This window comes from Hypomesus nipponensis, chromosome 28 (genome assembly GCF_054491055.1).
Source record: "Hypomesus nipponensis isolate SF chromosome 28, ASM5449105v1, whole genome shotgun sequence".
Classification (NCBI taxonomy): domain Eukaryota; kingdom Metazoa; phylum Chordata; class Actinopteri; order Osmeriformes; family Osmeridae; genus Hypomesus; species Hypomesus nipponensis.
The window spans coordinates 4310651-4440258 of record NC_140388.1 but is presented as its reverse complement, the minus strand read 5'-3'; the positions used below and the strand labels follow the sequence as shown (position 1 = coordinate 4440258).

Sequence of the window (129608 nt, the reverse complement as noted above, 5' to 3'; positions counted from 1 at the left end):
CAATTGTAACCTCCAGGGTATCCATACCCTGCATGCTGATGTGTTCTCCTGCAAGGCGAGAGGCTGCTGTGCCCTCTCAGTTGTTGTTCTGGGTACAGACAAGTCAGCAGAGATGGCATTCATATTTACAGGAAACATCCCGGTTGCCCTGAACCCAGACTGGGCATTTTCCACAGAGGCAGTTTTCTTCCAGGCTTCCATAAACACAGAAAAAAACTTGATCGTGGGCAGCTTTAAACCACAAGACTCTCTGTTCCACCTTTGGCCACCCTTAGACCAGTGATGCTTTGGGCTTTTGAACAGAGACCTGTCAGCTAGCTGAAAAGTACACCCTTAAAATAGATGTGTTAATATCAACACAAGTTGTGTCAATTCCTAACACTAATGTGTCTATATAGGGACCACACATATTGTGTTACTTTTAACACACCCACTGTTAAAAACACACACACACATGATGTGTTAAGATTTTCACACAGCAATTGTGTCAAATTTAACACAATATGTGTGGTCCCTATATAGACACATTAGTGTGTTAATAAATGTGTTAATACATTTTCATAATTATGATAATCAAATTAAAATGAGCACACCCAATGTAGAAAAAAGTTAACTTATTTTACAATCATGGTAATAAATACTTTTCCATACAATCAATACATTTCCATACAATCAATCAATACTTTTTGAGAATATAACATTTATTAACATATTTAAACATAACATATTTAAACATAAATATGCTCCAGGAAGGAGAAGACAGACTGCAGTTGGACAGCACTTGTCAATTGCGCAGGTCAGCCCTTCATCTCCAAGTGGCACAGCCATCTTGTTACTTCTTGCGACGATTAGATACTGCTGGCCAGCTCCACTTGGGTGTCCAATGCACAAGATGCAAGGCTGGTGGGCCCTAGATGAATCAGGATTCTCAAGCAATGATGAGATGCTTGTTCCAGGCTGTAACACTACATTAGTAAACCAGCGTAGGGAGGAGACCACAACACAAAATCAGGAGGTTCAGTGAACAGTAATGCAACCAAAAAGTCATAAGACACAAACATACTTGCACAAAGTCCATGAGGTAGGAAATGGCTTTTGAAGCAAAGCATGTCTGCATGAAAATATTAGATTCCAAATTAGATACTTACCCTTAGGTTATGTCATCTTGAACAATTGAACTGGCTTTAGTAATTATCCATTGCATAAAAGTTATAAGTGTGTGTTCCCCGCATCTTCCTGAATGCAACCCAACATACCATCACTGTTGTTCCCGGTAGTTGATGGATTTTCCAGATCCTCAGAAATCTCCAACGCAGCAACCTTCATTTAGCTTCGGGATGATGTTTGTCTCCCATTTGCAAAGAAAAGGTCATTCTTCCCCTCGAACTGTTTATTGAAGTCTAAATCAAACTAAGATGTACAAAGATAAATATAAAATCCAATTTACTATTAAAAAATTATAGTATTAAGAATTTGCTTACCAGGTGTGGCATGTCAATGAATCGTGGTAAACGTTCTTGCAGGTCTCTCTGCCGTCGAAGTAGATGGATGCCAGTATCAGTATTTTTTTAAGTTGGCCTCCATTTGCTGATAAAGAGAAGACAAAAAGGTTTTAATCATTATTCACTACAGTAAAATAACACAAAAACTCCTACCACTTAGGCTACCATTTTTTTGCTAGCTAATCAAACCATAGCCTATAGCACGCGTCAAAAAGTAAGATTAGATTTATAGATAGTGCCGTATTTGAATAATGAAATCTTACCGAACTGAGTTTTATTTAAACCTTTAAAGGCCCATCACTCTCTTGTAGCACTGAACAGAAAATTTAAATCATACAGGTGAGGAACAGATAATACAATGACCAATACTCGAGCTATGCATCAAAGTTCACACATTGCTCTGTCCCGATTCCATTGTGCCTTGTCTGTGGGGGGAAAAACTAGTAGTAGCTTAACTTAAAGGGTGTTTGACAACTAAACAGTTGAGAGATTTTCTCATATAATACATATATTGATTGATAATACATATACTGCAAGAGAAAGGGGTTTGGGAAAAACTGATTTAATGGTAGCTCTACACCATTGGGGTTGCACCTGTTCTATGGTTAAAATACAAACTAGCGCAAACTACAGTTGCCAACACCACATGTAAAATAGCTAGAGCTAAAGCTATGACCAAAGAGTACTGTTTGAGCTTTACCCTCCTGTTATCTTTGGGGTCAATTTGACCCCATTCAATGTTTAACGTCTTTAAAAACATGATTGACATCTTTTTTTTTGCTTCAGATTTAATGACTTTTCCTAACTCAACCCTGTAAACATAAAATTAACCTGCTGATATCTTTTCAATGTCTTTTACACATTTTGTAACATCGGTGTTCCTTGGGGTCAATTTGACCCCAGGCTCTTTTAGCTGTATAAAACATAAGACATAACCTAACATCACATTATCTGTAGTATTAGTACTAGTAGTTCATGGGACATAATTCTCCTGAGAACTTGGATATTTCCCGTGCCGTGGGGGAGGGGACTACATAATTCTCATGGTTTACCAAACAAAGGGGAGGAGCAAACATTATAAAAGTGTGAACAGGAGCTCTTCTAAAGTCATTTGTCTTTGTGTGCACTCCATGTTCTCTCTGATTTGAAAATGACATCCAAGAGAAGATTTTCTGTCAATGAGATTTTGTCACAGGTTTTGGACAGTGAAAGTGACATAGAGGACAATGTGTCTGAGACAGATTATATTATTGAAGACCCTGATTATGAGGTATCCTCCTCAGATGAGAATGAGTGTCCTAGTGTTGACCCTCCAGTTGTCTCTCAACGACCAGCAGTCCCATTCCCTTCCAAAAATGGAAAGTTATCATGGTCCCGCTCCCCACTTGAACAACAGGGTAGACTTAGTGCTGCTAATGTAATCAAAATGGTTCCAGGGCCCACTAGATATGCTGTCAGCCATATCCAAGATATTAAATCAGCATTTGAGCTTTTCATTACACCATCAGTTGAAAATGATCTTCTTCAAATGACAAACTTAGAGCTTAGAGGGTAGGCGTGTGTATGGGGACGGTTGGAAAGACTTTGATGTGACTGACTTGCAAGCCTACATTGGGTTGCTCATTTTGGCAGGAGTCTACAAGTCAAAAGGAGAAGCAACAGCAAGTCTTTGGAATGCTGACACAGGAAGGGCAATATTTCCTGCCACCATGTCTCTGAAGACATTCCATGTTTTCTCCCGTGTCATACGCTTTGATGACAAAGAAACGAGACAAGGCAGACGAGAGCGTGACAAACTCGCAGCAATACGGGATGTATGGGAAAAGTGGGTACAGCGATTACCCTTTCTTTACAATCCAGGTCCCCACATCACTGTGGATGAATGTCTGGTTGCATTTTGTTGGCGCTGTCCCTTCAGACAATACATACAAAGCAAACCAGCCAAATATGGCATAAAAATATGGGACTCGTGATGCACAGTATAGCTATGCCTGGAATATGCAGGTGTACACAGGTAAATCCCCAGGAGAAGCACCTGAAAAGAATCAGGGCATGAGGGTGGTACTAGACATGGCTGAGGGACTGAATGGCCATAACATTACATGTGATAATTTTTTCACATCGTATACCCTGGGTGAAGAACTGCTAAAAAGGAAGGTTACCATGTTGGGGACAGTCAGAACAAATTAGCCAGAACTTCCCTCTGAGCTTCTGCAATGAAGAACAGGAAGGTAACATCTTCAATGTTTGCCTTCACTGAAAAAGCCACTGTCGTGTCCTATTGCCCCAAGAAAGGGAAAAATGTCCTGCTAATGAGCACAATGCACAAAGATGCTGTTCTGAGCACCAGAGAAGACCTAAAACTACAAAGGGTCCTGGATTATAATGAGACAAAGGGAGGGGTTGATAATTTGGACAAGGTCACAGCCACCTACAGCTGCAGACGCATGACTGCCCATTGGCCGCTTGTCATTTTTGTCAATATCATGGATGTGAGCCTACAATGCCTTTGTGTTATGGTGCGAAATAAACAAGGACTGGAACATCGGAAAACTGAGTCGAAGGAGAATTTTCCTGGAGAAGCTGGGTTACGAGCTAGTGTAAGGAGGAGCACGCACACACTTTCTGCACATCATGTGCAAAGTAGTGCAAACAAAAAGCTGGAATGTACCTTATGGTGAGTTGTAGGAAAATAAACGATATGCTGTTCATATTCGTATAGCGTCAAACTCATATATTTGCATAAAGCGCTTAGTCTCATAAAACAATTCCTGACACAATGCTCAAATTTACTTTATATAGGTGGTTTTGTAAATCTTTCTTTATCTAGTTATTGAACTGTTATTATTCCTTACTGATGTTCTAATGGTAATGGTTTTACAAATAAAATCCTTCTGAATGTTTGAAATTGTGTTTTTTCTTGGGGTTAATTGACCTCAAACATAACTTGTGTTACTATCCTTGATAAAAGACTTTTTTCTCAAAAGATTCAAAAATCTATACTTGGAAATATTATAAAGCAAAGATTATATGCCGATTTGTCCATAGTCGTGCAATGGATATTCTGGATGTATAAAGGGTGGTGGGGGGTCAATTTAAAAGGCTATTTAAGTAGTCAACAAAGACATAAGTTACCCGAGACACAAACCTTTGTAAAAAAAAATCATATTCTGGAGGTTTAAGTTGCTGGGGTCAAATTGACCCCAGAGGGTAAAAAATGTCAGCAGATTTGAGGGTAACAGGAGGGTTAAAAGAGCCTTCATTGTTAGAAAACGCAAGATGTTACTAGCCAGGTTTTCACTTTCTTTCACTCCATGTTTCAATAGCGAATACGAAATGCTAACCAATTTTCATATTCAATTATCCAGATTGGCTAGCTAACTTGAACCGTTAACATTACCTTAGCTAGCTACTAACGAGTAGCTTACAGTGCAAGCTAGTAAATGTTATGGCTCTGGTGTTAGCTACACTCACACAACGGTCCCCATTCACCACACCAGCATGACAGTCACAACCTATACACAAATCCCAGGGTATTTACCTTTTTATTTTTGCGAACTCAAGAAAAATACAAATACATTTACCTTAAGTCTTCTGCTCGTGTCAGTGTTGAAACTCTGTGGTTACCAGTGCGTCTTTCAAAAAATAATCTTCTATTTGGGAGCGCAAACATGTTGTCGAAGTAGTGATGTGATTGGTCAATGTTTTGACACATGTTGTTTGCATCCAATCGTAAGATCAAACAACACACAATTTGTACAAAACAACACAATATGTGTCTGATTGGTAATAACACACAAATTGTGTCAGCTAACAACACATTTGCGAGAGACACATTTAAAAGTGTATGTGTGGTGTGTGGTGGATAGCTCATCACATGAACATTGTGTTTCCTCGTGTGTGAGAAACTTAATGTTATAGGCATGGCTGCCATGCCCATCAAGGGGGAGAAGATGCGGCATTAAGTCATCTTTAGGTAGCTCCGCATTAAATGTTTTCCCCCGATCAACGAGGAGCTCTGTATTAATCCAACCATTGTCAAATACCCTAACGAGTGCATTACCAGGAGACCCATACAGCCACTCATTCCGAACCCTTTTCCCCTTGAAAATCACCAACAATGGGCAGAACGTTCCAACAGCATTAAAGGCTGCCAGGATAGTGGTTATCTCCCTCTTCTCCCCTGCTGTGACCTCATAGCAGGGCTTCCCAACTTCCCCCATTGCACTGCTCGAGGTGAAGTTGTCCTGCAAACCTGACTCGTCGCAGTTCCAGAGTTGAGAGGGTAGATTTTGAAGGCCTAATTCCTCGACCAGTGCCTCGTAGTCGCGGAACAATTCCTTTACAATTTCTGGGTTCATCCCAGCCGCCCTTGCAACGGAGGGAGATTCAGGCTTACGAATGCCCACGATTGAGTTTCGTTTCATGAACCCCTGAAATCAATAGTACCCAGCCTTTTGTTTGGTTTCTGAGAACCTATGAATGCCATTTGTTGTAGCATACTCAAAGGCATACTTCCTTATGTCAGCCGTACGGAGAGGAAAACCTCGCTGTGACAACAATGTCAGCATGTTGGCAAGTTCTAGCTCGGCTTCAGCGGACAGATAGGGCTTTCTACGGGAGGCATGGTTGAATCCACTTACTGACCCTCTCACTCTTCTCTGTAGAGTCAATTTGGGGACATCCCAAGCTCTGGCCTTAAAACAAATATTCCCCTTCTGTCCTGATTCCACCTGCCTTTTATGCTCATCAATTGCCCCTTTCATTCTTTCTTCAGACCACATGTCGTGTCTCATTCCTTTTCTTCCTACCTTTCTTCCTCCCTGACTATTTCTACCTCCCTGACTTTGTCGCAGAGATTTCATTTTTTTAAATGCTTGTGCGCCCCCCACGTAACATGAAAAAATACCGCCCCAGGCGGCTGCCCGGTCTGCCCCCCGGTCTGCCCGTGCCTAAAACCACCACTGGTCTATATATTCATGTAGCTCAGGGTCGGACTGGTCATCGGGAGAGTCGGGAGATTCCCTGAACGGCCGGTCAAACGGCCGCGGCATAATGCAAAAAATATATTATAATAATACACGGTCGTTGACAGGTCTGCGTTTCAAAGTCCCGGGCCGTTTTTCAGTCCCAGTCCAAACCTGTAAGCCTATGTATTTTTTGAAAAGAAATTCAGTTGATTTTAAAACAACTGTCAGATGACTATTTGGTCAACATTTGGCCATAAATAGGCCTGCTATATGTTGTGTGCTGCTCTGATAACTTAAAAGCGATAGCCTATATTTTTTTAACAATCTCTGGTAACTGAAAAAAAAAAAAATAGATCTGACAACTATGCTACAGCTCTTACTTTGAAATATGTTTTATTGTGGCCACTCCTTTCACCCCCCTTACGCAGACTCGGCTCCACAACAAATTAAATGGGGGGGGCATTTTTTTCACAAGGGGGCACGCATATACAAAGCATGTATGAGAGTCAAAATAAGATCAGACCTGCATATTCTGCAGGAAAATGTAGCCATCTTGATATTAAATTTATAGCCAATGCCAGTATTTCTTATTTATACTTTAACAAAATTAATTTTTGAGGGGGCACAGCATTCCATTTGGGGGGCCATTGCCCCCCAATGGAGCCGACCCCGCCCTTACGTATCATATGTCTCCCCTTTGCCGATTTTGTGATGGGAATTGGGGAACAAAAACACTTGTAGGTTTGTTTCGCGATTTGCCAAGTGTCCACATAGCGCATGGCTCAAATATTTGCTTTGCCGATTGCAAAATGTGATGGAAAAATTGGCCACAATATACCCTGACCTTGTACACCCTCGCAACAGTTGGCATTTCACTTCAGCCACGCCGATATTGTTGATAGGTGTGTTTGACATCGGCTGTGGCTGGCGAGAAGGGTCCCATTCATAGATGCCACCTACGTCACTTTCAAACAGACCGCCACCATATGCACTATCGATCTCGCCCAGTATGGCCGCCCACACTGCCGATTTCAATGAGAAAGAGAGACAGAGATCTATTTTTGGCTTCGATCCTTAGCCTATTTGGTACTCCCAGTTTTCTTTGGTTCCTTATTATCTGCCCCAGGCTTGTCCCAATTGGCTTTCCATGACAGAGCTATAAACATTTATCTTGTGCATAACCCTCCCCTTACAGTGGGGATAGCTTGAAGGCTTTCAAGAATATGGATGCTTTTCAATATGCTGTAGCTGGATGGGTGAATTATGTGAAAGTGCGGCACATGGCCACCAAGGACTTATATTTAATATTTGGAAAGTTATTTATTATTGAAAAAAAATCAAATGTATGTTTTTGGGGGTAGTTTACTCTGGCTAGGTAGCGAGTTGTTAGCTAAGTGGCTAACAGCTCGTTAGCACTCATCTTAGTACCACTTAGGTCATGGCTAGCTGTCATTAATCTTGATAATGTTCTATAATGTCAGATGCAGGGCTTGACGTTAACTTTTTGAGGCACTTATGTTCTATGCACAAAAGTCACTTGTCCGAAACCTTAAAATAGCCTGACCTAGTGAAACGGGCAAAACTAGCCTGGCTAACGGAGGTTGCTTTCTCAGGCAAATGAGAATGAAACAGTCTCGGTTAGCCCTTGTGCTGCCTTCGGGTCACATGACCAAAAGGTTCATAACGAACTATCGTTGTGTTTACCCAATTTTACCCAATACAAAAGCAAATCATTTTTTTTCCTTTTAACTAGTGCTGTCAAACGATTAAAATATTTAATTGCGATTAATCGCATTAATGTCATAGTTAACTCGCGATTAATCACAATTAATCTTATTTCTATCTATTCTAAATGTCCCTTGATTTATTTTTGTCCCATTCTTTTTTCAAATTGTAATGCTCTTATCAACATGAAGTGGTTTGGATTGCTTCGTGCAAATATTTTTTTTATTGAAAACAACATTGCAATCGACTGGCATTGACGAGGGGGCGGAGAATTCGCATCAGCTGTGTGCTTGGCCATCAAGTGGTATTTCAGACTGGACGTGCTGCGATGATAGCTCAGTTTACAACGACAAAACACACAGATCACTTTGGTCTTGTCAATGGAACAATTTGGCAACTTTTTAAAAGCAAACTTGCCATTCAGAATCCATTTCGGCGTCTTGCGCTCGCCATCCACTCAAAACGTAACGTTAGCCAACAACCAGAGAATGTCTAATATCCGTAAACGGGCTCTGCTACTACTCTTTAGCCGGCTCGCAAGCCAAACAAGTGTGTGGCGTGCCTGTTGTTTTGTTTCCGGTCTAGCTAGATCCGGTGTGGTGTTGTAGTTTTTATAACGTCAGTAGTTGTTGCAACAGCATGTGAAAAAAACTACAAAGTTTGCTAGGCCAAAAAGAGCGTTAATCGCGTGATAAAAAAATTGACGCCGTTAATTTGGGTTTGCGTTAACGCCGTTAATAACGCATTAAACTGACAGCACTACTTTTAACCTTCGCAATGTGGGGGGTCTGAGACAGCCCAACGGTTAAAAGAAAATGCTTCACTTTGTTTTTGTATGCGGTAAAGTTGTCGCAAACGACGGTGGGTCACAATGACTAATGGGTCAGAATGACCCGAGGAGAACACAAGGGTTCCAATATATCTTCGGTAGGCTCGTATCTACCAAAAGGAGTCCTCCCTGACATTTGTGGTGTAGAATGGAGTGAAAGACATTGTGAACACTGCCAGTGAGCGCCCGAGTCTGACTCTGACTGAGGCTACATCAAAACTGGGGGACCAAGGCATGGCTGCCTTTTATCCAAAGCGACTTGCAAGAGAGAGCTTTACAAAAGAGCTTAGGTCACTGATCATAACAACAATCTTTATCATAACAAGGTAGTCCTAAACACTGCAAGCAGCCAAAACATGAAGCATACATTGTGAAAAACTAAACAAGTGCCAAAGGGAAGACACATAAGAGCATGCAGTTATACAAGTTACAAATTAAAACAACATGAACCCCAAAAAGTGCAAGACTATACCTGTAGAAGAATAATCAACAGTAAAATATTTCACAGTGAGTACAAGAGTTAACTTTGTTATAGCTAACCTACAAGAGCAACAAGTCTCTCAATAAGAGTCATTGTGATCCTGGATGACCATTTATCAATGGTTTTATTCTCTAATGAATGTTTGTTTATTTATTACTTATTTTTCCACCAATAGCCTAACTCAATTATAATTACAAAGACCGAAAATCGCTACTTTTTTTATCGCACTTTCACTTGCTCCCGCAATTTCGACGCAACAAACACCTAAAAAACACAGCAACTTTCTTTGTGTTTTGGTGCGGCATTTAATTGAGGGCGGCGCTTATTACTCAATGTTCATTTTAGATGCGATGTATAGGCTAATCGATTTAATTGAAGAAATACAGTATGTAAGCCAAATGGGATATCCTGCTTCCGTAGTTTTGAACAGTTTTCAGAATAATCGCTTTTTTGTAAATGCTTTTACTGAGCCTATAGCTTAGCTTCTACTACTGTTTCCCTACAGTTAGCTCTAAATCTAAAATACTTAGTTAACACCTAGCTAGCATTACCTGAACAAGAGCAAACATAGAAAGACTCCTAATTAGATGGAATTATACAAACACAGAGAAAACATAACGTTGTTAGAAACATTTTATTATTTGTTTAATGTATTGTAGACTACCTTTTCTATTTGTATCACCATCCACTTTTGACGCTTTTGCGAACGAACAGCCATTTAGATGTTGTTAGCTCGATTAGTACTTAGAGCTCCGGTAAACAGTCAAAAAGCATCTTAATTAACTTAATCATCTTTAGACAACCTCCAATTTAGTATGTCTTTAAGGTAAAATAATTGATGAAGTTAATGTAAAATGTATGGTAATTAAACGTGAATGTCTTTGTAGTAGTCTGACATACACTTGTAGCCAAAAAGCTTCTTTCTGTTCAAGTGCATGTACTTGCTTCCTCATACATTAAGAAATGTAACACTTATCAAAAGTAATTTTTTCATGACTAATATGCTGTTACATTCTGTCCCTTTAACAGATGCACCTGACAATACTTAATGGATACCCACCTCAAGCACAACTTATGCTGCTTCTTATACCACTACATCATCTGTCCAAGACTAAAGGCTTGTAAAAAATCGAAAATACTACTGCATTGGAAAACGCATTTACGGATAGCGACTCCATTCAAAGGTAATGATTTATATTATGTAACGTCATAACAGTCATTTTCTTACCATTGTTGTTGCTGAAAAACAGAACAAGATGGGTTTATGGGAAACAATCATTTTAGCAACCTGTGTAATTCGCTATGTAGGCTAACGGAGGTCGCTTTCTCAGGCAAATGGCGAATGAAACAGGCTCGGTTAAAGAAATCCGAGATGCTGGTTATCTTCATCAGGCTCTTATCTACATTAGGCAGTCCTCCCCGGTGTTTCTGGTTTAGAATGGAGTGAAATACAACATTGTGCACACTGCCAGTGAGCGAGTCTGACTGAGGCTAACGTCAAAACAGTGTAAGGGAGATGCAGTCTCACTCAGATTGCCAGTTTAAACAAATCTGAAAAATAATTGGACCAGTTGGCTAAAAGCAGAATTCCCATATCTCTTGAAAGATGCCCTGCTCGACTTTTTAGATGTAGAATTGCCTGTAAAACTAAAACTATGAACTTTGTGACATGACTTGAAGACATGGTTGCCGCTCGACTATGCGGTTTGTGCCTGGCGACATTCTCACTCAAATTTCAAGACTTTTGTGACCCAAAACAAAATTCTGATGCGACAGATCAATGGGTAATCGCTTTCTCTCTTAAAGGCTGTCCTCCTTAATCTAAGTAAGTTCTCCAAAGTTGGGGGTCAGATGGCTGGGGTTGTTGGTTCAATTCCTGGCCGTGCCAAATGAAGTTGTGTCCTTGGGCAAGGCACTTCACCCTACTTGCCTCAGGGAGAATGTCCCTGTACTTACTGTAAGTCGCTCTGGATAAGAGCATCTGCTAAATGTAAAGTCATTGGGTTGACTGTGGAATTTTTGTGCAATGTCCTTTTGGGACTGGTTTTGTTTTGAGTACTACTTTTTGCTATTCTTTGCCTACCTATGGATTATTGCTCAAACTGATTAGAACATATTCAGCATCTCCAATTCTAAGTGTGTCTTACTGTTGGGTATACTGTTCTCCAGTGGCTCAAGGAGTGTGAGTCGGACCCTCAAACGGGAGACCTGAATTCGAGTCCCTGCTCTGACTGGATGCCCTTTTATCTGTCCGTATATGAGCCCACAAAAACAAATGTCAGTCGCATGAAAAGCTGGGGCCTGTAAAATTTCAGGTGAAGCTGAATTAATTAGTGTTACCGAGAACCGTCTGGTAGACGAAACTGGTGAAACAGAAGGCAAGTACATATTTTTTATTTTTTTTGTCATACTGTACTTAAGTTATATCTGAAGATATGAGCAACTATTTCTATACAAGCTCTGTAACCAAAGTATACACTAACAACTTTGCATCCAAATACTATTTATAATTAAACTGTTCTTTATTAATTACATTAATATTTTTGATGCATTACAACCCTGCACAGGTTCCATCCTCCTATTTAAAAATTATTTTACTGTTGTGAAAAATAATTTGTCACAAGTTGGAGTTGTGCAAAAGTGGGGCAAAGCATGCAACATCAACTCCCAAGGACACCTCATCATGAGAATCAGAGAGGAGATGAAAACTAGTGCCACAAGGTGTTCCAGAAGGTGCTTCTGGTAAGAAAAAACTCAAAGTAATGTTTTTTTAACTACAATGTTGATGCTTAAGTTTGTGGTGTTGGCTGTTTCAGGTTGATGGTCTGTCATTCTCGCCACATGGTGTCGCATATAGTGTAAAGTTTAACCTAAGAGCAGAGCCCAAGGGACTTAACAGACTTTATACTGTCATGGAAGCATCTCCCCAATATATCTGTTTATGGCTTTGCCCATGGCTTGGCCACCCATGCTAACCTTCGGAAACCAGCCCATATTCTGTTCCAACCACATGAAGGAAGGCTTGCAGACCCAAACACAGACAACTTGGAAGCTGCCAAACACAACAAACTGAAGGTGACTCTTCCATGGCTCTCAAAGAAGAAAGTTTCCCCAGACCCAAATGGCCATCCAGTCACAGGTTCTTCACAACATTATGTAGTTTATGACAAACTGCATGAAAGAAACCCCAAAGAGCCTAAGGAAATATTAAGACAAATGAATTATTCCTGAGCTGCACGGGCGGCTGAACAGCCGGGTAGGGGAGCAGTTTTTTGTAAAAAAATAAATAAAATAAATTTAAACAATAGGGCCCATCCACACATGTATTGTTGATAAGGAGCATCGTTCACCACCACAACGACAAGACCAATAGGCAACTCTTTATCCGACAATTCCGACATGGCAGCATGGCCAAATTGACGTTACCTTGTCAGATCTGGGGGGGGGGGGGTGCTAGGTAATCAAAAGTGCTAATGTTAAAGATGCTGTAAAGCAAATACCATGTTTGCTTCTCAGTACATTATATACGTGTGAAATTAGTTGCTGAAAACATGTGCAAAGCTTTAAACTTTGTCGCACTGAAATGTGGAGTTGGACTATTGGAGTTTCTCACCTGTTTTCAGCTCAAGTTTTGTATAGGGGGGGCAAAACCCAACCAATCTACGTCAGAAAACAGACAGTTGCATTCTGTTACTCAGCTGGTACGATGCTCAGACAAATTAATTAAAACATAAAACACTCAGGCCCTCATGTATGTACATTTGCAAAATAGCGTTATCAGCGCCATGGCCTACCTGCAGAAAGAGCATGCTGCCATACTTGTACAGCACTACTTACGTTGTATTTACCAAACCTGCAGTTCATCGGGTAATCAGTGCCTTTCTTCGCCGACTATACCGTAAATTGCGAGCATTTAAACGCACAATTGAATGGCCTCCTTTGTATCATGGATCAGCCACCGAAGTCAAAACAGCGAAAACAAAGATTAAAACATAACGAAATTGATGTGCTTGTTCATGAGGTAACAGTGAACTTAGATATTCTACAAGGCTGGAATTCCACACCGACACAAAAAAATGCCATCTGGACCGAAATGACAAATTCCAGTAACTGTAATATTGCATGGCTGCTTAATCTGTAACGCGTACCCAGTGGCATCGTTGCCAGTAAGTGATCAGTTAGTAACCAGCAACGTTACCTTCTGGCAACGTTGTCGCAATGGGAATGTTGCCAGTTGGTCCCGTGGACAACGTTGCCACGATGTTGACCTTGGTCGGTTTACGTCAGTGGTTTTCAAACTTTTTTTTCGGCCACCCACATTTTCAAAATGACAAACCATCGCGACCCAAATGATATGAAAAGGGGTGTTTGCAAATGTACAATTTCCCTACCGTTATTATTTATTTGTTCAAATTTTAACATAATAATTAGTTCTTAAGTATCTACGACACCACAGCTGTCTTGCTAATGCATGCACAGTCTGTGTTTGATGTGATGCTAGTTCGGAAAGAAAGATAGGTACTTCCACATTTAATGCGAGCGAGCGCGAAATAGTTTTTGAGCTTAATGTTAAATAAACACAGCCGTTTTTTCATTGGTAAAACCTTGTCTATTGAAGGTGATGTCTTTTTGCCTCCATTTTTCAGCCCCACCCTTACGTTTCTTAGCCTGGTTTTCCATCGTTATTCTTCTCCCGGTGCTCCCGATGGCCAGTCCGCTACTGCGGGGCTATGCCGCGGTGGTGGATTTTCAAGTCATAGCATTTTAAATTCTCGTGCTGTCAGGGGGTGCTGCAGCACCCTCAGCACCCCAAGTTCCCGCGGCTATGCACATGTATGTATTTGTTTGAAGCTCATGATCCGATGTTTCTGGTTGAACTTGGACCTCTGTTGACTTGTCTGGCTCTGGCACAGGCGTTCTTTTGGTACCTTTTCTGAAGCCAGGCTAACATAACGACTTAACTCCGAAACTCGACATACTTTATACTTTTTATACTCTGTATTTATTTTGCCAGCTACACGTGAGTGCGCTATCCTTCCAAACTTCTTCTTCTGAAGGTAGGCTACGTCCAATTACAGCACCTAGCACCAGCTTGTTGCGCAATCATTTCAAAATAAAAGAAAATACCATATAAAACGGGAAATAAACAGGAAACAAAGCACTATTCGAAAATGGTTGTTAAGTCATTTACAAAATACCTAAGACAAAATAATTATGAAAACATATTTGCGGACCCAATTATCATCCCCCACGACCCACCCGTGGGTCGCGACCCAGACTTTGAAAAACACTGGATTACGTTATTTTTAGACCCTTGGACAACCTTGCAGCGACATTCTACATTGGTTGGCTGGTTACGTTATTTTTAGTCCCTTGGACAACGTTGCCGCAACGTCGTACCTTAGTCGGCTGGAGACGTTAAATTTTGGTACCATGTGTTATGTTGCCGCAACGTTGTTCCTTGGTCAGTTGGATACGTTATTTTTGGTCCCATGGACAATGTTGCCGTGACGTCGCTCTTTGGTGGTATGGACAACGGATCTCCAGTGCATTATAAGTGGTTTATCCAGAGATTGAGAAATCACACTGGACTGCGCTCAGTTCTGACCCTTTTGTAATGTAGCCTAGGCTACATGAATTTCAATCACACACAATATTAAATGTTACATCCCAGCACATATAAGTGTAGACATTGCATGTAATTCATGTACAACTCCAGAAAGCCCCAGTATGTCATTGGTCATCAATTTTGTCATATGCACAAACACACCCTAAACAAATAACTTATTTCACTGAATTTGGAATATAATTTAGTCTTTCATTCTTTACTACAAACATACTAAAGCAATCAAAGTTACATGTGTGATGTGTGATGTGTAACTTAAGCAAACATTCTTTGTATAGCACAGTAAAGCTGTGACACACAATGCAAATTTGTGCTCCAATAACTTTGTAATACAAAATTGTTAAATGTGACCAAAGGGTCAGCGACTCTTAAGAGGTTCATTTCCAATGAAAAGTCGAATGACAGAGTATAAAAGTTTTCGATCTGCCCCTAAGCAACAGTTGTGCATGCCCATTTCAAGGCATTGCTGAAACTGGGGTTTCAGAAGAGATTTAGCAGGGATTATCCTTCATCATCTTTAACTTGTGTTTTCACCTGGAAATTAGATACTTTTAAGGGGAGTTTCTTTAAAGACATTTATTTAAATATGTGGTGGGCGTTGTCGGCGTTAACGTGCTGCATTAACGTGAGACTAATCGGGCGATTAAAAAAAATATCGCTGTTAATATATTCTCAAAGTGGAGTTGGGAGCTGGGTCCAGACTATGCACACTCTGATGACTTTCACCATAATATTTAACGCGGATGTATACTTAGCTGAATTGTACTGTAGTGGGCAAGAACGAATCTTCGAACCAGTGTGTTAGTGTTGCCAACTTAGCGATTTTGTCGCTAGATCTGGCGACTTTTCAAACCCTCCCGGCGACTTTTATTGTCAAACGCGACTACCGACAAAGCTAGCCACTTTTTCCGGAGTTGTTGGAGACTTGTCGGGGTTTAGAGACTTTGATGTGAAAGTACGGTTAGTTTTGCAGTAATGCCTCAACGATCAGCGGATGCTTCCGTAAGCTCCTTCCCAAACAGCATTGGGTGTAACGTGTGATTGTAATTAAATTACTTATCCACTGAAAAAGTAAAGTCAGGGATTACTGTTCATTTTTAGGTAATTTAATTACAGTTACTTGTGATGTACTTGCGTTACATACCTACTGTAAATTATTCAAGCAGTTCTGCGTTATGTCATGTGGCAGACGCGAGTTTTTTGCTGCATAAGCGCGGGCTCTAGCGGTTTGAAGTAAGGTTGGGCGGATCGATCTAAAGTATCGATTGTATCGATACCAATATTGGTATTAGTATTGATCGATACTTAAGTTTAAATATATCTTCTCTGCATTCAGTACACAACTACCTTTACATCAGTGCAAACACCGCTTCTCTTACTTCGCTCAAACTCACTTTGCCCCTCCCCCGCCCCCCGGCATGCACGTGCAGTACATAACTCAGTCAGCAGCACACTGATGGCTGCACAATGGCAGAGAGAATGGGCATACAATAAACATAAAACATAAGTGTTATAATAATTACATACTAATGTTCTATTATTATTCAAATGTGCATATTGATGATGCATTGACTTCATAAAGTATGAGGCATGGCTTTCCCCTACATAGAAGTAGATCAGCTGCTTTTCAAAGAAAAAAGTATCGGTATTGGTATCGGCAATACTGGCCCTGTATTTACTTGGTATCGGATCGATACAAAATTTTGCAGTATCGCCCACCCCTAATGTGTAGGCCTACATGTTGTTTTTGCTTAGGGTTCACTTCAAATATTAAAAGAAAGGGTGAGATAGCAGACTTCTTCAAAAAGCTGAGCAAACGGCATCAGATGGAAATAGACCCCAGTCCTTGCACCACCCCAAGACCTCAGAGCAGCTCCCTTCCCGAGACTACAGGCACCATGTCAGAGCACACTAGGCAGTCAGTCACATGCCAAGTTTAGCTTGTGTTTGTAGGCCACACATGTAAGCCTACTCAAATGTTTTTTTCCGATAAAGCCTCACTTTAAAATGTTTGTTCTTGATTCATGAGTGTTCTTGTTTTGATGGCTGAGGTATTTTTTGTGTGAATATACACTAATAGTTATGTTTTAATGTAAAAGATTCATCAAAGGATCTAACCTCTAACCTGGTTAGACTCAGATTATATATTCATGAAAACAGGGTGACCAAAGTCTCTCCAGTTTGTGAGTACAGTACAGTGTGTGTAAGAAATACATTAGTTGCAATTCAGATGTAGAGACAGTCTATTCATAGTAAATGTAGAATTTGATTAAAGTAACCCTAGTGGACCATACTTGGCCACACTGAAGAACTCAGGCTTAAGTGAATTTGAATTTCTATTTCTCATCAGCAATCATATGGATAATTTACACTGCTTAGATGCCAGGCTAAGGTTACACACACATTTTCAGTCTTGGTCTGTGGACCCCCTGACGAAGCCTTGGCCACCCTATATATAAATGTCTGGTTCCGCCACTGCTTCCTGCCACAGTTAATTCTGTGTTTGTGTAAACTTCAATGACTATAAAAACAGATTCTGATACTAATGAGTCGCGGTGCAGAGAGCGTTGTGGGAGCACAGACTTAAAGTGGAAGCCGGTGAGGTGAGTGCTCTGTCTCTCCCTGACATCACAGACACAATTCAGTCAAGACACTTGCTTAATTATTTGACAATTTATTGATGACCATAGACATGGGAATAGCTGGGGAAGAACACCCTGTCTCATAACAATGAGGCAGGAAGCAAAGGACAAGACAGGAACACAGGAACATGACAGTAAACGTAGTAGACGAGGTGACATCACAGCCAGCTGTAACCAATCCAAAGGGCCGCTGTCAATCCATACTCCTTCCAGCTGACAGCCATTTTGAGATGCCGCCAGGAAAGTGCAATACGCACTGCCGATGGGTCTTCATCATTTTGTAAAAGACGCATTCTCCCAGCTGTGTCGTGTGATTGTAAAGTCAGACGTCTGCAAGTAAAGTTTACGGACATGGACTGCCCCATGACATGAGATTGGGTCGTTAAGGGGGGTCAGATGGCTGAGTGGTTAGGGAATTGGGCTATTAATCAAAAGGTTGCCGGTTCGATTACCAGCTTCACATCACCCTACTTGCCTCGTGGGGAATGTCCCTGTACTTACTGTAAGTCGCTCCAGACAGCATCATCTACTAAATGACTAAATGTAATGTTATGTTTCAATTGCTTGTGCTGGGTTTCAAACTTGCGTGAGGCGCGTCTTATATGCGATTGCAGCTCAGGAGGACATCGTTTTCGGTTTAAGGCTAATGTTCACATGGCCACACTCACCTGTCCTCGCACGAACCATCCCAAGATTGTTTTTGCAGAGGACGATTGCTGGGTGTACCAACAACACGGCTTCTATGACAGGAAAATATGTCATTCGATGTTTGAAATGGAGGCTATTGCGAGGTTTTAAACTCCTCAGAAAGAATCGGTTTAACTCAACATGGAGGTGCGCGCCAGGAAGAAAAATTAAAGGCTCGCCTCGCATGTCAATTCGATCTCATATACATTGCTTAACGTCACATGCAATCAGCTGAATAATATGTGTATTTATTATATGGCAACAACGGTACAAGCTTTCTGATTGGCTAATGCGGAGTCATGCCAGACGCGTATTGTCCTCCTCAACGGTCAATACGGCTCCTTATTGCCCTCTGACGTCATCTTCAAAATGAGCGACGAGTGATGAGTTTTACTATCCAGATGATGCTGAAAAGATTTGTCATCGAAAGTGAGGATGAAGACTAGACTCTTTTAATCACTTTTGTCGTTATTTTGTGTTGAAATTAAAGCCATTTTAGCAGAACCATGTTGTACGCTTTCTATCAAAAGTAAAAGCTACTGTTTAAGGTAACTTTTACACTAATGTGGTTGTGTACGACCACTCTAACAAATGCTAATCAGCCTCTCTGTGTGAATGCAGTCCCTGACATGGTGATGTCACAACCTTGTACACGAACAGCTTAACGATTACAAAGGAGATATAAACAAAATTCCAGTATTTTTTTTTGGAATATACTACAAACATGGTTACACAAAACTGAAGAAGAGGGAAGTAGCTACGGTTGTTGCCGTAGTGACAACAGAGAATGTCTAATATAGAGAGAACTGCCACTCTCGGGAAACTTCGAAGTTGAAGTTCCATGTGAGGGCGCTAATGAGCAAGTGCAGAATGAATGGAGGTCTATGGAGCGGTACCCCTCAAAATCCACTTTTCTCAGGATATAATTTTTTGTCTAGTAATTTGAATTCTGAATTCTAAAGGGGAGGCAAACAAACACTGCTGGCTGTTGAATTGTTTTAAAGTCGCCTTTCTGTTCTAAAAAGCTTTTGAAAATGTCATTGACGTCATACACATCGTACGACCAGATCTACTGCTTGACGGCAAGCTCTGGTCACTTACTTTTTTCTCTCAGGGCATCGACAACACAGCTGACAGGTTAGGCTCTCCCTGTCAAAACACATGCTAGAAAGAGTTTTGGCTTGCTAATGTTGTTGCTAATTTTGCTAATGCTCCCGACATTCTGATTCCGCTTCGGATGCCATCAAGCGGGAGCTCTGGTCGTATCAGTCCTTCACTAACCAATCAGCATTCATTAGCAGAATGCTAGCGTGTTATAGGCAACAACGACTCACCCTGTAAGAAATCGAAAGGACATAAGTACTCGTTCATTCAACTTTCGACCTATAATCCATGTTGAACATGCAAAAACTACAATCAAATCGGTGATTTCTTAACGACAATCAGGCAAAATAGACAAATTTAGCCGTTTAGCTCCATAGACTCCCATTCAACATGCACTCGCTCGCGATCACCCTCAGTGGAACTCTGGTGGAACTGCAGCCAAATTTGGTACAATGGGGCTTAATAGGGAGTGGCAAGTTTCCCATTAAACAGGCTCTGGTGACAGGTTCTCTCTCTTTGCCACTGCAGCCAGTTGAGTAAGCAGGTGGCACCCTCTACTGGTGAATATCCTTCACACAGCCGAAGCAGAAAGCCCTGGAGAGAGCTGTAGAGATCCCCCGGAAGAAAGCTTTGAAGGACTTTTTCTTCTTCTTCTTCTCCTCTCCTCCAGCAATGGAGGACTCACCAAGGTCTGGACCTGGACAGGAAACACCATCACACAACAAGGTATGACAGAACTTCAGCACAGGGACCTCTCACTTAAAAATAGTGTGTGTGTGTGCATGTCTGTATGCCTGTATGTGTGTGTGTGAGTGCTCGTGTGCAAGTCTGTGTGTGTGAAATGGTGGGAGAGCCAACTAAAGTGGGAAAGCCTAAATGAGTAAATATGCAGTCAGGATCTCAAGTTCAGTGCTAAGGGGAGACACTTTGTTTCTCTTGAATAGTTTGCTTGTCTTTTTTCCCTTAGCAGCCACATTCTGTCCATCCTTAACAAAAGTCTTCTCTTTCTTCTGGGTTTGGAAGTGAGAGCAAAGACACACTGATTCATTGAGATTGTCACATGTTGTCCTTTCTTATCGCTGACTCAGCTCAAGTCAGTTCTACCTAGTGCCAGTGTGTGGTGTTGTTTTCAGCTTACCAGTGTGAACTATCTCTGGAGGATGGGGGTGTCGGTCTTTCCCAAATGATGTCCCTCTGGGCTTGGGGCCCAAGCCATGGAGCCCCTGGAGGTGGAGGAGCTTGTGGAGGATTTGGAGGACGAAGGAGAAAAGAGAACAGAGGTGGAAGAAGAGGAGGAGTAGCAGGACCAGGAAGTGGAGGAGGATGAGAGGCAGGAGGCAAGTCTGCTGGCTTTTTCCAAGCCAGCAGACTCCATCTCAAGTCTTTCATCCAAGCTTGTGTTGCTTATGAAGGTGCTGGAACTTCCACCAACCTTTTCTAAGGCAGCAGAGTCCATCTCAAGTCTTTCATCCAAGCTTGTGTTGCTTATGAAGGGGCTGGAACTTCCACCAACCTTTTCTAAGGCAGCAGAGTCCATCTCAAGTCCTTCATCCAAGCTTGTGTATGTGATGAAGGTGGTGGAATTTCTACCGGCCTTTTCCAAGCTAGCAGTGTCCATTTCAAGTCCTTCATCCAAGCTTCTATTGCTTATGAAGGGGCTGGAACTTCCACTGGCCTTTTCCAAGCCAGCAGAGTCCTCTGTGCTCTCCTTCTCCTCACAACCTGTTTCCAAATCATGACTCTCACCCAACACGGCAGAAGGCCGCCAAAACTCGGCGTGACGGCAGATCACCTTGGCGACATTCTCAGCCATGCAGACGATGCCTGCCCCTCCCTGGAGGGCGGAGTGGACCTGGGCCCTGTTGCTATCGGAACAGAGCATCAGCTCAGCGTAGGTCGCCTCAAACATGGCGTTCAGGGCGTCGGCACCACCGAAGAGCGGGTTCTGGGGTTCGTGCTCCAGGACGAGGCCGATCCCGGCCTGGTTCCAGAGAAACCAGCGCACTTCTTGGAGGAGGACAGCCTCTATCTCCAAGTTGGTGGGGGTGAAGCAGGAACGAAGGGGCCCCTGGAGGGCCAGGCCTCTCACCAGCCTATGCAGCAGGTCATGCAGGGTCTGGTGGTGCAGGGCGCTGGGCCGGGGGGTTATCAGGACCTTCTTCTGGATCAGAACCTCCCCGGGCTGGAGGGAGGGGGGTCTCAGAGGGGCTCACGGGTAGGGAGGGATGATCCTGGACCTCTTCAGGGAAGGCTGCAACTCCATCATCTTCATCCTTCTCTTCCTCGATCAATGCACTCTTGGAAAAGTAATATATCTGGCAATCTGACCCTTCCTCCTTTTCGTGGAAATCATCAGGGTAGGCAGCATTTTCGTTGTCATCCATCTCAAGCTGGCCTACTTCCTGGTTGGTGAGACTTGACTCTGGCTCGAGACCTTCTGTTGTCACCTCCTGGTTGATTTCTTCAGAGGAGGAGCTGGCTTGGTTACCTACCGTGGTCATGGCTTCAGCATCAAGGCCTGGCACAAGAAAAAACACTTTTAACTACACTATTACTATTATAGCTATTAACTTAACTTTTTTCATGAAATATTTTGGCTATTAACTACAATATTATTATTATAGTTATTTAATGGACCGACACTGTCATTCAGCAGAACTCAACTTAAAAATCTGTCCTACAATAGCATGTCTTACCATAGTATAGTTACCAGGTTGTTTATCTAAAGTTAAAACAATTCTCTACCTTTGATGACAACGACCATGTTTTCTTGTGGGTTGTGCAGGTCTTGTAGAGGTCACTTCCCGCCTGGGTAGTCAACACCTCACAAATGTCCTCCAGTGCCCGCCTCTGGTCCTGGCTGTAGGAGGGCTTCAACATGCTCTGCGATCTCCTACTACCCTCAACCCCATGCCTGGGGCCCGGCATCATCCCACGGGACCAGTCCAGGGAGGGACAGTCACTGTTGCTGTCACTGCTGCTGTCACTGCCTTCCAAGGACGCATCGCTGCAGGATGCACGGTGGTCATCCGTGAGGTCTTCTTCACCCAGCAGGTTCCCCATCAGGCCCTTGAAGGCCATCTGGAAGAAATTGTACAGCAGAGGGGTGAAGAACTTCTGGTCCAGACGTTCCTTGTCCTCCAGGTTCTGGAAGTTGGGCTCGGAGGGGCAATGGGGTGTCGAGGAGTGTTGTCCCATCCGGGTGTCCAGGAGAAGCTGATAAATGCAGTCAATCAACTGCTCAGAGAAGTGGTGGATCCTCCCCTGGAACATCCTGGTGCACATGCTGTGGGATGCCAGCAGGCGGCCCAGGTCGTACTCCGCCTGGTCGAACGATTTGACAGAGGAGCCTCCGTCGCGTTTGTCATCGTTGGGGGAGGATCTGGAGGCCGAGTGGGCCATCCGCACGATGGCGTCCAGCATGGTTACAGGGGTGAGGCTGAGGTCTTGGCAGCTGGCAGCACTGCTAGCCTCGCTCCAGGCGCTAGTGCTCCTGGAGGAGTAAGGGGCGGTCTCCTTCTTCTGAGGATCCTCCTCCTCCTGCTCCTCCTTGCTAGCACAGCTGCACTCCACTGGTCGCTCCTGCTGGGTGTCAAAAGGGAGGTATTCCTGATTCATGCTGCTCCTCCCGCTGCTGTTGCTGGCCCCCGAGCTCCTCCTAATCCACCGGGCATCCAGCTCCATGGCAACGTCTCCTAGCAGGCTCTGGCTAACACACTTCACCACCATGGTGAAGGTCTTACTTCCAGGCTGCAGGAAGTCTGCCACCTCCACCTGCCCAATCAGCTGCTGGGCTGCGTGGAAGTTCTTCTGGACGTTGTGGATCCCGTTGCAGGCCGTGGCCACGCTTTGGACCAGGGAGGCCTCGTAGGCCTCATGGGGCTGGGGCTGGTCCAGGGAAGAGCCTCCTTCTGTGGGCTCCATCTCCTGGAGGAAGCCCCCCACCATCCTCACCAGCTCCAGCTTCTCCTCTGTGGGTACCACACCCGGGCTGTGGAACAGGGCGTGGCGGGCCAGGATTCCAGAGAGGCTCTCGTTCAGGGAGCAGAGGGTCGGTGACATCACGCGGCTGGGCAAAGCCATCGCTTTTCCATCTCTTCCGCCTCCGCCACGCTACCAATGAGGAAGGAGGCCCGCAGGGACACCAGCTCGTTGATGGCGTCTGTGTGGCTGTTGGCAAGGACCTGAATCTTCTCCTTGGCGTCCTGCCAGGAGTTGCATATCAGGTCTTCGGAGATGCTGGTCACGCGGAAGTCCGACAGCAAGCAGCCGGGGCGGTGGAGTGCAAACTTCTCCAGCACCTCTCCAATGACAGACTTGTAGAGCTCCTCCACACAGGCTGACAGCCTGTCCTCTGCATCGTGCTTTTGTTTATCCATCACATCAGAGGCCTGCAACCCAGCAGCCTGCTCTGGGGCCTGGATCCCTGCCCTCCTATCAGCAGAGGGTGGAACCTCTCTGAGATCATTCTCAGAACGCCCTGGGGGACGTAGGGCTGGGTGGAGCCCAGAGAAGAGGCCTGGTCCTGGGGAGAATCAGCAGGGTTGAAACATACCATCCCAGTCAAAGAGCCAGTGACAGGCCTGGCTGGGGACAGCATCCCTGCGGAAGAGGACCTGTCGCTCTGGGAGTCCCAGCTGCTGTAGGAGATGGCGGCGGACTGCGGGCGGCCATCTTGGTCTTTGCGGATGTGGAGGACCTGGTAAAGGGCCATGGCGGGCAGGACCATTGGTCCGTTGGTCACCTTGAGAACCCACTCCATGACCTCCTCCGAGCGCTCCTGCAGCTCAGCTACGCTCTTGTTCTTAGAAGGAGGGAGGGAGGGAAGTAAGTAAGTAATTTGGCAATACAGATACATGTGGTGATTGTCAGACTGAGTAAAAGGAATTCACGTAAACATTCTATTTACCTTTCTCAACAGGACCCTGTTGATGATTTTCCAATGACTGTAACGAGAACAAGAGCTGACATTTGACATCACTTTACAGTACAGTACAACTGACGACACATCGTAACATTATGCTGAACAGCACACTAGTCTAAAGGGGACGTTTGGAGGAACACTCACAGGTGTGACATCATGGCCTCCAACACAGAAAGCTTGTCCCCGGTCTCCTCCAATGATAGAAGACTGGGCGTGGTGTCACGGGGTCATTCAAGGTTGGAGGTGGAGAAGAACCTGGAGACTGTGCCTCAGGTCGGCATGGGGGCAGAGGTAGAGACGGAGGTGGAGACGGAGGTCCAGTCACCTGCAGGCAAGAAAAATACTTAAGTCACAGAAAAATAGCAAGTCACAGTATCAGAATCAGAGATATAGGAGAGGCTGAGGAAGATGGAGAGGAGGGGAGGAGCCTGGCTGGAATCTGTAGTACCAGGGAGGTGGATTAGGGCCTTCTACTCACCACCCTGCCTAGTCCTGCCAGCTCGTCAGCCAGGGCTGAATGATAAGCCGCTCCAGCGTCCTCCACAACCCTCCAGGACTCTGCCAGGGGCCCCTTGTTGGCCCCTGTATCCTTCTCAGCTCCTGCAGCCTTCCTTGCAGCCTTGCTCTTGCGGCTGGGCTCCGGGCATTGAGGAGGCTTTAGCACCAAGTTCATGATGAGGTCAAGACATGATTATCTTGTTATTATTGCACTTCTACATTAGCATATTATATTTAAGATTATGTTCATAGTAGCTGGTAAAATACAGACTCCATTGGCTCCACCCACTGAAATACTGTTAGACTGATGCACTTCTGAACCTTTATTATCTACTGTATGCTTGTATGTTGCTTTTGATCAATGTGAACAACATTAACAAAGTGTCAAATGTGTTGAGTCTCTCCTGGTATGTGTTCATACCTGGAAGGGGTTCTGATCTTCTGAGAACATGTCATGTGGCAATACAGATACATGGGGTGATTGTCAGACTAAGTAAAAGGAATTCACGCAAACATTTTATTTACCTTTCTCAACAGGACCCTGTTGATGATTTTCCAATGACCAGGGGCGCCACCAGGAATTTTGGGCCCCATGAAAAAGAAAATATATATTTATATTTTTTGATCATTTCTATTAGTTTTTCTATTTTTGGGGGCCCCTGTCAGTCAGGGGCCCTTAGAATCGTCCTAACTTTTCCCCCCTGTACGGCGCCCCTGTCAATGACTGTAACAAGAACTGACGTTTGACATCACTTTACAGTACAGTACAACTGACGATACATCGTAACATTATGCTGAACAGGACACTAGTCTAAAGGGGACGTTTGGAGGAACACTCACGGGTGTGACATCATGGCCTCCAACACAGAAAGCTTGTCCCCGGTCTCCTCCAATGATAGAAGACTGGGCGTGGTGTCCCGGGTCATTCAAGGTTGGAGGTGGAGAAAAACCTGGAGACTGCGCCTCAGGTCGGCATGGGGGCAGAGGTAGAGACGGAGGTGGAGACGGAGGTGGAGAGGAATACGTACTCTCCCTTCCATCTGGTGTGGCTCTGCAGCCCAGGGGCCCGAGTGTTTCAGAGGCCGATGCTCGGATTGGTTCCACTGGGCGAGAGGAACTTTTGATTGCTGGAAGAACACCTAAAGGAAGAGCAGAGTCACAATTTGATTGGAGGATCCCTTCTCTTGACAGAAAGTGATCATTTAAATGTTGATACATTAAAGGGGCAATTGACTGTAAAACCGATTTTACCTTGTCATAGTTGAATAACGACAGTTCGGTGGGTAAACTGAACATACCGTGAATATCAAAGTCCATTGACACCTCCTTCCTATTCAAATCTCAAAAAGAAAAAAATTGGCTGTAAAACGCTAGCTTTTCAACAAAGCTACCGGTCCAACGTAGGACCTGTGATCGCCCTCTTATTGGCTCTGGTTTGTATTTTTGTCACGCCCCAGAATTTACATCCAGAACAGCCCGAGGTAGCGTCAATCTCTGATACTAGTTTAGCTGTGCGCTGCTCTGTGTAAGCTACTTATAAGGAATTACAAAGAAGAACGTTTTGAATTATAACAAGGATATTGAAAATGGACCACGGTCGTGAATGCTGTGTTCCAGGCTGTACAGGGAAGGCTAACACTCACAGTCTTCCCAAGGAGCCAAACATTCAACAGGCATGGCTGCTGTTATCTATGAGAAGATCCCGGCGAAGTTCGACACTCAATCATTCATTTGCTCTGAATATTTCACCCAAGACAGTTTTCACAACCTTGGACAATTTCAAGCAGGATTTGCTCGGAAGCTGAACCTGGAAAGAGGTGCTGTTCCGACCGTATGCTCATTGCAACCGCAAGCTATAAGGACAGTATGATGTTGTGCTAACAGTTATTAGCAATGCTAACGTTTCCTGTATATAGCATACCAGGTAGAATGCTAAATACGTTTCTACACACATCAAATGACTCTAGCTAGACTAGCTGTAGTCGGCATTAGAAGGGAAGCTTCCGAAAAGTAGCCAGAAAACGAACAGCAGTCTGGCTTATTGCTAACGCCTGTCTAGATAATCTATTTGAAAGAACTGGAGAAAGGCAGGTTCTAGATACAGGATACGTTAGCATTGCTAGTAACTGTTACTAGAAACACCTAGACTGTAGGCATTAGCTTCCTAGTTAACGCAAGAGCATAGGTAGAATGTGTGATAATTTAGCTTAGTTTATTGGCAATGGGGCTAACGTTGATTCATGTTCCTGACTGTGTTTCATTCAAATAAATAACCTGTGTAATGAAAATCTACAATTCACGATGCATGTTTGTCCAGATCTTTGTCATGTTATTTTACAGCAAGATATCTAGAGCTAGCCTAGCTAGCTAACTGAAGCCGAGTAGAATCACAATATGGTTTGGTTGCTAAGCTGTAGCCTAACGTTCTACCCACCGAAGTCAATCCAGTTTGCTTCAACAACAGAAGTGGAAACAAGTAATGTTATCATTTCAAATGATATATAGTCAATCTGTTGAAAACAGTGTTGTGTAGACACAATAGATTTATTTGCGCGTTTTTTTTTCCAAGTCTCCAACTTCGGTGTTTCAGCGAGTGCTGCTGTTGGCCGTGTTGCGTTTTTGCTCCCAGCTTCACTCGTTGATAACCAACCAATCAGCGCGCAGCTTATCTAAATATTAATGAGCATACCATAAAAGGAGTTTTTTCCCGGGAACATTTCAGAGGATCTGTCAGAGGGCATAGAACAGCACCCGGGCCATTTTCAACCCAACCAATGTTACATACCCTATTCGGAGACCTTAAGGAAGAGTGTGAAATACCCCCCAAAAACTGTAAATTGCCCCTTTAAACCATAGGGGAAGTTTTTACAAATATGTCATGACTGTCTTTTCTGTTCTCCTCCCCTTGTGGGTGTGTCTGTTTGTCTGTCAGATTCAATGTCTTCGGTCATTGTCACCATCTGTCTTGTGTTAATCCACTGATTACCCTGTCTATTTAATGTTCCTTCTGTGTGCAGGTCTCTGTCAGATCGTCGCATGTGGCCACCCCGTCTTGTGTCTTGTGTGGAAGTAACGCTTCGACCACCCCCAGTGCTTATAACATCTGTTTAGTTTTTATTTTCCCAGTCTGTTACAGGCGCGTTGGTTGTTTCCGGCTGAATTGACGAGGTGTTCTTAATTTAATTTTTGCCTTTTTGGTTTTTCTAAATAAAAACCTTGGTTTGCCTGCAACCGCCTCTGACTTCTTGGACTCTACCGGACAGTACGATCTGACCAAGGATGGAGTCGGAAAACGGACAGATGAGAGCCGCGATGGCGCAACAGGGATCGCTCCTGGGAAGGCATGACACTAAAATTGACGTGGTCGACCGAGCAGTGGAGGCCATTGCCGCACATGTGGCTGAGATCACCACCCAGGTTTAACAACTCCGGCTGGCCCAGGAGGGCCCACTTGGCCCTACCGCCTACCCCTGAACATCCAGCGGCTCCGGCCCCAGAACCCCGTCTAAGTCCCCCACCGCTATACTCCGGGGATCCTAAGACATGTAGGGCCTTTTTGTCTCAATGTTCCCTGATTTTCAACCTACAGCCTAAAACGTTTGCCTCTGACCGCTCCAGGGTGGCTCACGTAATCACCCTTCTTGCTGGACGGGATCGGGATCCCTGGGATGCAAGCGCTCCCTTCTGCAAAATGTTTCAAAATGTTTTACAGGAGATGCTAAAGGTTTTTGATTACTCTGTTCATGGGAGGGAAGCTGCAAGACACCTTGTGGTCCCATCGGTCCCATTCCTGGGGTACGTCATTTCAAGAACAGGACTCTAAATGGACCCCGACAAGGTGAGAGCGGTTGCTCAGTGGCCAGTCCCGGACTCACGCAAGGCCTTCAAACGCTTTCTCAGTTTTTCAAATTGTTATTGTCGTTTTGTGAGGAACTACAGTCAAGTGGCGGCACCCCTGACTGCAGTCACCTCCACAAAGGTTCGATTTGAGTGGTCTGGCCCAGCCCTTGCAGCATTCAACGTCCTGAAGGCCCGCTTCACCTCAACTACCATCCTGGTCCATCCTGCTCCCGGCCGTCAGTTCATTGTGGTGGTGGATGCCCCGGAGGTAGGGATCGGGGCTGTCTTGTCCCAAAGATTCTTGGAAGATGGAAAAGTTCATCCCTGTGCCTTTTTCTCCCACCGTCTCTCCCCAACAAAGAGGAATTATGACATCGGCAACAGGGAGCTCTTGGCGGTCAAGCTGGCTTTGGAGGAGTCAGTGCGTCTGAACCCATTTTGCCTGCGGGGTGTTTGGTGGCCCCGGTTGTGTGGGATGTGGAGTCCCAGGTCAGGGGAGCCTTAAGGTGCCTGCTGAGTGCCCTGAGGGTTGTCTTTTTGTGCCAGCGGCTGTCGGCTCACCAGTCCTTCAATGGTGTCATTCCTCCAGACTGTTCTGCCACGGAGGACAGCGGTTCTGGTGGCCCTCCATGACCAAAGACGTTCAGGAATTCGTCTTGGCCTACTCGGTCTGTGCCCAAAACAAGACCTTCAGCTGGCTTACTGCTGCCCTTACCTGTCCCGGAAGACCCTGGTCTCACATCACCCTGGATTTTGTGACTGGACTTCGCCGTCCAGGGGCAACACTGTCATCTTGACTGTGGTGGACCGGTTCTCCAAGGCTGCTCATTTTATCCCCTTGGTGGACCAGATCTTTCGGATTCACGGCCATCCAACGGATCTGGTGTCGGATCAAGGGCCCTTAATTTGTGTCTCGTTGTTGGAGGGAGTTCTGCCGTCTCCTAGGAGCATCGGTAAGCCTTTCTTCGGGGTTCCATCCTCAAACCAACGGACAAGCAGAACGGGTAAACCAGGACCTGGAGAGGACGTTGCGTTGTCTGGCCTCGTTCAATCCTTCCTCTTGGAGTCAACAGCTGACATGGCTGGAATATGTCCACAATACCCTGCCAGTCTCAGCCACAGGCCTGTCACCCTTTCAGTGCTGTTTGGGATACCAGCCCCCCATTTTCACATCCCAGAAACCCAAAACTTTGGTTCCCTCCGCTCAGACCTTTATTGACCGATATCGGCGTACCTGGAAAAGGGCACCGCGGTGGCTCCTGAATTCCAAGAATCAAACCAGGTCTGCAGCAAACCGTCGTCGCTCCAGAGCTCCCTCCTATCTTTGTGGACAGAAGGTTTGGTTGTCAACCAAGGATCTGCCTTTTGAAGGTTACTTCCCGCAAGCTGGTCCCTAGGTTCATTGGGCCTGTACTGTAATACTATGTGTAGTGTGATATTGTGAGATTCTTGGTGCAATGTAGTGAAGGCGTCAGGCAGGGCTAGAGGGGTATGGAAGCTCAGGGACTCTGATTTGACAAACCGCTGGCACTGCCCTACTCCTAACCTTTTGCCTGTTGTCCTCCCTCCCTATGGTTCGAGGATTAATGTACATGCTTCCGTGTTCCCCCGAGCCATTGGAGGGGGCGTAACACCGGGACATCCTAGACCGTTCCTTGATATCCGTGTTCCATCGGGGGCAGCCGCCTCCCATCAGGAGCGCCAGGGGTCGCTCCTAGGCTGGGGGGTACTGTCATGACTTTCTGTTCCCCTCCCCTTGTGGGTGTGTGTGTTAGTCTGTCAGATTCAATGTCAGCTTGTTTGTCTTCGGTCAAGGGAGAAAAAAATAAATAAGGACAGAAACTTAAGAGTAATTTACTACAACACTACAATATAAACAATAATATATGAATGTAACAATATAAAGAACAAATAACGATGCAACAGATAAATAAGGATAATAATGAACAGGGGGAGGAGGGAAGGGTAGTAAGGGAGGAGGAGAGAAAGGATATCAGGCAGTCCCAAAAGTGGGCGACTGAACAATGCCAGAAATCATGTTTGCTGAATTCCTCATATGAGGCGTGTAAAGGCAGCCTCAGGATGAGTCTGCAGGTGTTGGCCTCTGGAAACACCCTCCTCTGGGTATGTGCAGGCTCATGATGTAAAAAAGCCAGTGCAGGCACCACACTGAACCGGAGTGGAGGAATTCTCTCTGCCCCCGTTGTAAATCTGAGGACATCCTCTAGGCTCACTCCGACTCCTGTCTCCAGTCCATCCTCCTCAAACAGGATAGCATCTCCACCTGCAATGTAAAAGATGGGATACATAAATATATATATATACAAATAATTCAAGGCAAAATTAGACTATTAATGCATAATGTCAAACAATTTGACAGTACATGTATTTGTAACATTTAAGTGTACACACTTGCAAGACTGTAAAAGCCATTAGATCATCAAACACTACAGGAAATGCGCCAATAGCAGACTTTATTTGTGTGTGGGTTTGTATTTTTGGGGGAGTGCATGTACATTTATTATGAACAAAATGTGTAACGTGCAAATACCAAATGTTAAGTTAGTTATTCGCCGCAGCGAGGAAGCAGTTTAAATGAAATCACGGTTAAGCATTACACTGTCTTAAATTAGTATTTTATTTCAGCAATTTCGATATACATGCAGATAGTTGGGTCTTGTATAAAGCGGAGCACTATCTTACCAGAGATAGGAACACTTGATTTTTCATAAGATCATAACTTCCTTAGATAAGTATTACAGTGTACATGAGAATTATGCTCATCATTTAGTTTCAAGTTACCAAAGTGTGCATACCCTCTACGTTGATGAGCCAGTCCCTCCACTGCCCAACTGCTCTCTCCTCCTCCAAGTGCCGAGAGCTCCCTACCCTAGAGTAGGTAACCTTAAAGTTGTCAGTGAGTATGACTGCTGTTAGCGGGGCAGGGGGGCCTCCAACAAACAGCTGCCTTAAGGCTGGGTTGTTTTTAAGTGCCTGCAGCACTCCCAAGGCTTCCATGCCCTCCTTCAACCTCGTAAAGACATTCCATAGTAATAAATTAGTGACTTGTTACATTACTACCTGGCTATACAAACAGATAACCTCTTTCATAAAACCTAAAAAATATGAAGGCAGTTGATACTATTATGTTTCTTTACATTAACAAATCCCATAATATATATATATATATTTATTTTTTTTACATTCTGGGCATTACATGCATGAATGTATAAAGTATTACATATCTATTAATATAAGTATTATATATTTGTTGGTAGGGTTCCTGACGAACTTACAACAGGCTTGTAAATGTTCCCATATTCTATATTTAAATTTGTTTTACTTGTGCATCAACACACACTGAATAACCCCAAAAGTACAAGCACTAACGGTGCTTTGTCACTTATCAACTGATTTTTTTAAATGTTCTTAAAATAATGCAAGTTTGTTTTTAATTTAACCGAAAATGGAAATCTCATAACTTTGTAGAGTACTTACAAAGTCCATTGCCTCACTGGTGTCCGTTTTTGTGTTGATTTCACACTATGAAATATGGCAAAAATAAATTATAGAGCCTAATAACGTCATTTTCACGTGACCCTGCATAGGCTCTGTCATGGGTGTCAGCAGCATTTTGAAAGTAGGGGGGACTACCGCCCTGCTCTCTGTTTTGCCCGCCCAGATAATCTGGCCCGCCCATGAAAAACTGAGCTACGATCGTGCAAAGGCAAGTGCGATATCAGTTTTTCCTGGAGAGATATCATGGCTAGCAAACGAACAAACATTTGCTCAGTGTTTGGATGTACAGTGTTCTGGATCATTACTAACTCTCCTTGGTCAAGCTACAAACCTTGGACAAGTAAGTTAACTAACGCTATATAATTTGCTTATATCAAACCTCGGCTTTGCCGTATCAACCTCGCTATCGCCCGGTTGGTACGTTCCAGCCTCAGTTTGATTTTTCCCGGCATGACCAAACGGTCGAGGTCAGTAAGTAGTTTATTTTATGGCATTTTTAGCTTCTTTATATTTTTTGAACTAAAATGAATGGTACCTCTAGGCTGATTGTAGCTAGCTCTCAAGTCTTCTCACGGTGTGTTTCATGTGTTGCCTAGCAACTCATTACTTTTGATAGAAAGCAGACAACATGGTTCTGCTAAAATTGCTTTCATTTCAACACAAAATAACGACACAAGTGATTCCAAGAGTCTAGTGTTCATCCTCACTTTCGAGACAAATCTTTTCATCATCATCTTGATAGTAAAACTCTGCAGCTGACTCGTCAATATTGCTCATTTTGAAGATGAGAGGGCAATAAGAATACTTATCAGACCGCGGTCAATACGCGGCTGGCATGACTACCCATCAGAAAGCTTGTACCGTCGTTGCCATATAATAAATTATTTTAATGCAGGAATTTATTTTAAAATGAATGTCTCGAAAAAAGATTTGTTCATTTCACTGAACGAGATTCAAAGAACAAATCAGTAAAATGATCCGAAGTTCCCATCACTACCCATTAGCCTAGGTCAGGAGTAGGCAACCCTGGTCCTCGAGGGCCGCTGTCCTGCATGTTTTAGATGTTTCCCTGCTCCAGCACACCTTATTCAAATGAATGGGTTGTTATCAAGCTATGTGGAAGACGGGTAAAGACCATTCACTTGATTCGACTGACTGCAACTCACTAACGCTTCACCAACTGTCCATCATTCTCCTCGGACCATCTAACTACATAAAACATTAACACAATTTCTGCAGAAAGAAACACTTTCTGTTATGTATGGTAGGCTATTGCAGCTTTGTCCCAAGATCTCTACAGACCGTGCAGCTAATTTAATGCTCAACACTTGAACAAAGGGGCTTATTACTTTAAAGAGGAACTAGAGAGGGTATAATTTCTGGGGAAATTGTAGGGTGTGCTTGCTTGCGTCGGTTGCATTATGAAACAATTATGAAACAGTCCGTTTACTATGAAACAAAGTGAACCCCCTTTGAAACAAGTTATTCTAACAACGTTGTCACCAGCAGTATTATTCAGATGAAATCGCGATTCAAATAGTACCGTCTGCGAACTGAAAATATGCCCCCAAACACGTAAATAAGCTTTATATTTATTTAGGGGGAAATGGCTAATTCAAAAGAAGTCAAAGCCAAAAGCAACTATTTGGTCTCAGTCTAGAGCCCTGCGTGGCGAAGCTAAATTGGCCTACGAGCAAGCTAGCCTAGCTGCTGTTGCTAGCCAAACTTCACTGAATGTGCCGAAAATGAAAAACTTTTCTTTTGACATAAAGTTTAGCCTGTGTCATTGAAGATATTAGACATTAGCTGTGTGGTCATTAGAACCCCTGCAGTAGCTCTTGAGAAAATGCGCTTGGCTAAACAGCCGGCAGTTCTTGAATGGATGTCACGGAACTTTGAGGGATACAGTACGTTACAGTGACCTAGCCTCTGCGCCGTCTCAAGTCGGACAAAAAGATTGATAAACCCATTGATTGATAAAGCCACTGTATGCTTTTTGGCCGTGCATGGGCACTTGTCACCCCCCATACACAGACCGAGTAGGAATGGAAGCCTGCGTTGACACAAATAGAATCAACACTGTTGGTATTTTTGTTTATAGTTTTGGGTGGAGAATTTAACTTGCCTTTCATCTGATATAGAATGTCAATATTGAACACTGAAACACACACAGCTTGTCACGGCATATGGCAGGTTGATGTAGAAATGCTATGCTGCCACCTGAGGCAGTATTAGGCAATTCATTGGGGACCTTGATTGTAGCCTTTGACAGGGTTGTCCTGAAAATTCTGACCAATCCCAATTGGCAGCGGCCAGAGCCCAGAAGTAATGAAGCAAACTATTGGGTGAGAGCAAAATTATAGTAAATGATAAAACTGGCACTGTTGATCAAATGTGCATTTTAAAAAGAAAAGTTATTTGGAAGTTAATTACATAAAACTTCTCAAAGAAAAGGATTGTCCTATGACACCTGAAGAGGCTTGAGGGATACAGAACATCCCTGGCAGTCTGTAAACCTTCCTACTATTACAACTTTCTGGACAATCCTGCAAATAGCTGTCTTATTTTGATATACATATTTATAAAATATTTTCTTTACCATAACATGCAAGTAAATACATTATGGGGTCTATTGTCACCACACTAGTCTGGTAAATAACATCATGTTGAGATGAAAGCTATCACACCTCACAACATAATGTAATTATTATTTTTCATATTTTTTATTTTTCTCTTTTCATTGTTTCACTTTCTCTTAGTAGTTACCTTTTGTAATGTAATTTCTTTGTCCAATTATGTTTTTTTGAGATGTCGGTAATGTATAGTGATCATTTTGGAATTGTGTCTGTATGTACTATTTGAAAAAGCGAAATACAATATCTTTTTTTTTTTTTTCAGGGAAAAGCAAATTCTGTCTAACAGAAAAACTAGTAACCAGTCATAGTCGGAAATATATGCCACGGCCAATGCATTAGTACTATCAATGCAACTGAGCTATAAAAAATATAGAGCTGTGTAGTAAATCCGTGTTGCTGAAAGCTTCTTTAAAATAATAGCACATTCGTGGTCTAACAACTTAAACAAAAAAATACATTGATCTACAGACTTCATTTTCAGGAGGATTGTAGAAATATCGAGCACTTTCAGTTTCATTTGAACCTTTTACCACTTCTTTCTAAAACAAGCATGTGTTTTGTGTGTTTGTTAAAGTCAGTCTGCACCCACCGATATCCAGATATGGGTGGTTTCAGCAAAGAAGCCTGTTTTTCCTCAACCTTAGCTGCGATTGGACCAAAGAAGGGGTGGACGTCAGCTTGTCGGTGTAGTCATTTGAGTGAAATAGTAGTAGTAAGGGGAACACACATACATTGCAAAGATTCTCATGTTTATTATATGTTTACTGTGCACCTGCCCACCAAAGTAAATTCCTTGTTTGTGTACACTTACTTGGCAATTAAAGTTAATTCTGATTCTGAAAGGGGGGTGTAGTCATGAGGGGAAGGTTTGGGAGAACCATGTCGAGTTCAACCATTTGGCATAAACACATGGTGTTTGCAGGGCAGGTTAACTAATAGCCCCCAGAGTTTGCCTCAACCCTAGACCTAGTCTCAGTCCCGGTGGCATTTCTATATCCAGTCCCACCCCAGCTCCACGTGCCCAGAGGTTTAGAACATGTATTCGAGTGATTGAGATTTGGGTTCTGCTGACTTAGCTCCTCAGTGTCCATTTACACACCAGGGTTATTTCTGCACAACACACACACTAACTCGGGGCTGTAGGGGTGTGTCCTGGTATGAGTAAGTACTACAGCTGCTACTGAAGGAATCTCAAACCACTGTGAGATGGGGGATCTTTGAATAGCCTAACACCAATAACCTAAAACCAGCATTGAAAGTAAAAGTTTCGTGGGAACATGATCCTGATCTGTTCACTCACCTTTCTCCACAGGCATACACGTAAAACCTTTTATTGATTGTCTGTCTTCTCTGTTGTTTAGGTCTCCATGTTGCTTTGGGGATGAGGCTAAATAAAATGTCTGAGCTCTGGAGCAGCATGGAAGCTACAAATGGGAAGGGAGGTTACTTTGAACTTTGTCTCTATTGATTTCCAAGTTCAGATAGGCCACCTCTGAAACTGGTATGGCCCAGATCTGACATGCTGAAAGCTCGTCTCATGCTCAAGGCCAGCTGTTATATGCACTTTGAATGTGTGTGTGTTTGGGCTGGGATGCTCTTGAGGATTCTGTCACTGGTTACACCATAACTAGGAAAGTCAAGACAATACACCTGATGTGAGTTGGAAAACCTTTCTCACATGCACTAACATCAGTGATGCTGTATACTACACTGTTATCCTCCCTCTATCCATCTTCTTGCCACACTTCCTCTTCCTTCTGCCGTCCTCCCTGCCATCCCCCTTCTCTTTCCTCCCATCCCCCTTCTCTTTCCTCCCATCCTCCTTCTCCTGTTCATCCTCACATCCTCCCTCTCTACTTCTCCCCGCTGGGCACAGACTCCCTTGTGCCATAATATGGGAGTCAGATGGCTGAGTGGTTAGGGAATCAGAAGGTCCTGAAAACTTGGTCCTGAAAGCAGGACTTCATTCAGTGGTGTTTCCCCTATGACTGTGGTGAGGACCCCAGATTATTGCTTAGCGGTCATTGGACTTTTTGCTTTGAGAAATATTGACGCTATGCTACACCTGACCAGAGGGACAGAACAGAGTTTAATATGAATCAGTGTGTGTGTGTGTGTATGTGTGTGTGTGTGTGTGTGTGTGTGTGTGTGTGAGAGAGACAAACCAGAATGGAGCAGTTAGCGCTGGAGAATCTCTGATAGTGAACGTCCAGAGCTGTGGTCTAATCTCTTTAGCCTTGAGTCTCTTAAACACACATACACCCACACACAACCATGAACACACAAAGGCTGAATTGGGGATTTGATTAAGGAGTAGAGTATATTGTTATAAACAAGAGTTATGGGTTAGACTCCCATCTGTGTCACACAGCTGAAGACCAGTTTGAGGAGTCTCTGACCCCCTTTTATGCCCAACCCCCCCAATCCCCCTCCCTCAGGATATTCTGGAGTGTCTGAAGCTGATGAGACAACACACATACCCTGAAGCTGGTAGGACATACAAACACACACCCTGAGGCTGGTGAGACACACACACATACATTGTGACAGCAATGGGGCTGAGACGCATACAATTAAGGAGACTTGGACATAATACAGGACATTGCAGCCACATTTGAATTAACAAAGGAAAAACATACAAACAAATCTTCAGAGGACCCTCGCTCCACCCGGGTCGGCTACTCACACCTGTACGTGAAACGCCAAACAAACAACACTTCACATTATCGGACTGAAGTATTTGATGATCAGCTCTCACGCTCGCTTTTTGTGTGTGTTTTGGGTCATTATCCTGTTGGAGGACTCATGATCTGCGACTGAGGCAGAGCTTTATGACACTGGGAAGTACATTCCGCTCCAGAATACCCTGATAGTCTTGAGATGTCATTTTGCCCTGCACACGTTCAAGTCACCCTGTGCCAGGCACAGTAAAGCAGCCTCAAAACATCACAAGCCTCCTCTAAGTTTCACTGTAGTAGGTATGGTGTTCTTTTCTGTGTAAGCTTGATTTTTCATCTGCAAACACAGAGCTGATATGACTTGCCAAAAGACTCATCTGTTCTAAGGACCTGACTGGCTTTTTCCTGTTTTCCTTTCCAAAGTCTGGGTCTTCTTCCATGGAGGCTACAAAAGTGATCGATACACAATCAAAAACTGATGTACATTAACCTTGGAGTTCAGCTTACATCTCTTTGGTAGGTGTCCTACCATTCACACAGTCCTTCTGTTCAGTCAAGTCAATTTTCCTCTTGTGGCCGTGCCCATGTAAGTTGGCTACAGTTCCATTGACCTTAAACTTCTTAACAACATTTGCAACTCTTGTCACAGGAACATCAAGCTGTGTGAAGATGGTCCTGTTGCCTTTAACATGCCTGTTTATTATTTACTTTCTGATCTCTCTCCTTTGCTTTATGTGGTCCGCGTTCAGTGTGGTGCACACACCACCGCTCCATTTAAATAAACTTAATGACTAAAATCAAGATTAGAAACGCGATACCAATTAAAGGATCTTGATTTATTCTATAACATACCAAAAGCATGCAAGTATACAGTACATGATGCATCAACTTTGAATTTAAATCATTTTCAGGATGAATTAAGTATTATTTCAATGAGCTGTAAGTGACCAACCAATTTGAGCACACCTATATCTGCTTGCTTGCCTCCTCTGACTGTGTCTGTCTTCCTGTCTGTGCTGCAGTACTCTGAGGATGTTGAGGAGGCAGAGTGGGTTGTGCAGGTTCTGAACAGCACAGGAAAGCTTGTGGCTGCTAACATGTATATCGGATTAGAGAGAAATGCATGGAATCATCTCAGGGTATTGTGCTGTCAGACTGGTGAAGGCTGGTGAGAACCATCTCAGATTAAAAACATCTCTCTCATTGCCATTGCTGTCTCTCATTCCTACCGTTTATAGTACTTGTCTGTTGCCCGAAACAAACCCTGACTCCCAATTGTTTTGCTCAACCCTCTTTTTCTGCCCAGATTATCGGGGTCAGCTGCCATTTTGACCCCCTGCCCTGTGTGGAGGCTGTGAAAAAGGTGGAGGGTGTGGACAAGGCTGGGCTCTCGGCCGACTACTTTGTGCAGCCTCTGGTGTGGCACAACCTCGACAACATGCAGGTGCACACACTCAATCTCTCTCACACGGACGATTGATAGTGTTATTACTAAATACAGTAACTACTTTATTGAAAGGGAGGCTGCTCAAGTCATGAACAGCATTCCGTTATCCGTGATCATCTACTTATGATTAGTAAAGTTCAGGTCCTACACTATGAGGAGAACTCTCCCACAGCAGTAAACTCCTGTGGGTTAAACTAGTAACACCTACAGTAGCCCCATTCACAACCTGGAGGGCAGGAACAGAAGTAAACACAGGCCTTTTGTAACTGGGTCTGCCAATCAGAGCCTGGCATGGGCTGACCCCTCCCCTGCTGTGGACAGTTATATAGCGTCTCTCCACAACATCTGCTACCTCTCACACACCCAGGAGTCAGCGAGGTTCCCCTTCAAGTTAACTGACCAATAGCTGAGGAGCAAGCTCTGAAGACATGGCACCATCAGGAACCAGGGTAAGTGCAGCAGCTGCTCCTGTACTGCTGTTGGTGCTGTGCAGAAGGCTGCATTTTTGTACATTAGTACTTCATTTAGTAGATGCTTTTTCCAATGCAAAATAGTGAATATAGAATGTACAGTATTTTGAATAAATGACAGGTCAGGATTTAACATCAACAGTGCAAAGCAATCCCATCTCAGCCACAGAGATATAAAAAGATCTCAACTACATTATTGCATGGTACAGTGCCGTAAAAAGATGACATCAAAGTGCAACATCAAATCATTTGGTGGGCACAGGCTGCGAGACAGAGGTAGCAGCTGAACGCAGCTCACCCTGCAATGTGTATTTCATCTGTGTGAATTTCATTTCTGCCTCATTGTACCACTTTTGCATATTTGCGTACATTTACATTTATCATTTGTTATTCATGCATGCAGATTACTTTAACGATATGTTTAAGTAGATCTATATGAACAGTGAGAAAACTTGGGTACACCTTGCATTAAACCATTAACATGAGAATGTAAAATGTAACTAAATTCTAAGTATGCCAAAACCAAGCTTGACAGGAGCCACGTGCTTGCGCTGACTTGTTTGTAGTTCAAAACAGAAGCTTACGGCTGAGGGAAATTATTTTAGCATCAGGCTGGAAATTGAGGCCTAACAAATGTTGTATTTGTTGCAAAAGGCGTTTGCTGGTTATGGCGCGTCAATTATTTTATTCATCAGGTGTACTAACAATTAGATTGATCGTCATGATCATTTACGTAGGGCGTACTGGAACGTCTTAACGCCGGTGAGGTGGTAATCGGAGATGGGGGTTTCGTGTTCGCCCTGGAGAAGAGAGGGTATGTGAAGGCTGGACCATGGACACCAGAGGCCGCCGCGGAGCACCCTGAAGCTGGTAAACCTCCAATTCTCATCCATTTTCAATCAACGTACAAGATGTGAACTGGAACTTTCGTGGCCCTCCCTCAGTCTATTTCCTTTCATAAGAGGCAGAAATGGAGAGATCCCACTTACGAATTCCATGTCCTTCTTGTGATTTTCAGTGCGACAGCTGCACAGGGAGTTCCTCAGAGCGGGAGCAAATGTCATGCAGACGTTCACATTCTACGCCAGCGATGACAAGCTTGAGAACAGGGGCAACAGCCTTAGCTTCACAGTAAGTAATACAACATGCGTAACACTTTTATTAGGGGTGACGCATACCTAGATGTTTAAATATGCTGTTGCACATAATAAATAAATGTATGGATTGTAAGTATTTACGTTAGTAGTAACATGCCAATGTACCCTACCTGTTGTCTCCCACACGGGGCACTGACAGACTACCTTTAACTGTCCCACCTGTTCACCAGCCTACCTTGAACTGTCCCACCTGTTTACCTATGCAGGGAGCCCAGATCAACGAAGCAGCCTGTAACCTCGCCAGGGAAGTAGCCAATGAGGGGGATGCCCTGGTTGCAGGGGGCGTGTCCCAGACACCCTCCTACCTGAGCTGTAAGAGCGAGACGGAGGTCAAGGCCATCTTCCAGAAGCAGCTGGATGTCTTCATCAAGAATAATGTGGACTTCCTGATTGCTGAGGTACAGAGTGGAATGTATTCCAACTGTATTTTGAGTACAAAATGCAATGGGCTGCACAGGGAAAAGGGCATAGTTTCGCTGCAAGGCCTTGAGAACACTGAGAAACAGGTTGTCTATGCTGAACACACATAGACATACTGAATCTTCCTGTCTGTGCTGCAGTACTTTGAGCACGTGGAGGAGGCAGAGTGGGCTGTGCAGGTTCTGAAGAGCACAGGAAAGCCTGTGGCGGCTAACCTTTGTATCGGACCAGACGGAGACATGCATGGAGTTAGCCCAGGGGACTGTGCTGTCAGACTGGTGAAAGCTGGTATGTATTCAAGCCCACAGTTAACGGCTTCACTGATACCCGTCATCATCACAATAAATAAAATACAATTAATTATAGGACACTAAATGGTTAATTATCCTTACTTTTAGTTTCATAGGTTTGTTTACCTGACACTAATTATAGCCCATATGAGTAGTGACAGTGTGCATCTGATGACTGTTTCCACACATCAAGAGAACATCTAAAAAGACTTCCCTTGGCTCCAGTAAAACTCCCATCTCCAGGCCTCCCTTAGCCTCAGAAAACCTCCCATTTCCAGACCTCCCTTAGCCTCAGTTAACCTCCCATCTTCAAACTTCCGTGTGTAGTTCTGGTCCCCAGTTATAGGCTTCTCTGAAGCCAGACCAGCAGCTTACTGGATCCCTGACGGTGGTATGTGTTCCAACCCTACCCAGGTGCCGACATTGTGGGGGTCAACTGCCACTTTGACCCCATGACTTGTGTTGAAGCTGTGAAGAAGATGAAGGAGGGAGTGGAGAAGGCAGGTCTCAGAGCCCACTACATGGTGCAGCCTCTGGCCTTTCACACTCCCGACTGCAACTGCCAGGGTTTCATTGACCTGCCAGAGTTCCCCTTCGGTAGTGCACACATACCCACACACACACTTGTGCACAAATATACACACAAACACTCATACATACATGCACACAAACACACTCATAATCCAAAGAGACAGTACCACCTGCTGTCTAATACTAGTATTATGGACCATCTATGTCTCAGGCCTGGAGCCTAGGATCCTGACTCGCTGGGACATGCAAAAGTACGCCAGGGAGGCCTACAATGCTGGGATCCGCTACATTGGTGGCTGCTGTGGGTTTGAGCCCTACCACATCAGGGCCGTGGCTGAGGAGTTGGCCCCGGAGAGGGGGGGCCTCCTCCCTGCAGCCTCAGAGAAGCACGGACCCTGGGGGGCCGGTCTGGAGATGCACACCAAGCCCTGGGTCAGAGCCAGGTAAGACTCACCAGAAGAAATCTTTTCTCTTATTATCTTTTTCCAATCTCTATTTCATTACTTCTGTCTCTCTCTCCAGAGCACGTAAGGACTACTGGGCGTCCCTGAAGCCAGCGTCAGGACGACCCCTGTGCCCTTCCTTGTCCTCCCCAGACAGCTGGGGCGTCACCAAGGGTCATGTCGAGCTCATGCAGCAGAAAGAGGCCACCACCAAGGACCAGCTCAAGCCACTTTTTGAGAAGGCCAAGACCCACTAAACCGCTCCACCCTGCCTACTGGTGTGAGCACTGAGTTAAGCCTCACTGCCCTGGGATTCTCCTGGAGCTCATCAACTAGAGAAGTATATCTGATGGTCTTCTTTAACATCTGCACAATGCTTGTGTCTAAGTCGGAGTGTTTAAAATAGCTAAACTGTGCTACGGCTAACTTTGATACAGAAAACTGTTCTGTAGCTAACATCGCTTTGGAAAATTGTGCTATAGCTAACTGGTGAATGGCAAACTGTTATGACATACTTGCCTTGTTGTTCAGCAATCACTTCACACAGTCTTAAATGTCAAAGTCCCTCACTAGAGACAGAAGAGTATTTATGTACTCTTTCTTAGTAGATAGTAAATGTTGCTTGTGATAAGGGCTCTCAAGTTTTATCAAAAGTTTGCCGTGAGATTACCATACCTGTCAACTCTGGTGTTTCTGCTTGGAAGACAGCTCTCAACTCGGCAGAAAAACGTACCTCCGTATGCCTGTGCCTCGACCATTATTATACATAGCGGGACAAGTTATCCCTTCTCAGCTTGAGAAATACAAGGTGTTGCGTGAGAAATGGTTGAAATGAGTGAGTCTCACAGCAAATGCATGAGACTTGAGAGCCCTGAGTGAATGTGCCCTGCATGAATAAGTCAAGCTGTGGGGCCTCTTTCACACTTCCAACAAGATTGTGTGGCCATGTATAATAAAATATGACTTTGTAAAACGCTACAACTGCTTTGATTGTTTACTGTCGTGGCATCCTTTTGATTGACACTGGAGGCCTGTTCCATAAAGGCCGCTCAAAAAAGTTGGACCGAAAGTCCCAAACCTGACTTGAATTAGTTTAACAACTCTGTACACGCCTCAGAGCGTGGTGTACTGTGGGAAGGCAAGCGGTGCAGGGCGTTAAAAAACGCTGTAGTGGACACGTAGGCCTACTGTTCCCACCCATCCTTCAGTCTCTTTACTCCGTTGCCTTCTGGCAGGCGTTACCGCAGCATCCGGTCGCGCACACGTAGACTGGACAACAGTTTCTACCCAAGGGCCATCAGGCTTCTGAATAGACACTGATATGGACATTGATTTTACTGCACACTAGTCACTTATATACTTTCACTTTCAGCTACTGGTAGCAATATCAGTAACATTGCACTACTGTACCTCACTGTACCTCGCCACCAGGCTCCTGTATGGTCATTGACATAGTCACTGATCTGCAATTTTGCGCTATTGTACTGTACTCCGCTTAGGTTAGAATAGGTTATAGGGTTGAAATAGGTTTTATGTGCATTTAGGGTTAGTATAGTGTATTATTTATTGTTATCTGTAATTTAGGAAGTTTTAGTATTAGGGTTAGTATAGTCGATTATTTATTGCTATCTGTATATTTAGGAAGTTTCACTTATTTAAGCTTAGCATAGATGTAAATTATGTTCAGTGTACTTATATGTTATGTTATGCCAGGTGCTGGCGTTGTCTTGTCTTAAGAATTTCAGTGCCCAGTCTGACCTTGTGTTGTTCTGTGTACCTGACAAATAAAAGACTTGAACTTGGACTTGAAGTTGAACTACCGTTACTCACAATGGCCGCATTTCCCAGATTCGTTAAGAAGCTCTTAGCGTTAAGATCATTCATTCAATCATTTCTGCTTACACAGTTTTCTGCTTACACTGAACACAGAAATTGCTATATTTGATTGGCTTAGATGGTTTGGGGAGCAGTGTTCCCGCCTCCTTCAGAGACACAAATCTTTTTATTCAGAGACACAAATCTTTTTTGCAAGAACACAAATCTTTTTTGCAAGTACACCAATCATGCTGATGATTTCATTTGCGAGTCATTTGGTAAGTAGTTAAAAATATCCATGGGAATGTATCTTTAATGCAACATTTAAACGTTATTTGGTTAATACACTAATAATATTATAAATTAATGGATACGGATCTTACAATTGAGCACTACATGAACACCACCTTATTCCTATCCATCCATCCATCCATCCATCCATCATCTGCCGCTTGTCCGGGGATCGGGTCGCGGGGGCAGCGACCTAAGCAGGGAGGCCCAGACTTCCCTCTCCCCGGCCACTTCCACCAGCTCTTCCTGGGGGACCCCGAGGCGTTCCCAGGCCAGCCGAGAGACATAGTCCCTCCAGCGTGTCCAGGGTCTTCCCCGGGGCCTCTTCCCTCCTTATTCCTATATCCATGAGAATCAACCAATTCTTCACAATTTAACAACACTCACATTGTCCAGCTAATGCTGGGTTTAATGACTGGTTGTCTAATTAAATATCTGGCATTAGTTTCACGCCATAAATATCCTCCATTGCTCCCTCAGTAATGTGGCACAAATATAACACCGTGGGAGAAGGGTTGGTTGGCACACTTTTCACTGTCTGACATATTTCTCTGCTCATTTCAAGAATCTTAATTATTTGGAAAGGAAAGAAAAAGGTACAATGGGCTCTTACATTTTTTACAAAGCTGTATGTATCTATGATAACTAGGATCTTCTGACAACATTATGACACATGAAAATACAGATGCCAATTAGTAGTTGCTAAAACCTTTTCGTCTAAAGGTAGCAATTGAATAATATTAAATAATAATGATTGGCATTTGGCAAAATTAATTGAAATCTTCTGTTGACCAAAGCTCGATGCAAATGTATCCATGAGATGATGCCACTTGCTGGTTATACGGTTCAACTTGCGGCCTGTTTATTCATTTGCTCGAACCATTTCACCAAAGACAGTTTTGAATGAAAACCTTGGACAATTTAACAGGTGGTGTAGCTACTTCGCAAATGACTCTAGCTAGACTAGCTGTTGTCGGCAGTAGGGGGGAAGCTTCCGAAAAAATAGACAGAGAGCGAATAGCAGTCTAGTATATTGCTAACGCCTGTCTAGATCTATTTGAAAGAACTGGAGAAAGGATGGTGCTAGATACAGGATACGTTAGCATTGCTAATAACTGTTACCAACAAAATCATACTACAGCTTGCGGTTGTGATGAACATAAGGTCGGAACACAACTCTGTTCAGCAACAGCTTCATAGCAAATCCTGCTTTACATTGTTTTCAAAACCGTCCTTGGTGAAATGGTTTAAGCAAATGTGTAATTGAGGTTTAAACTGCACAGGGATCTTCTACGCTATGGCATAGACAATAGGTGCGTTCGACATGGACTGTGGCGGCATGAAACGACCGGTGAGAGTAGCCGCTTGCAGTCGGGGAGAAGTTAAGAACGGCTCTGTGAAGTCGGACATTCCAGCTTCTCATGGTTTGCGTCAAAGTTGTCGTGTGTGAGCCTGACCAATCATGAAATAGCTGTGTCGTCATTAGAACCCGTTCAGTTGCGCTTGAGAAAATGCGCTCGGTACACAGCTGGCAGTTCTCAAATCGATCTCACGGTACTTTGATGGCTACGTTACAGTGACCTAGCCTCGGTGCCGTCTCAAGTCGGACAAAAAGTCTAACCAGAATTCTCTGTTTCACGTAAGCTGCCTCCAGCCGGCTGCGGCGCTGCATGAAGTCAGTCCATGTCGAACGCACCTAATGGGAGCACGCAGAGACGCCGGGGCAAACTGTGTTCCATCCCACCCTCTCCATGACAACAGCATTCCGCAGTGGAGCTACAGATTTTTGCATGAAGTCACAACTGTGTAATCAACGTCTATCCCGCGTGAGCGTTGGCTGGGCATTAGCCAACAAACAGCCGCGTCCAGTAAGAAGACACAGGTGCATTTTTAGCTAACGACTTAATGGACATGTTACTAATCCGCAGACGAAACTTCTGGCCGTTTTCCTGATAGGAAGATGGGGACACCTTGACTAAACACCCTAATAATAGACTTGTCAAAGTGAACTAGATAGGAATAGTTCCTTAACTCGTCTACTTGTGATACTGCAGCTTGATAATGGACTGGACCATCTAGGGGAGAAGAAAAGTTGGACGGATGCTTCTCTCCTCCTGGAAGACGTCACCCATGGCATTAGAGAAGGAAACTATTGAAGAAGAAAGCTCAGAAGTTCTTTAGGTAGGAGTGGATCAAAAATAGAGTCAAGTCTCAGAGTCAAGAGAAGTGGCTTGATGGTCTTTTATTCAGGCAGATAGTTGAATACAAACATACCCTGGTACAGAACAAAAAGCACCCAACTCTTTCCAACACTGGGTAATATAGGCAGAATATTTAGCTCACACCCCTTGTCCCAAGAGATAAGATTGTGCAATATGGAACCTTCTAGCTTCTGGAAGATAAAGTCATCCATCCATTTCCTGCGCACGCAGCCTCAACCTTGGCTAATTTCACCTCTGACACAGAGTCCTGAAGTAGCATGTTCCCCAAAATCTCCACTCTCCTCGGACCTCAACCATGTTGTTCTCGCTCAGACCTTCCTTTCCTTACTCAGCCCCCTCCTCACTTGAAGTCACTCTGACATGCTTGCGTCCCACCCTTGGAAGCTAGTACCTTCCCAAGTTTCTACTGAGACCAGCTGGAACCACTCAGCAACCATAGCAAACATTACTCCCTTGCCTCTTCCTGGTCCAACCTAAACCGTTAGCTGAGTGTTCCCTAAACAAGATAAGTACACACACTGAAGAGATCCTTCTGTATGAGACAGCCTAGCCACACACTCTCGGCCCCCCTCCTGCTTTCCATGGCAGACATAATGTCTGTAGTTACATTGCTTCCTGCTCTAACAGGCCTTCTCCTAACATGGTTAAAGGTGACTCCATCGATCCTTAATACTCTGCGACACAATAATCAGCTCTCCACAACACTATAAACTCATGATAACACTCACAAACACCACTCACTCTTACACACTCTGAATATCAAACTTGACATCAAGGTTTCTAAAAAGCATTCCCAGACAAGTGTTTCTATAGTTTATTTTTTATTCTTGAAGACCTTGAATTACCTGACCCAATAAAACTTTTATTGTTTTGAATTTCTAGATGGGAGGCTCTTGGATGCCTCTAGCGCCTAGAGACATGCCAACATCGAGGCATGTGATTGGTAGGGAGCCATGATGTCATTTCAGGAAAAGGATTTCTAGTAAAGTGTATTTCATTGGTTATTGATGGTTTCTTTTCGTCCAATGAAAATATGAATGCAGCTTGCCTTACACAATGACCCTGATGATGGCATTGGAAGACACTTTTATCCAAAGCAACGTACAAACAGTGCATGTAGTTGGTGCAGCAGGTAAGCTAAGAGTACAGACCCCATGCTGGGCCTGGCAGGACTACAACTACCACAGAGCCCGTCCTTGACAAGGACTACAACTACCAGGGAGCCAGTCCTTAACAAGGACTACAACTACCACAGAGCCAGTCCTTAACAAGGACTACAACTACCAGGGAGCCAGTCCTTAACAAGGACTACAACTACCACAGAGGCCGTCCTTAACAACGACTACAACTACGACAAAGCCAGTCCTTAACAAGGACTACAACTACCACAGAGCCCTTCCTTAACAAGGACTACAATTACCACAGAGCCTGTACTAACCCTGCTGTCCTCCAGAACTACAGACCGGTATCACTGCTACCCTTGTTTTCTAAAACAATTGAACGTGCTGTATCTAACCAACTGTCTAACTTTCTCTCTCAGAACAACCTGCTTGACCCCAACCAATCGGGCTTTAAGACCGGTCACTCCACAGAGACTGCCCTGCCTTTCAGTCACCACTGCCCTCCAGTCTGCCAGAGCGGCTTCGAGGTCATCCGTCATCATTCTGCTGGACCTTTCTGCAGCGTTTGACACGGTTAACCACCAGATCCTGCTCTACAGACTTTCTGAGATGGGCATCACTGGCACTGCACTCCAGTGGATCTCATCCTACCTCTCGGGAAGATCCTACCAGGTCTCCTGGGGAGGCAAACTGTCTGACCCTCACCAGCTCTCCACCGGTGTCCCACAGGGCTCCGTCCTTGGACCCCTCCTCTTCTCTCTGTACACCACCTCACTTGGACCAATCATCACCTCCCATGGCTTCTCCTATCACTGCTACGCCGACGACACCCAGCTGTACCTGTCGTTCCCCCCGACCGATCCGGGGATCTCAGCTAGGATTGAAGCCTGCCTCGCAGACATCTCCGCCTGGATGACTGAGCACCACCTCCAACTGAACCTCGCCAAAACTGAACTTCTCATCATCCCGGCTAAACCCTCCATCTCCCACGATCTGTCAATCACCCTGGGATCTGCGACGGTGACCCCCTCATCCTCTGCCAGGAACCTTGGGGTTACCATGGATGACGAGCTCTCCCTCACGGCCCACATCGCCGCAGTCTCCCGGTCGTGTAGATTCACCCTCTACAACATCCGGAAGATCAGGAGATACCTGTCTGAGCACTCCACCCAGCTGCTAGTCCAAGCACTGGTCCTCTTCAAGTTGGACTACTGCAACTCGCTGCTCGCTGGTCTCCCAGCATGTGCGGCCCGCCTGGTCTACAATCTACCCAGACTCTCCCATGATACCCCGCTCCTCATCTCTCTCCACTGGCTACCCATCAACGCCCGTATCAGATTCAAGACCCTGGTACTGACCTTCCGAGCAGTGAACGGGACTGCACCCGTCTACATCAAGTCTCTCCTGCAACCTTACACCCCCACCCGTCACCTACGGTCTTCTTCAGACAACCGCCTGGTGGTTCCACCGCTCAAGACTGCTCGGTCCCAACACAAGCTCTTCTCCTGCCTGGCCCCCCAATGGTGGAACCAGCTCCCCACCTCCATCAGGGACACTGACTGTCTCCCCACCTTCAAGAAAAGGCTCAAGACGCACTTGTTCCGGGAGTACAACGGCACTTAAGAATGCTTGGCTGGACTAGTTAGTTTCCTCCAGGATCACAATGACTCTTATTAAGTGACTTGTTGCTCTTTTAGGTTAGATATAACGAAGCTAAGTCTTGTACTCGCTGTGAAATATTTTACTGTTGATTGTTCTTCTACAGGTACAGTCCTGCACTTTTGTGGTTCATGTTGTTTTAATTTGTAACTTGTATAACTGCATGCTCTTATGGGTCTTCCCTTTTGGCACTTGTTTAGCTTTTTCACAATGTATACTTCATGTTTTGGCTACTTGCAATGTTTGGGACAATCTCGTTGTTATGATCAGTGACCTATGCTCTTTTGTAAAGCTCTCTCTTGGAAGTCGCTTTGGATAAAAGCGTCTGCTAAATTAATAAATGTAAATGTAAATGTACTTAACAAGGACTACACCTACCACAGAGCCCATCCTTAACAAGGACTACAACTACCAGCGAGCCAGTCCTTAACAAGGACTACATCTATCAGGGAGCCAGTCCTTAACAAGGACTATATCTACCACAGAGCCAGTCCTGAACAAGGACTGCAACTACCACAGAGCCAGTCCTTTACAAAGACTACAACTACCAGGGAGCCAGTCCTTTACAAGGACTACAACTACCAGATCTGCAAGGTGGAAACCCTCTACCTCAGCTTCAACCGCCTTGGAACCGAAGACGTGAACGAGATCTGTGAACTGCTGACAACCCTAACTTCAAGACTTATGACCTTGGACCTGAGTAACAATGACCTTGGACCTGAGTAACAATGACCTTGGACCTCAGTAACAATGACCTTGGAACTAAGTAACAATGACCTTGAACCTGAGTAACAATGACCTTGGACCTGAGTAACAATGACCTTGTCAGACTAGGTTGCAATGCCGATTCTTGGATTCTCTACATTTATAAAGATTAATGCTACGCGCAGCACAATAACCACATTTGCCCGCATTTGAGGGGAACTGCTCGTACCGGATCGGTGTGTACCTTGACTGGCCTGCCGGGGTCCTGTGTTCCTTCCTAAATTACAGATAACAATAAATAATACACTATACTAACCCTAAAGGCACATAACACGTATTTCAACCCTATACCTTATTCTAACCTAAGTGGAGTACAGTATAATAGTGCAAAATTGCAGATCAGTGACTATGTCAATGACCATACAGGAGCCTGGTGGCGAGGTACAGTGAGGTACAGTAGTGCAGTGTTACTGATAATGCAACCAGTAGCTGAAAGTGACAGTGTATAAGTGACTAGTGGGCAGTAAATCAATGTCCATATCAGTGTCCAGGCGTGTAGTACAGTACAGCAAACAGTTGTGACTTACTGTCTACTTACGGTGGTTAGAGACAGGAAATTTTATTTTACAAGACAGTACAACCAGGGGCGGTTCTACACGGGGGCTTACAGGGGCTAGTGCCCCCTGTGGCTGCCCTGAGCTGACAAAATACAAAGTTTTTCTTCTTCTAGTAGTCATTATGAACCGAGGAAGGGACATTGCAGCCTTTTTTGCCCCAGTAAATAAAACCATTGGAGAAACATATCGAGGTTTTGAGAGAGCTGAGGAGCTGGAAGAGGAAGAGCCAGAGCCATTCGTATGATTTTAATGTAAAGCAAAATTAAAGTAATGTTTAAATATAATTTGTTTCCGTTTTTTATGTGCCCCTCTGATTAAACACTGCCCCCCCCCCCCTTGCCCCCCCAGTAAAATGTGTATAGAGCCGCCACTGAGTACAAAAATATAATCTCAAACCCAGTCAGATCATAAAGCTCCTGAAATGACTTAAGTACAAATTAAATGTTCTGCTTTTTAAACAGTGCAGTGATTTCAGCTAGTGGTGAGTTTGGGTACTACATTATTGAAACAGATGACCTGTCACGGCCCCACCCCCCTGACCTTGTTTCCCTTACACACCTGCTCCTGATCATCGTTATCACTCTACTTCACCTGTAGCCTGACATCCAGTCCCTGCCGGATCGTTAGACGTACCAGTATGTTGCGCTTTAGTATCTGGATTTGAAGTATATCTCTAGTCATCCTGTTCGCTTTGCAAATTGTTTCTATATTTTTTTGACCGGACTCCTGCTCCTCTGTTTCAGCCTCTGCACCTGGAACCCGTTCACTCCCGCCTAACCACCCTCACCACCGACCTGCACGTTTGTTACCACCATCACCTGTACCCACCTGTCACCAATAAATACCTTTTCTTTCACCACCTACCAGTCCCGGTCTGCATTTGGGTCCCATCACTAGGAATTGTGACATTAACTGTTAAAATGCTAGAAAAAAATACAATGGTTATTAACATTCCGAATGTTTGTAAAGAATAAGCCTGTTAATTTGGATTACATTTTATAATTGTCACATTTCTGTGTCTGTCACCATTTCTAAAACTTAGGTGTTATTATATATACGTCTTGTGTGAGAATGTTGAAATCACAAATCAATACCTTTGAGGACCTTGACCCATTTACCCTGTGAGACTGTGGATGTGTAAGAGAGAGAGAGAGAGAGAGAGAGAGAGAGAGAGAGAGAGAGAGAGAGAGAGAGAGAGAGAGAGAGTCTTGTGTGTGTGGAGAGGTGATGGCTGTACAGGCACTTGAAGAATCAATACCAAAACGAGAAATTTCACTAAATGACATTTACTGGAACGCGCCCAGTCAATAAACTTTGCCCTAATCCTGGATGTCAAGATACTGTAACAATACATGTCACATTAACTGTTGGAAAAGTTCACTCTGGTACTCATGGTACCAGTGCAACAAAAGATATAAAAGTCATATCGTATAATTTGCTATCAGAATGTTGATTCTATGCAGGAGTGGGGTGTGGCCAGTGACCATGGTGATGGAGGGATCAAAAGAGGGATTTAAAGTGATAGATTCTGTTTGAAATGTGTAAACATACAATATTTCTTAATAGTTATGGCTATTGTTCTGCAATGGGACAACCCCATCACCTCCACCTCTTCACTCACACAAAACATCCCTGTTTTCCCTGAATTGTTTAATCACACGTCAAACGCTCTCCATGGAGACAGATGCATAAAAAGGTGTTTGAGAACTCAGGTGTGTTCCAGAACACTGGGAAGACTCCGACAGGTGAGACCAATCCACTCAGACACCAGAACACTGGGAAGACTCTGACAGGTGAGACCAATCCACTCAGACCCTCACTGCTGCTCTGTCGCTTCTTGTCATGTATTATGAACATCTTCAAGTTGACATGACTTCAGTCAGTCTGGGATGTGTGTAATTGATTGTAATTCACAGCGCTGCTACAAGGTAGGTTTGTGCAACTGACTGATGTTTCTTACAAACAATCGTATTATGCCTCTCTTGATGGTTGAAGTTTGGGTTATAGAACCTGACGTTAGGGTTATAGAACCACCATCTGGCCTTATATCTGATCTGTAAAACTGTAAGCTACTGAACAAATTGAACTAGCTTAAAAAGGCAGTCTTGACCCAGATCAGTGTCCTGTCGGCTATAGGACACAATATGCGGGCATTTGTTTTGATCTCAATTTGCAAGTGGGGTGCTGATTAACTGTAGCTGAGCAGGATGAATCAATGAGACCTCAAGCTTCCTGTTTCACCCTGTAGGTTTAATTGACCATTTAATTTTAAAACCTTTAACAGGAGTAAAGGGTTTTTTAAATTTTCTTCTCCCTTTGCTTCCTGTCAGATTTTCTGTGTGATTTGAAAGATGATGCGCACAATGATGATGTCAGAGTGTCTGCTGTTTCTGCTGTCCATGCAGGCTGCTGCTGGGGTTGCGTCAGGTAAGATGTGCAGTCAGTTACGTCATTGTTGTCTCATTGGTTGTCATATTACATCCACATGGACATAGCAGTCTTACAGAAAAAGGCCTACAAACATTGTTTTCACCAAGACCGTAATCATAATACCTACTGGGGGGGACACATCCCCCCAATATTCAAATCTGGTCAAAAAGTCCCCCCAAATATATTAATATAAAAATATAAATGCGCTACGTTACGACAGGCAACCACGCACGCAGTCTGAAATTATAGGCTAATTAAAAAAAAATATTCGTCCCCCCCAATGTTGACTCCATGGCTACGGCCTTGGTTTTCAGTATAGGGGAAACCTAACAAAATCACTTTTTAAAAAGAAAATACATGTTTACGGCTCATCCTCAGTTATTAAAGAACCCCCGCCCACTCAGATGTGTAAACAAACCTAGGCCTACGCTCCTGATTTAACCCCACTCTTAACGATGTCCACGGTCTGTTCTGCAGGTGCAGTGGTCGGCAGCTGCTCAGCGTGTCACACCCAGGCGATCTGTCTGGAGTCCGACACCGACCAGAGGGGCGACTCTCTCTCCGTCCGGTCGCTCACATGCGCCTGTAAAGAAGGATTCGTGGGCGACGGCCTTGCCTGCCAACCGCACCTCCGCTCGCCCCCGTACCGCGAGGATAGCAGTGGTATGGACCTTCGCTCTGTGACTTTCAGCTGTGGAAGCACGCAGTGTCCCGTTGGCCAAGACTGCCTCAACGTAAATGGCCAACGCTGCTTGGACCCCTGCCAGCACTACACCAACATGACTGACGACAGGAGGTCTGTCCACAACCCATACAACTCTTCTGATGTCCTGAACGACGGTGGCGTACTCTGGGAAGGGAAATGGTATCGGCTGTTTCTTGAGGGGCGTGACGCACAGATGCCGACAAGCTGCGTTCCGACGAATCACTGCGGAACATATGTACCGTGGTGGATCAACGGCTCTAATCCACGTCTTTCCGACGGAGTGGTTGAGCGAAGCATTTGTGGGACTCTAGACACCTGCTGTACATTTGACGCAAGTCCCCTATATGTCAAAGCATGCCCCGGAGGTTTCTATGTCTACAAGTTTTTTGTTACCGGGGTGGGAGAGACCGCATTTTGTGCAAGTAAGAAAAGTCTCAAGAGAGAACACATTCCTAAATAAAGGAAAATGTATGTTTCTGTCTCTGTCTACTTGCCTCTTTCTACTTGTCTCTCTCTACCTGTCTTTCTCACTGTCTCTCTCTGCCTGTTTCTCACCATTTCCATCGACCTGTCTCTCACCATATCTATCTGCCTTTCTTTCTCTCTACATGTCTCTATCTACCTGTCTCTCTCTCACTATCTCTACAAGTCTCTCTCAGTGAGTAATATTTCCTCTTGGTCCTCAGCTCTCTCAGACCAGAACACCACAGTGGTCCCTCCAACACCCCCCCCTAGGAGCAGAGAGCTGCGTCTGGCTGGGGGGAACACTATCTGCTCTGGCAGAGTGGAGATCTACCACCAGGACCAGTGGGGGACGGTGTGTGATGACATGTGGGACCTGCAGGATGCCCAGGTGGTGTGCAGACAGCTGGGCTGTGGCCGGGCCCTGTTTGCTACATCATCTGCTAGTTTCGGCCAGGGCAGCGGGCCCATATGGCTGGATGATGTCAGGTGTACAGGGTCAGAGTCCTCCCTGACAGAGTGCATACATCTGGGCTTCGGATCACACAACTGTAACCATGGTGAAGATGCCGGGGTCGTCTGTGAGGGTGAGTTTCTGAAGCTTGAATTTGAACCGGGTGATTCTGAAGCAAATTAATTTGATCTGTATTAAAATTGTACCTCGTGACACACCCTCTCCCTCAGCCCCAGAGCTGGTGTGTGGGAGGAGCTTCCTGGAGGTGGGTCTCCTCAAGTCTCAGCTGTTATCCCAAGGTCTGGACCCCTCTTCTGGTCACCTGGCCGACCCCCGCTGCTCCGCCCACCAGGAGCGTGACGGGACGGTGTGGTACCAGGTGGAGCGCAGGGAGGGCAGCTGTGGAAACACTCTGAGGGTGAGAGGAGATTTGCTTGTCTGTCTGCCTGCCAACCTGTGAACCTGCCTGCCTGCCTGCCTGCCTGCCTGCCTGCCTGCCTGCCTGCCTGCCTGCCTGCCTGCCTGCCTGCCTGCCTGCCTGCCTGCCTGCCTGCCTGCCTGCCTGCCTGCCTGCCTGCCTGTCCTCCACCTCCCTTTCCGCTCCCTAATCTTTATTTTTTGCTTATGCTTCCACCCAACCCTGACCACCATCCTCCTCCCTCTTCTCCCCTTCTCTCTCCAGACCAACGGCAGCCACGCCATCTACTCCAACAGTCTGTTTGTCTACCAGTTCAATGGGACCATGGTTCAACCCCTGATGATCCCTTTTTCCTGCTCCTATCCTCTGGAGACAGAGGCCAGCCTGGATGTGGCCATCAAACCATACCAGAAGTAGGTGGATACACTTACATACACAACACAACCTCTCTTACACAAAACAAACATTCTCTCTCTCTCTCTCTCTCTCTCTCTCTCTCTCTCTCTCTCTCTCTCTCTCTCTCTCTCTCTCTCTCTCTCTCTCTCTCTCTTACTCTCACTCTCACTCTCATTCTCTCACTCACACTACTCTGACTGCTGTTTCCTGTTTCCATCATATCTTGTCAGGCTTGGAGTTGAGCTGTCAGGCAGGGGTTCCGAGGCCAGGGCCTCCATGTCTCTATTCAGTGATGCCAACTACACAGCTCCTTACTCTGCAGGCCCGGTCACTCTGCCCCTGGGCTCCATCCTGCATGTGGGCGTGTCTGTTGAAGAGACGGACGCTGAGGCCTTTGTGGTCGTTCTGGAGGACTGCTACGCCACCCACTCCCCTGATCCTGATGACCTCCTGAAATACTTCCTCATCCAGCACAAGTATGTGAGCCTGTAGAGGGGCAGAGAAGTATGTGTGTGTGTGTTTGTCTAACCCCCCTGTTCCTCCAGGTGTCCTACCAACCGTCGCCAGGTGACTGTGGAGGAGAGTGGCTTTTCCCTCCAGGCTCGCTTCTCTGCGCTGCTGTTCCTGTTCCAGGGAGACTACAGGGACATCTACCTGCACTGCAGCCTCAACCTGTGTGACCAGAGGACCTCCTCCTGCTCTCCTGTGAGTCCTCCCACCCTCCTTCCTGGTCTCTCTGACTCCCTGGTCTCTCTGACTCCCTGGTCTCTTTGACTCTCTGGTCTCTCTCACTCTCTAGTCTCTCTGACTCTCTAGTCTCTCTGACTCTCTGGTCTCTGGTGTCTCTCCACAGATGTGTTCAGGAAGGTCTGTCCGCTCTGTCGACGAACTCATACCCCTCAAGCCTGTCACCATCGGACCAATTACCTGTGAGTATACACCACAGCCATGACGACTCATGATGTTGTCATAGTAATGGTCTCCCTGGTGACACTGTGTTTGTCCCTGACCTCTGACCTCCAGGGTCCCAGAGTGTGGAGTGAGCTGATGAAGTCACACTTCCCTCAGAACGGCTTCATGACCATCCCTATGGCAACCAGCTCAGGCTCTCTCCTGTCTTTTTAAATGTTTTAACCCTGGAAATGATGACAGAACACCCTGCAAATGATTAACTTTAAGCATTAAATTGTGGGTTACGGTTTATAAAGGTTTGCATTCTATAATTAGTCATTTTTACTATAGGGAATAGTGGGAACACTGGGTAATAAGTCAACGTACTACTTTTCCTTTAACTTAATTATGTATATGGAACCAAAGCAGGGATTGTTTGTGTAATTATCAAGGCTTGCTGAAATCTAACAAAGAAATTAAGATTATAATCAGATTTTTACCGTCATCCATTCATCATCATCAGATTCATTCTTTGGATAAAAGCGCCTGCTAAATGCATAAATGTAAATGTAATGTACATAACTGCATAATTTTATGAAGGAGAGAGAGAGGCAAGAGTGGAGGTATTCTTTCAAATTTATTTTCATGTTAATACCATAAATATACAAAACTCAAACTATTTCACATGCGACAAAGGCCAGACAAGAGTGCATCTGCTCTTTAGATTTTTTTTTCCCTTCTTTTCAGATGATTGAGATTCAAGGATTATGGGAAAAAAAACACGTTAATTTCAATTTTACAAAATATACAGGTGTCCCTTTTCGTATGGTTATCAGAAGCAGTACCAGGTCACAGAGGAACATACACAGAGTAGTCTAACCTAGCTGGCCTGACCATCCTTTAACAGAGATGAACACTTGACCTCAACACACTACGCTGCCATCACGGCTGAATACTCTTGCTGTGTCTGCTTACATCTTCTATCAGGGTGCTGAATCCAATGTTGCTAAAAGAGCTTGGACACAGACAATTGACAGACTCTCGTTACACAGCTTACAAACACACAGGAGTGTTTAAGTAAAACATTTAAAAGCGAACCTGTGGGAGTTTAACAGCTGTGGAGAATAGGTGGTTACGTGGGCTCTGGGGGCAGAAATGGGGGTATTTACACACAGGCACGCGAACACACGCACGTACACAGGCAGGCATGCACGCATAACACGCACGCCAAGGGAGGGAATATCATGTAGCTCTGGCTGGATAGCACGATGGGTGTGCTCAGCACGTTTAGTTATTCCTCTATCCTGCCTGCTTTAACATGCCCGTGCCGAGTCACTACTTCAAAATGTCACTGCTGAGTCAATATAACAGGCCCAAGGTGAGCCTATGTTGAGTCACTACTCTAACAAGCCAGAGTCACCGAACACTTGGTAGATAACTGACTAAAGTTGAAAACTACTCAATGACACATGAATAAACCATAAATAAAAATACATATAGTGTTGCAACATGTACTACACAGAACATTAAATGGGCAATGAGTTAATTAAAAAAAAACTTTCTTCCAGAACACCAAACCAATACTGCTAAAAAAAATAAGAATGTCTTCATACACCGTTGAATGATCTGACTGCCAGGTCTGCCGATAATCTGTCAGTATTCATCTTTGACCAGTAGGTCAGCCAATAATCTGTCACTGTTTATACATGACCTTTCAGTTTGCCAACAAGCTGTCAGTCTTCATTGTCGGAACACACCAGCGTTTAGCTAAAGGTTCTTCACTGTAGTTGTACTGACTGGGGTGAACTAACTAATCGACTGAGCACTGTCACAGACACACACACGTCAGTAGTATCACATTCAGTAGCATTTCTCTCTGGGCAGCAAGCAGCCTCCTGTGTGTGACTAACCTGACTTAGGCTCTCTCACACATGCGCACACACATACACAGAGTAAAGCTGTATGATGAATGGATTTGAGGATCGCTTGTGAGTGTTTTAAGGGGTTTGACTGGGTAGTAGTGTATGTCTGTGGGTAGTAGTGTATGTTTGTGAGTGGGAAGGGGTTGAGTTGGCATATATAAGTGTGTTTGCCAGGTGGATCAAGTATGTGTGTTTGTCTGCTAGAGCATGTCTGCATGCTGGAGCATTTATGCATGTGTCAAAGTGTGTTTCTGTCTCAGTGTACGTGCATGCATGGTATGTATTTTTAGCGTGTGCGTCTGTTAGTCTTAGTGTGTGTTTGTTTCTGAGTGTATTCGTGTTCGTGTGAAAGTGTATGTATGCATCTGAGTGTGTGTGTGTGTGTGTGTCTGAGTGCATGTCTGTGAGCGTGTGTGTGAATTTGTGTGTCTGAGAGGGTGTGTATGTGAGTGTATGTATGTGTGTAAGTGTGTTTATGGCTGGGGTTTGAATGCTCCACGGGCAGCGTTGGTAGCAGCTGAGGCAGCAGCGTTAGCTGCAGCTGTCTGGACGGTCTTGTTAGCCATCACCCCCGTAGCAAACTCTTGCTGGGCCTTCTCAAAGCTGGCGCCAGTGGTCCGGTACAGCCCATGGACCTTAGGGGGGAGATAAGAAGCAAAGTTATGTTACTGTGTGTGTGTGTGTGTGTGAGTGAGAGTTTGTGTCTGTGTGACTGAGAGATATGTGTGTGTTTGTGAGTTATAGTGTGTGTGTATGTGACTATGAGAAAGAGAGTGTAAAAGTGTATGACTGTGAGTGTTTGTGCGTGAGAGCGCGTGTGAACATGTTACCTTTTTGAACATGATGAGAGAGCCTACAGACAGGGCAGTGAACAGAGCAGCGATCAGCAGCATGATGATGCCCACGGGGATGCTGGTGTTGAGCCCTGTCAGAGCTGCTATCCAGCCACTGCAACACAGGAAAACACATGCTAGAACGCAGGAGCATGTCAACACACTGCAAGGCACTGGAATGTGCTGTGACAAAAGTGGCCAACGCTTCAAGACAGTTTGGCCATGACATGCTGCTGCTTGAAAGTGTTAACAAACCTTTTCATCTTCCTATTCACTTTCCCATCCATTACCCAATTTATCCAACTCACTAGCTCTGCTAGTAGCCTATGCATCGCTTCGCTCTTCTCTATGACTCTTTGGCTAGGCACGTTGTCCCCTTTAGAAATAGTCAGATACTCTTCAGATGTTAGTGGAGACTCCACTCCCCATAACTTCTCTGTGAGTCAATGGTGTTGGTGAACTGTTTACCTGGAGCCTGACGCACCGACATAAATGCGAACTTTGGGGTCCTGTCTAACAATTATGCTAGTCTCTGGCCTGTTCACTGTTACGTGAAGCAATGCGATCTATAACACTAGTTGCTCTCAACTTGTCGCTGGCTTGGTCGCAGGATTTGTAGATAACTGGCCTTGTTTTTGTGCCAGACCTGGCCTGTTGAAAAGTGTGCTTTTATTTTGTCAAGGTACATAGAAGCTAGCCTAAATCACTAAACTCACTAAAACAGTGATTCTCAATCCTGGTCCTTGTGCTCCCTGCTCTGCACGTTCTAGATTTTTCCCTGCTCCAATACACCTCACTCAAATGAATGGGTCATTGAGAAGCTCAGCAGAAGTCTGATAACAAGCCCTTCATTTGTATCAGGTGTGTTTAAGTTAAAGACTAGATCCCTGTGAAATATACACATTATTTACAAAGCACCTTAGCCCTCAAGAGAGCTCCCAAGGTCAACACTGAGTAGGGAGGAGGGCTTCAAAGAGGTTCAAGAGTCTTGAGCAGAGAAGAAAATTGATTCAATTGTGCAGGGACAATGTTTGTGGTCAATCTCATTAGAGATGCAGAGACTTCCACCACTCAACGCAGAAACACCAGAAATGAAAGAGACAACAACATTAAGATATCTGGCAACTGGAAAATGCAACAGTGTTGCAGTGATGGCTGGGTCTAAAGCAACCTTCCATCACCAGAGTGCTCACAGAATTACAGCACTTTCAGCCTCACTTTGTGGCACGTTTCATTTCCACTGGATGTCAGCAACTTGCCAGCTAAAACGTTTGTTCAATCAACAATTAACACACCTTTTAAAAGAATGAGGAGCAACAGGGTCAACCACACGTCCTCATTAAGGTCAAACTTTCGGTCCCTTCCTTGCTCAAAGTCGCTCTGAGAACTATCCTAAACCACTCCTAAGTTTTGTTTTAGGAGTGGTTTATCTAAGAATTTTTTGGGTTGAGTCAGGCTCCCAGTTTTCTCAGAATGTTTGTGAATATGACCCCAGGTGTTGCGCTATTCAATATGTAATAAACCTTAATTTAACTTTGTTTTCTTTGAGGGTTTAGGTTGTTGAAAGGGGCATATTGCCGCGCGCACACACACATGCATGCAGGACTCACCAGGTTCCCCAGCCAGTTATGCCTATGGACTGAAGCACGTGCACTCCAAACTGACAGATGTACACGAAGAAGAACACAAAGAACCGGAAAGAACTGTCACTCCTGGAGGAGGGGACAGGGAAGAATAGAGAGAAACTGTTAAAAGTTTTCTGCTTCTGTGACCCCCTCCCTTCTTAGTGTTGGTTTCTCCCATCTCCATGGCTACCTGAAGGCTCCATAGAGAGGTCTGTACCAGCAGACAAAAGAGCAGGGGGTGAAGATCATGAACCACAGCATGGCCAGCCCGAAGTCCACACCACGCGAAGCATCCACACAGAACCAAGCCAGGCAGCCGAACATGTTGATGAAGAGCGTCCCCGTGTGGACTAGAGGGGAAGCACAGGCAAGGGATGTTGACACAACGACACTCACAGCAGCACGCTCCCAAGATGCCGTCCCTCTCTCTCTCTCTCTCTCTCTCTCTCTCTCTCTCTCTCTCTCTCTCTCTCTCTCTCTCTCTCTCTCTCTCTCTCTCTCTCTCTCTCTCTCTCTCTCTCTCTCTCTCTCTCTCTCTCTCTCTCTCTCTCTCTCTCTCTCTCTCTCTCTCTCTCTCTCTCTCTCTCTCTCTCTCTCTCTCTCTCTCTCTCTCTCTCTCTCTCTCTCTCTCTCTCTCTCTCTCTCTCTCTCTTGATCCTTCCAATCTCCATCCTTTTCTCTCGCTCCTGTCTTACGCTCTCTCTCTATGTATGAGTCAAAAGTATTCTTCCATCTGTCTCACTGTATTTATATCCCTCCTTCTAGTTCCTTCTTTCTTCCTTCCTGTGAGTATCTAGCATGCTGCACTCACACATCCAGAGGTTGTACATGATCTTGACTGTTTTCTGGAACTCTACGGGAATGTCCACAGAGATGTCATGGTAGAAGCAAGGCCCCACAGGGAACTTCTCAGGCAGGGGCGGCCAGTTGTTCTGACGACCTGAGGACACAGACGCATGCACACACTCATTACTGACTGGATGAGGTGGACAGAGAGTGTGTGTGTGTGCATGTGTATAAGTGTGGTGAGTGGGCGTGTGTGTGTGTCTGCATGCGTATAAGTGTAGCGAGTGTGTGTGTGTGTGTGCGTAGTCTGTGTACCTCCTGCTGCACCCAGGGACTGGATCTCTCTCTCCCTGCGGTCCAGCTCAGCTGCTTTCTTCTCCAGCTCCTCCTGCCTCCTCATCAACTCTGCCTGAGCCCGGGCCTGGTCCTGGGGCACACACACATGGTTTAAGTCCCTTTCCCGTTGACATGTTGTAGACCTGTGTGTTACATGTCTGATTCAGCCAATCAGGGTCTGGGGGAGGGTTTACTAGGCTGGGAAAGGTGAAAGGTTAACCCACACACAAACCAAATATTCACCACTAACACACTAGTATACTATTAAGATACTTTGGCGCTAAAATGAGTTGTGTTAGTCTAAGGATGTTACCTGGAGTAGAGAGAGAGAATGTGACAATGAGAGGGAGAGCGCAGTACAGAGCGTGAGAGAACGTAAAAAGGGAGAGAGAGAGGGAGACGGTGAGAAGAGGGGAACAGAGGGAGTGGGAGACCAGGAGAGTCAGATAGGGGAAGCAGAGAGGAGACACACAAAGGACTGTTTGGAGAGATGCGACAGTACCTGTGTTCTTCGCTGGTCCCCAACAGACAGAGAGTGGGAAGACAGAGGAAGGTGAGCCAAAAGTAGGTGCGTGAGGAGTGAGTGTGTGTGTCTGTGTGGTCCGGGTGTGTTTGTTCTTGTGGGTGTGTGTGCTCCTGAAATAAAGTATGAGTGTGTGTGTGTGTGTGTGTGGTACCTGGGTCTGAGCAGCTTGCTGGGAGTAGGCTGGAGGTTCTTCAGTGGGGTTCATGATGGCAGGCTGAGTGTTGGGTACAGGGGCTGCTTTGGAGGCATTACCTGGGGGGGCCTGAAGGAACACACACAACATTTGATATGTTGGGTGTCAAATGAGTGTCTCCATTTCTGAGTTATATTGCCTTCCACAGTTAGCCTAGCTGAGAGTGCAGTCTCCCCTCCTACAGTTATCTTAGCCGGGAGTGCCGTTTCTCCTCCTACAGTTAGCCTAGCTGGGAGTGCTGTCTCCCCTCCTACAGTTAGCCTAGCTGGGAGTGCTGTCTCCCCTCCTACAGTTAGCCTAGCTGAGAGTGATGTTTCCCCTCCTACAGTTAGCCTAGCTGAAAGTGCAATCTCCTCTTGTACAGTTAGCCTAGCTGGCAGTGTTATTTTCTCCAACAGTTAATGTAACTGGGAGTGATGTCCTCTGCTATAGTTAGACCAGATGAGAGTTCAGTTTACAGGTAGGCCGGGCAAAGGCAAGAGAGCTCACCGGTCTGCCATCAGTGAAGGGGTTATATTCCTCCAGCCCACCAGGGGGAGCGGTTCGGGTCACCTGGGTCACCGATGGGTCCTGCGAGGGTGAGAGAAGAGGATGAGAGGGAAAGAGCATGAGAGAAAGAGAGCAAAAAAGAGGCACAGAGAAATACGAGTTAGTAAGAGAGAGAGAGAGAAAGGGATGAGGGAGACAGTGAGAGATATAGATAGAGAAACAGACAGAGAAAGAGAGGGCTGGGTCCACAACTAACACTGGGAAAGTCTATCAACAGACCATGTGTCAAATAGTGAGTTCAAAATCAAATTAGAACTAAATTAACCCTTCCCAGTGTATACCCCAAGGGGCACATCATCCTTCCTGCTTCCATTCTCAGCTTCTTTTGGACACTTGCATTGGTTAGATACGTCTTTAACGTTTCATAAACAAGCTATAGCAAGTCTGATTCACGAGTGTCTGATGAAGGAATGAAAGTGAGGAAGGTTGTATACCCAGTATGTTCACACAAATTCTCACGAGACCTGCACAATGAATCGACAGACAGAGCACGCTCACAGATCTAGACCTGCTTCCCCATGTATCAGAGTTAACTGATTAATTCACAAATTGCGTAAGTGAGTCAAGAGGACCCTAGTATGATCCCTGGAGAGTGAGGGAGGAAGCAATACTGACCAGCAACGCAATGACATGTGGGAGACCAGCTACGGGCCTAGAGAGGTCAATCAGGAATCACTCCCTTGGTCTGACAGAGGGAGGGAAGATCCCCTTTATAAGGACAACCTGATTCCATACAGATTATACTGTTTCCACAGTGACAACAGTAGATTGTTTGATACTTTGGGACTGGAGTATGTGATATGCATATATAGACACGAGGGGAGATATGTTTCCATACAGGTACACTGGTTCTGATGAGACCTAATATTCAGGCTGCTGAATGATGAACAGTTAGTCATTGTTATCTTGAAATGATTTGGGGTGTTATCACGCATTCAACGAGGATGCAAAAATTGTAAGTCTGACTTACTGTTCTCTAATATGAGAGCCGACTTCAGACTTCTCTAATGTGAGAGCCATGAACAGTACACAGTGAGAGCCATGAACAGTACACAGTGTTCCTGGCAGATGTAGGGCTACAATATCTGGCCAATAACTGCATATTGAATAGAGCAGGCCAACAATTATCCTGCAAAACAAGCAGCCGCAATATGCAGATGTTATAGCTAGACCAGAGGCACACTGTGGCGTTGTTAGCTGCAGTGATTAACAGGTTGAATAGCCCATCTCTTGCTTTAGGCAACCCTTTGTTTACATTTTCAGTTATTTGGCATCAGAAAGATTGTAGACGTTTTTGTACATTTGACATGTTGTCCGCCTTATCGTCTTATTGTGCCAACATATTAACGTACTTATTAACCTACAGTTAACATTCATAGCCTGTTATCCATCACTTTTCAACAGCTACCTAGTTGTTATCTTAACTACCTATCACTACCCTAACGATGATGTTACAATTAATCCCATCGATTTGTCGTCAGCTAACGTTAGCTAGCTAGCTATTACAATTGAAATAATGTGGTTGTACGTCTCATACAGGAATCTGGTTTTCACTGTCTGCAACCTACAGTACGAGATCATGTAGCTAACGTTAGCTATCTTGCAAGCTCCGTCTAACAACAGTGGTGCAGTGGCTTGCTGGCTAGCTAACGTTAGATAGCTTGCTGTCTAGCCTGGCTACCTGAAAAGGGTTGCTGAAGTCTGGATCTGCGAACGGGTTGCTGTCAAAATCGGACATTGTGGTCAGTCTTCAGATACTTCCGTCTTCAGCGATCTCCTGTGTAGAGTTCCCCAAAGCTCCAGGCAGGGTTTCAACCCGAGATCTGTGTCTCAATCTAGCAGTCTCACCCTCTCCCTGCTTTAGTTCGTTAGCTTACTAGCAGGCTAGCAGCAAAATGGCAGGTCGATCTGTTCTGCAAGAGAGTGACGCGGAGCTACGTCACCTTTCCAGGACCGTGGACAGGGCCAAGAAGCATGACGTGATCGCTTTCTTTGAGCCATGTCTTCAATACTCTAAAGTAGGATGGACAGATAGAAAAAGTAATTTCATATTTGGTCCATTTTTTTTATTTTTTTCAAAAAGTATTGAACAACATGAATCACACCAGTCCATTGTCGTATTTAATGACCTCTAACCGTTCTCACAAAAAGCTTATTTGTGCCTGGTTACGATTTGTACAAACAAATGTCTAGGCCTATTCATAATAGCAATTATGAATACATTCAATAAAGCCTATTGTTTGAAATTCGAACAAAACGATACTCCTTTCACAAGTTCAGTAATCACACCATAAATTGAATAGATAGTTTTTATTGAAGCAGGGTTGATAGCAGAGTCAAGCCTACTGCAGTGTTGTGGAGGCTGGTAGCAGAGCCAAGCCTGGAGCGGTTGGTGGAGGCTGGTAGCAGAGCCAAGCCTGGAGCGGTTGGTGGAGGCTGGTAGCAGAGCAGAGGCTGGTGCTGATGGAGGAGGCCGGTAGCAGAGCCGGGCCTGGGGTCCTGGGAGGGCGAGAGTGTGATTAGGGGATGCACAGAATGGTGATGGAGGTGATGTGAATGGTGCATGCATAGTTACCGGGCATGGACTTGGGGTGTGGCAGAGAGTCCTAATGGGTCACCGCCGAGCAGCAGCTCAAGCAGATCCCCAAAAGGAACAGACTCACCTACAGGCTGCAGCGAGGCTGATGCAAGCCTGACTGTGGTAAAGGTCAGGATGTTGGTCCTGACGTATAAGCGGTATGCCTGGGGAAGACCAGTGACCCAGGAGCTGGATGGTGTGGTCGGCAACGCCCTGGCTGGAAGCAGAGGAGGCAGCGTCGATCCTGAAAGAACGTGCGGAATAGAGTGAAGGGTCAATACCTGATTTGGTGAGGATGAGGCGGAGATGATGTTGGAACCAGAAGTAGGAGGCGACGTGTCCAGACTCCGTGGTGAATAGTGGGCTGGAGGGGAGTGCATGGCTTCCTGATTTGGAGAGAATCAGGTTATGCAGACACTCGTAGGGGCTGAGGGGAGATTTGAGGTGGAAGAGGAAGATGGGAACAGCTGGCTCGCTCTGTTTAGTTTTGCTGCGTTTCAGGGTGAAGATGAGTGTGTCTAGGGAATGTAGCGTGATGTCAGAGACGCATGGGTGAGCAGAGGGGTTTAAGGTGGAGGAGGTGGACGTGAACTCAGAACACCTCAGGAAGCCGAAGGCCAGGTGGAACATGGCCTCTAGGATGTAATTGGTGGAAGGGGAGGAGGAGCCAGTGCAGGCTGCTACTAGGTCGGCAGTGAGAGGGAGCCATGCAGAGGGAGAGCAGGGATTCCGGCACTTGAGGCCTTTCATAAGGAGGGAGGTCTGACTGTTGGGAAGGGCTGTGCAGGGGGAGCCGGAGAGCCATTTGCAGAAGAAGTTGATGCCGCTAAGGTACGTGTTTATGATGGAAGTGTGGATAGAGAGGTGTGCGTGAGCGTAGGAGATGAAGCTGGTGATAAAGAGGAGGTTGAATGAGGGGATGAAGAAGTAGTGAACGGTATGGAAGGACTTGAAGCATTTCCAAGCTGTCCAGTAGGTGGAGACAGGGGGACGGACCTTGGAGGATGACGTCTTGGGTGTCGTGGTGGAGGTCGTGGAGGGGTGCAGTCATGGGAAGATGGTACAGGAAACGGAAGATCGGGAGTGAGGAGGGGGTCCGCCTCTTGTGCCAAGTGTGAATTTCTGGAGGGAGAGACGGGAGGGGGAGTTAGTGTAATAGCGAGGAGGCGCTGGAAGCAAGCCGAGCCCGACTGTCGGAGGCTGGTAGCAGAGCCAAGCCTGATGCTTTGTGCGGGCCTTGTGCCAGTGGAGATGAAGGGGGGCCGATAGTGAGGAAGTCGTCCAGGAGATATACGAGGAGGGGACTTCTGGACTCGTTGAGGAGGATCCAGGGGAGTGCTTCAAGAAACGGTCGAAGGAGGGGAAGGAGGGCAGGAGGAGGCAAAAGGAGGCCAGGTGCGGGGTCTGTACGCATGTTCGACAAGGCAACAACATGCTATCAACTGACGACAACATGCTAGCACAGCGAGCAGAGGAACGTAAGAGACTTTATAGAGAACTTTTAGTTGACCTAAACGGGGAGTTTGGTTGCATTCTTCCGTGCTTTACATTTACATTTAGTCATTTAGCAGACGCTCTTATCCAGAGCGACTTACAGGAAGTACAGGGACATTCCCCCCGAAGCAAGTAGGGTGAAGTGCCTTTCCCAAGGACACAACATCATTTGGCACAGCTGGGAATCAAACTGGCAACCTTCAGATTACTAGCCCGACTCCCTCACTGCTCAGCCATCTGACTCGCTTTATTGGGCTGATGCATATTAGTTTGATTGGAGAGAAGGAGGAATCTTGGTATGCTATCTTCCTCCCGAACTTTAGTTAATCTAACTCCATTGTGTGTGCGTTTCCACCGCCATGCCAACTCGGGTCCTTACAACACTGACCTCATTCTTTCATTTTTAAACAGATTACACAATATTATCACAGCAGCAAACCAAAGGGACCAAATGCAATACATTGTCGTCTAGGATAATGTAGCTTCATCGTTCTGCTCGGGTCCAAAACTGGTTTCATCAACACCCACAATTTACAGTTCAATACCTTCCATCATACTCCCCCTTCTTAAACCCAATTGAGTTCTTCTCAGCATGGTGGTGGAAGGTTTATGATCTCCGGCCCTATGTACAGATGGCCCTCATTCAAGCTATGGATGAAGCTTGTGATCAAATTGAAGCAGCATCCATACAAGGGTGGATTTGTGACTCCAAGAGATTCTTCCCACGTTGCCTGGCAAATTCAAAACATAGCCTGCGACGTTGACGAGGCCCTGTGGCCAGGTCCTGCTAGGCAGAGAGATTTTGTTATTTTCTTTTTGGTACTGAACTTGATATGTCATTTATGTTTACAGTATCACTGTAATCTTACAGTACAATGGTAAAGTCAATAATACTATATGAAAACAGGTATATGTTTTGTTGAAATGTTCAGTATTGACTGACTTGAGGACATGAAAATACATATTTTCATTAGTCTACACAATTGGTGTCATGTGGTGTTGGTGAATTTATTTTTACACTTTCTCTGTGTAAATGCTAAAAGTGTTTTAGGTTGAATAAGACATTGTATAGTTTTGACAAAAGTGTTACATTTTGCAAATGATCTGAGGTGTTGTGCTACTTTGGTGTAGTGTTGTGCTAATTGTATGAAGGGGTTTGAAAAACTGGGCACTGTTTTCAAAATTGTGCTTAAGCAATTGAAAAAAACTGTAATGTCATTGTGAATCTGCGATTTTTCGGGTGAAGTGTTGAATCTGCATTTCGTGAAAATGGATCTACCAATATGCCTACACACTGTTCCTCTTTCCGATTACGTAACTTCACACAAGTCTTTTTTTTAAACACTGCCTTGTAAAATGCCAACCCGTGAACGAATGGATGAAACACGGGCGTCAGGTGTACAAGCACCAAAGTGCTTAGCTGTAAACATACCAATCAGGTGTAAGCACTATAAAAGGCAACAGGTCAGTGTACCTGTCCTCATCAAAAATGGAAGGCAATGTTGCAGGGAGAAGAAGAGGGTGAGTGAGGATGAGAGGGGGAGCCCATGGAGGAAGAGTGGTAGGGAGAAGTAGACCAGGAAGCCGTGGAAGAATAGGGCCAAATTTACAGTATCTATGTCATGAAATTCGAGCTACATTGGTTGACCATGTTGTGAACCATGGGGCAACATTGAGAGAGGCTGGACAGAGAGTTCAGTCCAACCTCAGCAGATATACTCTTGCAACAGTAATTTGGACATTTCAACAAGAGCACAGGTGAAAATGACTTTTCTCTATTGTCTACAGTACAGTAACATTTAGCCTACTATGCACTAGATCAGTATTTCTTTTTTTACCATTCATTGCAGTCCATGATTGAAACAATGTACTGTATTACATTTGCTGTATGCTTTCTTTTGTCTCCACAAATGTATTTGTTGTGTTTACAGTATGTAGCCTACTACATACTGTACGGCCAATTAGAGGTCACCAGAAGCTGTCATAAGAAGATTGGTGATTCGGCCTTTCTCAATTACGCCCCAAAACTATGGAACAAATTACCTGTAAATATTAGGGAAGCAAACACGCTAGACATTTTTAAAAGACAGCTTAAAACCTACCTTTTTACCGAAGCATTTTAGTAATTTGATCTCAGAAGGGTTTTTACTGCTTTTATTAGTTATATTATTGTTTTTATAGATTTTATGTAAAGCACCTTGAGCTACAATTCTTGTAAGAAATGTGTCATATAAATAAAGTCTTACTTACTTACTTATAGTATTTGATTTTAAATATGTTCTCATCTTCTCCACAAAATGCAACGTTTATGTAGACAATGTGGAGAGGACAGTACATACAGTATACATTTACATTTATTCATTTAGCGACACTTTTATCCAAAGCATACTTCCAAAAGAGAGGGAGTTAGGACCCAAGTTAACTTGTACAGAGTTAGGGATTCCTTTTGGAGTCTTACAGACAAACGTTGAGGTAGGCATGAAAAAAAGAGCATCCTCCTCTCGTTAAGTTAGGCTGGTGATGACGGATCTTTCAAGGAGGCTGCTGTTGGAAATGGGTTACTACTGCTCAGTCTGAGCTTCATACACAATAAGTCCAGAATAATTCACTAGTAAATCCATGCAGGTTTACTTTGATGGGTTTAATCTAGAAAAATCGTTAATTGATGACATTTTGATTTTTTTCATTTAAGATGTTCTTTCCTTGGTAACATGCTTCTGTGTCAAGTTTCATGAAGCCTCAGTTATGACAGCAAATGCAACAATTATCAACCAACAGTTTATGGCTTAGCGATAAGAGGTAAGATAGGAGCTTTATGACCAGGAAATATTTTATATTAACCTACATAAAATATTGTGCCCACATTGCCCAGTAAGGAGTTTTGATCTCTGAATATCTCTGAACTAGAATGGGCAATGCTGGGCATGTGATTTTTGAACATTTCAGACTTCAATACTTTACAATCAGATACCATAAATTCAACAAAGAACGAACATGAAACTGTGGACATTAGACCAGTGCTACATTAATGTGATGCTGCAGGATACACACTCGGCCTACCAAGGCTACTGCTCCAGCTTGCTCCATCTTGCAACGTCAGCACGTCCTTACGTGTTCGGTTCAAGCCAGAGATGCTCTGTGTTCTTCCGTATCTGTAGGGTACTGCACACAAACATAAAGAACATGTTTCGGATGATGTAAAGAGACGGAGCGCATCTGCATTATAAAACGGATGAATCAGTGCTGCCGTGTAGCGATGCTGCTTCACAATGTTTCCGTTTGGATTCGAAAATCTACCGGATGCTGCTTTATAGAATGAGGGCTGCGACCGAGAGAATGAGGAATAACGGGAAACAGTTAGGGCAGATCGCCGTTTTGCAAATGTAAACAGACGATGTCTGTGGCGATTTGATTGTTTCACACTGTCTGAACAATTGTGTGAAAAGAAAGGTTGGTGGCTGGTTAAGGAGTGTTAGGCGACAAAGAGCAGGTAGGAAGCAGAGAGAGAGAGAGTCGCTCGGCAAAATCACCGAATCCATAAAGGAGGATTTAGGGTGGTTATGCTGCAAAAATATGGCTGTTTCCAATTATTGCTTTAGTGTGATAGTACTCCATCTCAAGTTTAGGGAGTAACTTTGAAGCATGACTCTCGTTATTAACAATTTAGTGCAATTCCCCAACTCTAAACATTGTCTAGGCTGTCCGTAAGTGGGTGTTTCCACGCATTGAAGCTTCGTTGTTTTGTCTCGGTATTTTGTCTCGCCGCCGCGGGACGCTATTTGTAGGGGTTCCAATAATGTCCTTTGCAATGGAGGATAATTTGGAGTCGGACTGGGTGGCCGTACGGCCCAATGCGTTTAATGAAAAAGAAAAGCACAAATTCGTCTTCATTGTAGCATGGAATGAAGTCGAGGGAAGATTTGCTATCACTTGTCACAACAGAACGGTTCAGAGAAAGAGCATTATATTAGGCAAGGATCCGTTAACTGATACGGCAACACCCGGAGCTAAGGATGATACAACATTTCTTAAAAGTCCTGTCAAGGATAAAACGCCCAAAACCCAAGCCAAAGTCAGTTGCACTGTTAAAGGGCAAACTCCCAAAACAAAGTCGCCATCCAAGGCAGCGAAAAAATCAAGCCCCTCCAAAACTCCTGCGGTCAGTAAAACCGCAGCATTCCCGGCAAGGAGCCCTGATTTCGAGGTGTTGAAACCTGACATAGACAACGCTCTATCTTCAACGCAAGACAGCGATACCTTGGGCCTGGATGAGTTTGACTGCCTGTTCAGAGAGGACTGCAGCTGGGCCGGACTTTTCTCCTTCCAGGACCTCCGAATTATCCACTTACAGCTTTGTTCCGTGAACTCAGACCTAGAGCCGTGCCTTCCGCCTTTCCCGGAGGAACTGGCCGGGATGTGGACTGTGTTATTTGGACCGGCGGAGGTCACCCAGACCGAGATGGACGACTTGTGTTACCGGTTACAGGTGTATCTGGGCCACGCACTGGATACGTGCGGCTGGAAGATATTGTCACAGGTTCTGTTCACGGAAAGCGACGACCCGGAAAAGTACTACGAGAGTCTGAGTGAGTTGCGGCAGAGTGGATACGAAGAGGCGCTACAGCGCGCAAAAACTCACCTGCACAAGGTGAGGACGTTGCCTAATAAGGGTGTAATGGTTCGCAAAATTCAAAGTTGAGTTCGACAGTGGTGTCACGGTTCGGCATGTTTTGTACAGGGCTACAACAGAAAAGTAGCAAACATCTGAGAGATGTCCATGATACATGTTTTACATTTATTATCATTAAGTGTGATCTTCTTTTGACTCTGAACAATGATGATGCTATACATATCCATCTTCTAGGGTGCCTTAGCAGCATAGCCTACAAAACATCTAGCACTAGCCACATTGCATCGAGCTTGCTTAACGTTCACGCCTCCCAGTGTGTCATGGAGTAGGCTATATAGTATTTTTCTTCGAGGGTGGGAAAGACACAGCACGTTGCATGTTGCGTAATTTTGGCTGTCTTGTTTAGGGATTGTCTTGTTTTCAGTGGCGGTTCTAGACTAATTTTACTGTGGGGGCCAAGGGGGGGCCAGTGTTTAATCAGAGGGGCACATTAAAAAACGGAAACAAATTATGTTTAAACATTAAATACTTTAATTTTGCTTTACATTAAAATCATACAAAATGATCTGGCTCTCCCTCTTCCAGCTCCTCAACTCTCTCAATACCGTGATATGTTTCTCTAACTTTTATATTTAATGGGGCAAAAAAGGCTGCAATGTCCCTTCCTCACTTCATGATGACTACTAGAAGAAGAAAAAAGTGTAAAAAAAAACAAAAAAATACTTTAAAAAAAATGTGTCAGCTCAGGGGGGTCACAGGGGGGGCCAGGGACATTTTTACAGGGGCACTGGCCCCTGTAGGCCCCCGTGTAGAAACGCCCCTGCCTTGTTTTGACAATGAGAACATTACATTTTCCGTGCCGTCAGACTGAGCCGTGCTGGGAGACTTTACCTTAAAATACAGAGAAAACGTATTAAGCAAAGAAATCACAGAAATGCTAAATATCGGGATTTTCACTGGGGTAAAAAACGGCACACTTTGCTGATCTGTCTTATTTCCGATGACTGACGAAGCCAGATTCCTACAGTTAGCAATTGGCTCTCATTTTACTGACGCAAAATGGTGTTTCTTTAAAGAAGAACCTTTATTTCAAACAATCTTAAATATCAAGAATGCTTAAATTCCATACAATTTACATACAGACCAGCCCTCTGGTGTTCTGGCCCAGGATCTCAGACCCTAGTTTAGCTGCGCGCTGCTCTGTGTACTTCCACACAAACAACAAAGGAGAAAGTTTGAAAGTTTTTCAAGTATATTGAAAATGGACCATCGTAAATGCAGTGTTCCAGGCTGTACTGGGAATGCTTTGGGAACATTTTTCATAATATTCCCAAGGACCCGGACACTCAACGGGCATGGCTGATGTTTTTCTATGAGAAGATCCCTGTGAAGTTCGACACTCATTTATTCATTTGCTTGAACCATCACCAAAGAAAGTTTTGAATGAAAACCTTGGACAATTTAAAGAAGGATTAAGTAAGACGCTGTTGCTGAAAAGAGGTGCTGTTCCAACCGTATGCTCTTCACAAACGCAAGCTGTATGATTTTGTCGCTAACAGTTAGCCTATTAGCAATGCTAACGTCTCCTGTGTCTAGCATAGGTAGAACGCTAACTACGTTTCAAAGCGCATCAACATAAATTACTTAGCAAATGACTTTAGCTAGACAAGCTGTAGTCGGCATTAGAAGGGAAGCTTCCGAAAAAATAGCCAGAAAACGAATAGCAGTCTAGCCTATTGCTAACGCCTGTCTAGATTATCTATTTGAAAGAACTGGAGAAAGGCAGGTGCTAGATACAGGATACGTTAGCATTGCTAATAACTGTTACTGACAAATTCATACTACAGCTTGCAGTTGTGATGAACATAAGGTCGGAACGCACCTCTTTTCAGCAACAGCTTCATAGCAAATCCTGCTTTACATTGTCCCACGTTTTCAAAACCGTCCTTGGTGAAATGGTTCGAGCAATGTGTAATTGAGGGTTGAACTGCACAGGGATCTTCTACTCTACAATAAAGAAAAACATCAGCCATGCCCGTTGAGTCAATATTAGCTAGACTCTAGCTCATCTGCTTTTTATTAACGCTGATTTGCAAGGAATACAAGAACAGCTAGATAGCAAAAACACCTAGACTGTAGGCATGTAATCTACCTCAGCTTGCTAAAGCAAGAGCATGGGTGGAATGTGTGATGTTTTAGCCTATAGTTTATTGGCAATGGGCCTAACGCGTGTTATTTAATATTCCTGTGTTTCATTCGAATAACCCGTGTTGTCATGTAAATCTACAATTCACAATGCATGTTTGTCCAGATCTTTGTCAGGTCATGTACTATTTTATTTTTCAGTAAGATATCTAGCTAATTGAAGCTGAGTTGAGTCAAGATATAGTTTGGTTGCTAAACTGTAACGTTAGCCACCTAAGTCGATCCCGTTTGCTTCGACAACAGAAGTGTAAACAACTAACGTTATTAAATCTAGTCAAACTGTTGAAAACAGTGTTGTGTAGACACAATAAATGTATTTGCGCGTTTTTATATGAAGTCTCCACCTTCGATGTTCAGTGAGTGCTGTTGGCCGTGTCGCGTTTTTGCTCCGCAGCTTCACTCGTTGAAAACCAACCAATCAGCTCACAGCTCATGTATATATTTATAAGCATATCATTACAAGAAAAAAACTAGCGTTTTTTCATGGGACAATTTCACAGGAAGCACCAGGGGACATAGAACAGCACCCGGACCATTTTCAGTCCAACCAATGTTACATACCCTATTCAGAGACCTTAAGGAAAAGTGTGAAATACCCCCCCAAAAAACAGTCAATGACCCCTTAAAGGTTTAGTGGATTTTTCGCACGCTTCCGCTTTGTTTCTCTGTGGACACTTTCGAGGTATTTTTGTTTTGTTTAAAGTGCTGCTTTTTACAGAGCCCCTAAGGGACATGAAAAAAAAAAATATGAAAAAAAAATATCTGAAAGTTTCTCTTGCGCACCAGAAAGTTTCCCGTGCGCACGAGAAACTTTCTCATTACGCTTAAGTATCTGGTGGATACCGCATGCACAGAAGCGTCCATTAGATCTGCTGTTTTCATGCGTGGAAATGCCTTTTAAGGACATTAAAAGTTTGCTTGCGAGTCGTCACCACTAAATTATATAGAAAGACATTAAAAACTAATTTTGAAGTTGTGTTGTCTGTTTTGGCGCAAGGAATACACCCGTCTTGAGCAGGGGTCTCATTTATAAACGTGGCTGTCTCAACATCACATGGTCCACTATGGGTGCAGGAGGATGCCCTGCACCCATATCTTTTGGCAGTAGGTAGGATTTCGGTGGGGCGCAGTTTGCAGTCTGCATAAAGTTTTTTCCTATATCTTCAATGAAAGCGAAATAGTTTGAATATTTCCACCCCGAAAACGTAACGCGTTCTGCGGCCATGATTGCAGTTGTGTTTGCCTGCAGCGTGAATCAAAGGCAAACAGTAGGCTACTGCGCCGAAGAATCGTTGTTTAGGCAACAATCTGTATAAGGCTCCTTTGTTTAATTCATGCAGTAACAAGTTACTTAAATAAGTAACTGTAATATTGTTACTCAACGTCAAAAACTAACCCCCGACACTGACACGGCCGGGAATCAAACCGACAACCTTCTGATTAATAGCTCGATTCCCTAACCGCTCAGCCCTCTGACCCCCCCATCACAGATAGGGTGAGAGGTCACCCAGTTCAAAGGTCAAGAAAGAGATGGAGAGAAATATACTGAGGTAGGGAAACGTAATTGATCAGGACTAGAGAGTGAATTAGTAACATGAAAGACCAAACAGACCAGACATACTACAAGAGCATCACCAGACACAAACACATGCATACTCACACACGCACGCACGCACACACGCACACACACACATACAGGACAGGTTTACTGCTCCTGTTACATGCTGACACAAGGGGCAACAGGAGCAGCAGGGTTTTCAGACGTAATTGATTAACATGCTGCACCCTCTCTCACGAACATTTTAAAAATATATAGTTTCCTTCCAATAAATCTATTTTACTAATGAATTGCCAAGAGAGGTTAATTTGATATTCAAAATGCAAGTCCTACCAAGCTAATTACTAGATTTGGATTTCAGAGAGCTAACCATTACACCATAGAACCTGTAAAAACAAATTGTAAAGCTAATACACTTTGTGCAATGAGGTATTTATAGCTTCACAGTATGGCTTTAAGCCAAACACTCCGTAGTTCCGGAGAAGTGTATGTGCCTGCATGGGAAAGAAACAGATCTGGGCATGTGTGTCGCTGTCAAGTCTTCCTCTGTTGTAGGCTGAGGGAGATCAAAGGAGACCTGACATTTCCAAGAGCCAAGATTCTATGACATGATTCTGTACTGCTGTGCTGTCTCTCCTGGACAGGAAGTGCTGCCTTAGTGGTCTTCCCTGACAAGAAACAGAATCTGAGTCATTCTCACACAGTCAGCTGCAGTTCATCTGTTCCAACCCGTTATGATCAAAGTGCACAAGAAAAGGTTTAACTTTGTTTAGCAGTTAGGACTCATATTTTCGAGATATGGCTTTAACAGCACCTTATGGTGGCATGTAAATACGGTCTAACCACAACTCAAGTACATATTAGCATGTGATTTTGTATGTTTTTTGTGTCATGTGTTTTGTGTGTGTGTGTCTGTATGTGTGCATGTAACCAAGTTCAATTGGTGAAACTCTATCCTCAGTGTAATAACTGCCTAGCCTGACTCTGCCCTCCAACGTACTTCCGCTCAATTTGGATTTTGCTTCTGTACTGGGTCTGGGAGCTCGGCTCTGAAGTCGGTTTCCAAAAACAATTTTTTTGTAGGTCCAATCAGCGAACAGAGGGAGTGGCTGAGAACGATGACGTTAATGTTGTGCACTAGTTTGAGTAGTTCAGTAATTCCGGCGGAGAAAGATGCGAGCGAAGTTATTCTGCGGGTTGTGGCAATGCTGCCTAATCCATAGGTTAAAGCCGGAGCAAGAACATTCCTTGCTGAGTTTTGTTGGTGGCCATGATGTTGTGGCCCTCCTCCCCACGGGGTTCGGGAAAAGTTTGATTTTCCAGCTATGGCAGCTAGCTCCGTTACAGTAGTGGGGAAGGAGTTGGCTAAGGCGAACGCTTGCGATTGGTTATGGCAAATCAGAGTGGCTCTGGGCGGATCCAATAATTTGAAACTTCAACAGAGGACCCGCTTTCAAGGAAGTTAACGTTTGTCAATTGAGAGATCCCAGACCCTCTGTACAAATGAAATGTACAAGGGTCTGGTTAGGACCAGGCTAATAACCGCCCACCTGCACCATCAAATTCCTAGCTTTTCAGTGATGGAGCAGGCCAAAGTGGTGTTTATGAAAGGTTTTGTAATTAAGTCAGAGAACCCGAATTTGAACACCAGAGTTGGCAAATGAGGGAGGAAGCGATACATTTTACGTTTCATTTTATTCTTTCCTTTTCCCAAAGCAACGTACAAATAGTGCATAAAGAAAGCACAGTCATGGCCAAAAGTATTGGCAGTAACATACATGATTTGAGAATATTTTTTACATGACTATGGTATACTGGAAAACAATGATAAGCATATCATGTGTTTTAAAGGCATTTATTGGCACAAACATTTAATATATGCAAAGATTCCCTCCTGTTATAGTAATCAGTCTGCTCTTATAATCCAATCAGAATGATAGAGTGATTTCACCTGACGAGAACTCATTCACACTTTCCAGTGTGATGATATGATTCGTAAAATGATGTGAGCTGGTCATTTTGAATAAAAATAGCAACGTGGCTTTTTGTGATGAAGTTTTTGTGATGGACCAATAAAGCTTTTATTTAAAATGCATCTGATTACTCTGCACAATAATATAGAAACAATGTGAATCAACACCACAACAACTGACTAAGCAAACTTTGCGAATCACATGTCACTGCCAATACTTTTGGCCATGACTGTACAGCAGAAGATCAAGGACGAGAAGTGTATTATAGTTAGTGTTTCGGTTCAAGTCAAGGAATGGTGTGTATGAGTGTTGCCAGTTTCAGGTATGTTTAGCATTTTGAATAGAAGTGTTTTCTCAAGGATTGCAAGAGGTTTCATTCTCGAACGAAGTGTGTAATGTATTAAACAGTGTGTAGTGTTTCGCAAACGGTATCTTGCATAATTGCAAGTGCCAAGCAAAATATGTGTTTTTGGTGCCTTTGTTTAAAACATGGTCATAAAATATAACGTTTTAAAGCTTTTGTCAAAGCATTCCCTTTTAGTGTGTAAGCAATTGGCAAAACTGTAACAGTGCAATAATGATGCTTTCTATTTCCACTTTCCATGTTTAGCACAGTTGCATTTGTTGTATGATTTATGTATGTTTACATATTAATAAAGTTTGATTGTTTGATTGGTCGATACTGACTGGTTAAACTCACTCTTCAGTAAAAATACTACCCACCATGGCATTGCTAGCTTTCTGGTGGTGTATTTGGTTCAAGTGGTGGTTATGGAAGGTGGTCATTGTGTGTGTGAGTCAGAAGACCCTAGTTTGATCCCCAGAGTAGGCAAATGAGGGAGAAAGCATTAAGGATGAGCGACACAATGACGTCTGTGTGTGTGTACATGTATGTGTGTGTGTGCTCCTCTGGTTCAACCCATTGGCACTTATTTGCTTTTCACAATGTATGCTTCATGTTTTGGCTACCCGCAAGGTTTTCGGGGCTATATCGTTGTTTATGATCATTGACCGATGCACTTTTTGTAAAACTCTCTTGTAAGTCGCTTTGGATAAAAGCATCTGCTAAATGACTACATGTAAATGTGTGCAGCTGCTGGAGCAGCACCGGGGTTTGGAGAGCATGGTGGAGCTGCTGCAAGTGTACAAGGAGGAGGACCAGGCTTATGACGCTCTGCTGGAGGCTGCAACACAGCTGTACCAGTACCTGCTGCAGCCCTTCAGAGACATGAGGGAGCTGGCTATGCTGCGCAGGCAACAGATCAAGGTAACACACAGACACACACAGACACACACAGACACACACAGACACACACTGAACTAACAGGATTTGACGCTTCTGATTGTTTGAAATCGTAAGTGGTCTCAATTGACTTAACGTGTATGCGTGTGTATGCAAGGTGCATCTATTTGTCGACAAGGTCCTGTCTCCTTTTTCCTCTGCTCTCTCATAATTATCAGCATCATTCTGTCACACCCATTCCACACTGTACTCGTAAACCCAGAGACCGTTGTAAAAGAAAAATGACAGTCCAAATCTTCAGCTGGTATTGTGTATTAACATTTTTCTCCAAACTAAAGTATATTAATTCAGACCTAAGAGACTAAAATGTAACGTCCAACAAAGATTTGAATTTGGATAACTAGTCCCAGTCTCAGTGTTACCATTACACCATAGCATTTCAGTTATTCATACAGTAATACCGTTTTTCACAACCGCTAAGACACATTTTGTGAATCCACTCATTTTCTCAAAACTTGAAACACAAAACCAAATCTTCAAACTACATTCATAAACCCCTAACATTTCTGGCAAAATCAAAGAATAGCCTCAATAACATTCAACCTGTGTACTAAGACAGTACAGTTTTTTCCAATTGCTTAAGCATGATTTCTGAGTTCTGATTTAAGTCTAGCCCTAAGTCAAATAACTGCAATTCCCATTGGTATTGGCATAATTTGGTTAATAAAAATACACTGTTCAGTTTATCACTCTTCCTTTAAACATAGGGAAATAGTAGGTTGTTTGGCCAATATTAAACCCCCCCACAATACAAAGTATCCTTACAGTAACAGGTAAAACAATTTTTTTCTACTGTTGTTTTGTTATAAAAACGTTCTATATAAGCTGCTTCGAAATATAAACCGCACCACCACAAGAAAAATGTAAAATCGGGTTATAAATCGCGGTTTTATTTCTAATCTTACAGTGTTAAGATGGCCCTGGGCGAGGCCTTTACTGTAATCAGAGAATATACAGATAATGGATTATATTTAAATGACAATTGTATTCAGCCACACATTTATCAGAGCCAAATGTATCAATGTCCGATGTTTCTTACGCTGGGATTGGCGCAATAAGAACAGTTCATAAATCACACGTGAAACCTGTCAGATGATGTCTGCTCTCGGATCTGCGCTTGTTTCTACGTTAGGTTGATGAGGGCGTTTTTGTGTCATTAACTAATTTTTGGCAGTGTGTCATCTAGTCATAGGAACCCTAAAGGTGTGCATTCTTGATCCTGTTGCACTGTGTTTGTGTGTGTGTGTCCAGATCTCCATGGAGAATGACTACTTAGGCCCTAGGCGTATTGAAAGTCTGAAGAGGGAGGATTGTGATTGGCAGATGAAGGCACAGGAGGCGGTGCTAAACATCCAGCAGTTCACTGTCAGATACTTTGAGATCACTGCCCGCGCTCAGAAAGGTATGTTGTGTCCACAGGAGGGGTTGTTACAGCTTTATCCTGGTGGAAGGAGTCTAGGAGGGCATCATCTTAAAGCAGTCAGAAGTTCAGATAGCATACAGATACACACACTCACATACAAACATGCGCAGACAGACACACTGTCTAAGTAATGATCGATGAGCTGAATTGCTTAGTGATAAGCTGTGAGCAGGGACGGTACTATAGCCTACCCTAACACACACCTCAAACGTCGTCTGCTAAGTTGGCTACCTGTTTGTCTGCTGAATAAGTAAGGTTACATTGATTTGCAGCTGGCTCTATTTCAACAGCGGACAGTGCACGTGTGTGTGTGGGGGGGGGATCTGTAGACTGCAACACCTCAGTCTGACCAGCAGGTGTCCGTGTGGCTCTGCCTCACAGCAGACAGACATGTATTCCATCTTTCAATCCCTACTCACAACCATACATGCATGCACACACGCATACAGATGCCAACACACCATACACCCACACGAGCACGCAGACACACCACACACGCGCATGCACCCTCCCGGGGAGGGGACAGTGATGTGGTCAGAGGGTGTTCTGACTCAGGCTTCTCCTACACGTGAATCACGTTGTGTTCGGAAGCCATGGGATCCTACTACATCGCCTGACTGTTTGTGTTGTGTGCGTGTGGCTGTGTGTGTACATGTGTGTTGTATGTGCATGTGTTGCCTGTGTGTGTTGTGTATGTGCATTTGTGTATCTTGTGTGTATGTCTGTGTGTGTGTGTGTGCATTTGTGTATCTTGTGTGTATGTCTGTGTGTGTGTGTGTGTGTGTATGTGCATTTGTGTATCTTGTGTGTATGTCTGTGTGTGTGTGTGTGTGTGTGTGTGTGTGTGTGTGTGTGCAGCGGTGTATGAGCGTATGAGGGTGGACCAGCGTAAGCTGGGGAAGGCAGCGTGGACGGCTGCTGTGGAGCGCATGGAGAGACTGCAATACTCCGTCGCCAAGGAGACACTGCAGCTGCAGAGAGCCAGAGAGATCTGTCTGGAGCAACAGAAGCACACACTCAGAAAGGAGGTAGACACACACACACACACACACACACACACTCTCACACTCGGAGAGGAGGGGCCATACACAAGTGGCTTTAATTATCATTCCAATCATATACAGCTAGTACAGTATACAGTCAAACCAAACAACGTTCCTCCAGGACCATGGTGCTAAACAACATAAAACACAGAACTACATGAGACTACACAGAACTAAATAAGACCTACATATTTCGTGTACAACTCGTAGGTCTTACTTAGTACCCCATGCAGTCCCATGTATTTCTGTGCTGTTTCACGTAGCACCATGGTCCTGGAGGAACACCGTTTCGCTTCATTGTGTACTGTAGCACAATATGATCGAAACGACAACAAAAGCCCCCGAGGCCTGACTTGAGTGAGGGGCTGACTGTGCTGTTGCAGGTGCAGAGACTGAGCGGCGATGGAGCGATGGAGCGTCTTGACCTCATGGAAGGGAAATACTATGACCTTCAGCTGCAGCTGTACGACATCCAGGCTGACATCCTGCAAGGGGAGGAGATGCTGCTCACCGCTCAGCTGGACAGCATTCGCAGACAGATGACCGGTGTGTGTGTGTGTGTGTGTGTGTGTACGTTTGCCTGTGTGGGTGAGTGTGCTTGTGTGTGTGTGTGTGTGTGTGTTGACTCGGATAGACTCAGTTTGCGTCTTTTATGATTTTTCTTTGTGTTAGGATTTCTTTTGGGGGGGGGTCTCTACTTTCTGTACATGTCTAAAGGAGGATGATGTTTAGGGAGATGTTTGAAAACTCCACCAGCCTGTGGGGTTCCAGCGTTGTGGCAATTCAGCCCCACATACACAGAAGAGGGGAGGGCTGTGTGCTAATCTCACTGCTCTGCTAGACACGCTCGTATTGCCCTGATTCTGAGAACCTATAAAGCTGCTTTATCTGCACCTTGGCCATCAGGTTGGAGGCCAGACCTGGACAGTCATGTTGCCATCTGCTATGGTGTGTGTGTGTGTGTGTGTGTGTATTCAGGTGTAACTGTTGTGTGTGTGTGTGTTCTGACCTGCATGTGTGTGTGTGTATTCAGGTGGAACTGTTGTATGTGTGTGTTCCGGCTTGCATATGTGTGTGTATTCATGTGGAACTGTTGTATGTGTGTGTATGTGTGTGTGTGTGTTTTCGGACCTGCGTGTGTGTGTATTCATATGTAACTGGTGTATGTGTGTATGTGTTTTTGGACCTGCGTGTGTGTGTTGCAGAGTGCCAGGACCAGGTGGTGTACTATGATACCTATGAGAGTGTGGAGGGTGTGGTGGAGGAGGAGAACACAGACCGAGAGGAGCTGAAGAGGTTGCAGCTCAGTGCCAGGCAGCTGGAGGCCAGGAGGGGGCGTATCACTGCCAAACGCACCTACCTCAAACACAAGAGGGTGTGAAGCCACACACGCACGCACGCAAACATGCATACACACACAGTAGGACTGAGGGATAACTGGGAGGTCCTTTGTGATCCTGCAGGAGATTTGTGTGAGTAACCATGGTGACAAGCAGCAGCGATGCCCACGCAGCCAGCAGGACATACAGCAGGTACACTGACCTGGGAACGGGGCTGGGGCAGGGGCAGGGGCTGGGGGCTGGAGGTTTTCACCTTGTATTGCACAATCCGTCTCCTTCTCTCTGTTCATCATGCAGGAGGACGAGGAGGATGAGGAGAGGAGGAACAGCAGAGTGAGTCTGGAGAGACAAAAGACTCTGGACAGGCTGCGCAACTTCAAACAGGTGAACAAACACATATTCACACACACACACACACACACACACACACACACAGCAACAGCACTGCCCTCGTGAGTGTGTGACTTTCTACGGTTCCTTCCTCTGACTCTCTCTCTCTCCCCCTCTTTCTCTCCATCCTTCTTGTAGCGGTACCCTGGTCAGGTGATCCTGAAGTCCACTCGTTTGCGTGCGTCCCAGTCCAGAGGAGAGGAGAAAGGGGGAGAGGGAGGAAGAGGAGGGGAGAACCAGGGCCAGACCAGAAGTCTGAGCACCAGTGTGCAGACAGACCCCAGCCCAGTCCTAAACCTCCCAGCATCACTGCTCCCCATACCAGACAACTCACCCCCTTTTTCTCCGCCAGAGTTCCCTGCCTCCCCGGCCTCTCCTCCTCCTCTCCCGCCCCCCCTCCTCCTCCGCCTCCCCCCCAGGAGGGGACGCCCCTCTCCTCTGCCTGCCAGGCTCCGGGTCCCGGGGAGGCGAAGGGGGAGACCGGCCCTCCCCCCCTCTCTCCCTTGGGGCCCTTTCTCCCGCGCTTCTTTGACAGCAGCCAGCTGGTGAATGCCAGGAAAAGGCTGAGGAAGACCTCTCCCCTGGAGGCTCACAGGAGGAAAGGTACCCAGCTAACACCCGCCTCCACATCATTCCAACCCCTTGCGCCCTGTATCCACTACAGCGCATGTTATCATGTGTCCAGTTTATTAACGATACGATTTTGTTGTGGACAGTCTTTTTGAGGACGGAACCTAATAGTGGACGGAACTTAATAGTGGAAAAATAAGATGGTACATAGCAAAGATACATACAAAGACAATAACACATAACATAATATGCGTTACAGTAGGAACACATTTATGAATGATTAATATGATAGAATGGTCTATATATGATAAAATGATGAGACAAGGAGATCTGCTCATTTGAATGAATATGTAAAAAATCCACAGAAATCCGCAGACAAAATCCTTGTTTTCTCCCTTTGTATGCACTAAAGCTTTTTAGCTTTACTCATCTTTTGAGTCTAAATTACGGACAGATTCATACGGCTGTGGCCATTTGGAAAATGTTGAAAGTGAAATGTATTTGTGCAAAGGAATTGCATTGAAATGGACCGCACAATCAGTAAAAATAGTGAGAACTTTGCATTGGGCTAACATAGCACAGGTTGGATGCTAATTCCACTGTAGGTCTAGGCTGTCTGGTGGAGATAATATAGATACATTTTTTATATTTATTAAGAAGCAAATCATTTGAGACAATTGTAAAACAAGATTCTATAATAGTGCGGCTTGGGCCGCAAAGTTTCTGGCCAAACTCAACCTGCATCCAGTTAAATGTAAGCTGGAGCACTGAACCATCATAAAAATAAATAAAAAACACGATATTTCACTTGAAGCAATGCAGCATATCAAGAAGGGTGACGTGACCGAACTCAAACATAATTTCAAAAAGTTTTTCCAAATTTGGCCCATCACCAGCCCATCACCCCAACACAAAACGCTTTCCAGCGTACCTGGCAACAGCTAAACTAAAATGAACTATGTTCGTTATATAACAGTTTCACTTGAAATAAAACTGCACCCCCCCCCCCCTCCCTCCCCCAGTGAGCTCCCCCATGGACGAGGTGCTGGCCTCTCTGAAGAGGGGCAGCTTCCAGCTGCGCAGGGTTGACCAGCGTGGCCCGGCCCCGGGCCCAGAAGACGACCCAGACAACATCCTGGTCCAGATCCGGAGGGGGGTGAAGCTGCGGTGTGTGCCCAGCAAGGATGCCCGGGGCCGGATGGAGGACATGCCCTTGGACCCCCTGACCAGGAGCATTCACCAGGCTCTGCAGCGCATCAAGGACGCTTCGCCTGACTCTGACTCAGATGACGAGGGCTTGTTGTGTCCTGATTGGGAGAGCTAGGGATGGCACATACACTCATGCACACACACTTGTGCACACATACACACACTCACAGACCCTCTCATGCTGTACATAAACTATCCTATAGGCACACAGTCACGTAAATTCACACACACATTTCTAATCTCAGCCAGTCAATGTGAATCTGGGATGTGTACCTTTTTCAGTCTCTCTGCTTATGGCACAAAGCAATTACAAGCAATTTCAAGTTACAATCAAGCTTTTAATAATTACGGCGGTCACACACACAACCTACACACACACACACACACACACACACACTTATAGCATTCAACACCACAAGTATTGCCCTGTGTTGGACTAGTGTGTGTGTGTGTGTCTTTATCTCTATCCCTCTCTCTCTTTCTCTCCCCCATTCCTCTACCTTGTTCCCTTTCTCTCTATCCAATCCGCCATTCCCTACGTTCCCTTCTTTTCCTTTATCTCTTTGTTTCCCCGTCCCTCTGTCTCCATCCCCCTCCTCTCCCTGCATCCCTCTCTCCTCCATGCCTCTCTCACAGTTCAGTGTGAAGGGGGATCAGTATTGTACGATTGCAGCATAAGGTATGTCTACAGGCCGACCCACAGTCTGATTATGGGCTTATCTCCTGACCCTGAGCCAGCCAACATTACACTGTTGCACAGCAGCCAGCCAGCCAGTCAGTCAATCTGTTTGCCAGTCAGCCAACCAGCCAGTTGGCCAGGTAGTTAGTCTGTCAGTTTGTTAACCAGCCAGTCACAAGCCAGCCAATCAGTTAATCTGTCAGCCAGCCAGCCAGCCAGTTAGTCAATCTGTTAGCCATTCAGCCAGTCTGCCAGCCAGTCAGTCAGTAAATCTGTTAGCCAGTCAGCCTGCAAGCCAGCCAGCCAGCCAGCCAGTTGGCCAGGCAGTTAGTCTGTCAGTTTGTTAACCAGCCACAAGCCAGCCAATCAGTTAATCTGTCAGTTTGTTAACCAGCCAGTCACAAGCCAGCCAGTTAATCTGTCAGCCAGACAGTTAGTCAGTCAGCCTGTCAATTTGTCAGCCAGGCAGTTAGTCAGTTGTTTTTCCAGTCATTCTATCAGTCTGTCAGCCGTTTGGCCAGCCAGCTAGTCAATTTTTCATGCAGACCAACAGGCAACCAGGCAACAGCATTTGTGTGTGTTTTCTGAGAGGGGTGGTGCAGAGGGAAAGGGGGAGAAAGCAAGGGATGGGTAAATTGCTGACATCGAGTGGGTAGTGATTATGTGATCACCACAGAACTCAGAGCTCCTTACACTCCAATGGGATGGAGGACGATGGAGGGAAAGAGGAGGATGTTTTTCACCCCCTCATATTTAGTGGTCTTGGGAGAGAAAAGAGACCCTGTTGGATTATGTCTCTGCTCCCCGCCTCTCTCCCTATCCCTCCCTTCCCTTCTCACTCTCTCTACATCCCTCCATCAGCTTCTCTACCTTTCTATTACACTTTTATCTTCTCTTTTTTTTGTGCCATGTTTCCCTGCCGTCTTTCTTGGCAGATAGAAGCACACAGTTGGAGGCCCAATAATCACTGCGTTATTGTCTTGCACACAGACACACACACAGTCTTGTTGGACTAAGACCACAGTCGCCTTTTAACTAGTCCTTAGTGTTCAGTGTGGGTGCAGCACTTCATTCGAGGAATTCACAAGACATACACACACAATCACATAAGGGAAAGTGAGGGTTAGGGTTAGCCTAAACTAGACTTGTTGAGTAACATTGTAAGACTTGACCTTCCTCTGTTGTGTGATAAGGGTTGTTTTGACCACACAAAGCCTAACCTCACAGTCTGTTATTGTGGTTTTGACCTTGAACACTGTATGTTACTCTCTCTGCACTGTTATTCCATTATAAACATTTCTACAATCAATCAATACACTTAAATCTTCCCTGAGTGGCAATTTTGCAGAGGCAGTATTGTGACACACAACCCTTAACCTCGGCCCGACCTCATCATGATCCTAGTTCTAACCTGAACCCTAATACGAGCCTAACAAACTAATATCTACTTAATCCCAACTCTGACTTGACTTTGCTTGAACAGCACAATGCCATGGACCTACACCTTAATGATATCTTAACACCAAATGAACACCACATTGACCTAATCTACACCACTACACTGACCTATCACCTTGACCTATCATCACCACACTGACCTATAGATAGATTCTTTATTGTCCTTTTTCAAGGAAATACGTTGCCACCATCTGTACAGAGCCTCACATAAACACAGATTACATAGATATAATATACACACATACATACAATACGTAGATACAGTATAGACCAACATAACTACCTGGCTCATATACACAGCATCTTTCCATACGCTGTTTACTGGGTGTTTTGTTTAAATTATGCTATGCCGTCAGGAACAAAACTTCAGCCATAGCATGCCTGTATCCAGGCCAGGGATCTGTATCTGCGACCTGCTGGAAGCAGTGTGAAAATGGATTAAAGTGGCACCTGGGGTCATGTGCAATGGTTTGTGCTGTGTGAAATGGCTCCACTGTTGAGGTCTGAGAGGTAGTGGGTGGAGAGGCTGTCATCTATCACACTGACCTATCAACACCTCACTGACATCAACAACCTGTCGACCTATCAACACCACACTGACCTACATGTCAGTGAACTTTTGTTTTAAACACGTAATTGCATTTGACATTTGTATGTAAAAATTATATTAGATTTATTTGTAGCAAGAACTTCTTCCATGTTAAATTATCAACAAACATGATGTTGTAATAATTATAGTGATTCTTCAGTCACCCAATGCATAATCCTTGATAGAAAGTTATTATGTATAGCTTATTAGGAGCAAAAATGATTTGGTAGAAGTGCAAAAAACACACCATTTTACAAACAACTCATCCTAAATTGCTTGAAAAACTAAATGTGTTCATTTATTCTGCCCCTCAGTCTCCCAGAGGTGCAGACTGGTTTAGTCATGGAGTTCCAGAATATTTAAAGCTGTTTATTTATGTCCTCCTTGCTATTTAATAAACCTCAGAGAGTTGAGGAACAGGAGTGAAGTGGTGTCATTTAAATCCATTCATGTTGGTCCTGGATGCCACCTGGAACAATGGCTGCCCTATAGAATCTTCTGGAACCATAGAATGACCCTTTGGAGAACATTCCACATAAGTCTCATTGATGACACACAAACAAAGCTGTGTTGACAAGACAGAGTTAGTGGATGTGGTTTTATGTGAACAAAAACACCACACTGTTTTAATCCATCACCACTGTATTTGAATATATTTGAAAATATTTGTAATCTTTCAAGTTTTAATATTCACCCCACAGTCAGCTCCACCTATGTACTCTCTAAATTAACTTGAATAAACTTCATCCTGTGGTGTCATGGTCGAGCCTGGTCGTCAGACACACTGCACCACACCTAACCAGCATCCTGCTCCTGAGATACCTCTTTGATAGCATAATTAGGAATTCAAAATTACTTTAATCAGTCAAAAATATTGCCAGTCGTCTCATACCTTTACACAGTAACAGTTACTACATGAAATACCAGAAGTTACAAAAACAGGTGAATGAACAGATTGTCTGCTTCTGTGAAAACAGATCTGTTCACATCACCTCATGGTTAACAAGATCAAGCTCATCCACGCTGTAGACTGTCCTTCCAGTCGTCTGTGTCCCCTCACAGCATGGAAGGATCCTCTGTTGTGTTCTCAGTCCAACTGAACAGTCAGAGAACAGTGGTGTACCTACGTAAGATAGTATATCAACACCTGTATAAAAGTCTAGAACCCAGCAGTGTGGGGGGGGCGAGGAGAACAGCGAGGGCCCAAGAGCTGCAGTATTCCTGTTTACTGTGAAATGAAGTACCTGATATTTCGATTGAAATGTCTTCCAGAAAACATCTGGTATTGCTCAGTCAGTGTGTGTGTGTGTGTCCACACACACACGGTGGAAGGCTTCCATACACACACACACACACACTATTAGGAGAATAACTCATCTCATAGAGTATCAACTTCATTGAAAGATTTATAGCAATGCAGCCACTTCAATTGTTCAGCTCCATACACATACACTCAACACACACACCACCTGAAGCTTGGCAGGAAGACAGGGTGTGTGCTCTCCGTGAGGTGGAGAGCGGGAGTTTGCTGCAGCTCCTCATATTACTGAGTAGGATTCGCTGGTGGGATTAAAGATTTCGGGAAGATCCTACAACTGTCAAACTCATCATATCCATCTCCTGAGGAGAACAAGCATGTAAACAGAACTTTAACTCCTAGGAGCCTTTCTCTGTCCAGAAGCCGGAGTGGGGGATGTGATGCTGTGCGTAGCAACGATTAGGTCACTCCAGGTGTATACAACGTCTCAGAGCAGGAAGGCTGCTTCAGAACCAGCTTGCTCCTCGTCTTACCGAAGCTAGGCTCAGCTAGCATGCTGCTAGCTTCACCGAAGCTCAGCTAGCATGCTGTTAGCCTCACCGAAGCTCAGCTATCATGCTGTTAGCCTCACAAGAGATTGACTAAGATAGCATGATGCTGGACTCACCAAAGCTAGGCTCAGATAGCATGGTGCTAAACTAGGCTGAGCTAGCATAGTAGCTTTTGACCTCTCAGTCCTGTTCCCTACACACTACTCTGCCGGCATCACTGCCTTTGACAGCTGGTGTTCTACAAGCTTGATGGTAATTATGTTTTGTATGACTGCCCCTGTTCCTGCGCAGAGGGGCAGAGCAGTGGTGTGGTTTACTCCTCATGCCAGCTGTGGTGTAGTTCCTGTGTTCTGACAGTAGGTGGTGCTGCACAGGCATAGTTCTCTGGCTGATAATGATGATGCCCAAACCCGTCGCAGGCACAAACTACATCCAGCTCTCCTATTGGTCTGTGACCAGGAGATCATTCAAAGTGCCAGCCAATCAGAGGGCTCATTTAGGGGATTAGACATTTATGAACTGATGTGTGGGCTGGGCTGGAGGCTAAGGGGGCTGGGGGTACAGTGGCGTATTTGGAAGCCACTTTCCAGTGTAGCTGCCCTCTGTGGGGACCTGAGCAGTACCATGGAAGGGCAGTATGATTATATAGTGGCTTTGTGACTGAGGTGCACTTGACTTGGTCATTTCAAACAACCAAACCAATTGAACAGTTCCATAAAGACTAAATCTGACCTAAATCAATCACACCTCAAATACATTCAAAACGTATGTATTTGATCCAGTCCAGGGCTCTCAAGTGTGTGATTTACTACATTGCCAAGCTGGGCGGCAGCAGGGAGAGGAGGGGTTTTGGCTCCGTAATGTGCGTAAAGTATGCCTCCAGATCCATAGGGGGCACTGTCTCTAGCTGCCCTCCTCTATCAGCCTGGCCAAGGTGTCTCTCAGCTCCGTCAGCTCAAAGATCTTCCCATCGAGCAGCTCCAGCAGCGTACGCAGGGACTTCCTGAAACTCTCTTGATCCTCCTGACTCTCCTCCAATCGCTGTTCAGCTCCAACCAGCTGCTCCTCCAATACCCGCCCTCGCAGCTCTGTCTCCTGGAAGAGTGAGGGATCGTTAGCGGGGGACATTTTGTTAGCTGCATACGTCACAGCAGAGAAAAATCAACTACAGTACCAAAACTTTAGTTGGTAAATGTTTAGTAAACATTTACCAACTTTCCCAAAGTTCAAATCTTACGGTCCTCACCCCTCTTTGCTGCCCCTTGGTCCCTTGCCCAACCCTACGTTTTAATAGACAATACATTGTTACTCGACTGACACACTGCTACAGTGTGACTGCCCAATGAAACATGGTTCATCTGATGAGGAAGTCTGGTTATCCTCAGGTTTATTTATCTTCTCTGGAGTCTGGAATCTGAAGGAATGCCAAGGGGCACTCTCATTGGTAGTTGTAAAAAAAGATGATTGGATCATCTTCTAACCAATAACATTTTGTTAAGAACATGTAAGCCAGTAGTGGCTGTCAGTCATGGATAGACCTGCCTTATGTAATATCACAGCATGCTGACTGGCGTGTAATAGATCAGAGCATGCTGATTGGCCATTGTGAATCGTAAAGAGACAAACATTGGTGTTTGGTCGAGATGGCGTGAAACAGGAAATCTCACCTCCAGTTTCTGTATAAGGGAGTCTTTCTGTTCCAGCAGGTCGTTCACATTCTCTACCTCCTCTTTCAACCGTTCCATTTCCTGAAAGATGGGTTTGAGCGATTAGAACAAAATGGTCACAAGCATTCACACACAAACACACGCACACACACACCCCCAGTGGCGGTCCTAGCACATTTGGCGCCAAGAATTCCTGTGCCGCCCCCGTTGGCCGCCCCAAAAGAGTACACAGAACGAGTGGCACGAACAAAACTGCAATACCTTTATTGGCCAAACACACAAATTGCTGAAAAAGCCGCCCCTCTCAGCGGAAAATGCCGCCCCTAACTTCGTGGCGCCCAGGGTGGCTGCCCGGTCGAACCGTGCCTAAAACCGCCCCTGCTCACACCAACACATGTACACAGACACTAACCTCCTCTTTGTCCCTCAGTGAATTCTCGAGCTCCTCGATGGTTTCATTCAGTTCTGTTTTCTGGGCTTTGATGACAGGAGTCTGGATGTTCTGGCACTCTAGCTCAGTCACCTGCAGTTAGAGAGAACCCGGGTTGGGAACATCCCTCTTCACCCTCACCCCTGCTCATCTCTCCCTGCGCCCACTCACGCTCATGCTGTAGAGCTTTTCTCTTCCCCTCCCTACCCACCCACCCACCCACCTCCACCCATCCCCCTCCTCCCCCCACACCTCACCCGTTTGTGCAGTCTCTCAGCTTCTTCCTGGTAGGCTGAGAGCTGCTGCTTCCACTGCTTTACGTTGGCTGTGGACTCCAGCAGAGCTGCCGTCAGCTTGGCGTTGTTTCCCTTCAACGCCTCCAGCTCCGCCTCCCAGTGCTTAGTCATGGTGGGACTGAGGGAGATGAGGGGCGATGGGAACGGAGAAGGAGGGGGGAAGGAGGAGGTGGGGAGAGGGAGAGGGGAGGAGGGAGGGAGAGAGAGAGAAAGAGATGGAGGAAGGTGAGGTGGAGAGGAGAGGAGGAGAGAGGAAATAACACAAATACGCTTAGATTAGACCATGAGAAGACCACAGAGCGGCTCTGCAGTCTGAGCATCTGTCTGCACTCTGGACCTAATCTCAGATTATAGCCCAGGTCTGACTGACTGAATCTGACACCCTAATCTCGGCCACACACAGAGAAGAGAGAGGGACGGATAGAGAGGGAAATAAAGGTCTGTGTGGGAGAGTGAGAAAACAGGAAGAGGTGGGTTGAAAGAAAAAGAGGGTACGAGAATGAGTGAGCGTGAACACACACACACATAACCACATACACACACACACACAATGGTATTGCTTTCAAGATGATCTGCAGCGTCAGCGTTATAATACACACATTCTCTCAGCCTCTCTCAAAGGCATCTCCACCATGGGCTCACGCCCACTCCATACACACAGAGGAGATCTAATTCACTCCCACCTCGCCTCTTACACAACCCAACCAACCCCTGCATGGATGTCAGTGAGCCTGTATGTAAGTGCGAGTGACGCAGTCACAGGAGACAACACATCTTCCTACACATACACCCACCGCAAGGCTGTCACCACAGAACCAGAGTAAAAACCTTGCATACCCACACCGAGACAAGACGGAGAGAAACACCAAGATGATGAAATGGAGAAAAGAGGAGAGCAAGGCGGAGAAAAGAGGATAGATGAATGGATAAAGCTTGACAGAGAGCTATAGAGAGACACAGAGAGAGAGAGAGAGAGAGAGAGAGAGAGAGATGGAGAGAGAGAGAGAGAGGTAGAATGGTAAGTGAACAGTTTTCTACTTATTGTTTGACAAAAAATGTATTCTGTCAGCCAAATCATCTGTTTTCTGAGAATTAGAGCTGTTAGCGAGTGAGTTACACTCAATGTGGATATAGGTTGGGATTCATATGATCATGCTTACTATGTGCATTTGAGGATAACTGTTTGTTGTGTATTAACTATGTCAGGAATAAGTCCAGTGTCGGAAGGTTTAGGGTTGTGTGTTTCTTGTGTGTGTGTGTCTGTGAGAGTGTTGGTAGTGTCAGGAGTGTTGGGAGAAGCTAGTGATTGCTCTCAGACTCTGACTCAGACTGATGGTTCTCAGACTCCAGGAAGAACAACTCTGACAGATTGTTTTCCTGACTGTTGACCCCCAGCATAGGAAGCTACAGCATGTCCTTGTAGCATTACTCTGATGATAATTCACTGGGTTAACTTTGCTACTTCATGGAAGTTCTCATTCATAAGTCTTCGTGTCCATATTGGTGTGTGTGTGTCTGTCTGTGTAAATGTGTGAGTGTGTGTGTGAGAGTGTGCTCCTCCCTCTCAACACCATCCCAGAGTTGTAAACTAAAGTGTATGGGATCACCATGACAACAGAGACCTACTCAACAATGACGTCCTGGATCTATGAATGACATCGTCAGTGACTCTGCTTATCCACCCCAGCACACGCCTACACCTTCCTTCACGCCAAGCCCTGGCATCATCTCTGCCTACCCTGCCTGCTGGACCACACACATCAGCAATGTAGGCAACCAGGTAACCATGGCCATGCCAGACAGCCTTCTAGAAATTTCCAAACAGTCCTGGAGCTGCAGGGAACCCCACCGCTCTGTCAAGCAGCTGGATAAACCACACTACCGCCTACTGAGTGTGGAGGCCAGTGTGTAAGAGTTTTAATGCACCTTTATTGTGTGTGTTTGTGTGTGTGTGTGTGTGTGTGTGTGTGTGTGTGTGTGTGTGTGGTGTGTGTGTGTGAAAGAGAGAAAGAGTATGTGTGTATCTAAATCTGGAAGTTGTCAATAAAAACATGTCTGCTTATGAAATTCCATGTCTGTCATTCTGGGGGGAGGAGGGGGTAAGGGGTGGGGGTAAGGAGGGGGTAAGGGGTGGGGGTCGGGGGGGTGGCTGTTTGGACGTTTCACAGTATCACACCACAGACACACAGGACCAGTAAGCTGCCAGCTCACAAGGCACTGTGTGTGTGTGTATAACAGGGAGTGTGAGTGTGTGTGTGAGAGAGTTTGTGTGTGTGTATGTGTGTCTCTGGAAGGAGGTATGTGTCCTAGTGTATATATGTATATGTGTGTGTTTGACAGAGTTGAGGGGGTCAGGTCTCTCTCCCACATATACATCGATTCTACCTCCATCAGCTGATTTACACCAAAGAAGTGAGCAAAACAGCACACACACATTGACTACACACCCACACATACACACACACGCACACCTGCACAGCTATCTTTAAGTCAAACCAGAGTACCAAACATTGTTACGTAGAACAAAACAACTGAACTATATGTGCTAAAAAAAAACAACCAATAATACATGGACAGATTATTAACATGTTTAATTGATGTTCACCACAGTTAGACGGATGTGTTACTGGGCAGGTTACAGCTACACAAAGGCAAACATGAGGAGAAAGGTCATTGCTCTCTGGAGATAGCATAAGAAGTGTGTTCATACACAACCTTACTACAATCTGGCAGCAACAGTGCTTTGGTGCTGTTTATCTGCATTCGGGGGTGTCAGTGACTCATAACTTGCTAACACACTGCAGCCCTCAGTCCTCCCTCTCACTACGCCTCTCCATCTGTAACACTCTCTTCCTCTCTGTCTCTCTCTCTCTCTCTCTCTTTCTCTCACACACACACTCTCCCTTTCTCTCCCCCCCATCTCTCTCCCAAGCGCACTCTTCTGCTCTCCGACTCTAACACACGTATTCTCACTACCACACTCTCCCTCCCTCTCTCCGTCTCTCTCATCCTCCTACTCTTCTGCGTTGTATAAGAGTTATATAAATGCCTCCTTGACACCTTGTGGGGCAAAACCTCACAACCTCACAGAGGAGAATGACTACAACAGACACTCACTCAAAATATCTGCTGCTGAATCACACATTTTTAATATAATACATTTATCAGTATAACATCTCTGACTCTGCTCAATAATACTGAGGTGAGAGCTTCAGGGACATAACTGCAGCTTCTATAAACCATTAACAACATGCCACAGAGCCGAACACATGCTCAAGAACACATGCGCACATACCAAACATCATTCAGGAACAATACATGTGATAGGGTCTTGTGTGTTCGTGGACATGTCAGTGATAATGTCTGTCTAGGTCAGTGATAGGGTAATGTGTGTCTGGGTACAGGTCAGTGATAGGATAATGTGTGTCTGGGTATTGGTATTCTACACTCTTCACCATGAAGCAGAAAGTTCACATGGTTTAAGATGTGTTAGCAGACCACACTAGAACCGGAAAAAAACACCCTATTTGAACCATGCTGAGTAATGCACTCATACACCTTAACACATAGATATACAAAATATACTTATTGTATCATACTAGCTTGTTAAACTGTCATTAAACTGTAACATCATCCCTGTGACGTCCTTCCTCCCAACTTCAGTCAACACAACAAAGTAAACAGGCGACTTATAAACAACTTCGGAGGAACAGACCCTGCTTTGTGTGGAGAATATTACAGTGCTAACTGTGTTAGACTGATCAGACAGGGGAGCAGCAGTGCTAACTGTGTCTGTTGGTGAGCAGCGCAGTCAGAAAGAGCACAGCTGAAAGGCCTTGCACTGGCCCCTACAAAAACCAAGACAGAAGCAGAGTTAGGAGAGAAGGCAGAAAAACAGGAGAAGGAAGGCAGGAGCCGGATTAAGAGAGAGGAGAGGAAACAAGGAGACAGGGCCTTGTCGACAAATACATGCATCTTTTTGCACACACACACAGACAACTTACGATTTCAAACAATTAGAAGCGTCAAATCGTGTTGGTTCAGTGTGTGTGTGTGTTTCTGTGTGTGCGTGTGTGTGTGTATTACCTGTGTGCAAACGCCAGTGCATTTTGTGCAGGTTCTGGGCGTGGCTCCGGGGGCGGTGTGATGTCACAGAGGTCATCTGTGCCATTAATGTTTTCCATGGTGGGTGGGGTAACAGGGGTCAGCGGTGACGAAAGGTCAACAGGAGACTCCTAGAGGCCAAACGTAGACAGGAAGTTGTAACACAGATGTAAGAGGTCAGCCCAGACCATACAAACAAATTGACAAACAGACAAACTAGTAGGCTAGCAGACAAACAGACAGACAGGCAGGAAGACGACAGACAGACAGACAGACAGACAGACAGACAGACAGGCAGACAGTCAGACAGTCAGACAGTCAGACAGGAAGGAAGGAAGGAAGGAAGGAAGGAAGGAAGGAAGGCAGGCAGGCAGGCAGGCAGGCAGGCAGGCAGGCAGGCAGGCAGGCAGGCAGGCAGGCAGGCAGGCAGGCAGGCAGGCAGGCAGGCAGGCAGGCAGGCAGGCAGGCAGGCAGGCAGGCAGGCAGATAGATACCTGGGAGGGCGATGTCGCCAGCTCCATCTTTCCATCCAGGCTCTTCTCCTTTGCTAGGCGCGCAGCCTCCTTGTACTCTGCAAACTTCTCTGCAAACTGGAGGGACAGAGGTCAAGGGTCAAGTCAGGTCACATGTCAGCTTCACAACTACGTTTGTGTTTGTTATAAGTGAACTCATCTCTTTATTGCAAATAAATGCACACATACACACACAAGCACAGACAAACACACATATGTAGGCACACAGTGTGCCATAGTTGGTTAGTGTTAAGGCAAGGTGGTTGCTGGCAACGACTGGTAGGGCACTGGAATGAGGGTCCCATCCCATAATACATCAGTGGTAATGTGAGCTATATAGGTCACAGAGAGTGACAACAACACATACATACACACTCTCTCCCACATACTTAACACACAAACACACTCAAACAAACTCACACACACTCAGCATGGTGACTTGGGTCATGATGGTGTTGTAATAAGCAGTGGTAGGCCGGAGAAGGCTGCTGTCATGAGCAGGCACAATGAATACGATACAGTCCTCACGTGCTATTTCACTAGTGAGATATTGTCTGTCTCTTTGCCAGCCCACCTGGCTATCTGTGTGTCTGCCTGTCTGTCTGCCTGTTTACCTATCTGCCTGTCCTCCTGTCTGGTGGGGGACGCAAGTCTCAGGCCATTATTAACATTCTAGACTTCTATCACACATATCTCTCATTGTGTGAGTATGTGTGCTTGTGTATGTGTGCGTGTCGTGTATTTGTACACACACACACAATGCCTCATTAGGCTAACAACGAAAGGAGAAGTAAAGATGGAGAAAGGAGAGTATATATATAGAGAGAAAGGATAGACAGAGACAGACTGACAGACAAACAGACAGATAGATGGATATGTAGACAGAGAGACAGAGAGATACAGGAAGAGAGGTGTACCTTAGCTAGGTGGTGTTCAGTAGAAAAGCCCAGCCCATAGACTGTGTTGGCTCTGCTGTCGGCCCACTGACCAAACTTCTGTGAGGTCTTGGTGAACGTCATGTTGGGACTGATGGTACTGTTGATGATGGCCTAGAGGAGCACAGACCCACACAAACACACACACATTATACTGAATCACTGAGTTTACATACACACACAAACACTCATTACACTGGAATACCATGTGTACAGTCACAACCACACGTACAGTTTTTTCAATTGCAAACACACTAAAAAGACACATAAAGCACAATTATCAGAGAGCAAAACCTTAGCTTGAGTCTCCAAAACTGTAAATACATTTTCTGCTTTGCACCCCATTTGCAATTCATCACGGCACTTTTTGCAACACACTGCACTCAGTTCTCTACATAAGACACTAGCCTGGCTGCCAGCCCAACCCACAAAAAGATTTGGTTGGGAAGTTGGGTCTGGAGGGTCTCGTATTGGGAACAACTACATAAAACCAGGATCTGGGCGGACCAAGGAAATTGCCAGGACAGGCTTTATACGATGATGGATAGATGATCAACAGTAACGTAATCAACAACGTCACGAAAGAGCCCTTGGGTTGAATTCGTTTTCAACAAACAACATATTACGTTGCTCTGATTGGTTGTAGGTCTATCCAATTGAGCGAAGAGGCATTTGTTTTACGAGTTCGGTTGAAACGCCCCGTAGTCACAGCCCAACGGAGAGTTTTCAGAATCATATTCTGACGAGAATTATGAGTATGACAACGTCAGGCTAATAAGACACAGGAATCTGACCTCATTTCTAAATTGTTGACTCATAAATCAGGATGTAAGCGTTATAAAAAGACAACAGGTGAGTACTTTTTACACCTACAGTGGGAGCCAACATTGCAGCCAAAAGAAGAGGTAGAGGGAGGGTGAGCATGGGAGGAAGCGTGAGAGGTATACAGAGTGGAACTTGTAAAGAAAAATATGTTTTTACTCCGTTTTTCTTCTTCTCGGATTTAACATAGATTTGTCATAGAACATATTTTCGGTTCACACAACTGTCTGTATACTGTATACTGAATGTGCTGTGCATACAGTATGTTGCAGTCATTTGTTGTGGGGAAAAATAAAAAGGTTTTGTTTCAACAGTGTTTCTGCACATATTTCTGTAAACTTTCTGCAACAATCTATCGTGGCAGAATTATCTGCATAAAGAACCACTACTATGACAACGCTCACTCATAGTACTTTTGATCAAGCCCAAAGGTGTGTTGTTAGTCGAACACATTTCTGGAAATATGAAGCGTGTGCCATTTGGTGCAAACGTTTTCTCTTGTGTTTCAGTAGTTTTGAATGCAGTGCTTCATTTTGCAGGACAGTGGAGGTGTTCTGAACCTCGGGTGTATGGTTTTGTGAATTGTGTTACACTAATGTAAGTTGAGAGCCCTGCTTTAAAAAAAATTTTTTAGCAATTGCATAAAACAGTAAAATATTACAAAAAAGATTGGCTATACATTGATTGTTACTGTACAGTCACGGAACTGTGGTCTGGTTTGAACCTTATCAATACAGCGTGATTACAGTAGGTTGCCAAAGGTACTAAGAGCTATGTGTGCACAGCATGTGTCTGCGCATGAGTGCATGTGTGACTGTGTGTGTGTGAGAGTGTGTATTAAAGTGTGTACGTGTGTGTGTGTGTGTGTGTGAGAGAGAGAATATGTGTGTGTGTTGTGGTAGTTACGTCATGGAATTGATGAGTAGGCATTTGATCAGTGAGAGTATGATCACCATGGCATGGTCTCCCTGACAATGAGAACACAGCAACAGGGACGGCCTCATTCTACTGCACCTCAATTTCCCGGATCGACACGGACCCTAGTCTGGGCTGTGACTGTGTGGTTGTGGGTGTGTGTGGGCGTGTGTGTGTGTGCGTGTGAGGGTGTTAGAGAGAGAGAAAAGTCGGTCTTGGGTATCACTGGCCATCACTGCCCCCTCTCCCCAGTGCTCTTCTGCTTCTCCTTCTCCTCTTTCCTCCTCACACATACACACCTCTGCTGTATGAACTGACTCAGTCCAGACCAGGGCTGTCCTGTGCTGTTAACACGTTAAACGTATTTTGATTTGTCTCAGAGCTGTTCCATTTCATTTAGTGAAACAAAACCAGTTCCATTCATGCAGCACTCGACATGGATGAACTGGTGCTGCCCAGCCTGATGTTAACCATCTCATGAGGTAAGTTTGATTTGTCTCTCCCCAGAGCAGACATGAGCATGACAGGAAAGCAAAAAAAGAGGTAGTAGCATACCTTGGTGCCGTCCAAGCTAATGATCCGGTAGACATTCCGGGTGCTGTCGTAAAAGTAAGAGACGGTGACGGCGTGCTTGCTGGAGGGCATCCAGTTCCTTTTGGTGCTCGGGTCGATCTGGAAGACGTGCGCCCGCGTGCTGAATATCGGTTGTTCCCTGAAGGGAACCAGGAAGAAGTGGTGAACCTCTTTGTGTCTGAGCACCACTGCCTCCCCAAAACCCCCCACCACGCCATTGCCGGCGGCCAGAGAGTGCGGTCGCCCAGGTAACTTCATCACCAGCTCGCTGCTAACGCCATCCATGATTAGGGGAAAGAGGGCGTGGCCTAACGCTCACTTCCACTGTCCATAAACTCACAGCTGGCATCCATGAACTTAGAACTTACTGTACACGCACACTGCCACACAAACAACCACATACTCTCTCACAACATGCCTGCCCAGCGCACACACTTGACAACGCTAAAAATACACTTTATACTAAGCCTTGAACTCAACGTCATTCCCTCTCTCTCTCTCTCTCTCTCTCTCTCTCTCTCTCTCTCTGTCTCTCTCTCTTTGTCTCTCTCTCTGCTCTGCCTTCTCAAACACTGTTATTTTTCTGTCTGTTTCTCTCCTGTCCCCTCTGATCATGCTTGCTACCCCTCTCCTCTGCTGTATTAGAGCTGTGTAAGGTAGTGCAGCTCCGTGGGAATGTGGGGTGGGGTGATAGTTGGAGAGGGTGAGGGAGGAGAGAGAGGGTCCTACAGGCTATATATAGAGATTAGGGCACACTAAGCTAAAACACAACCCCAAGGCTTAAACTCTCCCCCCCACACACACACAGATCCAGCATGTACCATTACTGATTAAATACGAAATGTGGTCCTTCACGAACATGATCTAACAAAACGAGTACAGCAAGAGTGTGCATGTGTTTGTGGCGTGTGTGCGTGCATGCATGTGTAGTATGTGTGTTTGTTTATCAATACAATCATCAAGTGTGACAACATTGAGACCTGTGTGTGAGGTCAGTGCCCCCCCCCCCTCCTCCACACACCCAGATCTCTGTTACACACACACACACACACACATGCTCTATCACATGCCCTGCTCTGCACTACATACACGTAGAGATATCGAGGGATATGGTGGGATGTAGCAAGCTAGTGGAAAGCATAGAGGAGAAGGATAAATGCTTACACTGCACTGAAGATGGGGGGGGGGGGGGGCAGAGTGTGGAGAGGGGTGGCAGGGGACATCAAAGCCTCTCTGTATAAATGAATATTATAATCCACCAGCAGGAACTCTCCTGTATGATTAACTAAGTCAGAGGGAGGGGTGAGGTGGGGGTGAGGGTGGGGGTGGAGAGAGAAAGAGGGAGGGGGGGAGAAGCGGAAGAAAGAGTAGAAACATTGGGTGGAGAAAAAGGGAGCGAATCAGAGATGATGAGGGCTGTTTCACACAAAGCTACTTATAAAAGGCCTGCTGGGTGAATTTGAATAATCATCAACAGACCTTGTCTGCAGGAGAGGACTGTGTTTGTGTGTATGTGTGTGTTTGTGTGTGTATGGGTGTCTGTGTGTGTGTATGGGTGTCTGTGTGTGTGTGTGTGTAGTGGAGAGGACTATGTGTACAGATAGACAGGCAGGCAGGCAGACAGATACAAGTAGACAGGCATACTGTCTTTTGCCTGTCTGTCTGTCGATTTCACTAATTAACCATACACCCAATAAGCACATCTAAGATAACTTTTTTTGACGTTTTAAATATAGACTCTTAACCAATACACTTTTTCTGTATTGGGAAAATAGAGGTAAGATGCATTTGGATTTGTCAATATATTTCTGGTCTTTTCTAAATTGTATTTTCTTTACTTTTTTTTGCAATTGTACTGTTAACTATTTATGTAGATATAATCATTATATTGGGGTAGTTTAGATTGAGACATATTTTATGTAGCATCAGCCTAAAAATGTGATATCACATTGACTGCCATATAATTGAAACGTTTGAATATTTTGATCTTTTCACTTATAATTTCTAATGTATTAAATGTATCATTTTTTTTTAGTTTAGTTCGTTTTTAAGTTAATTTTCTATAAATGCACATTTTTGGACTGATAGTGGTTAATAAAGTAAAATATGGCAGCACAAAGCTTGTGGTTAATTTTAGTTTTTCTGTTTGGTCAGTGTTATGGGAGCGCCCGGTTAACCAACAACACAGACAGGTATCCTGCCCTGGACCAGGTTGGTTTTGTAGCCTAAGTTTCCATATTCATTGATCTTGAACGATGTTGAACTTGCTTTATGGAACTAAATTAACTGAAAATTAGTCAAACTAACCCATAAACCTGGTTTATTTGGTAAACTTGCAAGCCAGCCCCATTCCAACTAATCTGGCATGAACTAAGGTAGGTGACTGGCAATCTGGGACTAGCATCTCAAACATGGATTAAATAATTTAACAAACCCAAGGTGTTTGTAATGAACCAACTATAAAATGTGTTTTGAATAAGCTTACAGTAATCTATGTAAACTTCTAGCTAGCTAGCTACGTTTTCAAGAAAGTTATTCACTCTTATTATTTCAGATGAATTTATTAAGATATGGAGTATGATTTTGTGAGTGACAGGGATTAAATGTGTCATTTATTTAGTTTAGTTCGTTTTTTAAATGGATTTTCTATAAATGTACATTTTTGGACTGACAGTGGTTTGGACTGATGTCTCAGAATCAGAAGAATCAGAATAGATTTGTATTTGCCATGAAAGTTTGCACAGACAACTATGTGTCTGGAGTAGGATAGGTTCTTGTGTTCATTTTGTTGTTGTTGTTAATTTCAGGTTTTTGCTACCAGTCTGATTCTCCTCTTTTTAAACACTTGTTATTGCATTTTAAAATTATGAACATTCAATTAAAAAACAGTTTTGATGTCTGACTTTCATTCGTGAATGAATCTATGTTCCTTGTATTTGGTTTACATATATGTATTATAATAATATGTGAGTATTTCCCTGGGTAGACGTCACATATAAACTGAAAACCAAAAAAAAAAAAATGAAAATGTAGTTCAAATATATACATGTGATTAATCATGCACAAATGCGTGATTAAGCCCATGGCATCAGAATCTCCAGCCAGGAAACCAAAATTGCCAACCCTGTCTATAATCTAGATAATGTGTCAGTGTTCAGTGAATTGAGTTGAGCTGAGATTAGTGGGATTGATCCTGGAATTTAGAAACCAGCAGTTGCCATCAGCTGGCTAGTATCTTTATCTACTAAATAGCACAGTTTCTAGATTGCGTGTTCATCTGCTACAATAGCAGCTAGCTAACATTCAAACCTGTATCCATGGCACAGTTAACTGTATAGCTTTCAGCAGAAGGCTTGGAGGATACGTAGAGCTGTAGCCTACCCATAGGGGTGAGGGAGGGCAAGCACGTAGACAGAGAGCAAAGAAAGAGAGGAGTGAGGAGGGAGGGAAGACATTTGAATGCAGAGTGTGATGCTTGATGTAAGGCATTGTGAATGCTAAGAGAGACAAAGACAAGAGGGGGGTAGTAGGAGAGAAAGAGAGTGGGATGCAGACAGGCCAGGACAGGTAAATGGGTTTTCCTCACTACTTCTCCAGGAGCCCTGGATATGCTGTCCTGCCCTATCATCCAGTCACACTGCAGATCTCACAGCACCCCATCTGAGCTCCAGCACATGGTCTCACAACTCACATACCCTCAAGGGCATTATCGATAACAATGGACGGATGGATGGACTGATGGGAATAAACACAATCACACACATACATATACACACACACACACACAAAACGCCTAAGGATGTATGTGAGTTGATGTGTGAACTAATTAACCTGATTAACTCTGCAATGTAATGACTACATTGTATTCAATACCTGGACAATAGACTGAAATGAACCTGGTAACAGACCAGAATGTGTACAAGAAAAGTCAGAGCCTACTTTCTGAGGAGGATCAGGTCCTTTGAAGTTAGGTCTATGCCGAACATGTCTCTGCAGTAGTCTGCTGGGGAAGCAGCATCAGAGCAGTAGATTGCGATGGACTGAACACATTGATTAGGAGAGCAGGCTCTTTTTTAGGGACCAGCCCTGACTGTCAAAGAGATGAATGGTGAGGAGAATGGTGGCCAAACAATTGACCGTCATGGATAACACCACACACCCACTACACTACATTCTGACTGAGAATAGAAGCACTTCAGGAACAGCCGTATTCTGCCACAATGTTCAACAGAATTCCTCAGGTACTACCAGCCACCATGAGACAAAGAGTTGGTTTGTCCTTGAGCCGGTGTAGTGGGTACACTTACACTTAGTGCTGACCTGACTTGTAGGCATTGCACACTGGAAAAAAGAGATTTGCCATGCTCTTTGTTTTAATTTTCTGGAGGGGTAAATACTGTGAATAATGTGTATATAGCATTATTTTATATCGATACTTTTGATGTAAATTTTATTGGGGACATTCGAGTTTTTGTGAAAATTTCCCCTCAGGGATAAAGTTTTAATCTAATCTAGGTGAACATCATCTCTCCTTTGAACTCCTTCCTCTCCCTCCTGAGCTTTAATTAATTCAAAAGAATGTAGCCAGGGGAGAGCTGCTCTTATTTAATTCAGAGAGGGAGAGAGAAAGAGAGAGAGAACTGGACACTATAACACACCTGTACTCCAGCTAGAAAGCACGCCCACCACACAAAACACAGCCCTGTTGTGACATCCATAAGGAGACAGTGGGTGTACATGGTTGAGAGACAGAAAAACAGAGGGAGGTTTTATTTGAGTCTTGAGAGATGCTAGTTTTTGTGGGGCAGTCAAAACTGACAGGTACCTACCAGTTAAACCACTCTGGTGGGATCTCAGGCAGTGTAAGAAAAAAAAACGAAAAACTCAAATGAACACCCCTGGTTATAAATTAAACAGTAGAGCCTCTCGCAATTTACCATGCACAAGGCAACTCTCTCCGCCCACACAGTAATAAACTCTTCAATCTTACCAACCAGCTTACAATACAAAAACCCAATGAGCAACCTTGCCATGACAAGCCCCCAGCACCACTGCCTTCGCATCGAATGACCCTATTCCTTGTCTTGCACACCCTTGCCATCTTTGTCTGACCAATTACATAATTCAGGACGCCTCATACACTGAAGAATATTGCTCTGATAGGGATACTGATATCACCTAGCTAGCCTAGCTAGATATCACCATGCCTGCAACACCTGAAAAAGGCTTTGTAACCTGAGATATTGGCTAAAAAGGTGCCTGACAGTCTCATCCTAGTTAAAGATACATTTTTCCCTCCTCACAGTATAGGATGACGGTGTGCAACATCTGTTGAGAGAGAGAGAGAGAGAGAGAGAGAGAGAGAGAGAGGGGTGGTGGTGGGAGGGCACTGTAAGAATAGTTATGAAATATGACTACACTCTATGTCATGACTGTTGGAGGCACTGAGTTTTCTGCTGCTCTTAATGGGAATCTGACCCCACACACGCGTACTCACACGCGCACTCACACCTAGCCTACACACAAACAGATGCACACACTCACAAATGACAGTTTCTTGTTACTGACCAACTCAGCTGAGGAATTTAGTCAACAAAATGGCATGGGGAGAGAGAGAGAGAGAGAGAGAGAGAGAGAGAGAGAGAGAGAGAGAGAGAGAGAGAGAGAGAGAGAGAGAGTGAGAGAGAGAGAGAGAGAGAGAGAGAGAGAGAGAGAGAGAGAGAGAAAGATAGGGAGGGAGGGAGAGAGGGAGGGAGGGAGAGACAGAGAGGGAGAGGGGGTCTGAAGAAGAGAGTGACGGAGAAAGAGACAGAGATGAGAAGAGTGGGGCTAAGGTCTTGATGGCGGATGGAGAGAAAAAAGATAGAGAGACAAGGGGAAAGGAGATAGATTGATGGAATGGAGAAAGAAAGAGAGGAAGAGAGTGGGTGTGAGCGGAAGAACATGAGGCGCGGGTGAGAGAGTATGAGAGGTGGATGTTCTGCATAATGACAGGTGGGTGTTCCACACTTCAGTATGAGAGGTGGATGTCCTACAATGTGGGAGGTGTATGTTTGACATCATGAGAGATGACTGTACCACAGTGGGAAATGTGGATGTTCTTCAGTGGAAGAGAAGGATGTTCTACAGCTTGGTCTGTGGATGTTCTCCTACAGTATAGAATGTTCTGTGTGTGTGTCACAGTATGTGTGTGTTTAACTGTGCGTGTGCGTGATGACAATATAATAATGTACACCACAGGCCCACATGCAGGATCAAGACAGCCAGTGTACCTTGGCTCTTTCTCTTTCTCACTCTGACACACACAACATACACACACCCGCACACACACACTAACAATCCATCATATGTGAACATTATGAGCAGTCGTACATTGTCTATATCTCCTGTCTGATTATGATAGTTGCCCAACCTGAAATCAGACATGGAGCATTGAGGCTGTTCGGATTCTAACAGAAGGAATAACGAAAATGCCATTATGAAATATATTTTTTAAATACTGCACTTACCCCATTTTTACTGAAAATATCTAAACAAGCTCTTAAAAACGGATCCCGTTCGTAGATCCCTGGCGGCTGCTGAGAGCTGTTCTTGGGCTGTAATTTATCTCCGATTTCCTGTCTAAATGACAGGTTTCACCCGCTACGTCTTTGGTACTTATGTTGGAATTCAGAGCTGTCGCATTTCCACTAGGATCACGAACATACAGTAGGCTTCAGGAAGATTCTGAGCTGTTTTCCTTCTGATGCCGTTGCAAGTGATGAAGGCGCGTTCTGCGGTACTCTACCACTGATGTTCGCTGGTAAGGTGGATCAAGCCGGGAACTGACTGGCTGGTCTAAAAAACACCCTCGCAATTCCAGTTGAAATAACGCCTCCTCTCCAGTCTCTCTCTCTCCCTCCCTCTCTCTCTCTGGTCATACAGGAACACCTCTCCAACAATGCTGCCTGCCTGCAGAGCTCATGCTGATGTCACCATAACAATTGATGGTCATATTTTCCCAGCCCACAGTCACGGCTCAAATCTCGAAGCGAGGCGTCGGTGTCGTCCTCGTAAGAAGCGGTGAGGACAACTTCAGTGTTGGGGTAACGGTGACGTATTGATTTGAATACGGACACAAACAACAATAGGATTTTATGGACCACTTAAAAACAGAACTGATAATGCAGTTAACTCTGCTCCAACCACGGTCCCTCTTCTTCCACCGTTGTCAGGGCATCAGCCGGCTCGTTCCAATGTCACGATACCCCCATTTGCAGAGACGTCACACGAATACACCTCGAGGATTTCAACTTCATTCCCCCCCCCCCTCTTATGGTAATTTATGGTGGCATCGGGTCACACCATCCCTCAACGGCTCCATACTATCCTACACCCAGCCCCTGTCACCCCTTTTCCACCCCAGGTGAAGATATCTGGACATAAACATGCAGTTCAATATTTGACTGTCTGTCTAGAAGATTTTTAGGACGTCTGTAACTGTGCAAGACCGGTGTAAGAAATCGTGTATCATCAATGTATGTATGTATATATATATATATATATATATATATATATATATATATATATATATATATATATATATATATATATTGTAGCAGCCCAGGGGACTTGAAGGCCCGATATACCAAAAAATAGGACTCAGACACGGGGGTTAACTTAAATGGGGTTTTACTAAGGGTTTCAGGGTAAGGTAGTGGGACAAACTTCAAATTAGGGGTCTTCCCGTCCGGGGTCTGGGGTCCTTTACGGAGTGCAGTTCTGGGGGGCAAAGCAGAGGGAAAGGTTACTGTCAATGCTCATCCAGGGTGGTCTCTCTCCCCCCCCCCTGGCCTTGGGCTGGCTCCCCTTTAAGCCCTCGCCTGATTGCCTGATGGGCTCCAGGTGTGACCAGTGCCAGGTGCCCAGTGGCTGCAGCACCTCGACCGGCAGGTAGACGCCCTCTATCACGTCGCCCAATCGCAGTCGAGGGACCCGCCTACGGGGCCGGATTGGCCGGCCTGACTCCCCTGGTTTGCTACAATATATATATATATATATATATATATATATATATTTGATTATGGCATTTTCGTTATTCCTTCTGTTAGAATCCCAACAGCCTCAATGCTCCATGTCTGATTTCAGGTTGGGCAACTATCATAATCAGACAGGAGATATAGACAATGTACGACTGCTCATAATGTTCACATATGATGGATTGTTAGTGTGTGTGTGCGGGTGTGTGTGTGTCAGAGTGAGAAAGAGAAAGAGCCAAGGTACACTGGCTGTCTTGATCCTGCATGTGGGCCTGTGGTGTACATTATTATATTGTCATCATGCACGCGCACAGTTAAACACACACATACTGTGACACACACACAAAACATTCTATACGTCCTAAAAAAAGAGCATGGCCGTCTATGCAAATGTTGCATAGTCAAAGGGTTTAGTCATTCATTGTCATAACAGAGCCCCGAAAGTTCCACTGAAAAATATGGTTCTGGAGATAACTCCAGTTCTATGAGTGGAGCAAAACCCCAGAGAGGAGCTCTGCTCCTATTTGTTTTCCACTCTGCATGTACGGAGCCAATCAACTGATGCTTAATTGTTTCCACTCCAGGTGCCTTATGTAGGAGGGTGACAGCCCCCTACCCATTCTCGCAAAAACTTCAGCATTAGTCAAAATCTGAAAAGAACTGAGAAGCTACAAGATGTTGTACTGATGTCTGACTGAAAGCACTTGCCAGTTGCTTCCTTGTTGAGATGTCTATACAGTGACTGGTAGAGCGGTTTACAGTAAGTACAGGGACATTCCCCCACGGCAAGTAGGGTGAAGTGCCTTGCCCAAGGACACATTTGGCATGGCCGGAAATCGAACCAACAACCTTCTGATTAATAGCCTGAATTCCAAACCACTTAGCCACTGACCCCCTCTATCATCCATGGGGCAGAGCTCCATGATAGAGAAGTTCATGTTGGCTCCTCACATTAGGACTGTGTAGTTACAGACTTATTTGTCTTGTTTAGTTTTTTTCCATGTACTGTAAGGTGCAGTTGTTTCATTGCAAATACATTTGTTTTGCATGTCAATGTCATTAGCTGGGGGAGCCGCCTGCCTGTTGCATGCAGCTACTATTGCCAGTAAACATGTTTTAAATTTGTTATCATATGCAACATATTCATTTATGAATGTATACGTTTTTCAACAATATATATGCAATCTTTGATGTATGCGTATGAGATAAATGTAAATGTAAGTATGAGCGTGTGTCAATAATGTGAAAGTGATTATATGAGTATGTGGAAGTGTTCACATATGAGCGTGCATAGGTTTACAGAGAATGTAGAATGTAGAGAATCCTGGGGCGTCAATAGACCCTTTAAAAAAATCTAAATAAATCTGCTGTGCCCCATTATAATCTCAAGTTTGAGTTTAAGCAATTTACTTTATTAGTCAGTACATTCATTTAGATTGATAATCACGGAAAAAAGAAACGCAGTAACCCAATCAACGCTTGTAAAATCAACGCGGTTAAATCGAAAACACAGACTGATGCATGCCTGTAGAATTTCATGACCGCACGCTCTTCTGTGCTTGCTATAACAGCTACTGCAGCGGCACACAGAAGTCAAGGTGTTGGCACGAAGTCAGAATTGAGGTAGACTAAGAAAACAATGTTTTCTAAGTGAAGTTACTAAATAATAGGCCTACCAATCTTATTCCAACACAAAAGTAATAACAACACCAGTCTATTGATGTACCTACCTAAGCTGATATCCAACTTACATCCCTTAACTGTAGATATAGTGGGTTAAGCAAGGGAAGTTTGTATAGTGCATTGTGTTGCACACTTCTTGTATGCAACATGCTTGGAGGAAAAAAAGGGATATGAGTAAGGGCCTGTTAGCTTTATGTCGAGCAACGCCCCTGAATGTATCAGAATTTCAATAGTAGTTGAGAGAGTAAACAATAGGATTAAACAAGTATGTCCTACACGTCCCCTCATACTTAAGGTCACCTGTATTGACATTAATAAAAGCCAAAAAGAATACTTACCTGGTAATTGGAGTCCCAGGGTGACGCATAGTGGTCACCTTCTGTACAAAAATCTACATATAGAACACTATTTGGACAAAGGAATTGGGACGCCTGATCATCCCACTTGCGAGTTTCTCATCAGCTCATTCCAAAACTAGGTTTTATAAGGTTTAATATGCTTTCATCCTTCTGGGAAGGCTGTCCATGAGATTTTGGAGTGTGTCTGTGTGATTTAGTGCCCATTCAGCCACAAAAGCATTAGGGACGTTGGGCACTGCTGTTGGGTGATTACACCTAGCTTGAAGATGGCGTTAAAAATAATCTGTAGACTTCACTTTGTACAAAAGGGCATAATTATATATAGAGAAAGAGAGTGAGCGAGAGAGTATCAGCACCACTGTGAGTTAGAACGAGTGCCAAATATAATCAGTAATGGAATGCCTCCCAATCACATTACTTGGTGGGAACCTTTGTCTGGTGGCTGGCTTTACAAAGGAATATGAGGAACATGCTTCCCTGAAAATTGACATGGGAGTCACAGGGGCAAACCCAGCATAGTCACCATCCACAGTAGACCCAGTGGTCAGGATAATTACAGGTAGATGACAGAGAGTCTATTAATACTTAAGATAGTGGGATCAGTACCCGACTTTCTTCACATTGCTGTAGTCATTTTGTACGTTGTTTATGGTCACTGGATGGTCATGCCCTGGTGACAATCCTTCTGTGTAACACAATGATGCGAGTTTTCAAGATATGTTTCTGATTCCAAAATTCAGTTCCAAAGAAAACCAGAACTATCTTGCAAATATGTACACACAGGGTTCACTTCCTTTAAACATGTAAATACCACTTCAAACAGGATGTTTATGGTCAAAACAGAGTCAGTTCAAGCGCTTCAGCAATTTTATTGGACAAAGCAAGAAGACATTGATTATAGTAGCAGAAACATGATCAAACTCCAGGGGTCACACCTCTTAAAACCATAAGTCTACCATGTAGGCACTGCCTACTCTTTATTTTGTCATTTCAGTTTGAACAAATTAGCTCTATAAGGCAACGCAATGAGCCTCCACTTCCCTGGCATAAAAGGACGATAGTGCGAATTTCTGATCAAGTCTTGTGTTTCAGTTGTTAAAAAAAAAAAAAAACATGAGAAATGCCATTTTATGCACAGTATTACTTAATAGTACAACTCTTTTTTTTGTTTTGTTTTTTAATATTTTTTTTAACACTGTGGAGCAATGCCATCTATTCCCTGCATGGAAGTATCACAAACACTGCATTGTGCCAGTGCCATCATGGAGAAACATTTGACATGGCTGATTCGCTACTCACAAGGTGCTACTCATCTATCGAAACAAAACTAAAAAAAGAAAGCGAGCCCCCACAGCTGACATTTTGCTTTATACATTTTGAAATGGTTATTTACACAAGGGGAGAAAAATGTGATATGACAGGAGAACAGTGGAATGCAAAAAGACCCCCTCAAATTTGTAAAATTACAAGAGAAAAACTGTGCAATATCAATCTGCCCTTAGAGGGGAAAGCAGTGGCATCAATCCCTGCAACTGGTTTGAATTCTGAACTGGAAGAGGGGAGGGACAAAAATCGAATACCTGTTAAGATTGATGACTGCACATGATTCACTGTTTGAAACTGAAATAATTTTCTTGTGTAAAAAAACAAACAAACAAAAAAACAGCATTGACAATTGGCAATATATAAATGAAAATGATAGCAGTTGAGTCATTGTAAACAAAAGGCTCAAATCCCCAAAAGTATCTACTTTACAGTTTAATATTCATTTACACTTTAACTTAAAACGGTCTAGCTCTCTTTCCATGTAGTCTGTCTACCACAAGAGCGTAATACCTGTGTGGGCACAACTTCCCTAACTCCCTTTAACACACCCCTCCCCCCCCTATTCTAGTCCTCTGCTTCAGAAGTCCATTTCGCCTCCTCATTCCATGTACCAATGAGTCTCAAGTTTGCCACGAATGGAGAGGGCATCCGACACGTCTGTGTGAGGCAGCAGCCACGAAGGCTGGACCAGGCTACCCCCCCCCTCTATCAGTGTGTGGGGTATCCTGTGGCTCCCATGCCAGGCTGGTTCGCTAGCATGCTCCCGTTCAGTCCCTGTGTGGGCTCCATAACCCCACCGTTACTGATGGCGCTGACCCCCGTCCAGCCTGCACTGGCTGGTAAGTGGCTGCAAACAAGGGGAGAGACAAAACATGCCGGCGGGTTAGAGGAGGGGGCAGACATGGCACACGCTGAAATCAGGTGGGGAAACAAGGGGAGGACGTGAAGTGATGAGGGGGGGTGAGCACTGAATTAGGCTTGCCGAGAAAACGGAGAGGAAGAAGAATAGAAGAGCATGGCCTCGGGAACTAGGGGTGCTGAGGGTGCTGCAGCACCCCCTGACAGCACGAGAATTTAAAATGATACGACTTGAAAATCCACCACCGTGGCACAGCTCCGCAGTAGCGGACTGGCCATCGGGAGCACCGGGAGAAGAAGAACGATGGAAAACCAGGCTAAGGCACGTAAGAAAAGTCCAGGGCCTATTTTTACTCCCAGTCCGTCCCTGGCACCCCGCAACATTAAGCCACCCCCCAACACACCCCTGATAAAATATGTCCCCGCTGCTATGGATAAGAGTGAGAGCAAGAGCGGACAGCTGGTATTGTCAAATACAATGTCATCTTAGAAAGTGAGTTGGCAAGCAGAAACAGTACTGCCTAAAAGGAGGACGATTTTGTTCAAAGAAATTTAAGTAACTTTAAAAAAAAAAAACGATTGAGGAATCAAGATAAGAACAATTTGTGTCCTGTTATACCACCACACACCTTCAGCCTGAGCAGCAAAAGAAAGCCGCTAACTCAACATTGGATACATTTACCACCACATTGACTCATATTTATCTGTGGTCATTTGATTTGGCAAGGAGTCTGTAGAAAGATACTGGGTGCTGTGTGAACACTGTACAGGAAGAGGCTGTCACACCGCATAACCTCCAAATGCAAATGACCACCAATCCCAAATCGGATGACTCCAGTCATCTAGTGAATTGAACATTCATAGTGTACCCAGGCTGTATTTTGGTACACAAAATCAGCCGATTCTCCCTTGTATTTGACATGATCACAGTGAATCCTTGGCTTGCTTATTTAGAATGAAGTGTGACCGAAATATTACTCCGGCCGTCGTGCATCTATTGAGATGATCAACTGATTTGGTTACATGTAGTTAAACAGAACTGATAAAAAAAACTTTATACAATTAACAGGTAATATATCAAAGTATAGATAAAAAAATTCTCACAGCATCTCAAGTCCCCATGGCAAACAAATATTAAAATTTAATTCCTCATAAAAATGACAAAAACAATGCAATTACATGGCATTAAATAAAAGGTTGGGGACGGCACACTATCACCGCCAGTGGTAGCCAGTGTTTCAAAGGGGTCAGGTAGCATATTCAGCTGAGTCCGAAAGACCAGGGATGGGAGTGTTCCCTATGAGGACACCCGTCGAGAGAAAACTACATCTGAAAAATGCCATTGGCCAATTAAATGAATTCTGTCGGTTTTGCCTTTTTCTTCCCATTTGGAAGGATGGAGGGGTGTCTTGTGCTCCTCTCCCAGGCCTCTGCAGGTTTCTAGGGGGAGTCTTCTGCAGAGAGCACCCTATGGTGGAGGCCCTTGGCTGCAGCCCTGGACGATGGAGCGGGAGGAGGCTGGGGGGGACAAGGGGGGAGGGAGGGCAGGCACACCTGGATACTTACTTAAAACCCTGCTGGTTCCAGGCCTGGCCGTACACACCGTAGGTGGGCACCTGCCAGCCATTGGGCACGTACTGGCCGATCTGCTGGGCGTTGCCGTACCACTGGCCCCACTGGCCGTAGGGCTGGGCGGCCGCGAAGCCCACTTTGTTCTGCTGCAAGGGAGAGGGGGAGGGAAGCGTCAGGACAGCTGGGAACGTGCCTCACATCTCAACAGCCTCCCTGCGTGGGGGGTGAGGGGTCTGGGTGGGCTCCATACCTGGGGTACCTGCACCTGTGGCTGCATGGGGTTTATCATGTCTGGGGTCTCCTTGCCCCAGTAGCACTTGACCATGTGGCCCTCTATCGAGGTGCCGTTCACAGACACGATGGCGTGGGCTGCTCCTTCGTGAGAGTTGAACCTGGACAGGGGAGAAGGGAGAGAAGGAGGCAGAGGGGGGTAAAGAGGCGATTGCACCCCAGGGATGGAAATCAAAAATGTTGTCCACCAGCCACTGTGTCTACCAGCCACTCTTACCGGCCACTTTATTGTTTTTAACCGACAATGTATAACTGCATGTGAAAATTAAAACTACAAGATCTACAATACTTAAGCAGTTTATTTAATATCAATGAAACACTGACACTTTCTCTTTCTTTCTTATACGTACACAAACAACAAATGATATACATTTCATTAAATGATGGGCAGATTAAACAACAAACTAACATTCCTTCACCCATCCTCCCCACTCCCAGTACAATTCTCCTGCTAATCAGAATCAGATTCTGAAGAGATGCTTCTGGAGCATTCAGAGATGTTTTCCCGAGCGTTCTTCTTCCACGACAGGGCGAACAGCCCCCCAACGCGAAGCAGAGGGGTGTAGCTTCACGCTGAAGGGGCTTATTTTCCCGATAATGACAACGGCGTTCTATACATTATCCCGGTTATTACACTGCTACTTGCCAAAACAATTACTTAAAACAATGTGTCTTTTTACAATTTATATGTTACCATTCTTAATGTTGATCTGCAGATAAATACTTCGCCAAAGACGTTGAACTTCATAGACGTTGAACATTCTTTAGGCTTCAAATCAGCTGACGTCGCTAAGCAACGGAGTACGCTGGAGTTGAAAGGTTACCGGACTACTTATGGAGTGCTACGTAAAACGTGGCCACTTTTCTTGACAGCGGTCAGTCATACATAGCAACGGTTATCGAAACACAATTGACCGCAGAACGTTGGAATCACCATTCAAGTGAATGGGGCATTCTGCAGCATTAGTAACAGCCGTGTAATAATTTGATTTACCACGCCGCGGTGGCCGGTAGCTGAAGCGAGTTTACCCGCCACAACACAAAATCACCCGCATTTGGCTGGTGATAATTTCCCTCCCTGTTGCACCAACACTACAGAGGGTGCACCTTGCGCGTCAACAAAACGTACCTCACAAACGAGTAGCCCTTGTCTGGGAAAACCCGCACCTCCATGATCTGCCCGAACGGAGAGAAGGTCTGTCTCATCAGTTGCTCTGCAAGAGAAGGCAGGGAGGGGGGGGGCAAGGTTGTGACAAGGACCTGCCGTGTCGAGCTGTTCCGATCCACATGGCAACACCTGTACCAGGCCTCAGGATGTAGGACTACTGACCTGTCAGACCAGAGCTGACCCCCCCACAATACACTGTGCAGTTACTGGGACTGGATTGGTTCACCACTTCATCGAAGGACAGGTGTTTTGTGTTGTCTAGGTAGAAGGAGAAACATAAGGGGAATCAGTCTTACAATCTATCTATCTCACCCTCCATCAACCTGCACCTCTGCAATCTGTTGATGGTGGTTAGCATCTGGTGGTAGTTATAGCTCAACGTTAGAACATTTGACTGCAGATCAAAAGGTCGCAGGTTTGAATCCCTCCAACGTAAGCTACCTTGGATAAAAGTGTCCGCTCAATCAACACGTCACTGTTATAGTGTATTCAATTAGCCATTTCATCCACAGTGACATAAAGAGGAGGCCTCAAACCCATGTTATGTAGATCAGCAGGCAAATTGCTCTACCACTGAGCTACACCCACCCAACATTATCATATTAGAGTAATGAGGCGTGCTCACTTTCGTAGGTGGCTTTGGGAGCAGGGGGTTTTCTGGTGGCCCAGTTTGTCCTGATCTGTCGCCCCCCCAGCCACTGGCCTCCCATCTGCTGAATAGCGTTCTCAGCATCCTGCAAGCAGAATCACACACACACTTGTCTATCATCACGACACACACTTGTGTATAATCATCACAAGGAGCACAACACATATCAATAAGGACGTTTGAGATGTGTGGTCAACATAAGGGCAATACTTACCCACTTGTTGAAGAAGGACACAAATCCATAGCCTTTAGACTTCCCAGTGGCCATGTCTTTGACCACTCTTGCGTCCCTGAGGGGAAATACAGCATTCACTCAGACAGCCCCAAGGATTTCAGAACACATGGTCATTACGAGGATACGTCAGTGGAGGTATACTTACGATATCCTTCCAAATGGGCCAAATGCCGCTTTGACGTCGTCTGTGGTGATTTCCGGGCTGAGGTCACCGACAAACACATGGAAATGATCTGGAGGAAGAGACACGACAATGACTAAACGTATGAAACAGGCCACTATCAGTGAAACCTTGACAGCCCCTCCACCATATATGCGATTCTTACTGCTTGTGTCTTTTTTCTGACTGGTTGGTGTGGTGGCCCAGTTGACCTTCACCTCCTGGATAGAATGAGGAGAGAGCAAAGCAGATGGAGTATGTTTATACGATTCAGGTGACACAGGTGTTACATTTTAGAATGTGAGGTGGTAGAGAAATGGGCCCGTGAACATTGTGACATGCTGAGAAAGCTGGTATATAAATTTGAAAAATATTGCTAGCAACTAGGCCACATGACAAAATAAGTAGATATTCCAAGAAAACGTCGGACTTAAAGATAAGTTTACTAACATTACTCCTCAGACTGCTCTATATTATCTTCTGAGGATGAAAGCAATGTATCATAATTGTTCCTGTAGCCCTAATCTCATTGCATTCACTCAATTCCTTATGAAGCATAAAGCAGCTGGGCAAATACATACATTGGAACTACTTACCTATAAAGGACCATCATATAAGAGGACAGCACACCTTATTGCACTTGACTTTGAATGATGTCAACAGTCATTCTGCTAGTCAGACATTTCAGATTCACCACCCAAAGCCCACCCGTCCCCACTCACCCTTTAGATACGATAGCTTACCTTACCCATTATTTTACGTCCATTCATGGCAGCTAGGGACGCAGCCGCATGCCTGTGTTCGTAGAATTCTACAAAACAGTACGGGTCGTTCCCGGCCGTCTGTTGAGACATTATATAATGAGTAAATATGAGCATGGCCAGGTCAACAAAATCTAACATAACAAACAGTTACAATACGTGGGGAATTGTATTGATAAAATAATAATAGTTAAGTCATTGTAAACGTATAAACACACAGCAAAAGCACATGTAGTGGAGAGGGACACTCACGTCAACAATCATTTTACAACTCTTGCAAGGTCCTATTTGTGTGAAAACCTGGAGGATTAGAGGCTCAGTAACATCCCTTGACAGGTTCCCAACATACCTAGAGCAGAAAGGAAGACATGTGAGGAGGATTGAAGGCTCCTGAACCTTGTAACGAAATATTATGCCCCATATATGCACTGTATACTGCAATTGGTACATAAATCCATATTGCTTGGTGACTACAATATCAAGCTAGCTGGCCACTTGTTATAGCACACTCGTGGACAGCCGTTTATTTATACTTAGGGAGATATTAATAGGCGCTTATTTTGCCAACTACAATGTCCTGTGGAGATCGCTAGCTGAACGTTGACGTGGCTGCTTGCAATGCATGCACCCATCGGCCGGGGCCTACAGACTACAGCTATAGGAATCCAGCCTGCTCGCAATTTCACAAACTCACCGAACCCCGGTAGTGCAATCAAGCTAGCAATGAGAAATGAAAGGCATTAGTCTAGCTGCTTATCTAGGTCTAGTTGGCGAAAATCCCATCTGTAAAATCCATTCCAAACGACTGAGGGGCGATTTAAAATGTATATTCTACGTGTGGCTTAACCCAAAACGTCCGTGTACAGTATAGCCTTGCTAGCCTGCAAACTTCAGCGGCCATTCAGCTAGTTATCGTTAGCTAACTGGCTACGTTCCTGAGATTAACAATACATGGAGTATTAATAATACATTATTAATGGGAGTCCACCGAGATAAAGAACACACAACTTAAACTAGCAGGCGATCTTTAGAAAATTGCAAGACCTGATACAACACGTAGAGTACAATGCTACAGTCACACGGGAGCTACCTAGCTAATGTCGATAGCTCTAGCTTTTACTTACAGGGTCTTGGGCTGGTCATCGTCCATCATCATTTTTCTGTCCTGTGTGTGTATTGCGTTGTACCTATGTTAAACAATCTGTTTCGACGTGGGCTACGAAAGAAACTGCCGAAGGTGACAACAATGCCACCAACAAGCTAATGTGATTCACGTTAGCTAGCTGAACGGCTAGTTTCGGTTGCCTGCCCTGATGAACAATGGGAAGTTGAAGATGGCGGAAAATCAGAGGGGAGCATCACATGCGAGCGGCCACACTGCTGCATGTACCAAATTAGTACCTTGCTTCCAGGTTTATCCACGGATGCTGTTACATTGCTGTATGTAGCAAAATATCTGACCCCTAAAGCCGTCAGTAAATTTGCCAGATTGTACATTTAAAGCACTATCTGGCTGGAGAGTAATCTGATCAAATGTTTACATCTGGATGACACATCTGGATCCTCCCTGAATCCACAGTTTCTTAATTCTAAAAGATTCTCAATTGCAAACTGATCGGCAGAAATATAAACCATTTCACTCCTATTTGTGGATATTTCGATTCACTGGAACTTAACTGTAATAATGTAATTATTGTGTAGGCTAACGTGTGAAATTTATTAAAGATGCTATAAAGAAAATTCCATGATTTGCTTCTCAGTAGGCTACATTATATACCTGTGAAATGAGTTCCTGAAAGCAAGTGCAAAGGGCGAAAACTTTGTCGCACTGAAATGTTATTTCTGAGTTATTTCTCTCCCGTTGTCAGCTCAGATTTTGCGGGCAAAAACCGAACCTATCTACGTCACAGCGACCTATCTACAGCGACCTGGTTGCATGTTACTCAGCTGGTACGATGCAAAGACAAAGTAAAGTAATTAACACACACTCAGAGACTGCAGGTAGGTCTGTTCTGATATCTGCAATTAATTTAGTTATGGTGCTGTCCACTGCAGCGACGCGATGCGAGCAACAACATGTTTTCCATTCATTTTCCATGGAGCCAGGCGAATCGCTTGCGTGGTGCATTGTGCGCAGTGCCGCCGCTCCCATAACGCACACTACGCGCTGTGCGTAGGGCACCAAGTCCTGAGGGGGCACCAAAAATTTGCCAACTGAAAAATCATCATAGTTATTATAATTATAATGCCGATATTATTTCAGTAGGCCTATATAAATATTACGCACCTTTTAGGCATGTTTATCACAAAACAGGCAAAACAAGATATATTTAATTGCTCAAAAAACGTTACGATGGTGCCCCCCCCCCCCCCCCACAAAAAACAAATACACACTCAACTTTCCAAGCTCGCTGTGGGTGCCCTTTTCTATCTCAGTGGCCTGACGAACTTTGACAGTAGGCTAGGTAAACTTTTCGAAAATGGCCTCAAAAAGACAACAGGAGTCAGGGGCAGAAAAAGAAATAAACTGCAAGATGATGCCCGTGCATCACTTTCAGGTAAGTCCATGTTTAATTATTGTTAAATACGGGAAATATGCTGCTAACTTATAGTTAGCCTATGCATACACCTCGAACTAGCTGACGTTATTGCTAATTTTAGCACACTGAAATATGTTAGGTGCAAACTAAATTTAGATTTTACTGTTAAACAATATCTATGCATTTGAAATAACTGACGCCAGCTAGATGTTACTTTACTGTACATTCTATGATGCTTTTATATTAGATTGATCAAATAGTTTTTAAATGAGTAATAAAGGTGGAGAGCTCCTTGGCTGCATGCTTTCAGTTTTAAATGTTTATAATTAATTTGGAAAACCATGCTAAGAAAGGTAAGGTTGGGGCTGAAAAATTAAGAGACAAAAATACATCATGCACTCAAATAAAGGCCCCAAAATTTCGCTCGCGCGCTGTGCGCGCTGTGCGCGCTATGCGCGCTCGCATTAACTCCGTAACCAGCATCATATCAAACACAGAATGTGGATGCATTGACAGGGCAGCTGTGGTGATGGTGGTGGGGGGCATCATAAAGGAATTATGCGTAGGGCACCAAAATGGCTAGCGGCGGCACTGATTGTGCGGAGCAACGCGACAGAGTTGAGATTTTCTCAACTTTATGCAAATGAGGAGCGATTTTCGCTAGCGATGGACAATTCAATAAATTTGAGGGGGCGGAGCTTCAGCGACACACCCCCATTCTCAGGCAGATGACTGATGATTTTGACTGCTGATTTTGTCACGATTTCAAGGCCTAATTTAACAGGCTTAAATTTGTTGCTTAGTTTGTTGCCTGACGTTGTCATAGCCTACTCATGATTCTAGTCTTCGAGTATGAGTCTGATAACTCTCCGTTGGGCTGTGACTATGGGGCGTGTTTCAACCGAACTCCTAAAACAAATGCCTTTTCGCTCAATTGGATAGACCTACAACCAATCATTCAACCAAGAAATCAACCCAAGCGCTCGTTCGTGACGTTGTTGATTACGTTACCATCTGTCCATCATTGTATAAAGCCCGCCCAGGCAATTTCATTGGTCCGCCCAGCTCCTGTTTTTTTTAAGCACAAGAGTATGGAGCTAAAACCGGAATCAAATGTTTTGTTAATTCGAAAAAAAAATCTTTAGTCGAAAAACTAAAGTTTGACATTGTAAATGTACGTTTTGGTCGAACACTTGAAAAATGAAACCATGTATTCAAAGAAAAAATAAGTGTACCATTTTTTGTTTCAGGTTGAATAAAATGTCGATAACATTTTGGAAAAATTTTGAATACGTTATTAATTTCCATTTTTCACTTTCATATTTTCATAGTTTCACATTTCATGTTTTCAGATTCAAAACTTTTTTTTACGGCTTAATTTTTTTCTTTGTGTTTCAGCTTTTTTTTTCGAGTTTCAAGTTTTTTTTTCAGTTTCAGTTTTTTTTTCTTTTCGTTTCAGACTTTTGGCCCCTATTTTGCGTAGGGGGCGTGGCTTAAACTCAGAGGCGGGAATTGTGAGTGACAGCCTAACAAAGAGGCGGAAGACTCGGCAGTCGGCATGGCGTCCGCTCCGCCAACCCAGTCTCATACTTCTGCGTATCTATCATCTATGACACGGGTTTACACATCTATTTAGCGTGCCATTTATACGACAAATCGAAGATAACTAATTACACGTGTGTGGTAAATATAGAGATGATAGTTGTCTCGAGTTATAAAGAGTTAAATCTGATTTTTTTTTTATCTCCACAGCCCACCCTTCCATAGCTGTCAAGAACCTGGCCTGTATCTATATTTTTTTCTTATTTAAATATAAATAAGAAAAAAAGATAGGCACACTCACACCAGGAAATATATGATGTAGTCTTTTTTTATTATTTATATTTACAAGAATGCTGCTTGGTGTTGGTGGCAAATAATAATTACTGGGTGTTATTTAAAGGTGGTTGAGGTGAATTTTCAATTCCACTTTACAGCAACTTCAAACATTTAAACAAACCACCCATATAACCAACCCGGGCCGCGACGTAAACACATTTCCACTTAGAGGAGTTTATGTCTGAAGAGCATGCAACAATTACTGATGGTTTTGAAAATCATTTTAGAAACAAAACATAGACATACTCATAGATGCTCAAAAGTTTAATTAGACATTCACAGGACAGATGCACATGTTAATGTACATAAAGTTCCACAAATGAATGACTAATTTAAGTGTTTTCAACTGTCTTAGATTTTCTTGTCACAGATGTTCATGTTATGGATTTATTTGATGGTCGAATAAATGTTGGATTTAGTCTTCTCTGTGCTCTTCGCTGGCATGTTGAATGTGTCGTTACTGTAAGTTTTGATAAACAGAAACTGGATTTCAAAAACAGAGAGAAACCCTCAATAAATTGTAACAAACAAAATAGTTTCCTGAAGTTGCTTGCCAAAAGAAATTGCAATAGTGTATTGTTGCTGTTATCCTAACAGAGTTAAGTGGAGGGGTGGTCATTTCATCCTGACCTCTCTGATTGTTTAGACTTACCCAGTACAAGATGGTGGGGTGGGCCTCAATTGTCTGACTACATAGAGGCTGAAAATCACTCCAGGGACCAGAAAAGCACAGCACCATCCCAAACACAGCCAAAATGCATTCTGAAGAAATCGAGACACAGTTGTGTTGAAAGGGAACTTCAAACCCATATTTGAAGTTTGACATGCCGAACAAAAAATCATTAAGCATATGCGTTCAGCGTTCCCAAAGTGAAGTACAATGGGGATTTAAACCTGGTCCCTTGACCTGCAGACATGTAACTTACCCATGGATCTAATACATTCACACATACTGCCATGTACACGTTGTCAAAAGACACAGCAAGCCAATGACAACTCAGGACCTCATTCAAGATCTAGGAAGGGACATGTATACAGATTTTGCATTTGCTTGTTATGTACAGGATGCATGTCATACTAGAATACTTACTAACCGTTCAAAATAACCAGGAAAAAAACAAGTTATACAACTGTATGTGAGGGTTTGTCTTCTTGTGTGTGTTGTGTTACAAAGACTAAACTGAGATGAAAAGCAGCTATGATTACTGTATGTGCTTTTAGCCAGCAAGATGTATACAGTTACATTCCATGTGACATTAAGGCATTCCATCCGGCTCAGTTGTTGTTCTAACTGTGAACTTACCACTTGACGGGCCCAGTCCAGGTAGTTAAGCAGGAAGTGTTCACTTCTCTCCAAGACACACTTAGACATCTGTCAGTGAGGGACACAGCAAACTATTTCTTGTCATGGAAATGTGATCCTTATCCAGATAAGAATGAAACCAATGCTGAGGCTTTGTGTTCTTAACCTACTAGTGGCAGTTCAGAGATCATTTAAAGTTACCATTATACAGCACTAACATTTGTTCATAATCGCTGTGTTGTTATGTTGTTAATTACTGTCTTACGTTTGATACGATGAGAGGAACCTTGGTATACAGGGCAACTTCAGACTTGCTAAAGCTTTCCAAGGTTTTATTCACATTGACCTTATGTGAGGGGAAGACATTACATGCAGAATTATATGCAGAAATAAAACCTCTTTCTCTGCTCTCTCTCTCTCTCTCTCTCTCTCTCTCTCTCTCTCTCTCTCTCTCTCTCTCTCTCTCTCTCTCTCTCTCTCTCTCTCTCTCTCTCTCTCTCTCTCTCTCTCTCTCTCTCTCTCTCTCTCTCTCTCTCTCTCTCTCTCTCTCTCTCTCTCTCTCTCTCTCACACACACACACACACACACACACACACACACACACACACACACACACACACACACACACACACACACACACACACACACACACACACACACACACACACACACACACACACACACACACACACACACCACAATACTTAAAGTGTACCATGTATGTTTTGCTGATGCTCCTCAAGGCGTTGAGACTTATGCTCATGTTTACCTGTGAGAGAAGAATTAGTGTTTTAAACCAGGCAAATTGAGCTTAAGTTCACCATTCCTTTTTATTGACAACTCACTGCATCTGTCATCTGTTGCCCAACAGTGACGCCCAGACCTCTGCTCTTTGCTGCCTCATTTTTTAAATCTTCTTTTATCTCTGTGTTAGCCTGACAAAACACATTTTTGATACATTGAAACTGCCAATCCATGGTTCACTGCATTCAATTAAACATCAAACATGATCAGATACATACAGGAAGTCCGGCCTTCTCTTCCAGTTCGTTGGCCAAAGCAACAAGATCTCTTTTAACGACTTGTCGGCTCAGCTGTAAAGTCGGTAGAGATGTACACAGATGTTTAACATGTCATGCACATACTCGATGGAGAGCATAGAAACATTTAGTTCTTCCGATTAATACCAGCAGTAGCAGGTTGTCGTAGTCGAAGCCTTCTAACCCAATCTTGCTGAAGTCCACTAGGCCTTGCTTCCCTTTGTCAGGGATCAGCTTAAAATCATTCACGTTGATGGACATGTTCTGAGCAGCATTCCTGAATCTTGTGAAATACTATAAACAACAACACATGTGGGAAGAGGCATTTAGAACAAATGATTTAAGAGTAAATAATAAGATTATGTCCAAATGCAACTATAGGTTTAAAAATGACAAATGACACCTTGGTGGAATTCAAGAAGTCCTCAAGGTCAAATAACTGATTCATATCCATGCTGTGGAACAATGACTCCCCCCTCTCACATCCTCTGAAGGAAGGAGAAGTAAAAGAACAAGCTATGAGTTTCATTTGAATAAAAAGGCCCAATGTGTTGATACAATACAAAGATACAATGGACGACTGTATCTTATCTCATAAGTATATGAGGACCATGCGTGAAATCAAGGACCACGCGTCTTAAGAACAGTTTTTTCCCGACAGCCATCAGAACTCTAAATGCTGACATGCACTAAACACTAAGCACTTTATTGACTACAAGTCACATACCATCTCGGTCACCTTACACATGTGCTTAAACAAAGCTGTATTAATTGATGTATTTATTGCAGCACTTTGTTCTACTCTTAATGTATATATACATATTTCTGGGGGCTGTTCCTACTGTTTTTGGATAGTTGTAGTATTGTTATATGTTGTTGTTGTGTTATATGTTGTCCCTCGTCACACCAACAGGAGAAGCACTCAAAATGTTGTTGTATAAATACAATGATAATAAAGGCTATTATTCTATTCTATTCTATATAAGTAAATTGTCATTAGAGAAATTAGACAGCTTACTGGTAGATCTTGCTGATGCTTGGGTTGATCTGGGTAGCATTAGAGAGGCTGCTGTAGTTGAAGCCTTTAAAAATATCCTCATGATCTAGGAACTATATGAAATTAAAGTTACTGGACAAACCAATAATTTGGTTAATGTGTTTTGTTCAATGTTAATTGTCTGGTAGATGACATAGGACATAATAGTTTAAGTTCATGTCTTTTATTGTTAGATGCACAGAACAACACAGGGTCAGACTGGGCACTGAAATTCTTAGGACAACACAACGGAAAGCAACCTGGCATAACATAACATATAAGTACACAGAACATAGATGACATCTATGATAAGCAAAAATATAGTAAACCTCCTAATATACAATAATATACCATATTCAATACAGTATACTAAACCTCTAAATACATCTAATACACATAATAACCTATACTAACTTTATAAACCTGTACTAACCTTCTACAAGTGAAGTACAATAGTGCAATATTGCTGATAGTGCAACCAGTAGCTGAAAGGGGACTAGTGAGAAGTGTATCAATAGTTGAGAACTGCCTCCACCACTTTGTTTGATTACAGATGACCTCGCTTTCTATACATGCTGTATAATATGCTGTTACACTGGGCATGGTGGGCCCATACAATCAGATTTTGCCTTCACCTTAAACAGCTGTCCGTTGGTCCAGCTCCGACAGCCCAGGGCATGAATGTTACCGCCAAAGAACAGCATGACAAACACCAGAATGACAAATAGCCAGGAGAACGCCAAGCTTAACACCACAGAACTGTGGGAAAGTGGGAGGAAGCATTCCAAGAAATATATGAAAGAAATACGGGAAAGCTTCATCGGTTACCGTGTGAAGTGTGTTGATGGGAAGAGCCACCAGAGAAGAAGTAGTGAGGTGAGTAGGTGATGCCTACGCTCTGAACAGGCTGATTGCAGTGCGTTCCAGGCAGACGTGGGGGAGGGTGTCGTAGATCTTGGGGTTGAAGAGCACAGGCAGGCTCAGACAGACAGCAGCCACCATCAGAAGCACCACGACCAGCATCAGAGTGCAGAATGTAACTGCCACTGCCCATCTGCAGGGGGAGCCACAGAATGACAACCCACACGACTCTACTATTACAAACCCACCTAAACAACATAGCAGGAGATAGGATACCTTTAAAGAGATCAAAATATGTTTCCTATTAGACATCCTGAAGATAATGTAAATTGGGGTGATGTGCCAAAGCAACTTCTAAATCAAACCAAGTAGTACTCTGTACACACACAGACACACACACACTAGCAGATGTTACCGGACGTAGTCATAGTAGTCCACAGATCCAGAGTAACGTCTCACAGCAGCCCTCAGCTCAGAAGTTCTTTCTGTTAGAGACTGCAGGGAAGGGAAGCTACGGCTCCTGTTATACAGAGACTCCTTGTTTCTGTTGAGCTCCAACAGGAGAGCTGAGACAGAAGAAACAGACAGAGAGAGGCCAAAACAGACCATGGAGGTAGGTTATTGGCACATGACTCACAGAGTGTGTTTAAAACGCCATGAAGTACATTCTGTGCCACAGGGCCACTCTAACCTGTCATAGTGGGGGCCATCTGGTCTGAGCAGAGCTGGGGAAGGCTATTAAAGCTGGAGTTGCCCTGGAAACCATTTGTTCTGTTAGCAGAGGGGCAGGATAGTACTTCCTTTTGAACCTGTCATAATTATCACATGCACTCGAAACTTTGTTTTTACTTGCCTGTCTGACCAGGCCTTCAAAGTCAGATGTGGGGGGCATTTCATTCAGTAAGTCCTCTATTGTCGGGATCTACCATGACAAAGAACATAGTTTCAGCCAGGGGGATCCTGGAAAAAATATGACTTGTCTCCCACAAATTATCACTGTAAACATAGCTAAGTAATTTCAAAATTAATAATATGCATTGAAGACTCTTGTGTTGATAGAGGCGACTATGTACAGACACATAATACGTTTTTGTTGTGTTGTCGTCCCCCCCCCCCTCACCCCACCTTCCCCTCCCCGAAACTGCGCTTGAAAGAAATCTCAATGCAATTGTGACCCCCAAAGTTAATATCAGATTTTATTTGACTGGTTTCCCACAGACAAACTAAACCTGTAGACCCAGGCAGCAGCCTACCAGCATATAATCAGCATCTGTCTCCAGGTTGCTGGGGTCCGGTATATCACAGCTAGAGCAACTCTTCAGAGACTGCAATCGGCTCCGGAGTCCCTGGAGTTCCCTTCGCATGTTTCTTTGTCTATCCTGCAAGTTCTGCTTAGTGATGCGCACTATCCGCAGGTTCTCAATACTGCTGATAGCCTCTGTGGGTACAATAACCAAAAATGTTGTCATGCAGCAGAGAACAAGGACAAAGTGACAACTGTAGAAAAGTAAATTCACCGATTCACATCCAGCTTTTATACATTTGAAACTGTAGCAGCAGTATTAAAATGTTGGAACATCAAGTACCGACTAAAGATGGACAAAAAATTTCGATCACATTTGTGACCTTAAACAAGCAAAGTCTTCCAGATGACAACGTAGTGCCACTCCCTGTTACTGAAGAGAACACTTGACATAAGCCAGCATGTCAACATAACAATGATTGTAGCCTGTGTTATTCACATATCTGGTTTTTCATGTCTGGATCTCTATTTGCTCTATTTGCACTGTTTCACAAGACAGACAAAGAACATACCTCCCACAGATACAGACAGTTGATTGAGTGCTTTGTTAACATCAGAAATGACAGATGAGATGATGTTTGCACCGATGGTGACATTGGCAGCTGAAAGCAAAGAATTCATTCAGCATACAAGTATTTTACCCACAGTAACTTTGAGCTAAAATTTCAAGCCTTAAATTGGGTACCGTAGATTGCCGTTGAGATTTCTGCATTGGGAATAGAATATTGCTCCATGACAACTTGCATTTTCTGAAAAAGAAAGCCATTATATTTACAAGCAAGAGAGAATAATCCCTTCTTTTCTCCTTTGCCAACACCTCAATTTTTTATTAATGTTTGCTTTTTTGTATTGACCATGTACTATACATGTAGCTAACAGGGTGTTATAAAGGGCCAAACCTGAGGAATAGATTTCAGAGATTCCTCCACACTCCTCAGATTGGTGTTCAGCTGGGTCAGGCTTGGGCTCATGTTCCTACGCGCTTTACTGTTTACTGAGAAAGCCAGAAAGACTGCTACCCTGTACAAACACAAACATCCACATACATACAAATGTAAACCCTATTTGTCTACTAAGAATAACTATTTGTGTGTTTGTGCGAGTGTTTGTGTGTGCCTGCCTGTCTGTCTGTCGGACAGTGCAATGCTTTCTCACAGGAGTAAGAGGGTGGTGAGACTTAGGCAAACAGCCACACCGATGTCCTGATGAAAGCGGGACAATAGTTTTGATGACTGGGTGTTTGTGTCTGCCTTCTTGCCATGGAAATGACGCCAAGCTAGAACAGTGCCAGCGATGGGCATGAGCAACAGGTAAAGTACTGCCAGGATCAAACACACCAGGTACCCAGCCTCATAGTGCACCAGCTGTTGGATGAAAGAATTATTTGACTTGAGTTACTTATAATCAAATGTATCCAGATTAGACGGATTGTAAGGTAAAAAAAAAGAGATTGTTCACAATTTCCATTGCAAATCATCACATTTGATTACTTCAGCAGACACTTGAATCCAAAGCGACATGCAAATCGCTCAATCAATTCTGCCTCAGGATATAAAACTTATTCTGGAGTATTGCCAGTGATATCCAGAGATGGAATATCATCACTCAAGGAAAAAATGCACACACAAAATGTCCAACAGTCCAACAATGAAACTTACTCAGGTCTGTTCATTCTGTTTAATAATAATAATAATAATAATAATAATAAATTGTATTTGTATTGCACTTTATATTACAACAGTTTAGTTGAACAGCACCAGCATTAGGGCAATAATTAGTATTTGATAAGTGTTAGAAGGAACACAGGGAACTATTTTACCTGAGAAATGTTCTGTTGTTCATTCTTCAAGATCTTAGACACAATATCTGAAATAAACAGTATAATGCACTGTGTTTGTTCACTTTTAAACCATATTTTACAGCAATGACCGCATAGCGCAATACTGGGCAGCTAGCGCAGTTCTCGCGTTGGCATCTGTTCACAGCGAATGATGAAGTGCCCACTGTCGCTCACCAAATCCATAGCTCCACCAGGTGTAACTCAACATGGCGAACGCGCGTATATATATTTAGGCTATTTATTACACGAACACAAACTGTTCAACCAAACAACTACACACGTGGCACTGTCAGCATATAAAGCCATAAAAAACTTGCATTTTCAAAAAAGACTGAGGAGTAGCCTATACTAATTGGTGATCTCGGTTCCCGAGATCCATGCAAGGCCGTAATCATAATACATAATGGGGGGGACACATCCCCCCCAATATTCAAATCTCGTAAAAATGTCCCCCCCCCCCAATATATTGATAGGCTATAACAAATATAAAAGTCCTTCGCTATACGACAGGCAACGCACGCTGTCCGAAATGATCATAAAAAATGTAATTCGTCCCCCCCAATGTTGACTCCATGGCCATGGCCTTGGATCCAAGGCTACTCCTTTTGGTGCGACGCGCACGTTGGCCCTGACAGCAGACATATTTTTTTGTTAACGCAAAAATCAATCAAAACAACTCGCGGCACCGCACATCCTTTGGTCGAGATCAACACATCTGCTACATTTCAACTTGCCGTCCCTGCTCAGTTCAAGAGAATCGAGCCACATATACACAGGTACACGAATTGGCATTAAAGTATGAAGCGACTGTTGATAGGGAAAATAACATAAATTGTTAATAAAACA

At 44.4% G+C, this 129608-nt stretch overlaps 7 protein-coding genes and 2 long non-coding RNA genes across 10 annotated transcripts; 3 read left to right on the top strand and 6 right to left on the bottom strand.

Annotated features, from left to right (window-relative positions):
* Positions 1-39402: 39402 nt before the first annotated feature.
* Positions 39403-43400, top strand: LOC146219567 (betaine--homocysteine S-methyltransferase 1-like). Its single transcript, XM_084694461.1, has 8 exons — positions 39403-39557; positions 40316-40448; positions 40597-40709; positions 40942-41133; positions 41296-41443; positions 41860-42042; positions 42188-42419; positions 42499-43400. Exons 1-8 carry the CDS (start codon positions 39537-39539, stop codon positions 42674-42676), a joined length of 1200 nt encoding a protein of 399 aa, XP_084550587.1. The 5' UTR covers positions 39403-39536; the 3' UTR covers positions 42677-43400.
* A 9812-nt stretch (positions 43401-53212) lies between these two features.
* On the top strand, positions 53213-57182 carry LOC146219566 (pancreatic secretory granule membrane major glycoprotein GP2-like). Its single transcript, XM_084695302.1, has 9 exons — positions 53213-53276; positions 53757-54407; positions 54672-55034; positions 55132-55319; positions 55584-55732; positions 55946-56191; positions 56261-56420; positions 56569-56644; positions 56739-57182. Exons 1-9 carry the CDS (start codon positions 53213-53215, stop codon positions 56756-56758), a joined length of 1917 nt encoding a protein of 638 aa, XP_084551428.1. The 3' UTR covers positions 56759-57182.
* Positions 57183-57224: 42 nt separating this feature from the next.
* LOC146219565 (secretory carrier-associated membrane protein 1-like) lies at positions 57225-65281 on the bottom strand. Its single transcript, XM_084694850.1, has 9 exons — positions 65058-65281; positions 63317-63397; positions 62786-62896; positions 62088-62199; positions 61798-61926; positions 61177-61336; positions 60972-61073; positions 59359-59476; positions 57225-59163 (listed from the first exon to the last, which is right to left on the bottom strand). The coding sequence occupies exons 1-9, from the start codon at positions 65112-65114 to the stop codon at positions 59002-59004; spliced, it is 1032 nt and encodes a 343-aa protein (XP_084550976.1). The 5' UTR covers positions 65115-65281; the 3' UTR covers positions 57225-59001.
* A 1688-nt stretch (positions 65282-66969) lies between these two features.
* On the bottom strand, positions 66970-71805 carry LOC146219564 (uncharacterized). Its single transcript, XR_014751030.1, has 3 exons — positions 71706-71805; positions 70509-70610; positions 66970-67076 (listed from the first exon to the last, which is right to left on the bottom strand). It is a non-coding gene; the product is annotated as an uncharacterized LOC146219564 (long non-coding RNA).
* LOC146219563 (junction-mediating and -regulatory protein-like) lies at positions 71170-88231 on the top strand. Its single transcript, XM_084694726.1, is given in 11 exon segments — positions 71170-72096; positions 78908-79081; positions 80369-80519; positions 81399-81568; positions 81967-82129; positions 82789-82958; positions 83047-83107; positions 83180-83307; positions 83452-83697; positions 83700-83916; positions 84906-88231. Coding segments are annotated over 11 exon segments (2634 nt in total). The 5' UTR covers positions 71170-71244; the 3' UTR covers positions 85208-88231.
* A 171-nt stretch (positions 88232-88402) lies between these two features.
* On the bottom strand, positions 88403-100506 carry homer1b (homer scaffold protein 1b). The gene is made up of 8 exons (XM_084694725.1): positions 99864-100506; positions 97554-97685; positions 96619-96714; positions 96107-96255; positions 91982-92138; positions 91707-91817; positions 91295-91375; positions 88403-90722 (listed from the first exon to the last, which is right to left on the bottom strand). Exons 1-8 carry the CDS (start codon positions 100164-100166, stop codon positions 90531-90533), a joined length of 1221 nt encoding a protein of 406 aa, XP_084550851.1. The 5' UTR covers positions 100167-100506; the 3' UTR covers positions 88403-90530.
* A 10284-nt stretch (positions 100507-110790) lies between these two features.
* LOC146219561 (cytotoxic granule associated RNA binding protein TIA1-like) lies at positions 110791-118518 on the bottom strand. Of its 2 annotated transcripts, none has more exons than XM_084694992.1 (12): positions 118086-118518; positions 117214-117310; positions 116944-117042; positions 116367-116421; positions 116186-116273; positions 116020-116095; positions 115782-115890; positions 115319-115414; positions 115118-115202; positions 113948-114089; positions 113692-113840; positions 110791-112114 (listed from the first exon to the last, which is right to left on the bottom strand). In XM_084694992.1, exons 1-12 carry the CDS (start codon positions 118115-118117, stop codon positions 111976-111978), a joined length of 1167 nt encoding a protein of 388 aa, XP_084551118.1. In that variant the 5' UTR covers positions 118118-118518; the 3' UTR covers positions 110791-111975. The 2 variants fall into 2 exon arrangements, with proteins under 2 accessions (XP_084551118.1, XP_084551117.1); XM_084694991.1 differs by having other exon boundaries at positions 113692-113843; positions 118086-118508.
* A 3118-nt stretch (positions 118519-121636) lies between these two features.
* On the bottom strand, positions 121637-126371 carry LOC146219560 (prominin-2-like). Its single transcript, XM_084695042.1, has 15 exons — positions 126311-126371; positions 126035-126185; positions 125654-125812; positions 125394-125517; positions 124741-124832; positions 124126-124210; positions 123870-124016; positions 123705-123776; positions 123528-123617; positions 123398-123451; positions 122948-123028; positions 122683-122751; positions 122306-122395; positions 122032-122141; positions 121637-121839 (listed from the first exon to the last, which is right to left on the bottom strand). The coding sequence occupies exons 1-15, from the start codon at positions 126327-126329 to the stop codon at positions 121767-121769; spliced, it is 1416 nt and encodes a 471-aa protein (XP_084551168.1). The 5' UTR covers positions 126330-126371; the 3' UTR covers positions 121637-121766.
* A 1063-nt stretch (positions 126372-127434) lies between these two features.
* LOC146219559 (uncharacterized) lies at positions 127435-128272 on the bottom strand. The gene is made up of 4 exons (XR_014751002.1): positions 128078-128272; positions 127822-127942; positions 127608-127671; positions 127435-127524 (listed from the first exon to the last, which is right to left on the bottom strand). It is a non-coding gene; the product is annotated as an uncharacterized LOC146219559 (long non-coding RNA).
* Between the last annotated feature and the right edge of the window lie 1336 nt (positions 128273-129608).

Excerpts from the sequence above, each read along its gene's own strand:
- LOC146219567 (XM_084694461.1), top strand. The coding sequence starts at position 39,537 with ATGGCACCATCAGGAACCAGG. Across the intron at positions 41,134-41,295 it reads TGGACTTCCTGATTGCTGAG|TACTTTGAGCACGTGGAGGA; the intron begins GTACAGAGTGGA and ends TCTGTGCTGCAG. Across the intron at positions 41,444-41,859 it reads TGTCAGACTGGTGAAAGCTG|GTGCCGACATTGTGGGGGTC; the intron begins GTATGTATTCAA and ends AACCCTACCCAG.
- LOC146219566 (XM_084695302.1), top strand. The coding sequence starts at position 53,213 with ATGATGATGTCAGAGTGTCTGCTGTTTCTGCTGTCCATGCAGGCTGCT. Across the intron at positions 55,320-55,583 it reads GCTGTGGAAACACTCTGAGG|ACCAACGGCAGCCACGCCAT; the intron begins GTGAGAGGAGAT and ends TTCTCTCTCCAG. Across the intron at positions 56,192-56,260 it reads TACTTCCTCATCCAGCACAA|GTGTCCTACCAACCGTCGCC; the intron begins GTATGTGAGCCT and ends CTGTTCCTCCAG.
- LOC146219565 (XM_084694850.1), bottom strand. The coding sequence starts at position 65,114 with ATGTCCGATTTTGACAGCAACCCGTTCGCAGATCCAGACTTCAGCAAC. Across the intron at positions 62,200-62,785 it reads AGCAAGCTGCTCAGACCCAG|GACCAGGCCCGGGCTCAGGC; the intron begins GTACCACACACA and ends TGTGTGCCCCAG. Across the intron at positions 61,337-61,797 it reads CATGTACAACCTCTGGATGT|TCCACACGGGGACGCTCTTC; the intron begins GTGAGTGCAGCA and ends CTTCCCCTCTAG.
- homer1b (XM_084694725.1), bottom strand. The coding sequence starts at position 100,166 with ATGGATGGCGTTAGCAGCGAGCTGGTGATGAAGTTACCTGGGCGACCG. Across the intron at positions 96,256-96,618 it reads TGGCGACATCGCCCTCCCAG|GAGTCTCCTGTTGACCTTTC; the intron begins GTATCTATCTGC and ends TTTGGCCTCTAG. Across the intron at positions 91,376-91,706 it reads CACTGAGGGACAAAGAGGAG|GAAATGGAACGGTTGAAAGA; the intron begins GTTAGTGTCTGT and ends CCCATCTTTCAG.
- LOC146219561 (XM_084694991.1), bottom strand. The coding sequence starts at position 118,117 with ATGATGATGGACGATGACCAGCCCAAGACCCT. Across the intron at positions 117,043-117,213 it reads GTTGTAAAATGATTGTTGAC|ACGGCCGGGAACGACCCGTA; the intron begins GTGAGTGTCCCT and ends ATGTCTCAACAG. Across the intron at positions 115,415-115,781 it reads TCCCAAAGCCACCTACGAAA|ACAACACAAAACACCTGTCC; the intron begins GTGAGCACGCCT and ends CCTTCTACCTAG.
- LOC146219560 (XM_084695042.1), bottom strand. Across the intron at positions 123,029-123,397 it reads GCATCAGCAAAACATACATG|GTCAATGTGAATAAAACCTT; the intron begins GTACACTTTAAG and ends CCCTCACATAAG. Across the intron at positions 121,840-122,031 it reads ACCCCACCATCTTGTACTGG|TAACGACACATTCAACATGC; the intron begins GTAAGTCTAAAC and ends CAAAACTTACAG.